The sequence below is a fragment of the Enoplosus armatus genome, chromosome 15, assembly GCF_043641665.1.
Source record: "Enoplosus armatus isolate fEnoArm2 chromosome 15, fEnoArm2.hap1, whole genome shotgun sequence".
Taxonomy (NCBI): Eukaryota; Metazoa; Chordata; class Actinopteri; order Centrarchiformes; family Enoplosidae; genus Enoplosus; species Enoplosus armatus.
Genome location: NC_092194.1, coordinates 1081406 through 1225584, shown reverse-complemented (window position 1 = coordinate 1225584; position 144179 = coordinate 1081406). Strand labels below are relative to the sequence as shown.

General features: G+C 44.2%; 1 protein-coding gene across 1 annotated transcript; it reads right to left on the bottom strand.

Annotated features, from left to right (window-relative positions):
• Window positions 1–92370: 92370 nt before the first annotated feature.
• LOC139297990 (leucine-rich repeat transmembrane protein FLRT2) lies at window positions 92371–94392 on the bottom strand. Its single transcript, XM_070920808.1, has one exon. It carries the CDS (start codon window positions 94390–94392, stop codon window positions 92371–92373), a length of 2022 nt encoding a protein of 673 aa, XP_070776909.1.
• Between the last annotated feature and the right edge of the window lie 49787 nt (window positions 94393–144179).

Genomic DNA, 144179 nt, shown 5'->3' with positions numbered 1-144179 from the left:
CATTCTAACAGTTGGCAGTACTTAAGCACTCAGTTGTAGTATTTATGCCCTTTTTAAAAAAACAGCTTGGGAGTTGAGAGTAGATCAAATCCACACTTCTGCCTTTGGACATGTCTTGGGCCTTTTTCTTAAGAGACCTTCAACTCTCTTGCCGATTGGACATTCGAAGGAAACAAGCGTGTGATTGACTGACTGTGATTTGGATGATCTTAATCAAGAGTTTCGTACCTAAGGCCGCTTGTTCCTGATTGCCGGCGTGATGCAACAGAATCCCTGTCCCAACATATCTTAACTCACACCGGAGCAATTACGCCTTTTCTAAATGCAACATGAGGATCTTTTCATTTCATCCGTTTGATAAGAGTTTCTTTGGATGCCGTCTCTGAGCCAGCAGGCTTGTGTAATACGAATTTGAATGGCCCTGAGTCAGACAGACGCACTGTTCCTCCTATAGCAGAGACTCGGAGAATCACTCTCTCTGTATCCTTTTGAAAAAAACAGGATGACTACTGATTTCAAAGCCTGAAAACAACCGTGAAGACCTCTTCAGGAAGATCACTGCAAACCCTCTTATTATATCATATCTTTACGTTCTCAATTCAGATGCTTTATTGTAATAAGAATCGGTTGTACAAGTACCTTGGTTTGCATGAAAGTGTTCTTTAAAATACTCATTAACAACATTTCAAAGAGGCAGAACTTTCTCCTGGCAATAATACTGTCTTAATAATGTTCAATAACAGACATCTTAACTTAGAAGGATGGCTTGTTCTGCCCTCAGCATGACCTAAATAGAAAATATGTTCTTTTTCTATACCAATAAATAAAAACATAAAAGAAACCTGAAGTTCCAATTAAATAGTTATTTATTGGGAAGGTTGGTATTATATGAAAAAAGGAAATACGACTGCCGCTCTCATATCCACTAATAAAGCTGTTCCAGTAATACAGTCAGTCCGAAGTTACTCCTAATATGAGCAAACATTTTGTGAAAAGAAGTGTTTTCTTCTCTCACAGCTCCCTTCACCTGCATAGTACCATGGTTCACCGCTCTACGATAAGTCAACTGCAAGGTTTGGAAATTAGACAGGAAGTGGCTATGAGACAAACAGCAAAATATATAAAAGGAAAGCTATTGTAACATGAACGTCAGGTTGTGTTCTAAATCGTCCTCTGGATGTTTGGTAAAGAAATATCCCGATTCTAATGTTATCTGGTGTTTTAGCTTCTCCTAAACCCAGACTCAGTCTTGGCAGAGGCTGGTCCTTTTCCACCTCCGCCCCCTGGTGAGGCCGTCTTTGGACCCGCTACAGTTCGCCTATCAACCTGGCATTGATGACGCTGTCATCTACCTCCTCCACAGATCACTCGCTCACCTGGAAAAGGCCGGTAGCACTGTGAGAATCGTGTTCTCTGACTTCTCCAGTGCCTTTAACACCATACAGCCCACGCTTCTGGGGGACAAGTTGGAGCGCAAAGGGGTGGACCAGCCTCTCACAGCACGGGGAAAACCAAAGGGATAGTGGTGGACTTCCGCCGGTGCAAACACACCCCTCCCACACCGGTGAACATCCAGAGAATGGACACTGAGATGGTGAAATCTTACAAGTACCTGGGTGTTCACCTGAACAATAAACTGGACTGGACTGTACAAGAAGGGCCAGAGCAGACTCTACCTGCTCAGGAGACTCAGGTCTTTTGGAGTGCAGGGGGGCCACTCTTGAAGACCTTCACTGACTCTGTGGTGGCATCAGCCATCTTTTATGGAGTGGCCTGCTGGGACTGCAGCATCTCAGCTGCTGACAGGAAGAAACTGGACAGACTGATTAAGAAGGCCAGCTCTGTTCTGGGATGCCCCCCCCCTGGACTCAGTGGAAGTGGTGGGAGAAAGGAGAATGATGGCTAAGCTATCATCACTGAGGGAGAACACGTCCCCCCCCATGCAGGACACTCTGGCAGCACAGTTACTTTACTGTTATTTCTTTCGTTCTGTGAATTTGGAAATTTGGAAATTACAGTTGTTTTTTTAGTTTTAGTGGTCTTTATTGCTTTTATTCATTATATCTTGTTTTTCTACTTATGTCTCTATTGCACTCTCCTGTATGCTGCTGGAACATTAAAGCATTGTAAAGGCTTATCTTATCTTATCTTAGCTTCTTGAGACAGAGTTCCTAGAGGAGACATGGTCTTAATGTGGTCGTCTCTGAATAAATTAAGTATTCGGCTTCAGAGGAGAAAGACCTTATAACTAAGTAGGTCAGGGCTGTTCCTAACTGACTGCTATCTCCATACATTATAGTCTTAAATACTGATAAAATATATCCAAGATAAATGAGGTGGGGAGCAGCAGGTCTGTCAGATGGGGATACTTTGTCAACCAGTGTGGAGTTTAGCCTGAAGCCTGAGCAGGTACACTTCTACTCTCCTGGAGGCCGACCAGCGGAACTGGGCCAAATCCATTAGCATCTTCGAGGCCTTTGCCAAAAAGGCTGCCTGTCCTGCGTCCCCTCCCCCCTGACTAAAAACACCCAGAAGCATACGTCCAAGAAGTTCCCTCGCCTCGCTGTCAGGAACTCAGGAACTCAGCGTTTTAAAAGTTTTAGTTTCAAAGTTCAGATTAGTTCAGGAATTCAAAATCACAAAGATCCAAGGATACTAAAAGGAAATTTCTGGTTATTTTTCAGCATTATAGACAAGATGATGGCGTTCACAATTCACTGTTACATACTTAATAGTGCTTTCCAACGTGCTGAGAGGGGTGAAGACATGTCGGACAAAGGCAAACAATACTAGAGACAAATATGAGTTTTGACAACAGATGATTTACGGCACGATTGAGTCTTCTTATATTACCGGGCCAACACTGGGCTGTCACTGGTCTTTGCTCCTGATTTAAAAGAAAGTTTCTTCTGCCCCCTCTGGCGTGAAGTACTGATTCTAAAAGGTTCAAGGTTCTACTTACAAAACATGATCACGTGACGGCCTCTGACTTTTGTGTTTCCTTTTTGCAGGTAGAGATGGGCGGAGCCATCCAATTTGATTTTGTTCACCTGGGCATGCTGGGCCTACCATCATCATCATCTGCATTAGCATGATGCAGTGTTGTTCTTGAGTAAACGACCCAACAGTGCACAAAAATAGTGCAAAAATACTCCACCTTGACCAGCTATAGGACAACGCTATTTCCAGTTGTGTTACAGTTTACATTTTGTCACTTTCTCACCTCAACCCGCCGCCAGCCTCCGTTGGTTATCCCGGTATTTTAGCAGGAGAAGACCGTGGGAAACCGTTTCAAAAGTTTTTTTCTCGCTAAAATGAGTGTTGGTTGGTGGTGTTTGAGTGTTTTTTTAAGCCATTACCAAAGTAACTTCCCAGTTTGCTGCTTCCTGTTTGGTGCTGGAGAGAGCGCACCCATTGGTTGTTGACAATGCTCACGTCAATTAACTTCTATATTTACATGATAATATTAACAACATTAAGCAAGTTTGATTTTATCGGAACGTCAAGGCAAGAAAAAGACTGACTTAAGACAGCTCGGAGTTTTAAGACCTAACCCTAACCTTACGTCAAAGGATCGAGATGTCCGGCGAAACTCGCCTCATTTTATTCCGACATTGGAAACTTGGCTGCGACGGTGAGGTCATTTTGGTGTTATGTATTAGGCGGCCCTATTGGACGAACTCTGCCACAGACCCAATCAACCACCCGCGAGGCCCCTCTTCTGATGCTGGCCTAAGGATCTTTTTGAGTACTTCCATGCCCCTGGAGTACATTTTGCTGACAGTACTTGTGTACTCTTACTTAAGTCAAATAAATCCAAAAACCTTCTTCACTCCCTCTTTCTTTTTTAGACACGAATGCTTTGCTTTCCCCACCCCTGCTTTTAACTTTTGGAACGCCCACTGTGACAACCTGGAACACCAGAGGTTCGGTATCCTCAGCAACAAGATGGTAGAGGATTGCGTTTGCAGCGGCCTAGTCTAGTGATGGAATAAGTCCGTTAATGTGGTTGAAGCACCTTTTGGATGAATCTGAGAATGAATAAACTCCATGTTGCAGGAAAAGGCAGCCTGTCAAAATACATGCAGATAACTTGCTGCAGCCAAACTTGACTTGATTGACGTCCTCCGTCTTTTTAGGGTTCATCCTGAGCTCTTCCAGCGACATTTGGTGCGTCTGATAGGTTGGTTTTCTCTCTACCCTGGATGTGTGCGCAATCCAAACATGTATTTCATCCATAAACAAGAGCGTCTGTAGTGAGCGCACACAGAGAGCGCTTACGCACAGTTGAGTTATTCACCATTTCAAGCTGGGGGTTGAATATTCTCTAGCTTTTTTTGTTCACCAATAAGCATGGCAAAGAGACGTTTGTCTTGGTCGGAGGAGATTTGTAGGAATAAATCTGAGGGAGAGAGTGACCGAGGCTTTGATATCGGGATGACTGACTCTTGAGGAGGACACGTTTGGAAAAAAACATGTAAGTAATCACGTTTTTCATACTTAAGTCCCTTTTTAACAACTCTTGAAGTCGAAACTCTGGTGAGACAGGGAACCAGGACAAGCAACACGCAGCATAACAAACAGGAACTGGCAAAGGAACAAATCAAGTGAACTGTTATGTGTAGTGGAAGGCGATTGGGGAATGAGGTGCAGTGGGAACATTCTACACAGTAGTCACATCAAGTCAAATGTATTGCTAAAAATAGAAGTCATCACCGTATTGATGCTACATACGTATGATTCCAGTGAATATACATTGTTGAGCTGATGAATGAAAGATTATCATAGATGTATTGTCTAAACAGGCACACCTGTACTTGATTACTATGTAAAGATGGCCTGTTACAGAGTATAGCTGCACAACATTGCGGTGCTTCTCTTGGCATTTTTTGCGTGCAGCTGCAGGCGAAGCTCACGATTAGCCCAGCGCGCTGGACATTCAGAATGAGGCAAAGAAGTGAAAAACGGAACAAGGTGCCCAATACGTTCTTAATTCACGGCTAAGAACCTATTTTGGAGGCCGCAGTGACCTTCGACCTTGATGTGTCACCTATTCGGAGCCCGACCAACAGTGAAACGTGGTCACCAGCTCTTGAGTTACGGCCAAAACGGGGCCTAAAAATGTCATATTGGTCCTTTACAGATACTAAATAATAACAACTTTCGGCTGTCACTTCCTTTGAAAGTGCTGAGAGAGCTCCTCTGCCCACCGCCCCCCCCCCCCCCCACCCGAAAGCATTCCCATTTGAAACAGTCAAATGACATATTTGTGGCCGCGATGCATTCTAATTAAATGCAATTAGTCACGCTGTCGCAGATTTGCGGCTCTCGTTGAGGTACCTCACAGCCAGTCTGCGAGGGACACGTCGTTGTCATTTGCCGCAATAAACCGCCACGTCTCTTTAACCCCCCCCCCCCCCCCCCGTCCCCCGTCCCCCGTCCCACTTCCGCACTGGTCAAATTGACGGGAAAGACATCTGACAGTGAGTTCGCTCGAGTTTCCTGGGCTCATCGTCACCCAGATGTCAGCGGAGCGCGCTCGCTTTTGATTTCATGTGCAATTTCCTCGTCAGGTGGGGGGGGGGGGGGGTCAGGGCCTCCGCGACAACTTGTCGTTTTTTTTTTCTCTCTCTCTGGATGTTTTTCTTTATTTTTTTTCTTTTCCTCTTTTCTTTTTCCTGAAGGTGCCCTCTGACTTTTTAAGAGAGCGATACGCAGTGTGACAGCACATTATCAGAGTACAAGCCAGAGGGGTCAGAGGCAGCTTTAACTGTTTAACAGATGATCCCCCTGCAGTGGATGGCCCAGAAAACGGTCGATGTTTGATTAAGAAAAAAAAAAAGAAGTGGCGCCTTCGAGCTCAGTGCTTTAACGTCGTCATGGAGGAATGTTGTACCAGGTGTGGTGAGACCAGTCTGGGGACCTGTACTCACCGTCATCAGGACGACATAGCTGAAAAGTCTGAGCCCAGTCAGCAATCAGCTGCACACAATTATTACTGTTACTTTTGTCGGAATGTACGATGAGAAACTTTTGTGATGAAATCTCGTAACCTGAGCGAATTCACTTTTTAAATTTTTTTTTATTTTTGACTCTCAACGTTTAAATGTGCACTTCCTGGTTGTGGTCGACGCAGCCAGCTACACAGAAAAGGATTGACTGGTGCACTTAAAGCCCTTGGAGGTCTTTTTTTGGCTTATTTTTTACGCGCGCGTAAATATGATTTTTCATATCAAATGCATATATCATCCCTCTCTCCGTTTCATAATGTGCTTACATAGTGCATTTTACTGAATAAAATGGTGCGTTACCACATAATGCAGAGAGTGTGGGAGAAACCAGGGGTTAACAGGGGCCCTGGACCCGCTGGTTGGACAACGCAACCCGAACCTTTTACAGTGGCCACATGCAGACGTTTTAACAAAGCGACCTTCTCGTTTTTATTCTCTTGGACTTACTGTAGATTTTGTTGGCAGCTCCCACTACAGTTTGAGAGAGCAACACCGCCTCGAGTGCGGAGGTTTACACATTAGTTGTTATGGACAGCGCGCACAGAGTCACGGTGGATATGGTCTGGGGAACGTGCTGAGCCCATTATGTCTGAAAGAGGCTTTTCCTCGGACTCCCCCGCAGACCGCAACAACAACAACTGCGCACGTTTATCGCACGTCAGGCTGTGCATTGTCAATTTGAGTGTTGTGTGGTGAACTGTAGCGCTGCGATGGGAATAGAGAGGGAAAGAAAAAAGGATATGAGAGCATCAGTTCACGTCATCCATCTGCACCGCTCTTGTGTTTTCTTATGGCCTCGGCAGAGAGAAACACAAACCCGACTCATTTCACCCAAAAAACATTCACAAGTCTGTGTAGCACAGTCGCCTCTAGCTTACTGTGACTTGAAAACTGAAGCACAGCCGCTGACACACTGTCGCCAACCGGGCTCGAATTGCTTTAATGAGACTGTAATGAGAGCTAATAGTCCTAGAAGCGACGCGCAGCTCTCGACTGCTGACACGTATCTGCTTCCGAAAATAAGGGTTTTTAGACTGTTACAGGTGAGAGCTGGTGAGAGAGAAGTCACTTCAAAGGTCTCGCAACCTTTAAATGCCTTTCTTATAGACCGCAAACACTGGTATGATCTACTGAGCCCCCACCTACTACCCTCTGTGCAAAGCACCCTGCCTCCTCCATATTCCCATTAAGCCCATTGCAAGCAGTACTCCTGCTGCTGGAATGATATAGCTTGTGTTTGTGGTCATTTCTTTGTGAGATCATGTGAACGCAATATAACCTAAAATAGTGAGGCTGGTACATGTTGACACGGGGTCCCCCTACGAGACGTGGACTTCTTTAGCTGACATTGTATGTTGCTGGCGCGGATTCTTTTAACAAATTGTCATTTAATCAAATTAACCAAAAACCGAATGACCTGCAGTGGAACCTGGGGCTTTTGGGGCCGGTTTTGCCCAGTCAGTTATCCAGCCTGGGTTGCATGTCACATCTTTCTCCCCCCCCCCCCCCCATGTTTTACATTCTCTCTCTACACTGCTGAATGTCACATAATGGCAAAAATGACCAAACCCATAACCTTAACAAAAAAAGAATGTGTAATAAGTCAAGAGATTGTGATAAAGCACACCCTATAGCAGTGGTTCCCCCCACCTGGCAAGAGAGCAGAAGCTCCGGCGTAATCAGATAGTAATCCAAGGACTGAAACCGCAAGACTGCAGACAGCCGCTTTTCTGGGTCTGGGCTTATCAAAGTAATAAACCGTTATATTTTCACGCACCTAAGTCTGTTTTGCTACTATCATGGATTAATATGAGATATGGTTTACTTGGTGAACTTGACTTCAGATGTCAGTTTTAGTTCTCAACAACAAACCTTTAACCTTTCATACCGGGCCTCCATTTCTCTTGGTGAAGTCAAACTTTTCACTGGGAAGGAAACGATGCCTGATTTCCGAACACACACACACACACACACACATCAATCTTTTGTGGGTTTTTAAAGGTTGCCTTTTAAACCTGCCCTCTGTGGTCTTGAGTATGTGCAGGGCTTCAAATAGATGGGCCGCCTCGCTCGGAAAAAACAATGAGACTGTCTACAGCTCCGGCAAAGATCAATCTCGGCCGCGAGCGAGGGAAGCAACGGTCCGTCGGCCCGCCGGGTGCACCGCTGCTGTGGCCTCTTACAGAGACAAACAAATCCACCAAGCAGCCACGCGCAGCCTTCCTGCAATGAGTATTTTTCTGTTTTTTAACATTTTACCAGTTCGTGCTCCTTCATGTAAAGGATAATTCTGTTTTCACATAACTTCAATCCAGAGACTGTACTCGCCGAGTTCATTACAGAGATCTGAAAAAAAAGAAGAACTCCCAACAGGTCAAGAAACGTGAGCATTCAGACGATCAGACAGGTTGGAAACAAACCCCCCCCAAGTTTGTCAAACTGATGTCTGATGTAAACATCTATTACAGTTTACAGGCACACTTCCTGCATCAACTTTGAACCACGAAAACAAGAAAACAAGACGATTTCTTGGTCAATGATTCAATAATTCCTCCTGTTCATACTGGCCATAATGCGACTCGACTGTTACAAAAATAGGGAGCGAGATCCACAGTCCACAGGGCTTCAGCAGCCTGATGCCCCTTCACGCTGTGGTCGTGCGAGGGACATGGGTCTACTTCCTTTATCATAACGTTCACGTTCACTGATAGAGTGAACTTTGCCAGCCAAGGCGAGCAATGTCTGACGAGGACAGAAGGAGGGGGGGGGGGGGGGGCGCAATGTAGGGTTGGCTGACCCTGTGCATTGACCCGTTCACATAGACATCACCGGGTCTGACCATTGAAGTGGATACCTTCAGACTTTTTTCGCCACAGAACTTAAACCTACCAAGAGGGCGTATCCCTTGGGCCTCTTCCCAGCAAGAACCCCCCCCCCCCCCCCGTGGAAACACAAGGACGGAATGTTGTACTAAACAGACTAGCTGTGCATATAAATAAACCTAACCCTAACCCCCTAGCCCTTTTTTTAAAAAGAAGAAGGACTGGATTCTCATTTCTTATGGTGTAGACCTGTTAGGAAGTGATCACCTCATGGCCAGTATGGGCAGGAAGGAAGGAATGATTACAGCGATGACCAGCTCTTGAAGCATATTGTGTTAAGGTGGACTTACGGACATCTGAACCTGTCAGGCTGGGAACCACCAGTTTCAATTATATTTGACTTAACACTCACTCTCAATCGTGTCGTATGGTTGTAGCCAAGGTGAAGAGAATGAAAGCGAAATGGGGATTTAAATGACATGATAAACATTTCTCTCTCTCTCCCTCCATCTTGTTCTTTTCCGTCTACCTTCTCTCTCCTCCGCTTCTCCCGCCTCTTTTTACACTTTCCACTCACTCTGTGCCTCCTTTTGCCGTCTTGCATTCAAATGGGTCTCCCAGAATGGAGGTTCATTCATTCGATAAGCAGTCGGCCAAATCCCAGAAACATTTCCTTTGGCTTTACACACTAAACTCTTTTTAAAAATGAAATGTATGAACGCACTTATCAACTGCCCTCCAGCACTGAACGGCGTTTTAACAAGGCAGATGAACCCAGCATGCCTGTGAAACACCCATTCTTGGCCAGGGAGGAATTATCCATTCACCACTTGCTGCTTTGGTTATGGATTTTTCTTTTTACCGGATTGTGCTGCTGTTTTATGCACCATAATAGTCCAAATCTAGCTTGAACCAGGTACTTAAAGGCCTAAGAGACACATTTCAGCTGTTGACTTCTAGATAACAGGAGTTAACGTCACTTCTCAGAAATGCTGAGATGCTCAGCAGCCGCTGGCCCTCCCACATCACTGTGGGATAACAAAAGACTTTTCTAATACCTGTCAGTCCAAAACTCACCCCTGAGTTCCAGCAATTTACAGTACGCTGTGTGCTTCTTGGTAACTTTGCAGTAAGCCTCACTCCGGAAGATGGGGCAATCTCATTTCAGGCCTCCCACGAGACACAAGCACCGAGCAAAGCCAGAATACCAATGAGGGGGCACAGCTCGCGAAAAAACACTGAAACTGAAAACACAGCAGTGCAGCATTTCCAACCGTTCAATATCTGCTCATTTGTCACTATGTGCTGGGACGCAACCGCCTCTTAATTGTGGTCACGCTCGTGAGCAGAGTTCATCCTCAGCCAGGAGGAGATAGTGATTTTTGAAGTTGATCGGCAGCGACTGCAACACAGCCGCACGCAAGTGAAAAAGATGTGCTGCCGCTCCAACAGAGCATGCTGAGGAAGAATGTATGTGTTTTTATCTATTAAATGTGGTGGCAGTCTCTCCCTCTCCACGAGTCCAGCATCATGTGGCTGTCTCCTGCGGTCTCTCATGGAAGGGGGTCGTAGAGGCGCTCAAGAACCCCTACAATCCTAGAATCCAATTATGCACCTGCTCGGCCAGTCTAGTTTCACAGGTGTCCATGTTGAAATGTTGCGGAGCCCTCTGCGTGGGAGCACGGACCCTCTCGCCAGAGACGCTACGTCGACCATAAATCCAGTTTAAGGATGGCAGCGTCAATCAGTCAGTTTGATGTACACGAACTGGGTATTTGGAACGGAGATTCATGGTCCCCAGATGATGAATTCAAGTGACTTTGGTGATCCTCTGACCTTTCCTCCAGCACCACCAGCCGGTGACATTTGTGGATATGAGTGAAATGTCTCAACAACTATTGGATTGATCGCCATGGAATTTGGCATTTATGTGGTGGATTGCAATGACTTTGGCACGATCATCAGGTCAAAGCTTTTATTACTGAAGCACGTATTACCTATGACAGAAACACACTCATCAGTGTTGGGAAACAAAGTTCAGGGACTGGATTAAGTGCAGCAGACTTCGGGGGACGATCACTGGCCGCGACATCTTCGGACCGGACCAGTCGGACCAAACGTCACTGCAAGAGAGCCGGGGTAAGAGCTAAGCTAACCCAGCTTGGACCTAAGGTTGCTCCACTACCCAGTCAACTTCTGGCTAATGTCCAGTCGCAGGAAAATGAAATGGACGAAGTAAGACTCGGGCTAACTCTGCGACAGGGAAATCAGAGACTGTCGTGCCCATGTCTTAACTCCACTCTGTCTCCCTCCCCACATCCGCAACCTTGGAGTCATATTCTACAGTAACCTCTCCCTTGAACACCTTTCATATCACCAGAACTGCCTTTTTCCGCTCAGCTCGTCTCCGCCCATCACTTTCCTTCTCTGCCGCCGAGACTTTGATCCATGCCTTCATCACATCCAGCTACTGCAACAGCATTCTTTATGGCACATCAAGCAAAGTTCGAAAATAAACTCCAGTGTACCCAGAACTCTGCTGCTCGCCTGCTCACCAGCTCCCGCTCCCGTGACCACATCACCCCGTCCTCCAGAACCCTCCACTGGCTCCCTGTCCAACAAAAGATCAGATTCATAGTCCTTCTCCTCCACTCATAAAGCCCTCCATAACCGGCCCCCCCTCCGACGTTTTAGTGGCCACAACATAATACAGTGACTAGTTGGGCACACCTGTTCAAGGCCATGAAATGAAACATAGTTAAGTTTCAAAAATAGAAAAGGGTTCTTCCTCTGGAGAGCTTGGATGTGCGTAGCAGATTCCACGGCGATATGCGAATTAGGTTTTGGCACAAGTGGATATTTTGGCCTAATGGTGACACCGGAGGAGAGGTTAAGGGCTCACCGACAACAGTCCAGATCCTAAGCTGCAAAAAGTGATGCTTAAGTGTCTACCCTCTTTTGAGGTTGTTTATTAGAACCGCGCGTCACATTTAGCCGGCCCCATTTCATGAAGGTGAACGCTGCTGTACATTATGATCAACTTCATTATGAGGCAAGAAAGTACTTGTCTAATTTCCTATGATTAATGGAGTTGCTGGAAGTGGAGAATGAGGAGCAGAGCGGTCCAGGGGAAACACTGATGTACTTACACTTCATTATTGTCAAAGCGTGTCTTCTTGGCTGTCAGACAGAATTACACTGAAGAGCTTCAAATGACGAGAGAGAGGGGGGGGGGGGTTGCAGATATTAACAGCACTTTAAAGTTTGAACATCGTGCACACTGTGGGTATTAAGTTGTGAATCATCAAAACAAACCCAAACAAACAGCAGAAACACAGGTGCTAAGACTGCAGTGTGTCGGAAAAAGAAACGTAAACTAAATTGTAGTCCAGCCCATAGTAGACACAATATGGCATTTCAGAGAAGATCGAGATTTAAAACCCCCATGGCTGGACTTTCACTCGTCTGATCTGACAACTTGTCAAATGTGATAAAAGAAAAGAAAAGAAAAAAAAAAAAAAAGGCGCACTGTCTCGTAAAAGTAGTCTCATTTCCTCTGGGGCTTCTCAGCAATTGCTCGGTAATGTTATGAGACACTATGAAACACTCCAGCAGCTCTAAATCTGCCAACGCAATGTAAATTCTACAGGTTTGGCCAACCATAAAATTCCCCAAGATATAAAATACCAAAGACGGGTGCAGAATGAAGACCTTAGGTGTTTTCTTTCCACCCCCACCCCACCCCCTCTCGCGCTCTCTCCCTCTCTTTTTTTTCTCGACTAAGTGAAAGTTTAATTAAAAGATACGATCTTTATTCCAAGCCCACTCCTGCCGCTAAGTCAGGAGGTTATCTTCGGTGACTGCTACTCCGAGACCACTGCAATGACTGTGGGTTGCAGCTCAATGTGGGGACCATTATGTCTTTGCGGGGGGGGGGGGGGGGGGGTCTGTAGCGCTGTTACTGACACTAACCGGTGAAAATAGCTTGTTCTACTTCTGGTTCAGCACTTTGAATGCGACGTGTAAGAAGAATGTAAATGTCAAAGAGGCGGGAGAGACAGGCGATGTCTCTGTTTGAATTTAGCACAGCCGTCAAACTTCAAGTGTCAAGCGCTTGTCAAGCCGAGCCAGGGCTTTCTTCAGAAACGAATTATGATTCTTGTCTTGTCAGGAGGCAACATTTCTTTTCATGTCATCCTGCACATTGAGGCACAAAAAAACAGAAAAAAAAAACCCCCTAATATGGGGGCGTCTTAAAAGGAAGAAATAGGCTTATTTGTTTTCATATCAATCTCATGCATGTAATGTCATGTGTAGATGTGTAGCACTTGTCAACCTTGACGGTTTTCCCGAAGCGCTTTGCAGATCAGGTCTCATTCACCCACCGGTGGTTGACCGAGCTGCCATGCGAGGGGCCGGCCTCCATCGGGAGCAACGCAGGTTCCAGTGTCTTGCTCAAGGACACTTTGACATCCTGGTCTTAGGATGGGCCTGAGCCATTCGCAGCATAGAAGGCAAGCGTCTTGGATCAGATTCCAGCAGCCACCGGCCGCCAGTGCAGGGCGCGGAGGAGTGGTGTAGTACGGGAGGACTTGGGTAGGTTGAAGACCAGCCGGGCTGCTGCGGAGGTCGGACGGCGCATGCAGGCACGCCAGACAGGAGCAGGTTGCAGTAGTCTGCTTTGGGCTGTCCACTCGGATCACCCAAGACGCATGTTAATATCCGGTGTAAATAGGGCCAGAGAGACAAGAAGGCAGGGGGAAAATGTGGAAACTAGGAGGAACAGGTCAGGAACACAAGCATTCTCTTGGGGATGCTATCTGTGGCACAACAAGCTCTGATGTATACCACTGTATGCGTGCCCTTACAGTGTCTTACAGACAGGAATAATTGCAGCGCATGAATGATTTAAGAGTTAAGGGCACGAATGGCCTCTGGGTAGGTGCTGGTGCAGAACCCGGCCGTTGTAGTTCTAATACTTTCCAGTTGACAAGAGAGTTGGCTTGGGCCTTCTCATAGGAAGGCTTTACCTGAATTAACTCAGCGAGGTAGGCATTCCCATCCGGCCCAATCCCGACATTACCTTTTTCCTGCCTTTATCCCGCTCACAAAGCTATCAATCCTTAACTTCCGCACTTTTTGGCCAGATCTCAGCTTTGGCGTCTTTGCCTCTGCTCTGTCTTGCTGTACAGTCAAATGTTTGCTTTTACTGTAGCTACACAGTGACTTGATTTAGAATCACGTTTCGTGGGAACTTCCGACCATAAGGGAAACGTGAAGTAACAAAGCTACAAGAGCTAGCAATTAGCAAAACACAAAGAATTAGGTCATTGGATTTAGAGAAGCTGACCAATCACTTGACAGATTCCGACTGCAGGAGGGTTGCCATCTGCTAAAACCGTCTTTACCTTGGCGCGATGGAGGAGCTAGCATGATTAGCTGAATGGAAAGCACTCATAGAAGCAGGGAAATGTATAAACGAAGGAGCCAAGGAGTGTGGCTTAAAGTGAGCAATACATGAATGAATGAATGGGGGAGCGTGAAATTTGGACTTGATAAAAGACTCGCCATCTGTGTTAACCAGTCACCAGCGGTTTCTGGCCTTATCCATTGGCGTATAGATGTAGCTATATTTTCATTATACATAAGGTCATAATTGTGAGTTTATATCAGGTTTGCTTCCGATAGCAGATCTCAGTTAAAAGCTGCTTCTCTGATCACACTGTGGACCAGCATCGGTGATTTGTCCTTTTCAATTCTCTCCTGTTATACATCCTGGGGGGGGGGGGGGGGTGACAGTGCCTTGCAGCGCGTTTGCATATATATATATATATATCGTACAAAAGTCTCACAGCCTGTAATATCAGATATCAGACACTTCCGAAGCACACAAAACTCAGTCACATTTCGCCCAGTTTAAGGGACTCCGTGGGTTTTACATACATTGTGTGCTTGCATGCCAATCAGGACATTCTACCTACTGGCTGACACCAAGAGAGGCCCTCACATCTCAACTTCTTCAGCGCCCGAAGACATGGCATGTCAAAACTATCAATGACGACCTACGGCTTCAACTACGTGATGTAGTGACCCTTCACTCCCTAGTACAACATACCCGACATAGCTCCCTTTTTGCCCTTTTGGTTTCTTTTTTGTGTTTCAGTAGCAGCACACAGCTTCACTGGGGGGCAATGAGCGACCGGTTGTTCCCCTCAGTCCCCTGAGTCGACTGGTTGTCTGTCTGAACAGTTTGACTGAACTTTTCATGCCAGGGGCCACATGAGCCTTAGATCTCAGGAGCAAATCTTAAGCACTCTGAGCTGTACACCTGAATCTGCAGTAAGATGGTTTTTCATCACTATTACATGTCAATCTGCAGTAAATATCACTCCTAATGGGAACACTGAAGCTGAGCTTTGGACTGAAGAGTCGCTGTCAGGGGCAGGTGTAAATCTTGCAGTGGAGATTCTAAGTACATCGCGGATGTGGCGTGTCAGTCATCTTGGACCTCAGTCTGCTCCGGTTCAATGTTTGCTCACATCTGTATGTAAAGCCCAATAAACCCAAGAATCCTTTTGGCGTGGCGCCTCATCGGGGGAAATCTGGGACTTTCCTAAAACCCCTGTAGGACACAGTGTAGTGGAGAGAGTCTTCCTGTGCAACAGAGAAAGGATTTGAGAACGGGTTCGTGTCCCTTGGCACAGTCACATATATCTTTTTCACAGAAAGGCTCTTTGAGAAACTGGAGATCATGTGTGCGGCACGGCAGCGACTGGCTTGTTGCCCAAAAACGCTGAAGCTTCTCAAACAATGATTTCATGCGTGCATACACGTGTGACATCTTTCCCGTGCAAGTTCATACATGTCCAGATGGGCAGTGAGATCAACTAAAGAAGGCGAGGTCAGCCAACCACTCAGGGTTACTTAGTTCCCTTAGTTCCTTTAAAAAAAAATAGTCCCACAAAACTGCGTTGAATAAATGGGAAAAAGACTAGACAATTGAATATTACTGCATGCTGTTAAGCAAACTGTCCAAAGTGTTCTGGAGACCGAAACATATAAAAAAAAAAATACTGTAAGACTGTTAATAGGGTATTGCAAACTTTATTTAATTTAACAAAATAGTACTCAATGTTAAAGAGAGAGAGAACAAAAAGGCGTTGGAGAGCCGAAAAGAAGAAAAGATGTCTCCGCCGTCGTCTTTCCTGCAACAAACTCTCGCGGAATTTCAGAGCGAGACTTTTCCTTGAGCGAGACTTCAGCTTCTGGTTCAACAGAAAAGGGTCTCACACCTTAACAAACACATCACGGGCACCCGAAATCAGCCAGTCAGCGAGTGAGATTTCTGTTCGCCCACAGGCTGTGGCCGCCCACCGTGGAGATAATTTAATATTCCTCTCCGTGCATAATGAACCCTGGGCGCCTTTTTGCAGACAAAAGTGCTCACTTATAAATAATTGGAGTATGCAAATGGGGGGGGGGGGACTCGAGGCATATTTGCAATTGATAGAGGTTAAAAGCAATATTATCACGTAAAGTGCATGTGCAGGCAGGATCAAAGGAGACAAAATATCCATTTGTTCACACATCAAACAGCCTGACAGCGGCTTTGAATTACAAAACAGCAAATTGCATTTCATAAAAAAACAATACATGAAAAAAAAACGGCGAATGAAAATAATGGAAGCTCTCGTGGCATTGTTCTCGTCTAAAGTCAGAACTTTTCCGTTTTAAGCTGGAATGCATTAAGGCTTTCGCCTTCTTCCTCTGACGCATTTCCCCATCATGTCCACTTCAGGATTCATTTTACAAGTAATGCTGGCTATTGGTTCAGATCTAAATCTCTTGTGGCTACGCGGCTTCAAAGATTAGAAAGTATGAAGAACCTTTTTAACTCGGCAAGACCAGAAGACAACAGTCACAAACCTTTCTTAAACCCTGCGGTGACTCAAATGAGGTGTCCTGACGAGCTGATATTTTTTTTTTGTTTTGTTTTGTCTCCATTTTATGTGCAGTTATGTTTTGCACCTTGCGGCTCAAGCTGGGGGTTTAAGTCGGGGCTGAACCTGTGTTGTGTCCCACGTTCTCTTAAACCCCATCGCTGTGTCCTTGGATGCTGCAGTTTAAACTGCTTGTGGGGTTAAGTCTGAATCCAGCTGCTGCGTCCTGCGGAAATCCCCTACATGCCGCCAGAGGTGTCTGAGGTTTAACTAAAACCTGCTGCGCCGGCTGAGGTTTGAGCTCACCGAGTTCAGCGTAAGGGGCTGATTCTACAGCTTAGATCGTTTCTTTTCATTTCCAAAAGTTCTTCTTTCACCATGCACGATCTTATGAAGACGTCTGTCACAGTTCAACATTGACTTATTCAGGGTTTTCTCCACAGAATATGTAGCTTTAGAATCGGACCATCGACCGGTTCTTGGTATATTTAGATCGATCCAGGGGTCCGCCTGTCGGTGTTGTTGCATGTTTAACGTTAAACCCGGATTCCAATTCGTATCGGGTGAATCCCTACACCCCCGAATAGCCATACAATGAAAAAGAAAAATCTAACTAGGTATCAAACTCTTACAATCTTATCTTCAAATATATTCAGTGACGAGGTCCTGTCAGGCTTTTAGTGGACTGTCTCAATTAACGTGTCTGCGTCAGTACCTGCAGCGAGACTGATCCTCTGGGGGGGGGGGGGGGGGGGGCGCTATGATCCAGGCTGCTTGATGATCTCCGGCAGGTGGGCGAGCCAGCCCTGGCTCCGGTTCATCACCGGCTGCGCTGGTGGAGGATTCATTAATGTGACACCGAGCAAATTGATAACTCTAATCTCGTTGGCGGGAGAATCCTATTAACCGAGTGGTGCCCCCTCCCGTGGGACCATTCCCTTTGGTTTGGATTTCATGCCTTCATAATTACGTATGATGAGAGGTTTTAAACTGAGCGGGGGGGGGGTGTTATACAATAGTAAAAGATGAATCCCCCCCCCCCGACCTCCTTTGAACATTTTCACATTCAATAAAACGACTTAGTACTGCTCTTTTTATTTATTTATTTATTTTTATACCAATGTTGGAGAACTTTCCTGCCAACTCACTTAGATAAAAGTCATGTGTAACGCTTCATTTTACAGGTCCGCAAATTTCATGGTAAGTAGGTGATAATTAGATAGTAACGTATTTGTTTACCCGATAATTTATCAAAAATAATCCCAACATTAGCTGCAGCGTTTATTGTACTGTATATTTCCTGCCACTAGACAACTTCACTGCTAACCTTTGCAAAACTTACAAAAGAAAACTGTAACTAAATACAAAAAGTAAATAGGCCTCTTTTTATACAGTACGCTGTCATTTCCGTAATAAAAAACGAACTGCTGAACACTGAAATAGCGCTTATACATTGGTCAAAAGAGTCTGTGTGTTGGTAACTAATTTAATGGTTGTTTGGTTGTTTGGTTCATTCGTAGATTTTCAGCAAGTTTAAGTTTTGTGAAAAACAAAAAATCGAACCGTAACTGCTTATTAGGAAAGAGCAAAATATAATTCTTAAATAATTTTGCGCTAATTTGGGGATCATTTCAAAGAAATTTCAAACACTATACTTGCTAATTATCACCTACTTACCATGAAATTTGCGGACCTGTAAAATGAAGCGGTAAGTATGTGCTAGTATTACTTTCTACACCCTATAAAGCATGACATAAACCATAGCTGCACAAGGTAAACTATAATAAAAAGGTGAAGTTTATGAGGCGACGGGGAAGACGCGACACCAGATGGTTTCATATGAAAACGATTTATCCACGTCAGTGAACTCTTATCAAGCACTGATTTCCAGCAGGTCCATATCCAGATGTCTAATCCACTCACTAACGTCCGTATCATCTGTTACAACTTGATACAGTGAAGAGCGAAAGTGGCGGCGGTGGAACGTGAAAGTGCATTCATTCAAGTACTGTACTTAAGTACAAATTTGAGGTACTTGTACTTCACTTGAGTCCGCTACGTCTCTGGTTACTTTGCAGATTAAGATTTTAAGACTTAAATGCATTTTTAAATCAGTGGTTCCAAACGTCTGGTCTCTAAGTAAAGGACGTGAGTACTTACTGCGCAACCCATGTGTCAATCAACCTTGTTCCCAGTATTAAGAAGTGCGTTTTTCTAAGCGTTTCTACCGCTCAAGCTTTGCGTATGTAGACGGCACCATCGTCTTTGTCTGTTCGAGTTCTTTGTTCCCCGTCTCTTTTCTTTTTTCTGCAGATGAGGACGATACAAGCACATGAGTGGCAGTGACAACTCCCAGTTTGCAAAAAAAAAAAAGATCAAGAACGTAAAAGTCAGAGGGACAACTCGCGCTTTGCCTCTGACAGACCTTAGAGGCTTCACTTGATCTCAATGAAAATAATAGAACCCTTTGAACTCTGGATTTCATCGATATGGCATCATATCTTACGATGCCTGATGTTTTCCGTCAAACATAGAAGAAAAAAAAAGCTCCTCTGTGTATGCGAGGAAATCAGAAGACTAATTACACTGATCTGTGTGTCCGCGTGATTGAAATAATTCTGAGGCAAAGCAGTTCCCTTTGGACCACCCGAATATCTTAAGCTATAAAACAAGACAAATGCTTTCCACGTTTAAAAAAAAAAAAGCTCACTAAATTCATTCAAACCTGCCCATTAGATTTAGATTTTTTCATCATGTAGGAGGGGAAAGTTTGGCACTTAAAGGCAATATTAATTAATTATAATTTTGGTTGAAATAACTAATTCTGACCATCGCATGTCACTAACAATATTTAATTGAAGGGCTCCTTTAAAAAAAAATGTGAGCAACCCCCCCCCCCTTTGTATTTAGTCTTTTAAAAAAAAAAACTGGACCAGGTCTGAATCAAACAACCAATCAGGGTTAGCTAGCACGCAACTGGCCAATCACATCGACTCTGTACAAACAAAGGGCGTTCTACAGAAGGTTCCGCCTTCTGGATCGGAATCAGAAAAGTTGGAAGAGAATTTAAAAGACTAAATGAGTCAAAATGTGTTCTTTTAACCAAAATTATAATTCAGTAATATTGCCCACTGTAGCTTTTAAGCAAAGATCAGAAAGTCACCAAAAACATCCCAGGGTTCATCCCTTGGGGTCTATGAATATCGACATATATCATGGAAACCTGGCCAGCAGTTGTTGAGATGTCCTGAAAAACTGTCATCAGTACAACAACAGCGTGTCGGGTGACAACAAACGGGTTTCATTTGCGCTTATTCCATTGAATGTGATCAATAATGTCTTTTCAGAGGGAGAGGGAGTGTTGAAATAACACTCCTGGCCGTTTTTTTCAAGGCCGCTTGGATGTGATCCCCGTCCATCCCGACTGCAGTACTGACCTCAGGCCTGCCGACATTCAGGGCAGCAATCAAGGCATTTATCAATATGGATTTTCTGGACACGCCTCCGACAGAAGATACAATTAGAGAAGCAAGTCCCATCAAATCACAGAAGCAGATTGGTCTTTGAGGGGATGGGTGTTTTGCTGTACACTTTCCCCTGACAATAAACATCCTGGTCATTTCAGTAAGTGCCTCTGTGGACACGACTTTCCATAAAGAATCTATTACAGATGAAGCACATCTGTGATATTTTGGAGCATGCGGCACAAGGCAGCCCCCCCCCCCCCCCCGTGCCGAGCCGAGAGAAGTGGAAGCGCTCTGTAGGTCATCGGCAGACAAGGTGGGAGCTCAGGAGGGGTGGGGGTATTAAAGTGGCTGGCAAAGTAGTAGTGATGACAGTGCAGTGCTGAGAAGACGCAATACTTTACAAATCATATTATAACACTCTGATTTACATATTCAATATGTCATTACGTGATATGGTGTCATTATATATACATATATATATATATATATATATATATATATATATATATATATATATATAAATTTTTGGTATTGACAAAGAATATTTAGACCCCATTCACACCTGGTGTTGACATAAACACAACATCCGCGAGTGCACTGTGATCGGGATGCCATCAGCCAGGTATAAATGCAATGCACACAGCGTGACCACGTTCTTAAAGGTCCCATATTGTAGAAAGTGAGATCTCAAGATCATGTCTTGTTTGACTATAAAGCAGGTCTCGGTTCTGTGTAAATACTGTGAAAGCATCAAAACGCTCGGTCCGCGGAGAAACGAAACGCAGCCCGTATTCAGACGCCGTGCCTTTTAAACGAGCCGTCGGGACTTCTGTAAGGTTGCGATGTCACAACTATACAGCCACGCCCCAGGCACAGCACCGCCCACCAAGTACAGGGACGCTCATTCACCCACCAGAATAAAAACATATAGCTGAAATGAGCATAATATGAGGCCTTTAAGCAAGGTTAAAGGTTGCCAGAATAAGCAAGCCTGACAAAAAAATCATCTGCAGGGCTAGATGCCACTAGAGCATGGGTGTCAAACTCTGGCCCGCGGGCCAAATTTGGCCCGCAGTGTAATTATATTTGGCCCGCGAGGCGCAGAAATTAATATTAGAGCTGGCCCGCCGGTACAGAACAGCGCATTCACCGCTAATACTACAAAATCCCATAATGCTCTGCTCTTGTTTTGGCGCGTCAATCAGGACAGGACCCTGACATGCCGTCTACTCTGTGTCAGTAGCGATCTGTGCTTCGGCAGGAAAGCCCCCGGGACGCATCATCACAGACATGTACGCAGCAGTGAGAGCTTTTAAAACTAAACTATGCCTATGGGAGAATCAGATGCTGCAAGGAAACCTTGGCCATTTTCCCTGCTGCCAAACCATAAAAATGCAGATCTCTACCGCCGTGTGCGCACAGTTTGCTGAAAAACTCGGCGCTGAGTTCAGCCGGCGATTTGCCGACTTTGATGTCCAGAAATGCAGATTTCAACTGCTTAGTAATCCCTTTGCAGTTGATGTGGAAAACTCACCAACCAACCTCCAAATGGAGCTGATTGAACTCCAGTGTAATGACACGCTGAAGTCAAAGTGTGATGCAGTTGGCGCCGCACAGTTTCCACAGTTCATCCCTGACACAATGCCTCAGCTCCGCACCCAAGCTGCTCAATTGCTCTCCATGTTCGGTAGCACTTATCTATGTGAGCAACTTTTCTCCTTGATGAAGATGACGAAAACATCTCACAGGAGACGTCTGACTGATGAACACCTTCGTTCAATATTGAGGGTTTCCTCAGCTCAGAGCCTGAGCCCAGACATTGATGAACTAGCATCCAAGAAAAGATGCCAGGTATCTGGCTTGGGCACATCAGATTAGATCAGTGTGTTGCAAACTGAGCAGTAATTAACGTTTTCTTTATGCACTTTTTCTTGCTACTCCAAGGCTTCAATGGTTGGTTCATTCATTATTGTTATTTTATTTTCAAATTTATTAGCCTGTGGAAAAAGTTTATTTTGATATCTACCTCAGAAGGCTGCAAATAGAAAAAAAACATACAATTTCTATTTAAATTTTATTTAATATGCCATTGATATGTTTACACACGCTTTCTCTTGTTTTGTTATTTGGGTGAACCGGCCCTTTAAAAGCTAAAAGCCCAGGAAACCTTTGTTTCGTTTCGAAATCCAGTCTCGGAAAATACATTATAAACCAACATTCAGCCTCTCTATGGGTACTTATAGCCCTCTCTGTAAAGTGCATCCCAACTGGGCCTGCTCCTAATTGGCTGCCCTCTGTACAGGATCCCTAAAACTCGTCCAATCAGGCCAGCTTACAGCTGAAGAACGTCCACTCAGCAGGCTAGGCTCATTAGAAACCGAGCAGTTGCTGTTGTCAGCCATTTCACGTGTGCCTTTGAGGGACCTACAGTATGAGTTTAGGACTGTGCAAGGCTCATGCTGGGGGGATAGCCGCCCCCCCCCCCCCCCCCCCCCCGAACCCGCCGCCTGTTTGGTATTTGGGTATATTTGGCTATATTTGGCAGGATATTTGGCCTATCCTGCAGGAGCTACACATTCTGGACGTGGTGAGAGGTTTGCGATGTTGTTTCCCCCCCACACGTGCTGCCTCAAAGACCTCAGTTCAGCACTTCAATATTCAGGAAATAACAGTGCGACTCGTCTCATAATAGACTATTAACTCTGGACTGTTTTAGTTTTGGCATACAATCGAACAGACTCCCGAGTCTAAGACTACAATCCTGTTTTATTCAACTTTTATTGCATATACCCTTGAAGACTTAGTGTTTATCACTGTTATGATGTAGAGGGAGGAAAAATAAAAAACACTTTACCACTTTATCAAAGTGAGGATTTCTGCTTTTTCACGCCAGGCAGCTGTTTAATATGTCTGAGCGTGCCTCGGCGCATCGGAACTCTGCAAAATGTAAAAAGGTGCAGACTGCTGAATGCAGAGTGTTTAGATAAGCAGAGTCTGGTCTGAAACAAGAAGAAAGCACACAAATTAACCAGATAAACGTATCCAACAAAGTGTGGCGTACGTGTGAATATGGATTCGGCTGTGTATGTCTGCTATCTTGAGCTGGATAAGCACATATAAAAATAAAATGGATGGATGGATTTTTGCATCATTTATAATATATACTTTTTTTTTTTTTTTTTTTTTGAAGAAACTCCCCTCCACAGCTGACTGTGGGGGCAATAAGAGGCACAGGTGAGCAATAAAAACAACAGATATAAAACGAAAATATTGTGATTAATAAATATATAAAACTTAAGTAAATAGGTTTGTGGTCCAGTATCACAAGTCCAAGTGAAGACAGTACATCGTCTATAGAATATGGCTGTCCAACTAAAGACCAAAACTGTCAACATGTTCAGTCTGTCTCTCGGAACATTCTGACCTCCTGTCTGTGGCTCTCGGCTCCGAGCCCATTGGTTCCTTCTGAACGTGTAGACATTTAAAAACAGCTCACAAATATATATAGTTTCACTTTAAAAAAAAAAAGGTTCCTGAAACAGCTGCTCATTAAACAAACAGGAGGAAGTAGTGCATTTGTCGGGGACTATTTTCAGCAGCGGATGAATCCACATTTGGTGTTCTGGTGAGCATTTGTGACAGCAGGGCAAGAGAAAGTCAAAAAAAAAAAATGTATTTTGACAAAAATAAACAAACTAACCACCAAATGTATAGTCCTGGCAGCGTCACCATCATAGTGGCAGATACAATTCACAGGAAACAACAGTGTTTTCAGCGAATAAACTTTTTTCGCTGTTGAGATTTTCAATTACTCCCTTGTAAATGCTGATGCAGTATGCCAAAGTGAAAAAAATACAGGTGATGTTGTGCTGAAGAAAAAGATACCAAACATTGGCAGGGTAAACATTTTTTTTAGTGTGGTATATAAAGGCAAAATCAGAGGTATTCAAAAATATGGGCAAAGTAGCCCGAGACCTCTAAGCGTTAATACAGAGTGACATGAATGACTGGAAATCCAGATTTTTTGTTCCATCCCCCGCAGCCTCACCATCACCGCAGTCAGCACTAAAGCTGCGAGCTTGCATTATGCACGCGCGTATTGGTTCTGTGCATCGTCTTCAAACTGACGACGCAGGCCGCAGATTACGCTCATAAATCCGGCCGAGGTGCTTTTAATGCGCTCGCTGAGGAGCTAAATGTTTCCTCCCCAGGATCAACGTTAACTCTTGAGATTGGACGAGGCGGTATCATTGATTAGGACTGATTTGAATGTGGGAGTGAAGTGTCTTCTGGGCAACGTTTGGTTACCGTCGGATACAATTCATCATGTTATGTTAGCTTAGTTTTCAAAACCTGGGGTTTGTGCCTTAAATCAATCAATTTGAGACGCTGGAAGGGAAACCAAGCACTGTTTCCTCTCTAGTCTTTGATTATTGGAAAGAAAATTACTGATTATGAACTAATTTCCTACTTTTATTCCAGCAGGCAAAACTAATCTTGGCAGGCACCCAGTGTACTAATGAAACCAGCGTGTTAGTGATGCACTGAAGATCACCAACACACAGTGTCTGCGGCGAAGTGCTTTCCTCGGGTGCAATTAACAGGAGGCCCTTCCCCCCTGGAGAATAAAGCGGAGAGCAGTGACATGGGACGACGCGAATGGGGCATCAGCACAAAGAAGGCCTCTGGAGAGAAGCTATCCTTGGCCAGCCGGGCATTAGCGAGGCGGCATTGACCTCCCCCCCACCCCATGCACTGTAGAGGAATTGGAAGATGTGGACAGAGCAGAGCGGGGTCAGGAAATTAAGGAGGAAACAGAGTCATCAAGAAAATAACATTTCATGCCTTCATAACCTTGTAAATCTCATCCTCCAGCAGCCCGGGCAGCAGTCCGTCGCCACACACCGCTGTAGTCCTGCAGCCCAGGCAGCTGAGGCAGCGAGGCCAGAGCCAAAAGGTCCAAAATCCATTCTCGCCAACAGTCCTCTGGGGCTGCTACAACAAGCTACAACCGTTACACTGCCAACACAAGAAGCTAACTGTGTTTAAAAGTAGTAGTTCACAATTTGCACGTTGTGATTTCCTCTCTAATATGCTAATATCTCATTTGTAAATGATCATTGGACACACAACCTGGTTGTTGATTGGTCAGGGAGGGCGTCGCAATAGGGGTGAACACCGAAAGTCATCTACTCACTAGTCCGCCTTTACAGCCTGAATGTTGTTCACTCAGGCTGTGGTTATGACTATTAAAAAGCCTCGCCACCGATCCTGGTTTTTAACTCTTGTTTCCCAAACGTAACAGATAAACTTCACTTCACTAGGTAGTCGCGTATTTGGGAAGACTTCTTATAAAAAAATATCTAGGGTCTAGAGTTTGAAGGGAACAAGCAATATCAGGGTCACTGTGCCAGCGTCTACTCAGTAGTTGTTTGACTGACATGGATCTAGGACTATAGGTGGATACAAATACAAGACCCTGTGAAAACAATGGCTGAGCAATGGATGGCACCCAGCAGGAAGTGCAATTAAAAAGAGGTAGAGGTATCATTTTAAACATGGATGGATGGTTCGAAGAGTAACCTTGAGACCTCCTGATTACTATCCTTTACATCTAGCAGTGACTTTGGGGGATTCTGGTGTTACTAACCCTTTTTTTCTTTTTTTTTTTTTTTTTACAGTTGATGCTTTTCCAATTTAAAACACCCCCCGTTCAACATAGGCCCCCGTTCACACCTGGTATTAAAAGGTGTCCCGAGGACAACAAAGGGAGACGATATACGTGTTTATTTGTGCGTAGAGCGGGGAAGTGAGATCCGATCACGAGTGGTCACTGGAGGCGCATGTTACTGCCGGGTGTGATGTATGTCCGCTTGAGATCGGATCACCCAGGACGCATGTTGATACCACGTCTGAACAGGCTCATAAAGATCGTGTGCTGACAGACTGACAAGCCACACTGGCTCTGAGATTACATTTTTATGTGAGCAGACACGAGACAAACCGCAGTTATATATGTGCATACATATATATGGCATAAATAGGCATACATCCGACTGAGTTTAGTTTTTTTTTTTTTTTTTTCTAGTAGCTTCCCCCAGAAGCCAATAATTCCACACAGACTGGGTAAAATGCCAATTGAGCCAGAGGGCAGTGTTTACAGGAGCGCAACAGCATCTCTGTAAATGTACTTAGATGAATATAGTTTCATATACACAACAGCATCAAACTAAAGTAGCAGAATAATAAAATGACCTCTTTCCTTCAATAAGGAATTCCAAGGAAACAACAGCTTATTAACTCAATGTGATTTCCTTGTTAATTATTAGGAAATTGCATTTCCTGCTCGGGGCATGCGCCTTCAAGCAGGACTTTCACCCAGGGGACTGCTGTTTGTGTCCCGTGTGAAACCAAAAGTCAGCGTTGACTTATTATTTGAACCCAAACCAGGATATTTTCATAAACATAACCAAGTAGTCCTGGTGCCTAAACCTAAACCAAACTGCGACAGTTTCACATTAGAAAGGCTTTCTGGCAGAAAGGCCTATTAATGTCTCCTTATTAACTGGCCCCCTGGCCTCGTGTCATCCTGCAAAAAGGCCAAACAAGTTGATAATCCCACCTCAAATAAACTCAAGTTTTAGATTAATGTAAATCAAGGCCACACACCAATGTTTCCGTAAGGGAAAGCTGAAGAAAATAGGACACAACCTTCAAATTTAAAACAAATTCGTACATGTCCTTGTCAACCCCTGGGCTTGGCTGCTGACCTCATCTCCTTCATGCACATTTTAGCAATTGCAGGGTTCCTCAGTCTGTCAATCAGTGAGTCATATTGTCGCTCCTTTTGGCCTGCATGCTCTGCAGTCCAGTAAAATGATTCGAATGTCTTCATTCTAACATTCATAGGATGCGAAAGCAGCAGATGAAAAGTATTTCAAAACATGAAATGACATTCATTCATTCAGGCAGTTCAGACCTTCCATCAATGTGTTACCACCCTACCTGTCAAAGAAACAGGGAAACCTTTCATTACGCTCTGTGTCGAGGCACCTGCAGGTTGGAGTGGATCCACAGAGCTCTACAGCCTGAATCTGATCCTCCAGCAAAACCCCTTGAGCTAAGCTCCCCCTCCCACTGCCTTATCTCATCCTCCCACTCTGTATAGCTTTATTTAAGTCCACTGGGTGAGCCAGATTGACAGCAGAGCGCTGAGGTAACAGTTTGCAAAGTTGGATTAATCTGCTTGTTTAACACAGCGACAACTGTCATTTCGGTGGAGCTCAATGAAGTTGCTCTGTCCAGAACAGATTTATGGTCTGTCTGGATTTTGGTAATCTAGACATCTTGGGCACCTTGGGTTTGGGTGGTTTCGATGTTTGGTTTATTTCCTTCCACTACCACGGTCTTTTACAGTTCTGTAAAAGTGCTAATACTGGTTCTCCAACTCATATGCATTGATTAGTTTGATTAGTTGGGTGTTGTTGTTTAGATTTAATGGTTAGCACTGTCGCACGGGAGGTAGAGCGGTTTGATCCCCCTTTCCATGTCAAAGTGTTCATGGGCAAGACACCAAACCCTAAGAGGCTGAATGAGACCAACCTGTAAAGCGCTTTGGGAACCGTTAAGGTTGAAATGCGCTATATGAGTGAAGTCCATTATCTTAAAAATGATTAGTTAACTCAGGTCCAACCAGACCTCCTGGACTGGGGAGTCGTCTGTGTCTGAGGTTCTATCCATTTACTAATATCCATTTTCTAGGAACTCTTGGAACTTGCAGAACCAAGTTCTAAATTCAGGTCCTGCACTGTACTGTAGTTCCTGGCTCCAAAGTCGTCGCTGATTGGAGGGGGTAGTACTTTCTTTTCCCCATTCTTTGCCCGAACAATCAAGGTGAGGTTGCTGAAAACCGCTGAATGGTCAGGAGCCTCAGAGCCAATGTTGTACAGGTTGTGTACAACAACATGTGATTTGCACATTCAGCAGCAGCAATGGGTTGTCACAATATCAAAGGCACTTGTAGTGTTAACTAATGCTTAGAGCCGAAAGACAATGTGACTTTTAAAAAGGATAAACGACACATTCTCCCTTATGCAAATGAAATGTTGAGTTTGTGAGAAACAGTAAGGGCTTTCTACCAGGTTGATGGGGACAAAATAATGAAAAGGTATGTTTAAATTTGAAAAAGTAGCCTGTAAAGAGACAACATCATGGGCGAATAAGTGTGATATGATTGAAGTCAGAAGCTGATTTGATTGCTCTACCTACTTGCCGACCAATACCTGTACTTTCTGGGTAAACTTATGGAAAGAATATCATATAAACAAATTCAGAGGTATTTCTTTACAAATACTTTAAACACTGTGAATCACCACGAGTACAACAACCACTGCATTGACTCAGACGATAAGACAAAAAAAGAAATGGACAAGAAGAAGATGGTTGGCGTTGTACTGTTAGACCTCAGTGTAGCATTTGATATATTATTGAATAAGTACGAATTGTTATGGCTTTGAACCATCTGCAGCTGCATGGGTCTGAAGTTATCTCACAAACGTTCAGTGTGTTTTAATGGTAGTTACTCTGAGGTAAGAGCAGTAACGTGCGCTGTGCCTCGAGGGAGTTTAGGGGCCGCTTTTGTTTTCATTTTCTACTAATGATTTCGCTTTCAATGCAAACGATTCCAGGATATACACATCACATCTGGAGAACTCCAAAAGGTCTTGAATGCGGAACTGAAATGAGTTACGTCATGGGTATAAATTAGTTCTTAATGTAGGAAAGAGTACATGTTTGGTGTTGAAAATCACTTAACGTTGGGCCATGCAGCTGTCGAAAGAGTGACTGAAACAAAGTTATTAGGTATCAGCACATGTAGAACAGAAGCTATAGCAACAACAAGTAACCGCCTATGTTGGTTAATGTAAAGAACATATCATCATGGCCAAATCTCCAGAGACTCTTTATAGAAACCTGTGACAGACGTCATTATCTATTGCCCCCCATGTAGAACTGGTGTAGAACAATGGCGGCATGTCCACACCAGGCAAGGCCACACCAGGACATCTGACATTGGAAAGTAGTAAAAAATGTGCTTTAATAAAATGTTGAGATTGTATTTATTTACTCTTACTAAGAAATAAGGTGCGGTTTTTCTCCTAAAGATGTGACATTGAGTGTATAGATTTATCTAACCTTGTTCATTGGTCATTTTTGCTTTTAGTATAGACTAAATCAATGTACTTTGGACTGAGACTTTAAACTGCATGGAAATATATATATATATATATATTTTTTTTTATTCATTTATTATGGAATTCGAGAACAGTTTAGTTCCTGTGACTACAGCCCCGTGTTCCAGGTCAGCATCTGTGATTTCCCAGAAAACCGTGGCTGCGCCTGCGTCCGCAAGATTGATCATTTCACCCGCTTAATTGAGCCAAACTCTCACTATACACTCCCAATTACTGCCGCAAATCAGATTTTTGAAATAGAACACTGGGTTTAATTTAACATGCATGCTCGGATAAACCTCTGAGTCATTTACTCGGAGAGCTTTGACCGACTGCTGTTGATTGAGATGCAGAACATGGCTCCCCTGACTGCTTTGACTGCTTTCATGTCCGTAAATACACACACACACTACGGCTATAATGGATATTTTTATATTAACAATGTCAGATCAATGTAATCAAAAAAAATAAAATGACTATGTGTTAACAAAGGGGTCATTCATAGTGATGAACCTATAGAGAATTATCAGCTGAATCTGCAGCTTTCCCTCAGCTTTATAGTGAGTTTCAGCTCACAGTTTACCTGTCAGCTGCAACTTTACTGTTTTGGTTCACTCTCACCACTCGTAGCAGCATTCCATTCAACCGCTACACTCCAAACTGTGTTTTTTCGATAGCCGTCGGTGATTCCCCCTCTTCCTCAACCCCTCCGACCTGTGGTGTTCCCCGAGGCTCCATCCTTGGCCCCCTGTTATACATGCTGCCACTGGGACGTATCATACATAAAACACAAAACTTCTGCATCGTTGTTATGCAGATGACACACTCATTTATATCCCATTCAAATCCAGTGAAGAAGGCAACTTTCATCAGTTATTATCTTGTCTGTCAGAAATAAAGTGCTGGATAACCCAAGCTAAATGAAATCTGAAATCATTCTTTTTGGTCCTCCAAAGTCTTTCCCAAATTGCACAAAAACATCTCTCCCGGTCTAAAATGTCAAACCTGCAGACAGAAATCTGGGTGTGGTATTTGACAGTGACCTTTCGTTGGAAAAACAAATTACAAAAGTCGTTCAGTTATGTTTTTTTTTTTTTTTATCAATTGAGGACCATCGGCCTGATCCCGAGAAGGTCACGCCAGATCTCACTCCTACAAGCTGGTACAAAACACTGCTGCTCGGCAAGACAAGATCATATCAGTCCTGTTTCAGCCTATTCACTGGGCACCGGTCAGTTTTAGAAGTGATTTAAAGGTTTTACTGATCAACTTTAAAGCACTTAATTGTTTAGCTCCCTGTTATATTACTGAATATAACTGGGATCGTCAGATCCTCAGGCAGGACTCTGCTGGCTGTTCCAAAGTCCTGGTTCAGGACTGAAGGGAGGACCAGGTTTTTACAGTCAAGCCCCCTCAGCTCTGAACTCCTATTTCCAACATATGTTTTATTATCGTTATTCTTTTTTTAATCGTATGTTATTGTTGGGCATTTCATTCCATTTTATTTTGATTTATTACTGGAATTGTCTGATTTTATTTGCCTCATTGCCAGCCTGAATTGTTTCAATTCTGCTTCAACCGTATAGAGTTTGCTATATAACCCTTTCACGCATAGTGGTCACTACAGTGGACAGCTATTCAAAAGCTGTTTTCTTGTATATGCATGGGTTTTAATGGTATAGTTGCACATCAACCACCACAGTGGACGCTAGTGCGTCATCCCATACACTGCCACTCACTGGCCAGCCATTGTAAGCGCAACACAAATGTCTCAAAACCAAGATGGCCAGCGGAAGGCCAGAAATGCTGAGCAGCTCAGGAATAACTTGCCAATCCTTCTATAGTAGGAGACCCTTGCAGGTAAATAAAATTTGGTAACATCAAGTAACAACTAAGGAGTAATACAATTGTTAAAATTTCCATTTTATTCATTGGTGTGTTAAATACATATTTCTTCAGTTGAAAACTCAAACGCATGCTGTCCACCCGAGTGGACATGTGAAGAACTTTGAAAAATGAACGTTTGAAAAAAATGAAGTTAAATTGTTTTTTTCATGCCTAAAGAGATATAAAAACACTTAGGAAAAAAATCCTGACTGAGGCTGTCATAATTCATGCATGAAAGGGATAAAAATGAAATTAGAGAAATTAGTATCAGTGGCGTTTGTTTTGCTCTAATACAGTTTAAAATTGTGATGCTTCCATTTCGATCACTGGTGTGTGATCAGTGTGGAGTAAAAGCCAAGAAGTGAAATTGCGAGAGCTTCTGTGGTTGTTGGACGTACCGAAAACATCTCAGTGAAAAAGAAATCAAAAATTCATTAGTTCATTTTTTTTTGTCATTATGAAATAGAGTCTGGACTTATGGCCTATAGCTTGTGACTAGCTTTGGCAAACCCGGAGGAGCCAGTAATGTTATCTAATGTTGACTTCATTGATTATATGGATGCATCCATGAATATATATTTATATAAATATATATATATATATATTTCTACATGTTGTATGCTGACTATTAGTTTTCACACAGTTTTTTCCCTTGAACTGATATTAATCAAAATTCAATTTTTTTTTCACATTAGCAGTTTGCAGTGTTTTTTTTGGGAGGTTTTCTTTTTAATTGCATGTAGGTCACCAATCCAGCCGCTTCAGTCATAAATCTGTAAACCGTAGCGGCGCATAGAACAATTGTTGCATTTTGCCTCAGGGTCACTCCCACATAGCCCTGTGCTTTCTATCCCAGCCAGCATCATCTTTGTTTTTCAGACCGCAGAACCCACATTTATGTAAAGCCGGCCGATTGCGGCTGCCAATGCGCTGTCAGGAAGAACAAAGAGCGCGCTAAAGAAACAATATTGATTGTTGCAGATATGGTATCCTGTTGTGTTGAATTCTAGGTCACAGCCCACAGGCTTCCTCTCAGACGCTTTTCCTCAAGAGTTGCAGGGACATGAACACGTTGAGCATCCAACATGAAGAGCTGGAAACAGTGGAGGAAAAGAAAAAACAAACAGTAATACCAAGTGAAAACAAGGGAATGGTTGAAAAAGAAGGAATTAGTAAAGAAAACTGTTGCTTCCATGCATGTTAAGAGCAAACACTGTCATCGGCACGTTCATTAGAAAAGTTGCTTTCACGTGTCTTCATTCATCATCCTGTTTTTTGTTTTAAGAAATAAAAAACATATAGAGACATATATATTGTACACAGCATCTACACACACACACACACACTACCACTTCGAAAGCGGAGATACAAACAAAGATAATCTATTGCAGAAGATGACGCATTACAAACTGCGGCGATGGTATGACATGTTACATACTTCCTGTCTCCTCAGTGGGCGCGTGGTCGCCTCCCCGCCGCTGAATTGAACTTTTAATTCAGCGCCAGCAGCGAGAAACAGAGACAGGTCAACAACAAACAAACAAAAGTTCATTTTCTAACCCTAACCTTAGTGTCAGATTGAATTACTTAAATTACTTTTCGGTGACTACGGGGCGAAAGGCACTTCTCCCATTGGAGTGAACAGACTCAGAACCTGCCGCTAGTCTCCTAGGAACCGCCTCTGGTAGGACCCAAATGCAGACCGCCGAGGCAGAACTGATGCAGGTAAAAAAAAGTTTGAATAAGCAAAACCAGGGGGACACAGACGAAGGGTCAAAACCGGGAAAGCAGTCCAATACAGGCAAACAAATGAGAAGGTCCAAAAACACTGGTAACACAGGCAGAAACCATGGAAACCGGCAACCAATACGTGTAACACACAGCAACACAGCGTCCGACGAACTGGCACTGGAGAGAGGGAAGCACACAGACCAAATAGAGAAGCCAGGCGGGAAAAGACACAAAAGCAGGAAGTGAAGGCGTCCCGGGACGAGAGGAGAGGTAACAAAATAAAACAGGAAACACAAACGACTGGAAGAACTCAACGCATAGTGTGACAGGAGGTGGCTTTTTACAAATGTGTGGTGGGGATGCTCAAGAGTCCCGATCACGCCATTACGCCATGTGGCTGGTTTTATTTATTTTTGTGGTCAAGACAGTAAAATAAAAACAGTAAAGCGGTCGTGGTTAAAAGAAAACCAAAATTGGCTGTTTGCGGGCTCCTGTCATTATTTGCACAACCACCAGGAGGCCCTTTTCAGAGATCAACATCAACCTCGCGCCGGTGTTTTAAGCCCAGGACGTGGTTTAGCCTAGTTTAACACAAAGTCCGGAAAAGTTAGGCTTTGGGTTGAAGGCGCCGGCCGTATTTAATTCGATAATTCGATAATACAATGAGAGAAATATATAAGTTCTACTCAGTGAGCTTTAGAGGTGCTGGTTAGTGTGTTTTTGAAACTTTTTGGAAAGAGCCTCTGCTTCTGCTCTTAAAGCTAAGCTAAGCTAAGCTCAACACACAGACGTGAGGTTAATATCAATGTTGTCACCTCACTCGTGGACAGAACGCAAATATTGTCACAAAATGCAGACCTTGTTATGCGCTTTCCTGAGCAAATAACAACCAGTAAGCCCCTCATGCACAAAATGTGGGACTGCTCCTTTAAGTATGCCTTCAGGGAGTCCGTTGGGTGACGTTCACGCGCGTATGTGATTGAATTTATACTCAAAACTCGAACCTCCGAGCTTTTTGGGGAACACTGGATCTAGTTTTGAAACCAAGAGCTAACTAAATCAACCTTCTCTTTTTTTTTTCTTTCATATTAATGAAATACGGCCTGTTGAGAAAACGGCTTACAAAATGATGCTGCACAGCGGCAGTAATCATCATTAGCTTTACACACTCTCGCTGTAATAACCGGCTGGATTTCAACTCTCCGCAGGTGCGTTCGGCAATAAACAGATAAAAAGCAACATAAAAACTTTCTCATACTTTTTTTTAATTTATTTATTATAAACTGATGACTTTTATAATAATGCCTGATCGTAGGGGGGCACCCCTGTTTCCTGTGTCCATGCCTGACATTCAGCACCTGGTTGTCTTGTATTAAAGTGGGATTTTTCAAAGTGCGTTTTAATGGACTATTTTGCTTGATGACAAAAGAAAGCAACTCTCTTTCAGGGGGGTGGGGGGTTCGATTCCCGACGGAGGCCAGCACCTTGCGTGGCAGCATCGGGCGCCATCGGTGTGTGTGCTGTAAAGCGCTTTGGGAACCGTGAACCTTTTACCATTCTGTATATAAAGATGGCCGACGCATCTCCGCTTCCTCCCACTACAAACTCTCCCCGGATACGCTGCCATGTCGTCCGTCTTTATACACAGTCTGCCTTTCAAGCTGATGAAGTAAGTGTACGACATAATACATTTCTTTTATTTATTTTTGAAAAACCCTTTATTCTTGACATCTTGGATATTTGCTTTACAGCCAACTGATGATGATGATGATGCACCTTGTCAAGACATTTCTGTATAGATACCACAAACACTGTACACACACACACACACACACACACACACACACCCACACGCACAGGTATAACAGATAGCGTGAATACACATGCAGTGCAGCGAAGTTGGATGTTCAGCCTTGAGTGTCTGACTCTTCCATCCTACATGTTCCCACGAGGCTGCAGAGACAGACAGTAATGGCCTCTAAAAGCATGATTGATGAACACAGCACACTGTGTCCTCACCTTGGAAACGGGGCTTCTACACACACACACACATTAGCCGCTCCTCATTTGAAAGGAGATTGTTAAATGGAGGTTTGTACTTATTATCATAATAGAAGCAACTCAGTGTGAATAGATTTAGATCGAGAATCTCGAATGAGGGTAACCCCGCCGACTCCTCTTACACGGGACTTGAATGGCTCAACATACACCGAGGAGCTGACGGGCTGCAGCGGTTAAAGCGGCCAAGAGCCATTGTAAAATGCAGCGAAGGGTCATTTGCTCTCTGTCGCGAGCGACAAAAGGCCGGATCTTATGTGCAAAGTTCTGCAGAGTGAGATGAAGAAGAAAAAAAAAAAAAAAAATCAGCGTCTTAACGTTACAGAAGTTTCTTTCAACAAATAGTTCCAACAGAATCGAAAATGTTCTGCCATCCATCCATCCATTTCCATCCTGGGTAGTCCAGCTCTGTCCTGGGGTGGGGGGGTCCAGAGGCACTCCCAGGCCATTTGAGAGATGCAGTCCCCCTCCAGTGTGTTTCGTGGGCTGTGGGCTGCTGTCCGTTTGTGTTTATAAATGATCAGCTGCCAGCAGACCCGGGACCAGCCGACCGCCTGCCTCTCGAATCAAAATCTTCATGAATCCGTGAAAATAATAGACACATCAATAAAAGTAGCGCGATGAGCGTATTAAAACGCGTCCGAGCAAAAGTACGTCAACTACTCCGCTGAGTTGCTCCAAAAAGTGCGACGCAGTAAATGTAACCTTCCTCTGGTAAAAAAAACGGTTTATATATATAAAAAAAAAAAATAAAGCGTTGGACAATTCTTGATATGAATTGAAAGTTGCAAAGTTGAAATTGAAAATGTTGGAACGTTTTGAAACATGAGCAGAACATGTGTCTGTCCGTGAGTGTGTGTGTGTGGGTGTGTGTGTGTGTGTGTGTGTGTGGATCAGGCGTGGAGTGGATCTTGTGTTTGACTTTGGGAGGGGGGCGCGGGTCAAATGTACTTCGACCCGATGTGCGTGCGATAATTGCTGTGGGACACGGCCAACCCGAGAACACACATATCGATCGGGGATGTTAGGTGAGATTGTTTCCTTTCATCCCGTGGCCAACTTGCTCAGAGTGCCCGGGGGGGGGGGGGGGACAGGCAGCCATGTTTCGCAGCTAATCGCCCCGCTGATGAGAAGCGCAGCTGGCTGCTCTGTATTGATACTTGCTCAACGTGTTGGGATGGTCGCACACAGCTTTCTATACCAAGCTTAATACCGAGAACATAGAGATTATTATTATTATTATTATTATTATTAGGATAGAAGGAGCGGCAACACATGTCTAAGTCTCAGTGAGTGTCTGTAAACAGAATATGAACATTTACTAAATGGTTCAAAACACACTATAATGTAGTTGTAAGCATAAAGTACACATACGTAGATATATATACAGTAAATACGTGTTAATGATGTATTTGTATAAACAGATAATGAATGGCAATACAGTCAACACAGCTGTAGTAATATAAAATATGTCTTCATAGGAGACATTATAATTGTTATTGCACACTAACAAACACTTCAAGAAACGTCCTAACATCAGTAATGTCTTTATGTTTTTATGTTATGCAATAGTTTGTAGTAACTTCGACACGAATGCACGTATAAATAACTCAACGAGGAGGCGGAAATTAAAAGGAAAAGCAAAATAAATAATTAAGTCAACAAATAAAAAAAGTTTATTATAGCTTATTATACTTTTATACACTTTCGCTGCTATATTTAAACAAGACAGAATCAAAATATATACAATATATAGATTTATTTTTTTATATTTGTTGTTATTTCGTGCCGGCTCTCTCTATACTATAATAATTTAGTAATTAGTGCGTCGGTTCGTTCATAATAATCTCTATAATAAACTCTGAATTGGTGTTGTTTCCCCAGACCTCCACACAGTAGGTCATGTGTGAGAACAATGCAGCATGTATAGGGAGTTTTGAGTCAAGCTATTTGTATCATTTCATATAATATTACAGTGGTTTTAGAACTTTTTTGTTGTTGTTTTTTTTTTACATTATTTATGCCACATGTCTGCGGAACTATTTTATGTTCAGTAATTGCTGGCGACGAGTTCCTGCGCACCACTTGACTCGCTAACTGTGTGTATCAATAAGTGTGACTTACTGAATGGCTGGTTCTTCTCTCAAAATGCACTGAAAATACAGAGATTCACAATCAGCTTTTGGTAAGTCTTTTGCTTATTTCATGGGTCTGTGTCTTCCTAATCATTTCCTGGAAAAGACTGTGTAATTTGATATAGTAATTATAGGGGAAATAGGTTTAAACCAGGGTAAATATCCATTCATTGTTCATTTATTATTGGAAAGGTCCCATATTGTAGAAAGTGAGATCCCCATGTCTTGTTTGATTATAAAGCAGCTCTAGGTGCTGTATAAATACTGTGAAAGTATCAAAGCGTTCGGTCCACGGAGAAACGCACACAGCCAGTATTCAGAAACTGTGCCTTTTAAACAAGCTGTCAGGACTTCTGTAAGGTTGTGATGTCACAACTATACAGCCACGGCCCCCCAGCAGGTCATCTGCTCCAATCACAGCACGCCCACCAAATACAGGGACGCTCACCCACCCGCTCAGTCTGTCTGAGTCATTGGAGCGCTCTGCTCAGGAACTACTCTTCAAGTGTTTGGAGGTTGTTCAGTTTGTCTCAAACGGCTTGTTTCAGACAGGGGGGGGGGACTGAGAGGGCTGCAGAAAGGCCCAGGAGAAGAGAAATCAAGACTTTTTTCAACTGTGAATCATGCAAAGCTACTAAATACATACTAAATAATATACCAAATATACTAAATATAGAGCTGAAATGAGCATAACATGGGGCCTTTAAGTGCCCATTAACGTTGAATTGTTGGCTTGCCTCTAGAGACATTTCAACCTGCTGTGTGATCACAAAAAAAAAAAGAAAACAATTAACAATTAATTTGAAGTGCACCAATGTAACAGTAACAACTCCATGTTCCTCCCTATAAAACTGAAACTGACAAAAAATTATGGACCCATAAATACCAAAGCATTCCCAGATTAAACTCTTAGGGGTCTCGTGTCGTGAGTGTTCCCTATTATTTCACATCCAGTGTTAACACATCCAGACGTCCTTTTTTTCCCCCCAGTTTCACCAGACTTGGACAGTTGTCCGTGTTCCTCGTCCCACCCTGCGAGCGGACATTCCTTTCGGGTCTTGCGGTTCCCATCAGACCCACCAGTTCTTTCGTCACTGTAACATCATTGATTAGGTCTTTGATTACTTTGGGGACGTTATGGAGACATTAGACACTTGATGCCCGACTGGAGCATTATTTTCCATTATCCTTCTTGAAACAAGACAGGTGTTACATCACTTGAAGCAGACTGATGACTTGACGCTAACGCCTGGGGGAGTATGTGTTTGCTACACACAGTTGCGTGGTGTGGAGACGCGACCCATCTATCCACCGCGGCCTTCGGATAACGATTTCTGCTGGCTGACCCGCTGCTGAGTGGGAGCTTTCAGCAGCTGGTAACTTCAGACGGGCGAGGCAGAGTGAATGTCAGAGACAACACAGTGGCAGACAGACAGGCTGTCTGGAGCCTGCGGTTTATCGGCCTCATTGATTGAGATCGATGCTTTGCTGAGGCTGAGGGGACGCACTCCGGAGCGAACGGCAGCCGAGATCCGCAGCCAGCGAGGCGGCTCACTTGCGGCTGGTCATCAGTTCTGCTCCGGGGTGTCCGGTGTTCTCACCTTGCCGGCGCGGCTTCGCCCTGGGCTGCTGGCATCGATTTGAACATGGGACGACAGCGCGATGACTGATGACAGCCAAATTACCTACCTGCCTGCTTGTTCACATTCTGACCAATGGCATCGATGCATTAGTGTGATCTAACCGTCACTGATAGTTGACACTGACATTTATATCAACCTGGGATGTCATCTGTTTCCCATCTATTTTGTTCTTACAGGATAGAACAACAACAAATTCTCTTAACAACAGCTGGTATTTAAATATGGACCCAGTTTAAAATAAGAGCCATGCTGGCAAACAAAACAAAATAAAGGCCCAAAAGGTTCAATATTACCTGCATTTAATAACTCAAGTACAATGTTCTTTTTCTTAGCGCGCTAATTCCATCAGCACAACAGCTGAGTCGCATTGTGCTCATCAATCCGCTGCTTTGTGACAGCAAAACAAAAATAATAAAAGAAAATATACAGTGCTTAACAACTTTATTAGACCACCTGTCATAAAAATGAGAAAACACAAGTATTTTAGAAATCTGTCAAAAACTTGTTTCAAACTAAAAATTGTATTGTTATTTATTAGGCAAATAACAAACTGGAACAACTAAATAGTCCTTATTCACATATATTAACCAAAAATCTTAATATTCTGTACGACCTCCTTTGGCCCTGATAACAGCTTGCATTCTTGCAGCCACTAAAACAAATGTTTCTGTTCAGTAAAGCAAATAACTGTGATTTGGCATCTCAATCAAAAAATAATAACGTGCTTTACTATTTTTTTTCTGCTTTTTTGTTAAACAGTAAATTTGAGAATTCATGGATAACAACAATAATTATATTTTAGCATTAAAGAGATCATTTTGATTAGAGAGCTTGGCTTGCACATACTGGTGGATTAACCGTTACAGAAACATCAAATATTTTGGTCACCAGCAATACTGTTCATTTAGGGCAGCGGGGGCAAACACCTTACACTGGGTGGTGGGCTAATACATTTGTTAAGCACTGTATATATATATATATATATATACAACAACCACAAATTAAATCCAATCAAGTCTACAAAGTTTCACATTAAAAGCCCACCATGGATCAGGCTGCTACTGGAAGGCTTTTAATGTGGAACATCTGTGCAAGAAGTGGTTGAGCTCAACACGGGACTGTTAAAGGAAAAATGGCCCCGGACTCACCAAAAAAAAAAAAAAAAAAAAAAAAAAAAGTGGAAAGTGACGAACATGTTTTCGGCAAAAGGCACCCGATATATAATACGCAACATTAGCTAAATATCCAGCGAGCCAAACCCGAACCTTGCTTATCATATCCCTGTTGTCTTCTGTCTCGCGGCTTCAGCTGCAGAACCTTGGCATCAAGGGACTTCAACCTCTTTTGCTTTCAGCTTCTCTGCACCACCTTTGTTGGGGGTTTTTTCTCTTCTCAGTCTTGCGCCGCTATGTATCCAATTGTCACCACTTAACAGAAATAGGGATGGGCGGGGGCCCAGATTAAGTTGGAATAGACTGGACCAAAAGTCGCCTGGACAATTATGATAATAATTTTTTACTACCCTATAATGTCTTTTTTTTTTAAACAAATTCTAGTTGCATTAATGGCACTTTTTAAAAAAAATATTTTGTTAATCTGAAACCTTTTTGTACCTTTGACTCTTTCCAACTTCATCAACAATGAGTGTCACAATCACAATTCTTACCAGCAGACTGACTCTTACCTATTCATATTTTATTTTTTGCTGAATTGTCTCCTCCGGCAGGGTCAAGTTATACTGGTCATGCATGGAAGCCGTGCAGAGCGGGGCAGGGGAGGATAACTAGCCTGTTGTTGGAGTGTGGGGGGGGGGGGGGGGGGGGCTGGAGGTCTCGCTGCAGATTCAATACGTATCAATTTGAAAAGGATGTTTTTGTTTTTATCTTGCCGGGCACTCAAACGAGACTAACAAAAAGTATAGCATGGGGTTTCTGGCGTTTATAGGAGGCAATGAACCGGGTGCCTCCCTGTGAGGATGTAAATATATGGTATGTGTGTAACCTAGCGAGCCTCCGCAGTGACCTCCTCTCCCTCTGGTGGAATCTAAATGGCTGCGATCGTGCTTATCTAAACGTCACGTCTCCTTAGCCGGCGGCATGCAGCAAAGAGTTACCTTCAACTCTTCCCGGGAGCCCCTTTTTTTTTTTTTTTTTTTTTTTTTTTTTTTGGCTTAGCCTCATCAGCCTCATCAGCCGGCCTCGCAGGGAGCTCCACAGCTCTGCTCCACTTCCCTCGCTCCCATCCCAGGAGCAAGACACTGTTGCCTTTCATTTTTCACCTCACTCAGGCATGATGGTGGTGGTGGGGGGGTGTGTGTGTGTGTGTGGGGGGGGTTATAAAAAGGTCTGCCAGCCTTAAAGAGGAAGAGATGAAGAGGGAGAGATGTCAGCTGCGGGGACCACGGGAGACGCTTCTCTTTATAGGCTTTTTTTTTTTTTTTCTAATAGTGACATTTTATACGTGGACGCACCTCATATACTCTCTATTGAGCAGCGCCTTTTAAAAAGACATCGGGGAGCCAAAGTGTTAAAGCACAAGCTGATGAAACGGCATTCATCACTGTGGCCTCAAAGGTTCCGGTAATGAAACGTTAACGCTTCTGTGATCCCTTGACAGCAGTTAAGCTGTAGATTACGCCGCCGTGAGCGGATGTTACCGTGTTACACTGGAGATACAGGTCTCGTCACGCGCGCTGCCGGCGTGGGGGTTATCTGACATCTTGTACAAAGAAGTGTGGCAAACACGGCTCGCGTCAAGTGCCAGTGGTTGGATATGGATTGATTGACCTTCCGGTGTTAGAAAGTATCGCAGGGCAACACGGTTAACGATTCTTAAAATGGCATCTGCTAAAATGGCTCCTTCTTGTAAAAATCCAGAATGGATGAATGTGTGAATATGACTCATTTCAAAAACGTTTTAACAGCTGGACACAAGATTCCCCCCCGAATTCTTCTCAGTGTTTGGGAACCTGGAGGAAGTTTTTCCATACTGGAACATGATTGGCTCCCAAACACCACGGCAAGAACGCTGTGTCCCGAAAGGGTCGCAGCGTGGTTGGTTGCACCGGCAATAAATCCAAAAAAGGTTTCACGGGTCAAGGTCTATCTCTGTCGGCGTCCATTTCCATAATGTCGTCAAGGCACTTACAGCAACAATCGAAGCCTAAACCGCAATTTGCCACCGAGGATTACGTTGCGGTCGTTGCAGCCTGACTCGTGGCTTCGGGCTGAGGCGATCTTCTGGACCAATTCCAAAACCTGTTGTACTTATTAGTCATTTAGACCCAAAGATATGTAAAAAATTATAATAAATAAATACCTATATTGGCCAGATTTGGATATAGATTTGGAGGGCTTATCACATATTAGAGTAAACTTGAGGTGAGTGGATCGAGTTTGCACGGTGAATAGTATTAGACACGTATACATAGTATCCTGGGCAAGATGACTTGTTTTCTGAATTGTCTAAATTGAATTGAAGTCCAAGTTGAGGGCTAGAGGCACCCTGGATACTCCCTGGGGGGAGGGGGGGTGTTCAGACTTTGCTCTGTTTGGTTTCGGTCTGTTTACCCCCAGCATTCACCAACGAGACGAGGCAGCTGTCAGGGGGGAGAGAGAGGTTGAAGAATCCAGGGTGAAATCCAACGTTCGGATACATATTGGTAAGTTTATCGCGAAAACAACAAGTATTTCATGATTCCACAAAGTCCATATCACATTCATTGTGCACTGAGCATGTGCAGGTCCCCGACAGGGACCGACAACATTTCATTCTGGGTTTATTTGGCAATAAAAGCACACTGTAATGAAAAGAAAAGACTTCATTATTGCTGTAATTCGTTTCTTGAACAAATTGAACGCGAGAGCCGGAAGTAAGTACAAGAAGAGCTCAATTATTCTTCATCTATTGAAGAGCAGGTTTCACATCCTCCGGCGGCCCACTTCCTGTGCGGTTTGTGAAGTCTCCACAAGTGTTGCTCAACCGGTTCAACGGGGGTTGGGGGATGAGAAATCGTACAGAGGAAGGGAGATGCCCCCAGTGAAGTTCAAACAAATGCAGCTGAACTTCCTCCTCAGGATTTCCGTCCACAGAAATTCCCCACAGAATGCACATACAATATCCACGATGGACCACGTGTATTATCATACCGCTTCAAGGGTAAGTTCAAGACAGAACTTGATTACGTTTTCACTGCAGAATGCACTAACCCCCGTTGCACTCTCCGTAGAGTCTTCCGCAGCAACGAATTGCCATACAGGTCGCTGTTAATTACCTGTCGCGCCGCCCGGGGACGGCAATAACTCATTGTTATCATTCATAGGCTTTAAATGGGATCACATTGTAGTAGAAGTTATGATACTGTGGTTCATAGTTCTGTTGTCCAATGATGAACAAGCACATTCTCTCATAATGAGAGATGATGATCATTTTCTTTTTGTTTTGTCGCGATTGTCATTTTGATTGCTTCCACGTCGACCCAGCTCCCAAACAAAGGTATGTATTTCGCGTTAATTAGAATGTATTTCATAATAAATGCTTGTGTTTTGTTTTTTTGTTTTTTTTCCCATCATGAAACCCGCCATCTTTACTCTGATTAGGGTTTAACCTTCTGGTCCATCCTGGTGAGTGACGCTCCGGTCAGCCCAGAATCTGCTAATGGTATGCAAGGTATCCTCATTTCGTGGGACGTGGACGATGGGCGCTTTACGAAGGGAAGGTTACGGCGAAGTCAGAACTGCCTGCGTGATAGGCAAACATCCGCACCTTGCACCCATGAGACACCGAAAAAAAGTGAGAAAGAAACCAGGCTACAGAGGCTCCAGGCTACATTAGCCGCTACCAGCATGGGTGGCACTGTGGGTAACGTACAGCGGGTGCAGTAGATTCCTTTAAAGCTGGCGGCTTCGATATGAGGACGGGAGTTTGCTAGAGGTGCTGTGTGCGTAGTCACTGTAAACCATGGGTCACTAACAGGCGGACCGCGGTCCGAGTCCGGACCCAGACGCCGTCCTAAACGGACCCGGACCTATAACCAATAAATTATTAAGGGATTTTAAATTTTGACGGGGCGCTCCTATTTTAGCCGGCGCAGCTTTTCTAGTCTTTGCGGCGCTGGTTTAGCGGCTCAAGAAACTCACAGACCAGTTGCATACGAGTTACGCCAGCCCACGTGACGCTGCTCAGCCAATCAAATCTGTGCATTCCAGGGCGCTAAACATTGCGACTCTGAATCCAGACAGACGAGAGAGGCAAGAGGCGAGTGAACGACACAGGGAGAGAAGACACGTTATTTATTGTGAATTGGTTGAGACTGTTGAGTCAAGATGTGAAACAGTTAACAAAGAAAAAGGGAAACTCAAGCTGCTGCTGCTACACTTTATTTTGTTTTTCTGAAATTAAGCACTTTATTTCAAGATGCACAATTTTTCTAAAGCTATTTCATTTATTTTCTCTATTTTATTTTTAAATGCAGCCCTTCTTTTAGTTAATGAGAGAAGAACATTGTACATATCTACAGTATTATACATCTCTATAGTTCAATGTTAAGTGACAATAAATAATACATTTCTTTATTTGATTTGACAGTCAGTTGTTGATCACATGCAGACCTTGATACAACTGCCAGGCTACTTCAATATATATCACACTAAATCACAACGCACGTTAGACATGATGATGTTCCGGACCTTTGCTTGAGGACATTTTCTCTAACTGGACCTCTTCGAACTTTAGTTGAATACCCCTGCTGTAAACAGTGCTGTAAGAAAAAACAACAACAACTGACACCTTAAGTGTTTGCTCACAGGAAATGATGAGTTTCCTTTTCCCAGCTTTGACTGTGCTAAATATTCTCTTGCTTAGTCATCTCTGGGGAAAAAAGATGGTTTGGTTTTTTTTGTTTTTTTTTTGTGTGTGTGGCTGCTGCTGTCACTGCACCTCCTGCGCTATCTGAGAGGCTCGACACATTCCTCGACTCATGTGTTGCGAAATTCATTTGCAGCTATGGGAAGCGAGTGCAAAACTCTTGCCGGGGCATTGCATCACTTGTGGGCAAATCAAATTTACACATGAAGGGGAGAAAAAGTGTCGGTTATGTTTACATTCACCTCACTTTCCGACGAGATCCCGGACTCATTAAACGTTTCTCGTTGATTCGTCGACTCCGTCTCCTAACGAAGCAGAGGCCGCACCTGCGATTCCCTTGTCCCAACCGTCCTCCTGAACCTGCAGTGATTGTCTCAGGGCGCTGGTGTCGGTGGCAAGTGACAGGGACACATCCAACTTGACACCGGGCTGTGTTTTTTTTTTTTCCCTACGGTGTAAGGTGACTCCAAGGTTCCTCTGTAGCTTTTTAATCCCCAGGCCACCCATGTAATCAGGCTGCCACTTCTGATTAGAAAACACACCAATCACAGAGCCTGTGGGGGGCGGGGGGCGGGGGGGGGGGGTCAGGCGGATGCACCCTGCAGGGGCAAACCATCCAATCAGGACTGCTCCTCCGTGGTATCTGAGGATGCGTGGGCTCTCGCGCCAACGGGGGGTGGGGGGGGATCCCACAATTAGATTTAAGGCCCATTTACAATTAAGTTTCCAAAGTCTCTGCTAAACCTGAGAATGCCGCTGTCGCATTGGTGCCCGGGTCTTAAGTTCACAGTGTGTGAGGAGCGGCGATGATGGATTGCCCTATTCTGACACATGGTGTGGGTGGTGTGAGAGGCTCTGATTGCATCAGTGCGGCGGTATGTGGATTTTGCACAGCTTTTCCTGCATGGTGGCGCAGTGGTTAGCACTGTCGCACGGGAGGTAAAGCTGGTCAGAGCGGGTTATGTCATGGACGATCTTTTTACCGTATGAGGCTCGGACTCGGATGACCTTTTGTCTGCTTTTTTTTGGCCAGGACCACACCATCTGACTTCATCTGTGTTTGTTGCTTATACATTTCCTTTTGTAGAGAAGTCTGAAATGTTCATAGTGTAGCTTCTTTAAAGCACCTGTGAGCTTGTTTTCAGAGTGACCTGCAATGTACTTTAAGGAATTATCCGGCTATCGGCACCGGCAGCCCCACCATGCAACCGAACTGGGTGTCTTAAGCCAACGTCAAATGAAGACAGAATTAAGGCTTGCAATGTGAACGCAGCAAGTATTCCGCACCGTAACTTAAACTAGACCAGCGGCCAATCATGCCTGCAGGATCAAGGGTTCAAGATTTCACGCTGAGCGCTTCAAACTCCACGCTAGTTCTTGTTTGATGTTGACAGCGGTTTGACGTTCCAACGGTTTCTGAAAGCTGCGACGTTGCGCTTTACAGCCAGGTTTAGGTTTTAAAGCGTTAAAACCTAAGCCTCAAAATGTCGGCCTGGACTTTTTTGCATATTTTGACTGAGAGGCGCGAGTGAAATTACCGTAAGGACACCATATTGGCTGTAAAGCGAAACGGTCTCAGCTTTCAGAAACCGTCGGAATTTTTCCGATAGCGCAAACCATGACGTAATTATGGTAATCCAAAGTGTGACACACTCGGTGTTAAAGGGTTAAATATCTTTGCGGGGGGGGTTTTTTGACCGTAAAAAATGATAGTTACCAAACACTGGCATGGTAAACATTTTTTCGAGTGGTGTATAAGGGCAAGATCATTTAAGAAGACCTCTAAGGGGTAAGTATTATATGGTGAAATCGGTCGACTTGCATTTTATTTTGTGTCTTGTCTGTGTTTTTAAAACCTTGGCCGTGGGGACGCTTATCCCAGAGGGAGTGTGTGGTCGGCGCTCCCGAAGCTGCACATCGCACGGCGTTCCCTTGTCTCTGGCCGGCGTCCAGCTTTGTGCAGAAGTTTAAAAATGAAGCGGAAACTTTTATTTGATCCCAGCTCGGGGGCATGATGGAGGTCCCCGTACGCTCGGAGGCCAAGATAGCAATCAGCTCGCTCTGAAAAGGTCCCCCCCTCCCCCACCCCCCGCTGGAGTCCTCCCTAATCTCAGAGGAAGACCTCTATCAACCATAAAATCTTAATAGCTCGTAAAAATCATGTGTGTCACCTTCAGGGAGACTATCACTTTAGATGGGACGTGCCGGTGTTTGCTCTGCCCACTTTTCCAGTAAAAAAAAAAAAATCCACTTCAAATGTATTTTTTTGTGCATTTCGTTATATACGACACACATTTCCAGTTCGTACACAAATATAATGTTGCTTGTATGCTAGAATAAAACCATCTGAAAAAATATGATAATCTGTTGGCCTGCAGATTCAACTGAATAATAAAGAAGGAATACCAAGTCCATAATGTGTCACCTTGAAGTACAGTGTGTCAAATCAACGTAAATGGAGTAATGGTGCATTGATGGTGTATGCATAGCATGACAGAACAAAGGGGGGGGGGGGGGTGTTGCATTGGCTCGGGCCTGACAACATGCAGGCCTTCAGTGCTTTGTTGTCATACTTTTGTTTAATTAAAAATTGGATGAATGCCATATAAGCGCTACATTATGTCTATAGGAACCCTCGTCAGTTGCTATTTTCATTTGGCATTTCTGATCCATTCTAACGATTAAGGATTTCATTTTCAGCGCTGTTTTCTCAGCGTTAAGCTCGCTACGTGCTTGTGCCTAAACCTAACCCAACCAAACAGACGAACACTGGCCAATCAGAGGCAGGAGTAGGGGTGGGCCTCTTCATGGGCAGGCCGGCGTTGCGCGAGTGTTTAGGGTGCGTACATAGGCCCCACCGGGGGTTAGGCGGTACGCAATAAGAAGTAAGGGTACTCAGAGGTGCCGGTACTCAGAACCTTTTTGGGCACTGTGCAAGACAAACAAGGCTAAAAATGTCCTAATCAAGCTGGCCTGTATATAGCGCTGCACCAAAGGGCAGCATGCCTCTAGAAGTAGACGAGAAGTAGGCCAGCCTGGACAGTAACAAAGCTTTAATTGAAAAGATTTGTGTACATGCCGCGCAGCCCGAGACAAGCGATGAATCTCAGCCTTTTTGTGTATTCTGCCGAAGGAGCGCCAGGGACTCGCTGTGCACAGTATATAGGAGGGGGCTAAAAAATGGGCTTGCATAGTGTCGTATTGTGGCGAAATAGGCCCTGAAGCGGCAATCAATTTACCTGGGCCAGAAATTTACAGCGTTACGCATCTCGGCCGAGGAAATCAGGCCTAAGTGGCCGGACATTCTCAAAGTGACACAAACCCGCTTTAAGGACCAGAATATAAACCAGATACGCTTTAGACAAAAACGGAATTGTTTGTGTGCTGGACGCATAAAAATAGTAGTCCTCAGTGAGAGATCTTTTCCCTCGCATTCTGCCTCTTTTCTCCTAAAAGGTGATTGTCCGCTGTTTCCTCCTGTTCTATTTTTTTTCTCCGTTAACGTCCATCAAAATCCCTACATTCATGATTCCGATGCACCCAACCGACCGGTGATCTTTCTGTCCCTCCTTATGTCCCTCAAGCCCGTCCCCGACCCTGGATGCTGTTCTTGAAGTATCATTGTAAATCTGTCCTTTTTTTGTCTATTGCGCAGACCTCCAGGATGTCCAGAGAGACTCAAATGGAAGTTTCCATCAACCACCTGCACCGCCGGGCAGCTCGACTTCGTGGCGGATCCTTCCCTTAACGAAGACGCCTCACATCAACGGAGTCTTAAAGGCCAAAATCGTATCCGTCCCTGACCTCAGTACATATTGTTATATACTTCCAATTGAAATATGATGATACTTCCAAATCTCCCCCTTGGCTATCACCTGCTCAACTATGATGAAGGCAATCTCAACAGGTAAAATCCAATATAGGGTTTTATTTCTTAAAAGGTCCTGTATTCTGCTCATTTCAGCTCTATCTTTTTATTCTGGGAGTCCACTAGAGCAGCTTTGCATGATTGACAGTTCATAAAAAAGTCCTGATTTATCTTCTCCTGGCCCCCCCAGTTCCCCCCTCTGTCTGAAACAAGCCATTTGAGACAAACTGAACAACCTCCAAACACTTGAAGAGTAGTTCCTGAGCAGAGCACTCCAATGACTCAGACAGACTGAGCGGGTGGATGAGCGTCCCTGTACTTGGTGGGTGGTGCAGTGCCTGGAGCAGATGATCTGCTGGGGGGGGGCTGAGTGCTGTGACTGTATAGTTGTGACATCACAACCTTACGGACGTATTGACGGCTCGTTTAAAAAAGGTGCAGTGTCTGAATCCGTGGACCGAGCGTTTTGATGCTTTCACAGTATTTATACAGCACCCAGACCTGCTTTATAATCAAAGAAGACACAGACATCTCACTTTCTACAATATGGGACCCTGTAAATATTTTAACCCCACCATTTTATGAAGAAAAGGCTGTAGAGGGCACATACAAGAGGTGTACTTGAAAGGGGGATTGAATACGAGTGCTATGAATGCTTACGGCCTGTTTTGGAATATTGTAAAAGCCATCAACTAGTTACCTTTTAATGCCCCACATACACATATAAAGCTGACACACATTTTTGCTATTTTCCACATTTTGAATGTATTTAGTCTTTCAAAAAACCGGACCCGCTCTGAACCAAGCAACCAATCAGGGGTTAGCTAGCAAGTAACTGGCCAATCACGTCGACTCTGTACACAACAAGGGCGTTCTACAGAAGATTGGACGAGACTAAGTACAAAGGGGGCGGGCGCTCAGGGACACTTTCTCAATTAGATATTGTTCGTGACATGCAATGGCATTTCAACCTAAATTATAATTCAATAATACTGCCGACTGTAGTAAATCAATGTCAATGCCAATCAACCTCCTGATAACTAACGTACTCCCTACAGGCGGGGAAGAATGAGGTATTACTCTCGTGACCCACTCTGTACCCCTTAAATATCGTAGCCCCCCTGCGATTGGTGAATTCAGTGGTGGAGGACGTATTTAGACCTGCCACTACAAAGTCTTGCCTCAGCAAGTAAAAGTACAGACGTATCAGCAACAGAAATGTACTGAAAAAGTATCAACAGTAAAAGTACTCATTAGGCCGCAGAATGCCCCCTGTCAGTATTACATTGCCATATCGTATGTTATATTAGGAGACTAGTGTTACTAATAACACCTAAGCAGTAATATAGTGTGTAGCAGGTTAAGGTGGCACTCATTTTTAACTTCTTTTTGCACTGTTGGGTAGTTTAATCCTTAGTACAACACTTCCCCTCCTTTCTCTGCCGCTGTCAGCCATCATTCCAGTGTCAGGTCACCCTGACCCTCCTCCACCCTCTTCACCACCACCACCACCAGTCTAGACTCCATCGGGGGGGGGGGGGACACTCCTGTACAGCTCACAGCATGGTTGAAATGTCAGTAAAGTACTGTACAAGCACCCTTAAGCGCTGCGGTTGAGTAAATACGAGTTACTTCCCACCAGTGGTTATATTTGAATAAATAAAATAAAAGTCACTTTATAAACCAAGTGATCTGAGCGAGTGCAGCTTGTTTTTTTTTTCGTTTTTTTCTCTGTGACCTCGCCCTGACCGGCAGGGAGAAAATGAACGAAGTCAGACATTATCCAAGAAGACTGTAAATGTGATCAAGGTTTGACTCGCTGCTGCGGAAGTTGTCGGCTGTGACAGACCCAAATCATTACCGCTGTGCAGCGGCTTCTTCCCTGTCGCTGTGAGGTTTCGAGGACGTTTGCTGCTTCTTTTTCTTCTTTTCTTTTTTTTTTTGCTCCCTGCACGAGGTCAAGAATGGCATTTTTTTTTTTTTTTTTTGGTATGTGGTATGTTTCCCCCCCTCCAACTGGAGCTCTGCTAAATACTGGTTACCAGATTCCTCAGTTAAGAAAGCTGATAACATGCTTTCACTCCTATAAGGCCGAGACGCAGCCAGCTAGAACTGATTCTCAGATGGACGTATGGAAATGGTACGTGGTCACGGTTCCCAAAGCAGTTTACAGATAAGTCATCCGTTCACAAACACACGCGCGTTCACACACCGATGGCGACCGAGCTGCCATGCAAGGCGCTGGCCTCCATCGGGAGCGACTTAAGCCTATGCCAGTGGAAGATCGTCATAAACCAACATGGCTGCACCCTGCACTAAGGCTTGTTGTCGCTGAGGAAGAATGGATCTGTTGTTATCTATTAAATGTGGTGCCAGTCTCTCTCTCTCCATGAGTCCAGAATCATGTGGTTGTCTCCTGTGGTCTCTCGTGGAAGGGGGTCGTAGAGGCGCTTGAAAATGAGGAACCGGCTCGGGCCAGTCCAGTTTCACAGGCGCACCTTCGGCATGGCGCGATGGCGTCATTTTGGGCGCACGGATCCCTCGCGCCAGAGACTCTACGGCGACCATAAATCCAGCTTTAGGGTTCAGCGTCTTGCTCAAGGACGCTTCGACATGGACAGTGGGGCAGCAGCCAGGGATCGAACCCCCAGAACACAGGGTGAAAAGAAATGAAAAGCTGTTAATTTGTGTAGCTGTAGATGCATAGAAGCTCTTCGATGGATGGGTGCTCCGGCGTGATTGGTGAATTATTGTGCAGCCAAAAGCACAAAGCGGTCGTCGGCCCCACCAGGGCACACATGCCGTGGTGTCACGCGAACTCAGTCAGGAATCTGTCACGCAGATGCTGTGGTTAACCTTCAGGCTTAATGGCACGTCGCCCTGGTCATGTTCAAAAAAGGTTACAAGACACATCACCTGCGTGAAAAGTGAATCCAGCGGCTGCAGCGAATCGGCGTCGGCGAATTAAGACGGCAGTTGTGGAAACATTCCGCTGGTGCCACGTCTGATCCAATAAAATAATGAGAGTAGCCCGTTCCAAAAATACAACACTGGAGGGGGATAAACCCAAATAAGACCCGCTTGACTGATTCAGTCCGCACCGCACATTACAGTAACGCACACGAGGGGCCCGCTTCTATCAAGAGGCCATCAATTATGAATGGCACCATATGGGTCGCCTTTCCCTTTCCTTTAATTATGTGAAAGTCAAGAAAAATCCAATTTGCTATTTTGCATTATTAAGGAACACTGGGCCGGCACGTAGGCACTGCGGCGAGGAAAGTCAAATTCAGAGCCTGGAATGATTCGCCTGCTGTGACTTTTTAAACTGGTTCTTTCATATCTGCGGAATATTCAACTACTTCTCTGTGTTTTTGTTTTTTTTGTGAATAAAAGTGTGTCCGTTTGAGAAGATCAGACCAATTGCTGTGTGATTGATCGCTCTGGGGGAAAAGATAGTGAGAAGACCTTAAAGAGGACCTATTATGATTTTCCTTATTTTCTGTCATATATATAATGTTACCAAAGTTGCCAAATAATGAGGTGAACGTATGTAAAAGTAATCCCTGTGAGCCAAAAGCTTCAGGCTTCAGACTGCTCTGAACGCTCCGGCTCAGTTTTTTCAACCACCGTGTCTATCTGATGTCAGAGAGGCACGGATGTCCTTATATGGTATCTCTGCTCCAGGCACAGACCAGATGTTTATGTTTATGTCAGCGTTGCGTAGTAGCGTTAGGTTTACTGTTTGCCTTTGGAAAGTCTTCCAAAGACTTCCGGAACTTGGCCGGGCCAATCAGAAGAGAGTGGGCTTTTAGGGAGGCGGGCCTTAAAGAGCTTGTTTCGGACAGAGAGTGACCTGAGGGGCTGCAGGAAGGACAATAAAACTGGGCACTGTCGCAGTTAGGCCCGTCTCTTCTGTCTTCCGACGCCATGTTTTGTATCGTTTTGTCACTTTCAGGCTGAATATAAGTGATATATTGCTGAGACAGGCAGTAGCGCCCATTCAGCTTGTTTAATACATGTGGCACACACACACACATACTGGTGTTACGTGACATTAGAGCTTCTGTGATGGATGGTAATTGGAGTCCTCTGCGTCTCCACGCTGCCAGTTTTTAGCAACAACATGTTTACTGTTAATACGATTAAATGTCAGTCCTTGTTAGCTCCATAGGGAAACTTTATTTATTTATTTATTTTCCCCCCATTCGATCTCCCGGTTTAAAGCTGTTGTAAATTACAGTAGCACCACGTTACGGTCAGTGGAAGCGCTGCCATCTTGAGAATATCAATTCGGATTAGATACAAGAAGGCACGAGGCCATTGGAAGTATCAAAGGGAAACTGGCAAAGAAATAAAGACATTGGACAGACAATGGGAGATTCCATGGAACCCTGTGAGCCTTCAGAGAGCAGCAGAGGCTAAGAAAAGGGAAATGTGATGAATCTGGTCATATATAAGATTGATTGAGACCTTCATCATTAAAATAAATGATCTATTAGACCACTGAGTTAACACAGAAGGCTTTGGAGCCACAGTAACATATTATCATATTTGGAGGATGTTTCAACTGATCTGGTGATGTGGTAGCCTGATACCGAGCAGTGTTGCCAGGTTGGTTCAAAAACGTAATTATTAGCCACAAAGCAATATCAATATTGAAATTCCTCACTATGACAAAACACATTTTTGTCAACCCACCCAAGCTCATTTCTGCTGACATAAAACCATCCTCCAGCCACCCAAATGGGCGGAAAATCGCCCCGATCTGGCAACGTTTCTCCAGTTGTGTTCAGGTGCAGTGTCAACCAATCAGGGGCCACCGGGGAAAGCCGAACACATGCCGCCGTCGGGCGGAGATACTACTGAAGGCGGAGATTGAACTACCATCTCAAAAAAACATAACCAGGATTAAAGGACGTCTGCACAACCAAGACTTTGAAAAGCGCATCCACGCGTTTCTTTCGAGTAAGGCCGGGACTACTGCGACGCTCTTCTCCCCGGTGTATCGGAAAACAAAGCCCTTGCACAACCCCCACGGCAATCAAGACGCTGCTGAGTCCTAACAAAAACAGGGACAACAGTGTGATCACGTCACTCCAGTTCTCAGATCATCGCGCCGCCAGCAAATCGACCTCCAAGATATTTCTGTTCGTCTAATACCTATGACCCCCCCCCACATCTGCCTGGAGCAGACTCCCAGATGAGCTTAGCTATGCCCCCCAACTTTCAAATCTCTTCTCTCTCTGTGTTTCCGTGCTCCACTGCCTATGAATCTCGCCTTTCTAACCAACGGTGATCAAATTTGAATGAGCCTGAAAAGGATGGCGGTGCTTTAACGTCTCCACTTACAGTTAGTGATGTTCACGATCTAGCAGTAGCATGTGGTTAAAAACCTTCCTCCAACCTACAGTCCGTGAGGGATGAGGGAAGTGGGGGGGGGGGGGTAGTATGAACTTGACAGCAATTAGCTCATGTAGCAGCACTGCGGGTCTGCAGGTGCAACTCTCCAAAGCGCGCCCCCCCCCCCCCACACACACACCCTGGTCTCCAGTCAGCCTGCGATTACCACAGAATTTAGCTGGCCTCTTAAACAATATGAACATAATAACAAACAAATTGCTGGGAGACCACAAGGCAATACGCGAAAGACGGAGCCAAAAGCGCTCCGATCCCGATTGCAAAATAATGAGCGGAAAGTGACTGCGCCGCTGCGAGTAGCAGAAAGATCAGTGGAGGTCTCTCCGCTGCCAAACACATCTCCGACGACCAACAGCCAGTACCTCTGCTCGGTGGCACGGCAATTTATGTGGCGCGCTCCCCGGGGAAATTAACTTTGTGGTGACAACTCACAGCATCAACAATTCTGAGAGGAATTCAGGCCATTCCTCTACAGAAAGGAATAGCGTAATTACAGGCCGTGAACTTCAGGCGCAGCAGCCCCCCCCCCCCCCCCCCCCCCACCCGCCCGGCCTATTTATTCATATTATTTTGTGTGCTTCTTCCTTGCAACTGATTTTGATGTCAGAATATAGAATTTGACCTCGGAGCTCAAAACAAAAGATTCTCAAGGTTTCTTAAAGCAAAATGTTCCCTAGCTCCCTAGCTGTAAAACATTCATTGTCTACTGCTGAGCAGAGCTTGGCAGCATGTGGTGGTGGTGGTGGTGGTGGGGGGGGCGCCATTATGATCCTGCCCAGTCGCTGCCGAGAGCCAAGCGCATACCAATGGGGCTGTGGAAATACACTGATATGGAGAAGGGGGGGGGGGGGCTCAGCCAGAAGACGAGCAGCAAGCAGCCGGGCCTGCCAGTGTCCCCGGCTGTCTCTCGTTCCGATACTCGCGTCCTGTTGCATAATGAAGAGAGGCTCAAACGCACAAAAGCTCCTAATCCACCGAGCCGTTACAGCTGCACTGAAAGGAAACCAAAAGTTCATCCGCCAGCGATTGCCTGCGAACATTTCAAATAAAACAAAAGAAGAGACTTAAAAAGAGATTAGTTTAGTTATTGTGTCCATCTCACCTCGTGCATATGCATGGACACATTACCCCCGGTGCCTGACAAACGCCAATCAGATAGAGAGACAGAGTATAAAGACAACGAGGCTGTAAAGGCGAACTAGTGAGTAGATGACTTTCCATGTTCGGCATGAAGATGTAAGTCTCATTTAGCCGCTCGTTGAGACACGTAAAAGCTTCAAAGTTCACGAGTGGGGGGTATCTGCTGACGTATTTTATGTCGTAGAACAAAACGTTGAAACCTCTTCAGCTTGTGTGTAACCGCAGACCTTATTCCAGGCATCTAACCAAAAACCCATTCAAAAAAAAAACCCCACCGACTTCCAGACGAGGGAACCGTCCTTACAGTGTAAGGAATCCCTCCTACCACGTATATATGTGTCCCCAGGCTTAAGAACGAATCCCCATGCTCCCAAATACAGAAACCCTTCAAGTAAAATGACCGAAAGCCAGAAAACCGTGTGGTTGTTAGAGGAATCTTATCACTTTGCAGCTAGTTGTGTCCAGGACCTTCAAAACAAAAGCTCAACTCTGGCCCACCTTTGAGACAGGGCCCTCAAGATTCAGTAAAAAAAAAAAAAAAATCACTTCATTTCATATCGTGCGTTAGCGGTTCGTGCAGCAATACCACAGCTAAGTTGCAATTCATGAAATGACCGTTGAAAATGCATTAAAAACCTTCCTCTGCAGACTCCGGTTCAGTCTCCGAAGGTTTTCTGAGAAACTGCCTGTGTCTGTGCATCAAAACAAAAACGCGAGCTGCGAATAATGACAACACGCAGCGAAGAAGTCAGCATGTGCAATGATTGCTCCATCATTGATTGTTTCTTTGAACCATGACCGCCATATTTTCCCACCCCTTAACTACTTACTTACTTTCAGCTGCCTCGACATAGCATAGACAAAACTTGACCATAGAGGCAGTGGATTAGAAAACAGTCACATGAAACATTTTGGTTTTTGGTCATAGGTCTTACAGCAAAACACTTTGGTCAGGGTGGTCACGGTTAAGTGTCGGCACCACAGTACAAGATGGGACATTAATCCACACTGCCCGGTACTGAAGGCAATCCCGTATTTTCCATTTTCTGTTGCTTGAGGTTTGACTGGAGCTCTTAAACGACGCCATCTTGTTGTGGCGTCTTCTTCTGCAATGGTTTTAATAGCAACCGGCAGGAGAATTAGCGCTACCGACTGTTAATCTCTACGTGGCCTATTCCTAATATTTTCCTAACAGTAGTAGATGGAAACACGCATTCATTTGCTCTTTTTTTTTTCCTGGAAAATCATTTTTTCTGGAAAAAATTTGCACTAAATTTGGGTTAACAACAGCAGGCTTTTCACCTTTTCACCTCAGATTTTTGGCGAACCTGTCAGACCTATCTCCATATAGGTCCGTATAGACCGATCTACACTTTTTTTTTCATAATTATGTCAATTTAAAGAAATCACAGAGTGTGATGTTTTCAGTGTTGCCCAATGAAGCTTCTATGACCAAAGCGTCACGGCATTAAAATCACACGTGAATAAAAACACCATGCAATCGCGTTTTAGCCTAGAAATCTGTAGGTGATTTGGACTCCCTTTATCAGTGTTGTCATTTGCGTCGGAATTCTTTCTCGCTGTCACGGTTTCGCTCTTCCAAGTCACTGTTACCACCCCAAGTAACACCGCTCCCATGATAATAGAGTTCAGGTCGAAAACAAAAGGACACAGTCAACTCTACTTGACCAGAGAGCGGCGAGCTCGCGAAGGGCAAACGGATCAACGCTCGATCGCTTCACACTCTTGCCACCCACGCCCACCTGCTCATTCAGCGAGCCCCGCTCTTTTAAAAACACCCATCCCACACGCTCAAACCCTTGAGACCAGCAAAAGTGTCTCTCTGTGTGTCATGGCCTGTGACGGGTGCCACTCCGAACACTGTGTCCTGAGGCGGACGACCGTTAAGAGGCGCCTCACTGCTTTGACGTCTCACTTTGTCGAAGTGCACTAGACGTTAAATAGATTTGGGTCGATCCGCATTTCGTTTCCCGTGCGCTCTCTCTCCGGGGAGCCCGTCCCCTTGTCCAGCAGCCAGCATCCTCAGTCCCCGGGGGGAAACCGCCACCAGCCAACGCATCCTCCCTCCACTTGACAGCATCGCCATAGCTTGATTGAAAACATCCGTAATTTTTGTTGCCTCGAGTTGGGCTAGTTTCAGACGGGTTTTTTTTGGAGTTTGGAGGCAACTTCAGAATCAGCATGTCAGGACCACGTTAAATACAGTGCAACATCGATGACTTCATTTGTGAACTAGCATGGTCCACTGGCACTAGAGTTTAAAAGGATCGTTTTGTTTTACAACTCGCAGTTTTGAACGTCTGATTTCTATCATCTATGATCACGCTGTTCCCCCCAAAGTACTGGGGGGTAGGGCCTGTAAACTGCAATGAAAATTTACGACAGATTGTTTGAGTAATGACTTCACAGTTCACCTTTGTTTGCTCTTCCAAACAAGTTTGACCAACCCGGGGGCTCTTTTTAAAACCTGCCTCATCACCGTACTGATTGGGATTCCATCTGACTTTTCAACTTTTTGCGCTTTTCAACCTTTGCGGTTCACAAAAGCGCTTTTACAGCTAAGCCTCATTCACCCATTCACATTCACACAACTTCGGGTTCAGTGTCTTGCTCAAGGACACTTCGACATGACAGGGGGTATAGCCGGGGATTGAACCCCCCGACCCGCTCTAATCAGCTCTACCTCCCGTGCGCCACCATGCCGCCCCGGCATGTTATGTTGGTAATCTTGTTATTAATCTAATAATCTTGTTATTACCAACAGAAGCGATGGCCCAAACTACAAAAATATGCATTATATCCTTTAATGCTAACAGTGTATGCCATTAGCGACATTAAAGCGTTAAAGAGTTTTGTTTTCTGGCCACTTGGGGGCAGGGGTCCATAACAGGCTAAAAATGAATTTGACATGTGGCTAACTTGTTAGCAAGCTATTGTTGTTTTACATACCCATTGCCCATCTATTGCCATTTGACCTATGGTTAATATATAACTATTGATTAGTGCAGCTCAGTCATGGTAGCTCTCAGTTAACATACTATATTTAAACCTTTTTTCTCGAGTGTGAAACTTTACATTTATACCCCATTGGTGGTAAAAAACTTAATGTATAAATTTGAGCTGACATGGCTCATGTAATATGATCCCATACTCCAGACCAGGGACATGGCTGACCTCTCCACCCTATGAACATCGAAAATGTCTCAACATTCCCTCCTCGACGCAAACGTCAACCACCACTCTGATGCCGAGGAGCCGTCAAGCTGTCTTATGACCCCCCCCCCCCGTCCTGCCAGGAGGATCCGCTCCACGTGCAGCCAGTGTTCCCGGCAGGGTCAGAGCTCATTTCGGTGCTTCCTAATCCCGTATGGGAAGCAATTCTAGAAGGAGTAAAAGGTAGTAGTCACAGACATTTCCTTTCCGTTGATTATTGGTGTAATAGAGGAGTCATCCAACCTAAAGTCAATTCACTTGACTGGTGTGTGTGCTGGTCCGTCAAATGAAAAGGCAGAAGGGCATTCCATTGTTCTATCCCTTTATTGTTAAAGTCTCCCTCCAGGAAGTTGGGCCTACTGGTAGGATGCTTTTTATAGCCCTATAGGCTTTTCTAGGAATATGGACCTATGGATATGGATGTACATACTCCTCTCCGCTCACGCCGGACGAGTGGCTGCTGTCTGACTATTCATACCCGGGCGCAAATAGACGCTCTGGTTAAGTATTAATATTCATTTGTGGACTGATTCGTATGATGATTCAGTAGCTCCACGTCCCGAGGAAAAACATCTGGTGCGCATAAATGTATGCATTTTAAAAAGCAGCAGCTGAGGTGATTTATTGACATCGTGTAAATACATCAAAAGTAGTTCGCTCGAGCACTGTTGCCCGAGGACTTGCAACACTGGAGAACGCTCACTTTATTAACGGAATTGTTATTCGTCCAAATTGGCTGTTTTCGTCGTCGGGTACAGTAGCATGAGCAGCCAACACAGCCGACATAAAAGAGTGCCACCCACAAGACGGTCGAGCCTCATCTCCAGAGAATCAGAGAAAATATCATCATACGATAAAACGCGCTGACAAGTGCATTCTGGGAAATGCAAAATACAAATGGGACAGCCATAGGCACCGTAGTCAGAGTGAATGGCTTGAAAGTAACAGGGAGAAATAAAGAGGATTAGATTCATCCGGCCAGTTCAGGACCCAGACCATGTGGCAGATGATTTCACAGCCATTACTGACTAAAGCAAACATCTCTGCGTAAATGACCCGATGATGCTGGGCCGGGGTTTTAAAAAAAAGGAAAGTAACTTCATGGTTGCGTTGGCAAACACCGATTCTCCGCTTTGGCGTTATGTGAATTGAAATGGCCTCAACTCATTGCCCCCAAAACGGAGAGAGATGATTAAAATGCTGCTTCTCAAATGAAACGGCGGGGGCGAAAGCAGCCCTCAAGGTCCTGTTGTGGATTCGTCGCTTTGTCTTTTTCGGTTCTGGGAGGCTCTGAAAAACACAAATATATGTGTTGTCTGTATCCGGCAGACAACCAGCTCAAGGTGAAAAAGAGCCCCCCCACCCCGCCCCCACCCCCATCCAATCGCTGCCCTTGATGACGTGATTAGGGGTTGACAATTTGTCACTTGCCGGAGCCGGGGCCTTGCAGCCGGGGATTATGAGTAGATCAAAGTCTCTCCCTGTCGCAACATTCATTTCTACCCGTATCAGCTCTCAAAAGCCAAGACACACACTTGAAGTGACTATCATCCTGCAGACTCAACCAAATCTCCAGGGGAGAAAGTCTGACAGGAGGGGGAGAGAGAGAGATTGACAATTTTGCACAAATGCTTCCTGGCGCTGGCGAAGGCTTTCCGAGGATAATAAAAGTACATTACACAAACAAGGTGCCTCGGCCTAATCCACTGCTAACCTGATTCGTCCTCAGACGAGGAGAGTGAGCAGCACCGAGAAGGCTGCTGCTGCTGCTGCTGCTCAAGTCGCTTTGAAAAGCAGCCATAAAGACCCTCTTTTGACGAGGCGATGCGGTCGCTCCTCCCACGGTTTGTTCGACAGCTTGTATGCTCAGCCTCCGGGTGTGCTCACTACCTGGTGGATCGGGAGATCGCGATTTTTGTCGATGGTAGTGGTCTTTGATCGGGCATGCGACGAAGCGCATGTACCCACATAGTCCTTGTTTTGTCATTTATGACATCGTTTTTTGGGGTACTTAACTTGAGCAGCAGTGACAATCAGACAAAATCAAAAGTCAGTTAGGACACATTGCCTGGGCACCACGGATATCTGTCATGCAGTAGATGTTGAGATATATATCAGCCGGTCAAAGCAGATGACCCCCCCCCACCTAGATGCCTGGTTCTGCTCGAGATTTCTGCCTCCTATAAAAAGGAAGTTTTTCCCTGCCACTGTCGCCATAGTGCTTGCTCACGGTGGGAACTGTCGGGTCTCTGTAAATAACATCATAAAGAGTTGGCCCGGACCTGCTCTATTTGTAAAGTGTCATGAGATGACTTTTGGTTCCCTCCTGTCTTCCCGCCACCAGCCAATACACCCGCCAAAGTACTCCTCCATCCATCCGTTCACGACCCTCATTTCTCCCCTCTACCCTCCATCCCTACCCCCTCCCCCCCGCCCCCCGTACCCATAATCCATTTCTCCGACATCATCTCGGCTCTCCTCCATTAATAACGTACAATAAACTATTCTGAATTCTTTTTTTTTTTTTTTGCTGGTCAAATGGACGTCCTTGTTGATCATGTTGTTAGAACTGCATTACTGTGGAAAAAGCATGTCAGCCACCAGCCAGTTTTTTTTTTTTTTCATTTTAGCTTTTGAGCGTCCTTGAGTGTGGCCATCGATGGGGGGGCACTTTGTGCAGACACCTCATATGACCCTGACAATCTATTTCTGTTGGCAAGAGCTTTAAATATTCATCAGCCATTGCCTTGCCAAGGAGAGGAGCCCTGAGCAAACAGGGCGATAGGCATTTGGCGTCGCTCTGTAATGATCGCACCACATATCTGTGCGATAATCAGAAATTAAATAGACACAGAGAGCAGGGGAGCGAGTCTACCTTCAGATGACTTTCTCGCTGCCGTTCTGGCATTGTTTGATCTCTGCGGGCTTCACACTTCCTCTGTGTGCTTTCTCTCCGTGTTCCCTCAGATAATCTTGGTGCTGACAAGATTCATTTGAAATGTAGTACACAAAAGATTATTGTGTTTATTTACGACGTTGAATAACCCCCCCCCCCCCCCCCCCGCCCCAAGGCAGCTAATTGTGCTAACGGTTGCGTGATAGTTTGATGTTCAACCTGAGAAGTTTGGTTCCTGCTCTCCAGGGGGAAAGACTGTTAACGGAGCAAAGTCTCTCATCAAATACAGAAATGACTTCATTTTATGTGTAACATTAATATTACTAAATAAAAAGGCTGCGCCAAAATTATGTAACAATAATTAATACGCCTCAAAAGGGGCGCCGAAGTGATGTAGCGTGAACGCATGAACTGGTACAAAAGATGAAGTGGAACCCTCTGTAGAGGCCCTTTGTTTGTACAGAGTCGACGTGATTGGTCAGGTTACGTGCAAACTAACCCTGATTGGTTGTTTGATTCAGACCTGGTTCAGTTTTTTTAAAAGACTACTTACTCGCAGACACACATTTTATTGAAGGAACCCTTCAACTGGATATTGCCAGTGACAAATTAAGTTTGGTCAGTTCTGGTTGGTTAAGTTCTTGACTTCTTGACACACACACAAACTACCTAACAGCTAATCAAGTTCTTTATAAATGAAAGGTTCATTAAACTACTAAATTGCACACACACAACTAATAACTCCTAAACGTGAAAATGAATGAATAAATGTAGCCACGATTAAATAAAATGAATGCAGCGATGAGCAGTTAATGAATGAATGAATGAATGAAGCCGTGAATACAGCGAGAGACACTTAATGACCAGATAAAAAGCAGTGAATGACGGTAAGATGTATTCGTTTAAGGAAACACAGGTGGATGGAAACCACCGCCGTTCAGCAGCTGAGAGGTCTCTGCGCCATACCAGGGCATCAGTAGCTAATGCCAGTTGAGTAGAAGAAGTCACCAGTACGCGGTGAGGGAGTTTGAGTGTGCACCCCAGGGAGCGCACTTCTGACCTAGACTGTATTTTCATATTTTCAAACAGGTAAATACTAACGTCTAATTCTCCCGTGCTTAAAAGCTTGGCATCTCGGCTGCTGGAGGGCACCTAATATACAGTATCTTATTAACCTGACGGCCGTGATTGACTGACAGGTAGCGTCTTCCGTAATATATTTACTAAAAAGTATCAGAATTATGCTGTAAAGTAACAGGAATTTCAACACGGAAGTGCTTTCACACTAACTTACTACGCCTATGTCACTTTGTGAAATCACTTTTTAGCAAAAATAACAACATGGAAAAGAAAAAAGAAAAGAAAAATTCTGCACTATTCTTTTTATCAATACGTTTTTATCAAGCCAAGACTAAAAACGTTACACAAATGTCCCGTCTCTCAGTGCTTTCTGACTTCCTGTCTGTGGTCCTCAGCTTCAAGCCCATTGGTTCCTACTGATGACATAAATCTTTAAAAAAAGAAAAGAAAAAAGACTTCACAAATATATCGTTTCACTTTTAAAAAGGCTCACTAATTTCCTCAAACAGCTGCTCCCTGTAGTTTTTAATCAAACAGGAGGAAATAGTGCATTTGTTGGGGACTATTTTCAGCGGTGGATGAATCCACATTTGGTCCTCTAGTGAGTATTTGGTGCAGCAGGACCGTGTATGTGGGATTGAGCCAAAATGTACGACAGTGTGTGTGTGTGTTCATGGTGATGAAGGAACATGTCATCCAGTGCAACAGTGTGGCTGATGTGTTTTTAATAGGACAACAATGGAGCTCAATGGCGCAGAGGAAGAAGACATATCAGGCTGTGATACATACACAAGGGTTGTCTACTTGTTAGTAGAGTACTTATAGTTAACGTTCATTGTTGGTTTGGATCTTTTGACAATATCAAAAATAAAGAAAATGACATGTAACATAACAGTTTTGAAATAAAAGAAGCCAACTCCGCATCATTTTCAGTGTGTTCCTGATGCCGTCTCATCCACCTTGACGGAGAGGCACAGGGGGACTGTTTGTAGCTGGTGACATCAATCGATGCATCGTGTGACACACATGTCTTTGAGCACAAAGCTCTGACATAAAAAGCAGCGGAATGAAAGAGCTGGTAGCCTGGCTGATCTCTGTCGGTGAGCAGACTGGGTATTGGTGTGGAGGACAGAAAGGGTTAGGACAATTTAATGAAAAGAGAATAAATGTGTTCATGATGGAATGACAAATCATACTTCGCTATACTACGTGGGATAAAAAGTTGGGTTGGGCATTAAGAACTCTTTGGGAATATCCAAATGTCCACCACTGACCCAATCAACCATAGCCAGACACCTTTAAAACAACCAAATGGGATATATTACATAAAGACACACACAACCAAAAGGAACACAGCTACAAAATTGTATAATTGTATAATTGTATAATCCCCCAGGAGATCAATAAAGTATTTCTGATTCTGATTCTGAAAAGCTACAGAGAAATCCCAGGCTGAGAGGCAGCAAGCCAACCAGGCCACGCCAGGAGCCTCTTTCTCCCTCTGATGCCGGTTTACAACCTTTAAGTGCTTCTTCCAGGCCCGGGCCAGGTGCACCTCATTGGGCAGTCACGATGTACAACACTTGGGCAGAGCAAGAGAGGGCAGACGGGGGGGAAAAAAGGGGACAAACCGCTAAGACAGTGGTGATACAGCAAAATGTGATCACTGCTAGAAAAAAAAATAGTTTTCAAATGGTATACAATAGAATCCAGCACTTTTGACAACCCTTAAAAATACCTCCTGCTGCATCCTAAATCGGCAGAAAGGAAAGTTGGTTCTGTTGTGTTTCTTTCTCTCCTAACCGGGACCTTGCCCCTGCCACTCCCACCCTGAGCCCCCCCCACCTAAATTATAACCCCCTCTCCAGTCCACGCTAACCCGGACCTGGGGTGGAACTCACCATCCAACATCTGTAACCTCTCCACACTATTCACTCCCTCCATAATCTCAGACCAGACCAAGAACTCCTCCAACTGCTAGAAATTTGCCTCAATAACAATGACTTTTTTTTCAATAACCGATTCTATCTCCAGGTGAACGGGACAGCCATGGGTCAGAGATTCGCACCATCTTATGCCAACATATACATGAGCGAGTGGGAGCGAGAAGCCTTAGCAAAATGTCCATTCAAACCTACACTCTACCTCAGATACTTAGACGACATTTTCGGCATGTGGTCACATGACATCACCCTATTTTCAGACTTCATAAACACATTAAACAGTCACCACTCATCCATCCGTCTCAAACATACCATAGATGTGCACAACAGGTTAACTTCCTTGACACAGCAGTCTTCTTTCAGTCTACCAACACCACACATAAAAAACTGCAGACTAAAGTCTATTTTAAGACCACGGGGACACACACGCACTACTACACAAATCTAGTTATCATCCCAAACACACATTCACAAAGGTCTAATCAAATCTCAACCGATCCGTTTCCATCGCATCCGCTCCCACCAATCCAATTTCAATAATGCGACTCAGATTTTATTCAAAAGCCTCAGGACCAGAGGTTACTCCAAACGCTTCCTTCGTACAGTTAAATACAACACACTGGCCTCTCTCGCTCCCACTCGCTCAAACCACCATGACACTCCGCCCCAGGTCCTGAACCTTGACTCGTCCTCATCCCAGACACTCAATTCCCATTCTGATTTTTCTAAATTCACTGTTTATATGAATGCGATTGTTTCTGCAAAATAGCACAATTACCCATTGTCCTGAGAGCGGGGGAATGAAGTGTAAATAATTCAAATCTTCCGCAGAGGCTCCGTCTAGCAAGACGGTTGACCTTCTCTCCATGTAAATGAGCTGAGCAGCGCGAGGCCACAGGCTTTTCGACAAGGTTACGTTGCTGCAGCCACGACTGACATGCTGAGCGACGCTAAAAAAAACAAAACGCCATCTTCGGGTGCATTCAATTTGGACGTCTGTCCTGGTGGCTTTATGGAATGTTCTTGAAGGTGTTGGCTTCCTGTGCAATCAGAGAAAAATGCATCAGCAAACTCGGGACAGGACACTGAGAGCAGCAGATTAGGGAGACGTTGAGGGAGACAGCAGGAAGCTGTGTCTGATGCCGAGCTACAGAACTGAGTTTTGACAATCTTCACACTTTGATCTCCAATCAGACAGGAGGAAACTTGTAGTTTCTACCGACTGGTAGTATTGCAGGAACACGCTTCCATTCTGCTTTTTTCCCTTTTTTTCTCTTTCATTTGGGGGGGCGATATCAAAGCTCTGTGTCAGGGAGGCATTGTGATTCATCTGCAGGTTTTGCCTTTCGTGCACTTCCCCTGCGTGGGCTCGGGGGAAAACGAAAGGTCATTGTGGTGTTGAAATGGGCTGCTATGCATGCAAGGGGAGGCATGAATGTATGCATGCGGTGGGATTTTTGACACGCACTCGCTCAATGCTGAGTTTACCCACAAGAGCTTGTATGACATGGTAATCATACTGTTCACTGGATATCTTTTTTATTTCCACAGAGTCTTTAGCCCCATTTAGAGGCTTTGCTACACTTTGATGTCAAGCTTTTTTATTATCATGAGCTTCTTGTAAAGTGTGTTGAATTTTTACTCTAATCAGCTCTGTCAGTTTGACTGATATTTGGCAGTTTAATAGGGTACTATGAGCTCTTTAAGATATGATGGTGCCTGACCAGTAAGGGCTTTGTAGGTCAGGAGAGGGATTTTAAACTCTAGTCTGGATTTTACAGGGAGCCAGTGCAGAGAAGCTAACACAGGAGAAATATGATCTCTTTTCCTGGTTCCAGTCAGTACACTTGCCGCAGCATTCTGGATCAGCTGGAGAGTCCTCAGGGACTTATTGGGACAGCCTGATAATAAGGAATTGCAATAATCCAGCCTAGACATGACAAATGCATGGACTTATTTTTCTGCATCTGGTTGAAACAGGATCTTCCAGATGTTTCAATGTTACGGAGGTAAAAAAAAAAAAAAAAAAAGGCAGTCCTTGAAGTTTGTTTTACGTGGGAATTAAAGGACATGTCCTGATCAAAGACAACTCCGAGATTCCTCATGGTGGCGCTGGAGGCCAGTGCACTGCCATCTAGCCATCCAGCTTGGCTAACTGATGAGGTTCTTCTGGCTTGATCGATAAATATAGCTGGGTATCATCTGCATAGCAATGAAAATGTATGGAGTGTTTTCTAATAACATCTCCTAAAGGAAGCATATATAAGGTGAATAATATAGGTCCAAGCACAGAACCTTGTGGAACTCCATGACTAACTTTGGCGTACATGGAGAATTCATCGTTAACGTGTACAAACTGAGATTGATCTGATAAATACGACTTAAACCAGGTCAATGGTGTCGAATGCACAGCGACAAGTCCTTTGTCTGATACAGTTAGAAGGTCATCTGTAACTTTCACCAGTGCTGTCTCTGTGCTATGATGAGCTCTGAAACCTGACTGAAAGTCCTCAATCAACTTATTGTCATGTAGAAAGTCACACAGCTGGTTGGTGACTGCTTTCTCAAGAATCTTGGAGAGAAAGGGAAGGTTAGATATAGGTCTATATTTGGCTAAAACCTCTGGATCAAGAGTGGGCTTTTTAAGAAGAGGTTTAATTACAGCTACTTTAAAGGACTGTGGTACGTAGCCTGTTAATAAAGACAGATTGATCATATCTAGTAAAGAAGTGCTGACTAAAAGTAAATCCTCTTTCAGCAGCCAAGTTGGGATGGGGTCTAAGAGACAAGTTGATGGTTTAGATGAAGAAATTGTTTTAGTAATTTGGTGAAGGTCGATGGGAGAAAAGCAATCTAAATATATATCAGGTTTTACAGCTGTTTCTGAAAGTCCTGTGTTTGAAGGTAAGGTACCACCTGAGGACAGGAGGTGGTCAATTTTGTCTCTAATAGTTAGAATTGGATCATCAAAGAAGCTCATGAAGTCGTTACTGCTGAGGGTTATAGGAATACATGGCTCAACAGAGCTGTGACTCTCTGTCAGCCTGGCTACAGTGCTGAAGAGAAACCTGGGGTTGTTCTTGTTCTCTTCTATTAATGATGAGTAATAGGCTGCTCTGGCTTTACAGAGGGCCTTCCTATAAGTTTTAAGACCAGTTTGCTGATTTTCTTTGTTTTATTATCTTCTTTTTTAAAGGGGCAATAGCAACAAGACCGTCCATTTGGGAGGGACTAAGGTTAGCATAGGAATAAATGGTAAATGATCTTGCTTTTCAACCTTCATGGTTCCCAAAGCGCTTTACAGCTAAGTCTCATTCACCCATTCACTCACACACCAATGGCGACCGAGCTGCCACGCAAGGTGCTGGCCTCCAACGGGAGCAACTTAGGGTTCAGTGTCTTGCTCAAGGACACTTTGACAGTCCTCAGTTGTATTGAGACATGGCATTGAATTAAATGCTGATGGAATCACTTCCTTAAATTTAGCTACAGCACTATCAGATAGATATCTGGTGTAAGCTTTTTTGCCTAATGGCTTTTAATCCAGTAGTAGGAATTCAAAAGTTATTAAATAATGGTCCGATAACAAAGGATTCCATAAGAAGTCCATATGTCAGAACCAGGTCGAGGGTGTTATTAAAACAGTGAGTGGGTTTCTGTACCCTCTGACAGAAGCCGATCAAATCCAATAATGAGAGAAATGCAGCACCAATGCTATCCTTATCAACGTCCACATGAATATTAAAATCACCTACAATAATGACTTTGGCTGTTTTAAGGACTAAACCTGATAAAAACTCTGAGAATTAAGATAAAAATATAGTATGGACCTGGAGTGCGATAGACTATAACGAATAAGACTGGCTTCAGTGTTTTCCGGTGGCTGCAACTCCACTTCCTCGGCCAGTGCCTCGAAGTTTTTATTAATGACTCTTCTCCTGTTTACTTTTGATTGAATTAATTTAAGTGGTCGGGGGGCAGACACAGTCATTATGGGGTTTTGGGTGGGTAACTGCTCTAATGGAAGCGCAGAGAAGCGTGTAGGACTGCCTCCTGGTCATCCACAGCGGGATGAATGCCGTCTCTTCTCATCAGACCAGGTCTCCTCCAGAAATTCCTACAAAGCCCACAATTATCTACAAAGCCCACATGGTTTGCTGGACACCACCCCGACAGCCAGCAGTTGAATGATGACATGCGGCTTAACACATCATCACTGGTGAAATTGGGTAGGGGCCCAGAGAAAACTACGCAGCCTGACATAGTTTTTGCAAACGTACACACCGACTCCACGTTCATTTTTGTGACCTCCGATTGGCGTAATCGGGAGTCATTACCGCCGACGTGAATGTTCAATGTCGCCCGCTCTGGCCCCAGGAATACATTTCACTATGGTCGCTGGTGTCGCTAACTTCACGTTTCTGACTATGGAGCTGCCAATTACCAGAATCTGCTTCTCAGCGGGTGTGTCGCTGAGCGGGGAGAACCTGTTAGAAACGTGAAGTGGTTGGTGGTGAACCGTGGGCTTCTGCTGAGGGCTGTGCTTCCTTCGGGCAGTCACCCAGCCTCCCTGGCTTCCCGGCTGCTCCTGAACTGCCGGGGGACGGCTAGCAGGGGCTACACTGGGTCGGCCCGCACCGGCTACTGGGGGACTGGCTGACTACAGCCGTCTCCATGGTGCGGAAACGCGCCTCCAACTTGCTGAGCCTCGCCTCCAGCACGCTAAAAATAAACTACATTTATTACATTGACCATTATCAGCTAAAGGAGATGGGGTAATAACTAAACATCCGACACACCGAGCAGGACAGTGAGAAGGAGAGAGAGACGCCATCACCGGAAGTGAAGCAATACGAGTCTTCTCACCCTAGACGCTCATACAGGATAATGACTTGAGGGGGATCAGACCAGGAAAGGCTTGAGTATATCTCAAACCCCTTATCATGTTTTCAGGGGGAAAGATGCCAAAATGTGTTGCCATGTTTTGTTCTTACTGTGATCAAAGTTTGCGGTGCCAGTCTGGTGTCATGGGGAAGATATGTGCAGTGTGTTATATGTTTAAATTCAAAGTTCTACACACTGCTAGTGTTCCATTATCAGTGGTATCAAGGTAGACAAAACAGCACCTCTCCTCTGGCTGCTTTGGTTGCAGTTTAGCCACTGAGTGCCTGCTGTGTGAGCCGTGGCACTGCTCCAGGCGTCCTGTCATAGGTCCAGTTTACCTTGCGGAGGCAATAATGTACCACCCACTTGGCATTTTCGGCACATTCCCAAACAGTTTAATTCCTCTCAGACAGTTTGAAGGTCTAATGCCTCAGTCAATAGCCACCGTTTAATTAATCCCCCCCCCCTGCCCTTTTTTTGACTGACTAAAAATGGCTGGATTAGATAGATTATGAGGGCTATCAAGCGACACTCTCTGGCTTTGTTTTTTTTTTTTGCTGTGGATTCTTTATGGAGGGCTTTATTGTCTGCAGTGTCAGAGCAAAGACGTCACAATTTGATGATGATGTCTTACAAGCTTCACCCATTAAATGGAATCTACGTCTGCGGCCTTAACTACTTTGATAATGTAGTCAAAATGGAACATTTGCACATTGATGGAGACGAAGCACATCTGCATTCCCCCTCAGCCCCTGAGTGCGCAGAGATGGAGTTATCATTTATCTCCGATTGTCCAATCAGAGGCTCTTTTGTCTAATTTTCATTAAGCGCTTTGTCTTTTAAGCATGTTTAACGCTGGGAGGAGGATCTAGAGCCGCATTATCACCGAGGAGCAGTGGGGCTGTTTGTCTGAGAGGCGTAGATGTGTAGACGTGGACTCAGTCCATTTTAAATTGCAGCATTGGTTACAGCTCTCTGACTTTACCCACAAGGCAGTCTACAGGTCGTGAAACCAATCAACAAAACAGCACAGAGAGAGCTCTGAAAGGACCAAGCAATACACTAAAGACGTTGCATTGTGTGGAAGTACTTTCTGAGTGGCTTCATTAGCTGCTGTTTAGATCTGTCCTTCAAGCTGCCAGCTCGCCGGATAAATGTATATCTTTATTGCACAGGGACATTGCACAGACATTTTCTTATTATTCATCCCATTTTCTCAGAATGTGGGATGCCCAGTTCCTCCAGTGTTGGAATGTAACCAAGTACTTTAACACAATTACCGCGCACAAGCACAGTTTAAAGGTAGTTGTATTTTCCCTTTCTAGTGTTTCCATTTTATGCTACTTTTTGTTCTTCTACTGCCTGGTTCCAGACCTCTGAATCACTGGCCACAGCCGCGATTTGTTTAGGGATTCAAAACAGCGGCGCTCCAGCACTATGACCCTCTCGATCAGAGCAGTTATCCAGGGATTCTGGGAGCTGTAGGCCCTACCTGGCTAAGTGTGGTCTACACTTTGAATTACATTCCTCTGCATTTTCCACTCAACAATCCAAGGTTTCCTACATTATTTCCCATCCTTTCGTCCTGTGGTTCGGAGGAGCCCATGCAGTTGGGAAGGGCGAAACTGACTGTGGAGGAGTGGCAGGTGTATTTACTGCGGCCAATTGTCCCGTAAAAGGCATTGCTCCCCAGTAAAGACAAGGGTACTGGCGAGCCGATCTACTTCTAGCAACCTCCCTTCTCGACCCCTAACGTCTGATCAACTCATTACGCCCCAGGGATCCCTCAAGCACCAGGTTTTGTGGATTCTGGGGTGGATGAGAGCTTCATTTACTGGAAACTAGCCAGAAGGTTGGGCCTAAAACTGTCTCCTCTGCCCAAGCCTCTGGAGGCGCCCTGGATGGGCGTTTACCCCCTTCTGAAGGTAACACTACCATTCTCACTGTTGTGGATCTTTTTTCCAAGATGGTTAATTTTTTCCTTCTGCCCAATTTACCCTCTGCCAAGGAGGCAGCGGAGGCTATGTTGCATCGTGTTTTTAGGATCCATGGTTTTTCCCAAGGATGTGGTGTCAGACCGGGGCCCGCAGTTCATCTTCTTCCATCTTCTGGAAGGCATTCTGCTCACTCCTCTGCGCTTCAGTCAGCCTCACTTTTGGTTATCACCCCCAATCCAACTGACAAACGGAGAGAGGAGGGAGCGCTGCCCTGGTTAGACGGGGCCAACGGGTCTGGGAGCGGGCTCGCCAGGTGCTTCTCCATACCTCGGCCCGCTACAAGAGGACAGCCGATCGGAGACGGACCCGGGCGCCCGTTTACCAGGCTGGGCAGAAGGTTTGGCTCCCTACCCAGGATCTACCTCTCAGGGTGGAGTCGGCGCCACGGTTCGTGGGTCCCTTTCCCATCTCCAAGGTTGTTAATCCCGCTGCTGTCCAACTACGGCTTCCCAGGTCTCTCAGGGTCCATCCCACTTTCCACGTGGGATGCATTAACTTGGATTGTGACTTTGTCTTTGCCTGTTCCCTCCTGGATTTTCTGCATTGTCTGACTGCTCAATCGTGTACTGAACCCTGCCTGTTTTTGCCAGTAAAGACTAAGTTTTTACTTTTACCCTGCCTGAGTCTGAGTTGTGCTATGGGGTCCTTTTCTCTGTGTACCAGTCGTTACAGCCAATGTGTTTATAGTACATTGCTAATGCACAATGGTTGCATGATAATTTCATTGCAAGTAACAAATGTATACCCCCCCACCACCACCACCACCACCTTGATTATGATAAATGACAAGTCAACATACATGATCAAATGAGTTCTGGTTGTGGCTCTATGTGGAGTACTGCACTTGTCTGTGCCACCATCATCATCATTGGATGGTACTACGACTATTCTTGCTGATCAACACTTTTATCCAGCTCCTCAAACTGGGAAGATTCCTCCTGCCTCGTTCCACTGACAAAACTGCCATTTGTCAACCCCCGCACAGGCCAAGTGCTCTTTATCTTGCTTTGCGGTTGTATAATAAATGATCCAGGAAGTCATTATTTATAAAGTGAGAAGTAAGCCGCTCCATCTCCTTACCCCTGGAAACCCTCTTTCCACACACATTCCACCTTTCTGTCTACAGTTAGTATTATTATTTTTTTGTTATTTTTTTTGTATTGCACGTCTGGTGTCGCCAGTTTCATCGATTATAGAGGGAGCGCAGCGCTGCAGCGGCCGCTCCTGTGTTCAATGTAGTCCGCCTGTTGGTCTTGTTTTTTTTTTCGCAACTGGAGACATTCCTCTTGTGTCACGTGATCATAAGGTGCTATCTGGATTTGCGGTCTGAAAAGACTAATTTCTACGCCGTCAATTACAATTTTGGCTCTTCCACGAAGAAAGAGTTTAGTTTAGACTGTCTGGAGCGCAAGAACTTTGCAGGGATTAATACATGCAGGAAAAAAAAAAGATGAAAATGAAACAATAGAGCATAGCATAAGAAAGTCTCATTATATATTCCACATAACATAAAAACTATTTCCTTGTCTGTCTATTTATTACATTGTATGTTTTGTAATATTTCCCTCAATTGATGACTTCTCAGTAGGCCAAATGTATCTTCTTTTTTTTGTAACCCGGATTTATTGAAACCCAGTGCAATAAGGGACGTGGTTACTGGTTAATGTACACATGTTCTAATATCTTCATTGAGTATTGATTGAATCTAAATGACTTTCCTCCTGATTCCGCCCTCGGTGAGGTTTCTCATTAAGCGTCCCGGCAGTGATGAATGATATTCAGGCAACAGAGGCTGGATTGAAGGGGTAGCATGGAGGGAAGGGGGGTGGGGGGGGTCATTACTGAGCAGCAGATTAGAAAGGACGTCAGGTCGTCAAAAAAAATGTTCGACGGGAGGAATCTCATTCTGCAAAGAGAGAGGGAATGAGAGAGATGGGGGAAAAACCAGAGAGCAGGCCAGGTCGGAGGACGAGAGATATGTGCTGAGATTTTCTATTGCTGAGGCCAGTCGATCGTCTATACTGAAACTCTTGTTCTCTCTTTCTCTCTCAGCAGTGAATGCGATGCGTCCTCCCCCTCCCCTCCTGAATTTCGCCGTCTTTCGTCCGTGCTGAGCAGCTGCACGCCTGATATTTTATTACTGCACAGTGGACATGAGGAGAGCAAAACCACCCAGTCTGCGTGAATCCCAATTGTGTAAAAAAAAATCCTACATTTCATTTTCATGGAAAGAAATGTCCCTTCACTCGTTATCTCCGATGTCAATTCATTGGTTTTAATTAGTTTTAGGTTTTCCATACAAAGCCAGTTTAATTGAATTGTCGAATGGCTGGGGATGACAGCGATTGCAGGACTGTTCTAGTCTAGTGTGTCCTCTGATATGAATATTAAAAGGAATAATTAAACGTCATGTATGTGTATATTACAGAAATGAGTGTTCCAGATCATCTCATCTAACTCTCCGCAGGAAAGTGTGGCAGAGAAAATCAAAGTGAGCAGTATCTGGGTAGTCTCTGTCTAACAGGAATTTACTTTGTTCCGAGTAGCAAAACACCTTCCATAAACTCTCCCACATCCCGGTGCATAACAAAGTCTCCTTTCTCATGCCTGGTTTTGACCGCTTGCAGCGTACTCGAGGTCAAACGTTGAGATGATAACAACGTCTGCTCAGTAAAATGATACTCTTAAAAGAAATACGCTGTTGGTACTTTTGATGAACTGTTAAAATATTAGCCTTTAGCTGCTAAGTCACAATTTAATCCCCCTACAAAAGTCAAAAAGTGCATTTCCCAAAATGTGAATCTACTCCTTTTAAGTACGGAGAGAGAGTTAGTATGTGGTTAGCATAAAAAAAATAAAAAAATAAATGCCTATTCAGTCACTCTGGAAAAGAAAATGAATAAGCGCATTCCTCAAATGTACTACTTTTTTCTTTCTTTTCAAGGTGTCCTTGTGTCATGTTCTGTCGTTTCTCTTTTGTTTTGCAGGATCCAGATCCAAGAGGGAGAGCCGTGGGGTCAAAATGGTTTAATCCCCTTCAGATAATGAATGTGCTCAGCACTTTTTATGACTGTGTATGTTCCATATGCTGACTAGTGGATTAGATGACGTTTAGTAGACATTTTCACCTGGGGTGAGCTGTGTGGGAATGAAGCATTGCTAAATAGAAAAGGCTAATCCTCTTGGGAGCAAGGCCTGATGACAGTGCAGTCAAGTGAAAGGTCGGGGGTCACCAAATCAAGTATGGAAACACTTGAGACTGTCCTCAACAGAAAAATGGAAGGATTTGGTCATTTGTTGAAATGCTAAAAACAGCCTAGTATCTGTGGGAACTATGTTCATATTCACATTACTGACACTAGCTTCTTCCAGGAGCTTTCTCAGACATTAATTAAGAGGTTTTAGTTGCCTAAACTTAAACCTAACCTTAATATTTGAGGTAGAAGACCAGAAAACAGTCATCGCTATAATGGTCTTTCTGGAAGGTGGCGGTTGTAGTTTGCGATTGGTCGGTCCTCTGCGAACGATGCGTACCATTCCTTCATTTCATGGCAATGTAGCCAGTGCTTGTGGTATCACGCTGTGGAGCAGATGCCCAATCTATCATCGGCGCCTGTGCATGAAGTACCACCCACTGCTACGGCTAGTAAACAAGGCCCTACAGCAAACCAGTTAGCAGCAATCAGGGTTAGGGTTAGTTATTGACGAGCAAAGAGAGACAATAGGTATCTCTCTTCTCAGTGTCAATAGGCTAAATTGCGAGGATCTCTCGTGTGTCGTTATTAGGCAATAAAGGAGTGTCAGCAGGCTATTAAGCCTGGGGGGGGGGGGGGGGTGAACGGATTAACATCAAAGCAGCTCCAGCAATCCCCACACCTCGGTTGCGGCAGATACTCGTGTAATGAATCAGAAAACGCGCATTTCTGCCACTTATCTATCAAGGCTGCATGTCTCCGAGAGTGTTCACGCCGGGGAGAAGACATTGGATTGGGAATCGATGGGTGCTCACACAGCACTTCGTCCCTGACGTGTGAGGATGCGGTGGCAAGCGGCCGCTCTCACTGAACATTACAGGTATTGTCCATCATGAAACAGATCTGCGTCACACTTGTCAGCTCGTCACTTTGCGTGGAGAAGGGTGAGTGCCACAACAAGCTCAAAATAATACATCCAGACTAGCAGATTCCTCCTGAGATTTGTAACGTCCAGCGACACTCCATGCCTCACTAAATTGGACCAATGGACTTCGCTTATATAGCACTTTTCGACCTTAACGGTTCCCAAAGCACTTCACAGATCTGGTCTCACTCACCCACTCACACACTGATGGAGGCCGAGCTGCCATGAAAGGTGCTGTCCTCCATCGGGTGCAACTTAGGGTTCAGTGTCTTGTGCTCAAGGACATCAAGCTTCGCGAACTGATCTATCACTACTGTCCTCGTTTCGTTTGGTAAAAGGTGGACACGCAGAGTTGGCACGTCCACCTTTACCAAACCAAACGTTCTGTCTGTGCATGATCCCGCAAAGCTACAACATGCAGAGGCAAAAAAGCCTGCTATATAGCCAAGTTCAACTACTTCAAAATACCGATATTCGGATTTATGTCGGGACATTACTAAGATCGCAAAGGAACGTTTGCCAAAATCAGCAGGTAGCCACATCAAACAGTTTTGGGAGTCTTCTTAACTACAAGTTCACTCGGGGGATTTACTTTACATTTACATGATCAAAGCTTGAAAATTCCGAGAGAAAAAAAAGAGACAAAGCATAGGAGCTATTGATGAATCACCGTGACATTTCGCTCATTTTGACGTCCATGGTCACCAGAGTCCTACTGACTTTGGCGGTCCTCATTTCTAACCCAGTGGCACCCTTGGGTTTTTCACTTGTTCAGTGAAATATGTATTTCCACATGTACTCGATGGATTGGTACAACATGTTGTACAGATGTCCCCAGAGGATGAATTCTACTGACCAGCAGACATGTTTGGTTCCTAGTGAAATGCCTCTACCGACTAATTGATTGATGGACGGATGGAGATAAACAGTTGATGTTGCCATTGCAGAAGAGGATACAACGAAGTCATGTATTCAAAAGAGCTCCGCTCATACCTCAAATGGTGGAAAACGTGTCAGAAATATTTTTTGTTTGTTTGTTTTTTATTTCTGCTACTTAACCAATTATTGAGATATCAGGGTGTACAATAGAAAAAAAGTCAGAAAAAAAACAGTGCATGCAATTCAAGTTTTTGGTGCACAAGGAAGAGGACCAGGCGAAGGTGTGGTCAGGGAAGAGGTAAGTCAAAACCCCCCAAAAAACAAAATACAGATCACTAGAAATATTGCCAAAACGTTTGACACGGAGGACAAAGACGAACTGGCGAAAGAGGAGAGCACCCGGACTAAATACACCCAGACGGGTGACTAATGAGGGAAACTAAGCACGGCGGGGGCAGGTAATCGGGCAGGAGGCGAAGTGTCTGGAACGAGAGGAGAGGTAAGTACTACAAAATGTGCAACATACAACGCGGAGACTAACAAAGAAGACGAGGCGTTACACCTCGCCTTGAATCTCACGGCCCTGTTGTGAGATCTAAACCTCATGTAGATGGACAGCTTTAAGCAGGCGGGGGTTGACTGATTTTTTTTTTTTTTTTTAATACGCTCAGTTTTGTCAGCGCGCAAAACACGGCAATATTGCACATGATGATGAAAGAGGGGGCGAGGCTGTTGGTGTGGTGCCAACACCGTGGGTAATGTAGCCGACCACTCCAATATGTTGGTGATAATAGGACACACTGTGTGAGCCAGAAAGGCTGCATCCAATAACTAACCTTTTGTCCGCACCAGGAATCACATCACTGCACTCACACACCTCCACACACACACATACACACACACACACACACACAATAGGCTGAAGCAGGCTGATTAAAAGAGTGAGCTGGGCTCTACAGAGCTGTGTCAAGGTTGAAGGAAGTAGAAACAACGTGAGCCAGACCACCAACTTTTTTTTTAACAGTGTTCTTTCTCACTGCTGGACCACAGGACATTGTCCAACCATAATGAACTTCCTGAACACTCCTACGTGAGTGAGACAGACGTTACACGTGACATTTAGCATGCATTTCTGCTTCATATCTTCGTGCCAGGTGACGCTTTTTTCATGCTTTGAGATAAAAAAGGTTGGTAATCAAGCGGGGAACTGCTTCTGAACAGCGACCAGCTCCTTGGTTTTTGCCGTTGCCGAGCAGCAGGTTGATTGTAATCCGACCGACGATGGCAGCGTACTGGGGGGATCCGGGGTTGAGCACTGGACGAGGTGTGACCGTCAATCCGAGCCGCCTGGGGTCTCTTGGCGAGGAAGTCCAATATCCAGTTGCAGAGTGTTATTTTCAAGGTGTGTGTGAAGACGGAGATGGCATCCTCCGTGGATCTGCTGGCTCTGAATGCGAACTGCTGAGGAGGGTCCAGGCTGTGCACTCAAAGCACTTCATCAGAATGGAGGCGAGCGCCACAGGATGGTAGTCGTTTAAGACTAGACACTGCAGACCTTTCGTAGGTACAGGGAAGCAGGTGGGAACACTCTCCTGTGACAGTGAGGTGTTAAAGATGTCAGTAATGACATCGACCAGCACTGGCTCCCTCGTCTCCTCACCGAAAGGCTCTCCATTCGTCCAGGCTTCGTGGTCGAGGAATGATTTCATTGTTGAAGATGTGTATTCCTTGGTCAGGGACCAAGCAAGAAAGGCAAAAGGACAAAAAGGTGGAAAAGGGGAAAATTGCTTTCATAAAGTTGAAAAAGCATCACATAATAAACTAGGAAAAGAATCTACCACGATTAGGCTCAACATGACCAAACAGACCTAGTTTCACAACAACAACGTTTAGGAACAGGATCTGGGTTTATAAATGTGACTTTAAAGGGATGCAAATGAGATCGATGTAAAACACAGCGCTCAGTTCGTCATCCAGATGGCGTCTCTTTTCAAATTCACAGTAAAAATCCTCTATACATTACATTTACAAGCAACGTTCTAGTACCCACCTGTACGTACAGTAATATACAGTAAAATAATAGCAGTGTGATTAAAAAGGTGAGTAAACGTCAAAATCCCTCAAATAAATTGTATTTTAATGAACACAAATGCATTGGGGACACAGCACTTTCTATTTCAAAGCAAGAAAATTGGAAAAAGCAATTGAATTTGATAATATTTTACAGGAAGTCAAGAAATATAATGTTCAAAAAAATAGCAGTGTTGACATCTGTCTTTACAAACTCAAATGTACTGTATAAACTAAGAAATGCTTGAAGATTCAACTTTCCTGAGAATCATAAACTAATATTTAGTTGCATAACCACGGTTTCTGATAACTGCTTCACATCTGTGGTGCATGGAGTCGACCAACTTCTGGCACCGGTCAACAGGTATTGCAGCCCAGGACCAGTACTACGTTCCACAATTCCTCTGAATTTCTTGGTTTTGCCTCATGAACAGCATTTTTCATGTCAGCCCACAAGTTTTCTATGGGATTAAGGTCCGGGGATTGTGCTGGCCACTCCATTACTTGAATGCGGTTTGTCTGGAACCATGATTTTGCTCGCTTGCTGGTGTGTTTGGGGTCATTGTCTTGTTGAAACACCCATTTCAAGGGCATTTCCTCTTCAGCATACGGCAACATGACTTCTTCCAGTATTCTGATGTACTCAAACTGATCCATGATCCCTGGTATGCGATAAATAGGACCAACACCATAGTACGAGAAACATCCCCATATCATGATGCTTGCACCACCATGCTTCACCGTCTTCACTGTGTACTGTGGCTTGAATTCAGTGTTTGCAGGATGTCTGACAAACTGTCTGTGGCCCTTATCAGTCCACAAAATATTACGCCATTTCTTTTTAGGCCAGTCAATGTGTTCTTTGGCAAATTGTAACCGCTTCAGCACGTCTTTTTTTTAACAATGGGACTTTGCGGGGGCTTCTTGCTGGTAGCTTGGCTTCACATAGACGTTGTCTGATTGTTACAGTACTCACAGGCAACCTTAGATCTTCTTTGATCCTCCTGGAGCTGATCATTGGCTGAGCCTTTGCCATTCTGGTTATTTTTTTTTAATTCTTTTTCTTTTTCTTCCTCGCCTTTCTGGTTTTGGCTGCCATTTTAAAGCGTTTGATATCATTTTAGCTGAACAGCCTATCATTTTCTGCACTTCTTTATAGGTTTTCCCTTCTTTGATTAATTCCTTAATCAAAGAACAACCCATTTTACTCTGTTTTTCAAGGACAAATGCACAGCCAGCATATGCAGCGTCAGTTGCCTTGATCCTTAAATGAGGGCCACCTGTTAAACACCTGTTTTTTTCACATTATCATTGACCTCACTTATTGAACTCAGCACTGCTATTTTTTTGAACACGCCCCTTTCAGTTAATGATTCAGTTTCACAGAATCAGCAGCATGCACGCCATGCCTGTTGGGTCTGTTGGTTTTCTATACCTTTACTAAACCTTCTAGAAACTTACTTGTAGTGTAGAAGTTGAAATTTTAACAAATACAGTGATTTATCTTGCTAGTGATGTGGGACTGCTATTATTTTGAACACAACTGTAAGTGCTACTATAATGATAGTAGTGCAAGTTACTGTACTTCAAGCAAGCAGCATCTCGTCTGCAATGATTCTGGACTTACACACTTAATTTCAGTATGACTCATAGGAGAAATACGGAACATTTCCAATGTAAAAAACATGAGGCTATAACTAAATATCACAGTGATATTTTACCTTTAAACTGCAGACATTACAAAAATGTCATTCCCCACAAACAAGTGCATCTCCGTAGAATTTACACTGCAAAAAAAAGCCAGCTCTCAAAACAAGAACAAAAGCAATAAAACGGGTGAAATATTATTTAGGAAAAAACAGGAAAATTATACAAGTAAAAAATATCAAGGGAGCCAAAGATATCTTAAAACTGGTGAGGCAGGATTAAAAACTGTGGTCTTTATGAGTCGTAAAGTAACGTAGTTACGTTGCTAATTACCCCTCACACAAACCGGGAAAGACTCACACACAGATTACCTACAAGGCCACCTTCCTTAAAAGGGGAAGGCTCGGCCGGTAACATAGTTAGGCTGTGAGCGCGCTGACCAGAGGTGGAAGAAGGATCTGGTCCATGCGCTAATAATCCCACTGTGAAAATACTTGCATTGTAACCCTTACGAAGTGTACTTTTCACTATTACATATGATGTTTCTGGATTAATATTACCGCTGCATCATGTGTATGTTGCATTTTATTGCTGTAGATGTGTTCATTTTAAGTACTTCATATGCTGTTGAGTAGTTGAATCTACGGCAATCAGAATCAGAAATACTTTATTGATCCCGGGGGGGGGATGACCCAAGTTACAGGTGCTCCCGTTCAAGAGTAGAAAAAGTAGCATACATTTAGAAATTAGAGTATGTACAAGTAAAGCTATGAAAAATAAAATATATACATTCACAATATTTAAGTGAAAAAATATATATATATACACACACACACATGATATATGTACATATATGTATTGCACTGGTAACAGAGGGAGGAGTTGAACAGTTTGATGGCCACAGGCAATATTTGAGCCTTTACAGTATCAATTTAGAGAAAATGAGTATATAGAGCAATACACTGAGAGAATACATATCGCATATATCGCAGTTTAGCCGAAAAAAATTAAGATATTATTTATAGGCCGTATCGCACAGCCCTACCGTCTTACAATAAGCGACAAATGCCCTTATTAAAGCTCGGATCAGTTCTTGCTTGAAATGAGTTTTGTACTAAATTTTCTTAAATAAAGCAGTATCTAGCGGTGCATGCCGCACCCGTTTTGCATTTCTGCCGCATAATATTGATATTGTACTCTACTGGCTACGTGACGGAAAAAAAACACCCCTTCTATCACTTTCTATATGACCAATAAACAAAATCAAATTTGGTACCAGTTCGGGATGAAGCTCTAGATCTACCACACCGATGTTATGCAAATCCAACAATCGGGGGTGTTGCAACACTTTCTCCTATTATCTTCACTTGTAGTTACGCAACATTTTTAGCTAAATGACAAATGCTCTTTGCTTTCCAATCGCCCTGACTGATGTGCCTTATTATTTTATCGAATTAGATTTTTCAGGAACGTGCCACGTGCAAATATAATATTTCTTCTTTCACTGAGTGTGCATATTTATAGCACCTGGCCTTGCATGCGCGTGGTTCACTCTCACTGTGCTGTAGTGACACTGATGGAATGCAAGGAAGGGCTAAAATGAATGTAATGCTGCTGCACAAATGAAAGATTATCCACAACACCACTGGAGTGCAAACATTTACTCTAACCGTGATGAAAAGACGGTCCCGTGAGCCATGGTGTGGGGCTCGAACGCCGCCAAATGACCCCCTACTATGCAATCCATCCATCATTTTCGAGCATAAATTATTCCTTTATATCTCCGTCTCAGCAGTTAATCAATGCAAGAAGATACAGGGACAGACTGGTTCAACATTATACCTCTGATTTCCCTGTGCACGCATTTTCGCCTCACTAGCAAAGCAGTGGAGAGAGGCAGTCTGTCTCAGGTGAAGTGTCATTAAGGTTGGTAGCCATTTTTCATAATCCAGTGGAGCTCCAGAGATCGATACTTGCGTGTGTGGAGGTGTTTAGAGTGGATTTGTGTGTGTGTGTGTGTGTGTGTGTGTGAAGAGGGAATGGAGGCTGTTAGTGGCTCACTAACACAATTTAACACAGTAATGACCAGGAGAAATGGAAGCCAAATGTTCCTGAAAATCAGAGGGCTATTGTATCCATCCACTGCGAATTAACCCTTGTGTGGTGTTAGTATTTTTGTTACTCAGCCAGTGTTCATGGGTCTGGTGGACCCGCTAGAGTTTTGGGTTTTCAAAACAACACAATCAAACAATTTTATGTTAAAATACTCAACAGATGTTTACTTCATCCCAATTACAAGTCATATGAACAGCAAACATGGTTAATATTTGCCCTTTACCTTTGTTAGACCACATTTATGAATTAATGTGCAACTCGTTTTTTTTAATAAAATGTAATAAAAAAAGAAAATCAGTTATAATCAAGTGGAGTGAGTGGAAAAAAACACATTTACAAATGAAGCAAGATGTTTCACAACTATTGATTTTTATTCATTTGAACTTCATTAGACATATAACTCATTCAGGTCAGTTTACATAACACAAGTTGAACACATACAGTAACAATATCAGTCTCAACACATCAGGGATTCTGTGGATTCCCTTTTGGACCTGAAAACTCCAGCAAGGATAAGAACCCCAAAGTAGGCATGTAAATCAGTTTGGTCCATCTCCTTCCACCTCTCTTCAAAAACACGCCTTCCTTCAAGATTAGTGCAATCCAGAATAATTTTCTGGATGGAATCTGGGATGAAAAGCTCAAATGAAGACTTGATGTCCTGCACACGAGTGACTGTCAGCCGTGTTGGCCCTGGTTGCATCCTTATCACATTAGCAGCTCTGCGGGGTGGCTCATTTCTTGGGCAAGAAGACCATTCAATTTCACCATTTTTTGACATCCATATTTCTTCACTTGCTATCTGGTGGGCTTGTTCTGGTCCTGGAGCTGGCTGCTGACGGGCTGGTCCCCGAGCTGGCTGCTGACGGGCTGGTCCCGGTGCTGGCTGCTGATGGGCTGGTCCCGGAGCTGGCTGCTGACGGGCTACTCGTCTTCGTTTTGGTACTAATTGGTGCTCAACCTCATCCTCTTCTTCAAAGTCACTGTCAGACTCTGAATTTTCAGAAATGTGATCTTCACATTCTGAAACCTCTTCCTCGACATCATCATCAGAATCTTCTCTCTCTTCCAAAATCAATTGCAAGGCCCTCTCAGCAGATAATCTTTTGGCCATCTTGATCAGTTGTGATAAGGAACCACACTGGCAAAGCCATATTTATAGTGTTACGCCCCTAATTTGCAGGTGGGATAGGGTATGAGAAAATAAAGTTTGGTTCCCGCAAGACAGAGGGTAAAATGTGCGGGAATGTAAGAGCAGACGGTGTTGGTAGTTGAATTTTCAATAATGTTGCAACTTTGTGCGGGAGCAGGAGGGGCAGAAAACACTATCAGTAGCCCCAGAAAGAAGGAAGACAGAGTGAAGGTACACAGGACCTACACTTTCCACACTTTTATTAGCCCCGGGTCCAGTGGACCCAAACACCCTGTATGTAATATAAATGCGTAGGGTGGGTGTACAGTATGCGGTCATTGAAAATGTGTTTTGATTTATGTTCTTCACAGAAAATGAGCCAAAGCCAATGAATTTCAGGTTGAAAAAATAATTAATTGTTTCATTTTTCTTTTGATAAAAACTGAAAACGGGTCCCACAGACCCGAACACCATACAAGGGTTAAAGAAGAAAAAGACACTTGATTAGTCCACCGCTGCTGTTGGCTTGAAACCCATTTACAAAATTATACTGACTGAATCCCTTCCTTTGGAAGCTACATGTGGTGTTTCTAATCTTGGGTATATTGCTTCACAATCAACGGTGAGACCCTGGAATAATTACCATAAGCAAAGCAAAACCATTATTTCACAACATTTCTCTGCAAAACATGCAATCCAGAAAGGTGTTTTCTTTCCTTCTGTTCTCCATGTGGTTGACTTTTTATGTTGTGTACAAAATAATTGCAACTCAAGATCCCCTTACCAGCTGGCTTCTGCAACTTACATCTACATCTCACGGTCTTCGTCAGCAGAAGGAGTTTGCTCAGTCGTCCTGATGATTCTGATGATGAATTTTCGACACAAGGTTTGCAGTTACTTGCGACATTGTCGGACTCAGTCCGGTCAGGCGGCTCTCAAGGTAGACGCCAAACTGTATTGTACCTGGATTATTTTGGAAATGACCACAATGACCAAAAAGTCAAGAGTCTAATCTCAATACATATAGTACAGGTTTGCATTGTCTTGGTACTATCAGTTCAACACACAGTGGTGGTAGCATCCCTTAGGAGGAACAGTGGGTGGTAAAAGGTAAATAGAGATTACGGGAATGGGAACAGATCCACACCACAAGCTCTTGATTCACTTGGAACATTTACTTGTCATAGAATTCTGTAAACCTGATACAAAAATACGTTAGTTTACCGCACATGGCATGGTAAGTACACACCTTTTTATCATCATCACCTCAAAAAACAGCAGCAGAACTACTAGAGCAACGACTAACAGGAGGTTGTCTTTCTCCAAGAAGACAAAGTAGTGTTGGCCAATCTGCTTTGTCTGTCTGAGCCTACCAGGATTGGAACAATTCACCGCAACGCGTAAGGAACTGTGCCAACTACCGTTCCTTCTCCGCGACATTAAGTTGCGGTTTAGTGGAAATCAAACTTGTGAAGACCACAACAGCGAGGTGTTGTTGTGTTGTTTGTCGTCCTACATCTACAACATTCATACAAAAGGGTTTGCGGCAGTTATGCCTGGGCCACACTGCCTACCTGGAACCTCTTGCTTTTCAATTCGGTGTCCATGTTACTGCGCTACTCACACCTATTAGTTTCACTGAGGGCATGAAAGTAGGTACAGCTAAGAGCACGAGTGTCCTTTCATGAACTTGTAACACTGGAACTAGTCTGACTCACCGGATGTAGGTTGTGGGGATAAGTCTGCCGTTGGCCGACGATTTCAGTCAGAATTCTCCTCCCCCTGCGGCAAGCAAGGGCTCCATCGCTGCATCCTGGGTTTAGGGCTGCCCAAGACGATTGTGACTGGTTTTCTCTGAAGTGTGGAGACTGAGAGGTCTGGCTATGCAAGACTACATTGGAACACTTAGCCACGGAGACACTGCCAATATAAGTACAAGCGTCCTTTCACAAGACACCACAAGAGGGAGCCTGTTGCCTACCGTAGGGAAGAACATTTCGAATCAACACAATTGCTTCGCCTGTTCATTCCCTTGTATTCCTTTTCGCTTGAAGTTATAACAGCAACAAACTCTTTGGTGCATTAGAGAGGCGTAGAAGTTTTTCTGTTGATAAGGTCTTTGATTAGCATTGCCTATTGGCACAAAAATAACAGCTGAGGCTGATGAGAGTGTCAGTAGTTTTGTAGGTACTTGGTCATAAACCAAAATATGGGAAAATATTTTAATTCTGACCAGATGATGGCCCTTGGTGAAACGACTGGGTGCACAAGGGAAAGGACTCAAAAGCACAACTCAACTCAGGCAGGGGTTTGTAAGTAAAAATAGTCTTTTCTTAAGGCAGGCAGAGTTCGGTACACAGGTAGGTAGACAGTCAAATCATGCAGATTGTGGCGATCAGCGCCTTTAAGAATGCACTCCCCTACGTCACACACAACCCTAACCCTAACCCATGAATGAACTCCAATTTGACAGAGTTAATTGTGGAAACCTATTGTGCAGAGAACGTTTGGACAGGGACACAGACTGTTAATACTGAGCCTTGGACTCTGGGTTTGGGGTGGAACACTGTATATGGGTTTCTGTTTTGTATAATACACTGCGGGAACACTGAATTTGACTGTTGTGTGTTTCTTGCTCGCCAATGTATTTTGTGCTGGTTGTGTACTTAAAGTTTAAAGGGTTGGTAGCTGAGCCGGTTCCTTTGTAGGGTTTGCTGGCAGGAAACTGCAGGTATACTTGTTCATTTACAGATTACATATTGTCAGACTGAGACTCTGGCTCCCCGCTACAAGATAAATCCAGAAGGGAGAAGGCAGAGGTGTAATCGAGCAAAGGTGAGTCAAAAACCAAAGAACCAAGAACACACTAACACTGGGAAATCGCCGGAACGCTTGAAACGGAGGACAAAGAGGAACTGGCACAGAAGGACGGGAGAACACAGACGAAATACACCCAGGTGAGTAACTAATGAGGGACAGGTGAAACTAATCAGGGAGGGGGAAGGTAATCAGGAAAGTGGGAAACACTGGAGGGCAGGAAGAATCAGAATCAGAAATACTTTATTGATCCCCGGGGGGAAATTGTACAGTACCGGTGCTCCCAAAGGAAGTGAAGTGTCTGAAATGAGAGGTGAGGTAAGTACTACAAAAAAAAGAAACAGGAAATGTGCAACAAATCAAGTAAGACAATAAGACGGCAAGACTAACGGAGAGGACGAGACATTATAATGTCTGTACCAAACCTGCTTCATGATAATCCATCCATTATTTGTTGAGACATTTCACTCAAAACCACAAATGTCAAACAAAAAGTCAGTCACTGAAGTCATCAGGCCACTTTAATGTCGATCCTAAATACCATGGCAATCAATACAATATTTGCTGAGATACTTGAGCCTGGACCAAAAAGTTTCACCAACCAATGGCGGACCTATTTGCCATCCTTAGAGCCACACCATTGCCCAGCACTGGGATTCTGGGAGTGATGGCATGAACCTCTACATATGTTTTATTCACCATCATGTGGCTGGTGACTCCATATTCATAAAAGGACGTACGTGACAGTCCGCACATCTTCCAAGCCCATGGAGTAGTTACCAATGGCGGGAACCATGGCACACGCGGTACACTGTTTGCCCTCCTCCCCTCTGGGAGGCACTGCAGGACTTCACCTTACTACACTCTGCACCACGGTAATAAAATAAAACAGTTTAATCAAATCTTTACGGTAGAAGATTCCCATCTTTATGGCTTGCGAGAGTTCACGTCATCGGACAATTCAGGGTTTTATGATTGCTGAGTTGGTCGAGTGAGTTTGGGTTTAATTACCGAGAACGATGTACTTTGGCTGAGGTAAGACACCCATGTGGTTTTCATAATCATGACTTGGATGTTGACATGGAAAAGTATTTATTTTCATTCAACATAAGTACTGGGCTTCCGTAAGGAATGCGCATCTAACATGAATCCTGCATAAATGTTTTGCGCTAACAGGAAATGATGTGTCAGTCATCAGTATGTCAAGTTGAACATACCTAAGGTCATGCGACTTGCAATGTTGTGCAAAGATGTAGCAATATCTTATTTTAAACGATTCATTCAAAATGAAATGTATCATGTAGTGTCTTTGCGTAGATTCTGAATTTCAAATGGAAGAATGTTGTGATTTGAATGTGAAAATAATACCCCTTGTGTTCCTGCATATGGCATGGTATGATTTTATTCAACTCACTGTAGTTACAGCAAGCTTCATTGTCTGTACTTGTTTCTACGGCAGTTCGCCTTGATGGAGAACCAGACTGGAACGCAGCCTGTTCAGGCCACAGGACGAACGTACCTGGCTGCTTGGACCACGGTGATTGTAAATACATTTATCTAAATACATCATATCATGACTGCTGATACGTTTACTACAAGGGCCTGTTCTTAACAGGTAAAATTTTAGGGACTTAGCGCTTTGGTTGGTGTGGATTTGGAGTCCACTAGCTAAGTTAATACATCCAGTGCAGACCACCGGACTGATAACCCGGGTTATAACATTGAGACTGTCCCCCTTCCCCCTGTCGTATCTGTTCGGCGGACACCTGAAAGTTGCTTAACGTTCTGCTGGACCCGTTTGTCATAGATGTTGCAATCTATTTCGAACTTCCTCCATACTGTAATCATACGATGTTGGTCCATTCCGTACACCAGCATCTACTTCCTGTCTGTCCGTCCTGGGAGAGGGATCCCTCCTCTGTTGCTCTTCCTGAGGGGTTTTTTCTCCCCATTTTTTCTCTGTTAAAGGGTCTAAGGACAGAAGGTGCCGTATGCTGTACAGATGGTAAATTGTATTGGCCCCCGGAGGCAAATTTGTCATTCGTGATATTGGGATATATAGATAAAACTGCCTTGACTTGACTTTACTATTGACTTCAAACAGTGGCAGCTGGTTTAAACGGAGCCGTAGTTCCATTGAGTGGCAATTTAACACCTGTTGCTGTTAAACTTTTCCTGTGTTTTTTTTGTTGTTGTGATTATTGATATACGGTGCCCCCCACTTTGACCACTGTTACTGGTATTGTTCTGTCGATCAAAAATACCCAAGATTGGTAAAACGATAAAAGTGGCACATCATTTTCAACCATTAATGTGGCCTGTCAGCGAAAAAAAAAAGAATGTAAAGACACATTTAACCCCCAGCATCTTATGAAGAGCTGTGGCTTTTTTTTCTTACTGTATCACTGGTTTATTTCAAGGACAGGTTCAGATTCCCTTTTTTTTTTTTTTTAAATCTATCTCAATATAATACTGATTTTACATTATGCACACATGCATGTATTATTTTTGCAGTTCATCTTTTAATCATTGGTCTATATAAAATGACCCTTGTCCCACTTTACCGAACAAAGTTAGACAAGTTAGAGGGGGTTTTAAAAAAAACACACTGAAAAATAAAGTTTGTTCATGTCAGCTGATGCTGGTTATCGCAACCACACCGATGCATAACCACAGGATTGAAACATAACTTAATATGGCGATGAGGATTCCTCCAAGGAGAGGTGAACAGGGGCTTGCTAAACCACCATTTAAATGCGCAGTTTGTCCAAATAACTATTACAACATCGTGTTTATTACAACTTGGATCTTATTTTTTTTGCAGTTTTTGTTTCGTTTCTAATATCATGTCACTTAAGTTGTGACATTGTACTCACCAAAGTAATAAACATGAATATAATAAAAGTTTCCACGGGTCAAGAAACAAGGAGCGTAAACAAACCAACAGTTTCGTCCAGGTCATCTAAACCGCTTCAGTGGGTCAAAGTGGAAGCAGGGAGTGGGTCTGATGTTTTGGGTAATCATTTTAGTGCTCACCTTGGCCCGCCTGACTTCTTTTCAGATCTCCGCGACTTAAATGGTGAGCGCAGTGTCATCATTGCTGATAGGAAGGTAGGCAACAAACCACCAAAATAAGACCCAAGTCGTAATAAACCAGAATGATCCTTTAAAAATTTGGCTCACTTGACGGTCTATAAATATGGTTTTGAAAGGGACGCCATCTCCGCCGTCTCATGTTCCTGCCTCTGGGTGTATCTGCTAAGACACATTAGAAATATCTGATGACCACTTCGCTGGCGAGAAATATGGACGTGTTGCCATCGGTAAGATTAAACACTGTCCAACACAGTTTATATAGAATAATGAAGTCTTGACTAATGAGATCCTTTTGTCCCCAAGGCACTAAAACCCATCCTCTCAGCTGATTCATCATTTATACTGTTACTGCAATTTTAAAGATACATTTTCAAGGGAAAGAACGAGTGTGTGTCTTTTACATTAGAAAGCGTGGACTCAAGGGCTTTAAATCTTCTGAAGTTACTGTGCAGCTCGTGACCTTCAAATGCAGAACAGGACAAACCAAACTTTATACTACTATCTAGCAGATATTTCAAGAAGACTGTCGGAGCTGCACTGTCTGATGATGTTCTATCATAATTAAAAGGTTCACTAGAAGTATTTAAAAAAAATATATATATATATACATATATATATATATATATATATACATGTGTATGTATTTTCTCCCTTACACCTTCTGGTATGTTGCTATAAAAACACTGTCACTGTCGACAGTGTTCATTGAAAACGTTTTTCTACCAAAGAAATAGTCCCCGTGTGGAGTAGTCATGGACATTGTTTCTGTAAAGAGGTGTTTACAGATTAATTTTTTTAAAGAAATTTTTGGTTGCTGTGAGCACCATTAAATTAAATTCCATTCAAAGGGATCTACTTCTCTGACAAACTTGCCAGCTAAGCAAATGAGCTAGCAAGTGGACTTTGAGTTAAAGGTCCCATGTTGTAGAAAGTGAGATGTCCATGTCTTGTTTGACTATAAAGCAGGTCTCGGTGCTGTATAAATACTGGGAAAGTATCAAAATGCTCAGTCCGTAAGGTTGTGATGTCACAACTATACAGCCACTGCACTCAGCCACGCCCCCCAGCAGGTCATCTGCTCCAATCACAGCACCACCCACCACGTACAGGGAGGCTCATCCACCCGCTCAGTCTGTCTAAGTTATCGGAGCGCTCTGCTCAGGAACAACTACTCTTCAAGTGTTTGGAGGTTGTTCAGTTTGTCTAAAACGGCTTGTTTCAGACAGGGGGGGGGGGGGGACTGAGGGGCTGCATGAAGGGGCCAGGAGGAGATGCATAAGGACTTTTTATGAACTGTGACTCATGCAGAGCTGCTCTAGTGGAGTCCCAGAATAAAAATGCAGAGCTGGAAATGAACATCATGTGGGACCTTTAAGAATTTTTTGTCCAAAAAACAACATAAAAAATATAAACTACGGCTAGATACCATTAGTGGTAAGCAAAACATGTTTTTAGTAAAGATAGATATTTGACAGCGGAGCAGATATTTTAAAATATAGACTATTTGAAGAATAGGTACAGGTTCTTTACCTGGCATAGTTTTTTGGGGGGGGAGGAAACCAAAAGCTGGTTTGCAGCACCCAAACACCACAATTAATAATGCAAGACATGTTCAGCTAAGCACCACGTGGACGCATTTCCCAGTAACCTTCAGGTAGCTTTGGTATCTTCAAAATCACCATTTCCAGTAGGGACCTATTTTCCACTTAGTAGAGAGGCAAAAAGAAAACAACAACTCAGAAACGATTTTCTTCACCCAGTGTTTTCACCGTCAATTCCTCATCTGGGACGTAGAAATGGCAACGTTTGTCCCGGTGTAGCCGTGCGGCGTCACCTTTTTTAATTACGTATATCTGAAACGTTCCGGCTTGTGAAACACAGCGGGAAACGGGGCATAAACTCGAACCTAGACCGTAGTGGGTTCTCAAAAGTTTGGGAGTTATGGGAAGGTCCCGGTTACAGGTCATTAAGTTTTCAGTACTGTAAACTGTGAAAGCTGTGAAACTTCCAACCCTTTACACGTCATTAAATACTCCTTTAATTCCTCCTCCAGGTGCAAAACAGCCTAATGTGCCACACATTCAGACGGTTGTTTGACCGCTTTGGAAGGTAGTTCTCACACAGTTCAGCACAAGGACACTTCCCTCTCCAAACAGACAGGTGCACTTTTAACAGGTTGAGTCAGCGGTCATTCTGGGAACACATCATGAGGAATAAATTCACTATTGGAGATATGTTTTTAATTAAATGAGTAATGAGGTAAATAAATAATGACGAGCAAGAGGTTTTCCTCAACAACAATTCAATTGAATGTATATACAGTACACCTTTTTGTGCAAAAAACAGGGATTCAAAAAACATTGCTAGCTGATCACTTCAAGGCACACACACATATATATATATATAGATATATATCCATCTATCTATCTATATATATATATATACTGTTTTACCATAACATTATTTTTGCTGCTGGGTTGGTTCTGAATGGGTTAAACATGGGCAGATGTGCTTTATTTGCTGCTCACTCTGTGACACCCACCATCAAACACAGGTAGCACTAATAACATGACCCCTCACCTGTGATAATGTATTCATCTTGAAAAGCAGGTGAAAGCACGGCGGCCTGCCACTTTCGGTGAATGTTTAATGAGCGCGACCTTTAAATTTCCTTTTGAAGCGGAGAGAAATTCATAAAATTTGCATAAAAATATGTCCTCTTCCTCGAGCAGGAATCTAATCATTTGCATCTCTATTAACGGCAGTGGCAATCAAACAAATGTGCCACATTACTGTGGTGACTTTGGTGGACTATAGGGTTTCCGGAAAACTATGCCCTCTAGTGGTGAGTGTGGCCGACCTGCGCCTGTCTCTTTTCTCCTGTCATACGGAATTCTGCCAGCTGGTTTCAGCACTCTTATGATGCACTGCAGCCACAGAGTGGATTCTGTGTCTGTTACGGTTACAGTTAACAGTGACTTCAAAATCATTCACTATCACCGAAAATCAAAATGAAACCCAGCCTTAATACTGATCAATCCTGATTGTTCGTCAAAAAGCACAAATTCATCAACCAATAACTTAGAAATCCAATGGTTATATAAAATATATCGTCCAGTTAGTTTTATAAATTACATTTCTTGAAGACACTGGGGTTTCAGATATATATTAAGACTGTACAGTGTCCAGTAAAGTGTGGGTAGCGGTCAGTAAAAATGCTCCTAATGCTCTCCAAAATCATCATGTGCAACAAACGTCTGCATCCTGAACATTGTTCTTGCAGCAGACTGTGCTGTTGTTCCCGAGGGGGCAGTCTAGGAAGCCGATGCTCCCATTAGGGGTGTAAATAGGCTGAATGTGGAAATCTCCCTTGAGGAGCTGCTCATTGTTGAGTGAGACTACCTGGAAGCTGGTCTCAGTCATTTCCAGGATGGAATTATCTTTCTTGGTGCCTGCCTCGCTGTAGTCGTCTTTTCTCCGTCCCCGGTTGTATTTCCACGTGACGGAGGACTTGGAGCGCCTCTTCTTGTGCGTGTGCCAGCAGAAGATGCTGAGGAGTCCCACCAGCACCACGATCACGGCCCCACCGATCAGCCCAGCCAGCAAGAAAGGCGAGCTTGGTTCCTGTTGTGTGGCCTGCTCGGGCCCTGACGGTCTTTTGTTGTTGTCAGGGCTGAAAGACGCCGGCGTGGTCATAGCCTCAGTGCACACAGTGTCATCTTTGGGCCGGTAATTATTGAATGCATCCAAGGGAATTACACAGATCCGATAGGTGGACTTTGGCTCAAGATTGGCCAGTCGGATCCCCCGGTGATCCCCACCCACTATCCTCTCCCTGACGGTGTCCCCTGTCAGACTGGGGCCCATCCTAGCCCAGGTCACCTTGTAGGCAGTGACTGGAAAGGCGGCCACCCAGCTGACGTGGATAGCTGAGTCATTCAGTATGGCAAACTTGACCTGCAAAGTCTCCCTCCGGGGGTCCAGAGGTTGCTTAGTCCTCACCGCTCCTTCTCTGGTTGAATAGATAGGGTAGAGGGTGGGTAATGTGGGGAAGGGTTGCCTGGAGGAGGACGAAACATACTGAGTGACCAGGGGGAAGTCTGTGGAAGACGACAGGGATGGGATCAGAGCAGTGTCAGCTGGTGAGGTGGGCAGGGGTGCCATTGCTGTGCTTTGCGGGCACTGGACCAGCTCAGCACTCAGCTCCCTGATCACCATGCCTCGAAAATTTTCAGGTTTATGGCACATGAAGCCGCGCACATTGAGTGAGGCCGGCAGAGATTTAAGCCACGACACCACCCATTTCATGCTGCAGTCGCACAGCCAAAGGTTGTTCCTAACGGTGAGCTGTCTGAGACTGACAAGGCCATCAAAGACCCCCTGTGTCAATGACTGCAGCTGGTTGTTAGAAATATCCAGCCTCTCCAGCTTGTGCAACCCTGCGAAAGCCCTGGCAGGGATCTGGTTTATCTGATTTTCCTGAAAGTTTAATTTGACGAGCACCTCCCCTGGGAGGAGCGTGGGAGGGTATGTGAGTGAGTTGCGGGCCAGGGACAGCTCCCTCAGGGTGACCAGGTCCTGAAAGGTCCCTGGTGCAATCCCTTCATCTGTCAACAGGTTCCCATCCAACAGGAGGCGCTGCAGGCGGGTGACATTCCGAAATGCTTCCTCTGCAATGACCGCGATCCGGTTCTCATCCAATCGCAACTCTTTCAGATCATCTGGAAGACCAATAGGCACGCTGCTCAGGTGGTTCTTGGTGAGGAAGAGCATCTTCAGGCTCACTGCCTCACGGAAGGCTCCTTCCTCCACCCCTACAGTAGAAATGGAGTTATCATCTAAATGCAGCTCCTCCAGCCAAAGAAGCTGAGCCAGAGCCACTCTAGAGATGGTCTGAATGTTGTTCTCTTGCAGATGGAGAACTCGTACATTTTTGGGCAGGTTGATGGGGAACTCATCCAGCTGGTTGCCATAGAGATACACGGTTTCCACGGAAGCCACGTAGTGGAGCTCCAAGGGAAACCCAGCGTTGTTGATTTGGTTGTTGTGGAGGTAGAGGGTCTTATAACCCTCACCTATTCCCAGAGGCACAGAGGTCAAGCTCCGCTCATTGCAGTAAACAAAGGTGCGATCGCAGCGGCACTCCTCAGGACAGTTGGAGGCCCGGGAGAACTGGAGGTGAAGGCCTAACAGTATAGGTATCCATGGCCGTATAAAGGAGGCCCAGTCCTTATTCCATAACTTATTCCACTGTATCTCCATTTCAAACAGATCAGAAAAAAATACAACAAATCAGAGAGAAAAATTGCAAGAAATTAGGATTCGAAAAAATCCAACAGGACAGTCGTTAGATTTTGGCGGTTGGCCTAATAACGCCACCATGTCCAGCCTGGTGCTGAAGAAGGTCTTGAGTAATCCCTTTGATAATTAGTTGTCCTAAGCCTCCCAAAACAAGAGCAATGGCCTCATTAAGATATATGATTCCTTCACCGGCCACTGTCCATAATTGAGCTGGGAGACATCATTAAAGTCCATCACATCTTCACCCTCTCTTCTCTTTTACCACCAGTTAGAGCTCTCTGACCCCGACAGAGCCATGTACAACGCGCCGGAGGGTTATCATCGGACGCCCTCTCCCTCGGCTTCCCCTCCCTTCCACGTCACGCGCTGCTGGCTCCACGGCGATGAAAGCTTCTTCTCGGACTTGACATTTGGATCCGGAAACCTGTTGCAGTGAAAGAACAACGGGGGAAAGTCAGTCTTTATTTTCTCCTCCGAAATGTATGCTTTCGCACTAAAAGGGCCAAAGGAGTCCTTTTCCCACTTCACCCACCTTTCTATCACACAAATGCAAAGTGAGGCATCGTAAATTGGGAGAGCAGAGCAGCGTGCATACAAATGACTTACAGACGTGTTAAATATTCCACGGCTAGAAGAAAGGGATATTTGAAAAGATACTGAGGGGCAAAGGTGTGGTAAAATGGTGGGGAAGAACAAGTTTAACAAGCACGTGTGCGGATTACTAACTTGAGCCCTAATCTAAAATGAAAACATATATTAAGCAGATTCAAACTTTTTTTTTTTTTATTTTTTTCATTCCTCCCCCCAGGTGACAGCCATGAACGTGGACAAACTGACAAAGGGGAGCGTTTGAAACAGGGCAAATTGAAAAGGAGTAGCAGCTGAAAGCGTTTTGTGAGCAATGAGGTGTGGAGGGGGGGGGGTGAGCTAGTGAAGGGGTCGACCGGCCCCACTGCACTAGGGAAGACTCATCCTTAGGGGCAATTATCAAGAGTTTAAAGACGGGGGGGGTTGTCAGATGATGTGCGCTACTTGTTACTTATATGACTTATTATCGCTATTAACTATTGCTAAATTAGACTTTGCATTCCTCTGGGTTTGTTTTTTTTTTTAGGCCTCACCGGAGGAGAGGAGGAGTGCTGGACGGTGATGAACACAGCCTGTCAGCGGAGATAAGATGAGACAAATTCCTTTGCGCGGGAGGTGGGGGAGGGGGGGGCAAAACTCAAGATCACAGTGGGTCTCTCGCAAAGGAGGGAAAAAGGTGCCATTGTGCAAACAAGGTCACAAGATTTAGATAAGGCAGAGAGATGTCCTCCTCGTCAGCAGCAGCAGCGGTATTCAAAAAACCAAAGCCTCAAAAAAAAAAAAATGAATAAATAACATTACATCAATAAATCCTCCTTTTCTGCTGCACTCACAAGTTCACAATTCGGCGCAGTCCCGGCAAAGGAAGCGGTGATAATGCATTGTTAGTGCTTGTTAGCTGGGTGGTGGTGGTGGTGGTGATTAATGAAATGGAACCAGGACGGCAGCAGCCAATTGACAGATTGCATTGATTTGTGGCCAAGGCAGTTCAACTGTTATGTAATGCTCCTTTTTTTTGGGGGGGGGGACAAGGCATCAAACAAGGTCCAATTATGGTGACCCCCAGGGTATTATAAGCAGGGACTTCATCATCAATCCAATGACATATATATATATATATATATATATATATACATATATATATATACACATATATATTATTCATGTGCCCCTGCAAAACAAGCAGCCTCTATTAAAGAAGACTGCCTTTGTGGTTCAGCACCACTGTCCCAGTTTGGAGAACGAACTGGTACCTTGTGAGAGAGCGCAGGCCATTTCAAGTAGACTGTGATCCATGAGGGCTTCCTATATACATATATATATATATTCTTTTTTTAATAAATTAATTTATTTTCTGGTTTTAGCCTAATGAAAATGAAGTGGGTCATAAAAGTGTATCAAATCAGTACAATTAAGTGAGCCAAATACTAATAAATTGGTGCCGTGACTGTTTACTCTGATATTTATTTATTTTTTTTTTTTGCCAGAAGTTCGTCGTAGATAAAAAAAAAGAAGCAAATTCCCATCATTTCTGCACACCGACAAGAGTGAAAATGAAACCCTTGGTGGCAAATTGGAGGATCGTCTCCCGTCGTCTTACCTTCTGGGAGGCGGAAAGTCTCGCTGCCGCACGCCCAGTCCGGTCAGCTCGTCCCTCCGCACGCTGCCGCGCTCAGACGGTGCTCACAGCCCGCGTCCTACCCGCTGCGTCCGCTCCAGGCTCCCGCTCCCACTGCGGCGTCGGACCTTGGCTTTTGCTTGGTTTTCCGGCTGTTGAGAACTGGAGCATTTTTATTTTTTTTTTTTGCTGAATGTGCAAGGTCCAGGGAAGGGAAGGGAAGGAACGTCAGGTCACCAGCGGTCTGCCCCGCATCTTTCCCCCCCTCCCTCCCTCCCTCCCTCCCTCAAACGCGCCCCGACAGCCTGAGACTCCCGGCCGGCCGGCCGCGCTGCTGCTTCTGCTGCTGCTGCTGCTCAGCTGCCGGTGAAGTTCCTCCGCTGCCTTTAGAGGAAGACGAGAAGGAGAAGGGGGCATGAAGCGGAGAGGAGAGAGTGAGAGGCTCCCGCCGCTCCGCCGACAGCGACCCGGAATATGAAGTCCATAGCCTGGCTGAACTGTTCCAGAGACTGCCTGGTCCCTCCTGGAGCCCCGAGACACACACACTCTCTCTCTCTCTCTCTCTTTCTCTCTCTCTTCCTCACAGCCTCCTTTATCCCCCTCCCCCTAATTTGTTGGAGGTGTGTGTGTGTGTGTGTGTGTTTATATATTTTAACTGTATAAAAAAAAAAACTATTAACTGTTAAGCACAGTTAATAGTTAAATAAAATAAAGAGAGACTTTTCATATGTAACCTATCGAGGCTTGTGCATATAAAACTGACAGCAATGAATGCATGGGAGGTACATACAGTAAAGACAGCAGGGCCGGGCTAACCCCTCCTCGGGGGCCCCACCTCCAGCCCCCTGGGCTAAAGTGAACCGCGGAGGCTCTGAATCAGAATCGGACACACTGAACGTCGACTCAGGAAATGTTGTGGATCTCAAGTCTCTTTCTGTTTGGAGTGTGAGGGGGGGATATGATAGATGATGGAGTTATAGGAAACGGCTATTTACAAAGAGTTTCAGCGCAATTTGCTGTTTGGCATCCAATTAAAGAGGAAGTCGTGGGTTTTTTTTTTTTTCGTGATTGCAGCCATTTCTACATCATTCAATCCAGCACAGGCAGTGGGGCACAATTGCACCTGCCGCAATTTTTCTTTCTTGATCGTTTTCTACCGATTGGGTGTGTGTGTGTGTTTGAATACGAGCCGAAATGTATATTCCTATTGTTTAAACTTAACGTACTGCGGAAGAATCCTTTTTAAGAAGAAAAGTTTGAAGAAGAGAAAAAAAAAAATTGAAGAACAGAATCTTGACTTGAGCTTCGGGAAGAAATTGACTTGAATTGACTATATGTCCCGTGGCAGAGAGACATTTTGAACAGCTTATACGCAGTGTGAGGAATACATAACCTTCAGATGTGTTCAAACACACACACACACACACACACACATGCGCTGTGTTGATAAAGTCTTAGCTTCAGTTTGCTCTTCACACCGAGCTGAACTCTTCACATAAAGCATCAGTGTATGGCCATAACATGCTACTGTGCAAATAACTGCTAACCATTAACCACTCTCTCAGTGGCTCACACACACACACACACACACACACACACACACTGTGGTTTATTCATAACCTCTACGTGCACAACTCTCTGGGTTTTTCTCGAACTGCTCGCTGCCAAGCGCCACATCTGCTGCTGCCTCTTGCCATTCCAATCTATTCAATTAAAATTCCCGGCGAGATCCGTCTGCAGGCTCATCACCGTACATGCCGAATCCGTCCCCCCCCCCCCCCCCCCCCCCACCACCACCACCTTGTTTGTGTTCGTGTCACTGTAATCTGGCTGCTTGTGGGTGTGTGTGTGTGTAAACTCACAGTGACCTGGACAGCTGCTCGGAGGCTTTAGTGCAGGGTGGGGTGTGGGGGGGGGGGGGGGGGTTGGAGTAATGGATTTCCTGGATGTGTGACCGGATTACAGGGATCTGTTCACAAAAGGTGGATGAATGGGAGAATCTACTTATTAGTTACATGGTCAGGTGTAACGACTAAAACACACAGTTTCACATGTCTTTCAATAAAAAGGCAATTACAAGTACACCACCCGGTTTGTATGTAGTGCCCGACAGTAGCCTCCACACCCCCAAATTTCCCCGAGACTACTCTTGGTAGTCGCCATAGCTACCATGAGGTGTCAGTGAGGAATGATTGGCCTGCGGCTGTGACTCGGAACCCTAGACCATCGATCGCAGGGTTTTACATTTAGTAAATCCACTTAACCGAAAAAGACTGTATGTATGGTACAGCTGAGACATCTGACACCCCCAGCCCGTCAGCGTAGTCTCTCCACACAGTGGAAATGTAACGGTAACAATGGCAGATTTGATGATATATATATGAACTACTGCGGTCCAGCTACTTTTTAAGCACACTGCATGTCACATTATTTTGAGAGAGGGGAGCCTCAACCCCCCCTATACCACGAGGAACCGCACGGAAGGGCCCCCTCCATCACACATGGAAGTAACTGTATGGGGCCTGCACACCAATAACAACAATCCTAAAAGTTCACTACATTCAAAATGTTGGTATTTTCATACATTGAAATTAATTAATTAATTAGTAAAAAGTGAGTACGTTTATAAAATCTCCTGCTTTTTCAACCGGTGAAGAAAAAGCAAAAGCATACCTCAGTCCCAGATAGTCTCGTCACGATCAGCGCGCGCGGGGGGGGGGGGGGGGGGGGCAAGTAAGATCATTTGGGATGTAGAAACTTGATTGGCAATTGTCAATATTTTCATTTACCCATTATATAGAGAAAAAACAACAAAACAAAAAAAAAAAGACTTCTATCTAGAGCCACGCTAGCATCTCTGTCTGCCTGCATAGCGGTGTTTTGAGGTAAATGATATTAACAGTTCTGCAGGTATTCGGTCAGAAACCAAAGTATTGGACAAACTGAAGTGTGGACCCGATGATGGCACCAGATAAAAAGTCAGAGGATCACCAAAGTTATTACAGTTCATCCTGAGGGACCATCCTGGATGCGCGTACCAAATGTTAACCTCCAGCACTTCGAGAAAAAGCAAATCAAAAGCAATTTATCCACTGGGCACCATGAATATATGTACAAACCTTCATGTGGCGCTGGACTTTTAATCTTGCAAATCCCTCTTCTGGTTGCTAAAATCCCCAAATTCCAAGACACAATACCGAGCACATGACCTTTTTGTCCTGAGCTTTGATTTGATTGGCTGAGTAGCATCGCGTGAGATGATTTACAACGCGTGCGATTGGTCTGTGAGTTTCCTGGGCCGCTAAACCAGCGCCGCAAAGGCTAGAAAAAGTTGTAATTGCCAAGTTTCGGTGCCCCCTCTGGCATCTTGGTACCCTAAGCACAGCACGAACGTAGTGGCGGTGCCAGCCCTCATCCTAATCACCCCCCCAGCACAGCTCCTCAGCCCCACAGTGTGCCGTTTGCCTACAAGCGCATTGGTCCAGTCCTGATGCATCGCAGATTGTACCATTTGATCCCAGACAGGGAAATTAATTCAAACGCTCATAATAGCCTCAGGGGGGCTTTGACTCTCCTCCTGACTCCTGAGGGGCAGACAAAGGCTTCGGCTCTTTCTACAGCCTGTTCAGAATGGTAAACAGGGCTTTGCTGAAGGCGTAGCTGCGTTTTTGAGTGTTATGACTTTGACAGCTAGCGTGTTTTCTTATTTTGTTGAGTCCTCTTGTGTGCACAAGGGCGGCAACTGACCCCAACATCGACCCGTGGAGGTGAGGAGATGAAAACAACAGCTCTGCGCTGACGAAAGCACTGACAGCTGCTGACCCTGAAGACAGACACGAGCGACGACTTTCAGAAAAAATCTTAGTATTTGGTATGCCCCCCCCCCCCCCATCCCTTTTGCTTTAATGACAGCATGCACTCCAGCTGGCATGGACGCAAACCTGATGACCCATATTGTCCCAGCATGATTTGACAATGTTCCAAAGAAGAGAAGAGAGAGTCTTCAAGTGCCCCCCATAAATAGTTCAATGGGGTTGAGGTCAGGTGACTGTGGGAGGAAGTCCATGACAGCCAGGACTCCTTGGTCTTCTTTGGTCTTCAAGAAGTTCTTGCAAAGCTCTGAGGTGTGTTTGGGGTCCTTGTCCTGCTGCAGTATGAATCCCTCCCCACAAAGAAGCAAACCAGTGGTTACAGCGTGTCTCTGAAGAATGGAATGGTGCCTCTCCGTGGTCAGGGTGCAGTCGATTCGAAGTCGATGATCTACTGGAAACTTGAAGCACAGCCATATTTATAACGGGTCAACACCGGCTGCCGGCTGAGTTACTTGAACGAGCCTCCGACGAGGTGATCAGATCCACCGTGAGTGTCCTCTGAACGCATGCTTCGATTGGAAGGGACACAACTCAAGGAAACCTGACCTTTTGTTTCAAAGGAGTTCAGTTGGGCTTAAATTCGATTGCTGACCTAAAAAGTAGTGCAGAATCTTAAACATTTCTTCTTCACGTTACATGTCATGACTTTAAATGTTTCTGAATCCTCAAACCTTGTCATTATTTCCAGGTTTACGTGAAAATATATAGATAATGTGCAGTCCCCTGTGTGCACATATCCAGGGCGGCCCCCTCCTTCCTGAAGATAGGTTGCATCTATCGCATGCTGCGACGACCCTGATATATTTTTCATGCTCGCATCCAAGTACACACTAATAATCATGTATTGCTGCAGACATCCGTCTGAGCCCACACTCCTCCGCTGTGCCTCGACCTTTGAGCACAGCTCTGCTGCCTTTCCCCTGCATCTTTTTTATTTACTATTAATAGAAGAACAGATCGCAGACAGACAGCAGTGGAGACAACAACAAAGAGGTTTTTGTCAGGACTTGTGGCGGGGGGGGGGGGTTGACAGGCAGTTCAATCAGTGTCGGGTTTCTTTAATGAGGGTAAGGCTTAGTCAGGGGCGGATTAGCAAGCAAGAAAAAGAGCCCTCTATCTTCCATGTGTTTGTTTGTTTGGTTTTTTTTTTTGGAGAAAGCCGTCCCACATTTTCTGTTATTTATAATTATATATAATTTCAAATGATTGAATTAGCATGTTTGAGACGCCAACCTACTGATCGGCAGTCAATATGCCTACAAAAAAAAAAGAAAAGAAAAAAACAAGATAAATGTTTGGAAATCCCTCTCAATGTCCTTGAGGTGTCTCCGCAACTTGATTGGGGATCCCTTGAATACTTCAATGTCATCATTGGCTGTGTAGTTTGTCAAAGGCCGACTAACTGAATTCATTTTCCCGAATACAGTCAGTAAAAAAGTGATATATTTCCAGAATAAATTAATAATATTTGGAGGTGCAATATTTGGAGAAACACCTTCTAACGTTTCCTGAATAAAGTCGAACATTTACAAGTAAAGATCAAGTCATATCATGTCAAGTCAAATATTTTGAGAAACAGTTGTATTTTGAGAATGAACTTATATATAATAGAAGACAAAAATCCCCAGCGACGAAAGAAGCAGTCAGATACTTTACTGAAGCAGGAGTAGCAACACCAGTGTAAACATACTGCGTGACAAGTAAAAGTCCTGCCTTTCGAAATGTATGTATTCTCAGAAAAATTCCCTTCAAGTATCAAAAGTAAAAGTACTCCCAGCAAACTGCTCTGTCACCATTATATTTTTCATTGTTACTACTCATCCGTTAAATTATAAGCAGCATTTGAAAGCTTCTGGCTGGTCTAGGTGCAGCAAATTCTATTTAGCCAGCACGTTTTATATAGTGATCGTATAATATTTTTGCATTTTTTTGCCTCATTGGATCTTTCCCGAGGACAGCGGGACTGTGTTGCTTTTATTGGACAACTCACAGCTGTATTTATTCCTGTCAGTACGCAGAGTTTGGTGACATCAGTTGAAATCCAGCATAGCTCCACCCACCTCACCTCACGCCTGACTAGAGGTCTACTCTGAAAGCTAGCAGCTATACCTATCAAGTGAAGCGGAGTAAAAAAAAATATGATATTTCCCTTTGGAATTGTACTTGCAGTAAGTGTAGTACTCAAGTAAATGTACTTAACCTTACACTTGTTTTTCCTAACAGAGGCCCTAATACTCCATGACACCGTCTTTCTTTCTTTATGTTTTATTTTCCTCGTTGAAGTCCAGACTTTCTTTCTTTTTTTATTTATTCATTTGAAATCAGATTGCATCAGAACATCATTCCTTACATTTTGAGCTGCCATTCCTTTTTTAAGATCCTGTCTACAGCGACTCCCTGGCTGATATTGTTTTCATCATCCCCCCCCATCCTCAGCAGGGCATCAAAGGGGGCTTCCCTTGCCGAGATCTTAGGCGCTATCACCCAAGGTCACTCTCAGGCAAAGCCTCTGTTTAAAAAAAAATTCTTATGCTCTTCTCAAGTTGTTTTTTTTCGGTGAAGAAATCAGCTCCTTGATCAGTTTGCAGCCTGTAACATCAGTTAGTAAATTCCCCTGCGAAATCTATGGCATTAAATGCGAAACCATGTGCTCCACGCGTTACCGCATATTATAGCATGTGGTACCAAGGCGAGGCCAGGATTTCCACATGTGGCTCCGCATGTTGCAACACGGTTTCGCATTTAGTCCCATTGGTTTCACATGGGAATTTACATGGGCTTCACACGTTAAACCACGAACATGTTCCAAAACCACCAATTCCCACGTGATTTTCACACATTCAAATTTCACATGTGCATTATCCACATGTGAATGCGTGTGGAAAACATGGGAAATTCATGTGGTTTTTTTTCTCTGAAACCAACATGGTGGCTCCTTTTGTCGCAACAGAGAGTTAGGTTGATTGGTCATTCGCTAAAAAAGAAAAAAAGGTATATTTACCTTTGATACCTGATCAACAAGGCCAGTACAACTATATTTAGGCCCAGAGCAGAGCATTTCGCGTGATGCTCAAAGTCTTTACACCGCCACCGTCACGTGACGTGATACAGTGCTGCGTGTCTTTCACATTTCAATAGGTATGCGATTTTTTTAGCCCCAAATTAAAATGCTAAAACTATTCTAAAATGTGCAACCCGCGTGCCGGTTGTCGCAACCGTCAAGTCAGTGATCCTCTAAACCACCTATATGAGCAATCTACTTAATTGTGCAAAGTCCTTTTGGTAACCATGGTAACACACACAATCACATTGGGCCATGAGCGCAGGGGTTTTGAAAGTGAGGATCGGTCGAATCCGCCACTGAAAATAGTCCTCAACAAATGCACTTCCGCATTTCATACCAAACATTGGAGTGGTAAACTTTTTTTTTTTTTTTGCGCAGTATATAAAGGCAAAATCAAAAGAATTCAAAAACGGCTCAAATGGCCCGAGACCTCTAAGGGTTTTGAATCATTGATGACCTTGGTCTGGATCTGCGGATGAAAGGAACGACCTGATCTCGGTAGATGGATCTAGGCAGAACATAATGTAAGGGCGCATCAGTAGTACCAGGCAACCCTTTTATGTGCTCGTCCCTGAAAACGTTACTGCTTTCGTTCGCAACACAGCCGTGCCAGCGCCCCCCACCCCCCGAAATGTTGCGAGGTCTTATTCTTTAACCTTCCTGTCTCCCCTCAGTTGTCATGCTTTTGACCATCGCAGCTTCATTTTGTTGTTTAGGAGACAACAGCGGAAGGATGAGCCAATTTACTCATAGCTTTAGGCTTAGCCCAGGGTGCACTTCAGCGCACAGAACTCCTTCATTCCAGCCTGAGTGTCACGTTGTCAGCCGCTGATGTCAACAAGCCAATGACACTATCTGAACTTGATGGATGGATGGGTTTTTTATTTTTTGGGAGGGTGAAATTGGCCACAGAGGGCCACGTCTTTGAGGGTGGCTCGCTCTCTCTGCCTCCTTTTTTCTTCTACGCTCGCCAGCCACTTGGAAGCGTGCCCCCAGCCTGGTATGACTTATTCTAAGTTTGACCCGCTTTCTGTCCGGCGAAATAACCACGAAACTCCAAAACTGCCTTCCACGGTTTGTAAATCCGGCAAGCAGATTTCCGCGCATCAGCCGGACAGCTGATCGTTGCCATTCACAGCAGAGGGATTTGAATTTGGAAGCCGGTGGCTCCTCCTTGCAACTAAAATTACATCGCCATGACAGACTGTTTCTTTTACTGAGAGAGATCCTTTCCTTTTATTCCGTCACCTCCCCCCTGTAACCCGCTGGGCAACAGTGGAGGTATCTTGACACCTCGGGACCTGGCCAACAGAGCGGATGGGAAAACTAAAGGGCAGCATGGCGCAAGTGTCATTGCTAGTTTCCGACCAACGCGGCTGTCATTTTCATGCTTAACTACCAAAAGGGGAGTAGGACACGCCCTAAATGAACTTGCGCCATGCACTTTAGGCCATGCGCTATCGATCGTTTAACTAGGGCCCAAAGGGTCTTTCATCCAACCAACATTTTATACCTCTTCAAACCCTGCCTACCCTCACACCTCTGCACACCTGGTCAAACACATGAAGTGACTCTGGTTGTTGGATTGGTCAGACAGTATAATACTGTTTTTTCTATTTGCTTCAGTCATCGTTGTACTAATTGACTGTTGAACAGCCGCTCTGCGACATCCAGGCAACGTCAGGGTCTCCTGGAGAGGCTGTTTCTCCTTCAGCTTGATCTAATTGTCCAGCAGAGTCTGAGAATGTTGGCCACAACCCACCGCTCCTGCAGGTATGGAGGGACAGGAAACGAGAGGATGGGAAGAAAGTCAAACCAGAAGCACGAAGATGGGATACTGAGACAAGGGGGGGGGGGTGAACAGAGAGAATGAGAAAACAGAAAAGCTACAACTGTCCCACGCATCACTGTCAAAATAACTACAAACCAGGTTTAATACGGCATCAATTCCCACACACACAAGTGCCTTTTTTTTTCTTCCTGCACAGTTTTCTGTACAAACAAACATGTTTTTGAACAGCAAACATGAATAAGCACATTGCACAACGGTGTTCAAAGACAAAACGGTACGAAACACAATTAAAAAGATAAGGCAGCCCCCTGAATATGGAACGACGAAATAATAAGAAAAACAAAAATAAAAGCAGAAGAGTTAAAGCCAGAAGAGGTTGTTTGCCAGTTCATCTGATCAAATAATGTTGCTGCAGTCTACACAGCAATTTGTAAAATGTCAGTGAAAGGGGTATTGATTAACTTTTATTTATTACGGTGATATGATGATGACTGCAACGTTCTTTTCATTAAAACACAGTACTTTGTTTTGAAGTACTGTGTCGAAAATGAAAACGCTAAAAAACTAAAATCGACGATTACCGGGCGGAGGCACGGAGCCGGGACCAGGACTCGGTTAGCCTAGCTTAGCATAAAGACTGGAAAACAGGGGTAAAGAACTAGACTAGACGACCAACACCTCTAAAGCTCTTTGTCAAAACTTTCACACACCTCTGTCTGGAACCAGGCTGCATGGCTTTTAGGCAGTAAGTAGTAAGTAGGCCAGTGAGTTATGCTAATCCAAGTTGTATTAATGAGGTAGGATCACTTTCTGCTCCAATTATTTACCAGCAGGTCGGACCCGGCGAGATAATTCTTTGGGGGGGGGGCGCCCGGGCCGAGTAGCGAGATTAATGGATGGCTCTGCACCCTCGGATGAATCACCTAATGGTTTGTGTCAGGTGGTTCTGCGGTGAGGAGTGGACTGGGGAAGAGTTTGGACCGCAGGAAATGTTGTTCCCACTCATTTGGGGTGAACTTTGTGTTTAGGGTTGAAATTGAATAACTGTGTAAGTGCAAACGTAGACCATTTTTATTCTTTGTCAAGTCAATTTGAATTATGTAGCCTATACATTTATCTCAGAGTGCTTTACAACCTGTGCAGCATAGGACACTCTCTATCCTTAGACCATACAGGAAGAAAATTGAAGAAACCTCAGGAAGAGCGCCAGAGGAGGGATCTCTCCTCGAGGAGTTGTGCAATGTCATATGTACAGAGTTGACAGAAGTAACAATAGTAAAATTACAATACGGAGAAACAGAATGAAGATATTTGGCGAATAAAGTTCAAACATCTATGAGGAATATGGATTTCCAGGTGCTGCCAAGCAATGGTAGGACCTGGGCTACCTCTGTTTTCATGAGCATGTATTCAACTTTGGGGGGTGGGGGTTTCCTAGGGGCTAGAGAAAAAAACCTGTATCGCTGTAAGACAGGGAAGGTGACTGAGTAAAATTCCCCTCTTAGAGGATACTTCCCGTTTAAAACAACTCAGATCTTGAGCATGAAAGTTCATTCTTGACCTCAAGTTCTATTTTAAGATATTTTAGAAAATGTATATTCTTGGCCATAAATGACCAAAATAATTGCTGAGATGTCTGTGAAGTGCTAAGTCAAAGGTAGCCTGGCATTGCCAGACCAATTCCACAAATGAACCTCTCAGTCCATTTTTGATTTCCAAGGGGCGTCACAAACGGGCGCAGACCGAAATGCCTCTGGACGCTACAACCAATCTGAGCAACGAAACATGTGACACAGCGGTAGTCTGCTAGGCTAGGTAGCTAGTTCCAACATTCAATTCATATGGCTTCGGGTCCAACATAATACACACAGACGTTTGGTATGACATCACTTAGAAGCCAACACCTACCATTTGTACGCAATGTGAACTGCCGCGATTCAGAACATTCCACATCAGCGGCAGCCATCTTGGTTGTTTCCAAAAATGCCTGAATGGCGCCCACCCCATATTAGGTTGTGATTGGCCCAAGATGAATCAGGCCGGATGGAAATCTGTCTGGATGGGGGGGGGGGGGGGGGGCAGACGCATCTAGCCAGAGCAAATAAAACACGAGCTTGCAGATTCATCTGGTTCCCAGGCAGCTGGACTTACTTTAAATTCTTAAAGCTGCTACATCTGATCTATAACAAGAACTATGTACTAAAATGTGAATGTTACGTTACAGTGCGAATGAGGTCGCATGTATTGATGAACCTACAGACAATTATCAGCTGAATCTGCAGCCTCCCTCAACCGGAATGATCCTTTAACAACTTTTAAGGGTCCCTTGAGCACGATAAGAGTTGCAAATGCTATCCATGGGCACAGCCTCCAGTCTGAATGTCTCAGACTGTGTGAGTGTGAAAAAAAAAAAAAAAAAAAGGAAGTTGAAAAGAAAATATCCATCAGTTTTACCAGAATGCACAGAGGTGAAATAAACTGTGTTCATATAATGACTTATATCCAGCCACAAGGAGACAGAATTATACATGCACTGTGTGTGTGTGTGTGTGTGTGTGTGTGTAATCAGCAGTTTATGGACTGTGCTGTAGAGGAAGTGTTGGGTAATTCACGGCTGGTTCATCACACGACACGAGTAGATTAATTGACGTGCTGCTGGGGAAGCTGCGGCTGGGGCACCTGTCCCACCACGGCCATACATCAACACTGGGAGATCCGCCCCTCCGCGATCAATACGCATCTGCCCCCGCCAAATGCCCCCAGATTACAGCATGACACTCGGGAGGGAGGAAAGCGTTTAACATGGGCTTAAAAAAGGGCCCCCGGGACGACCCGCTCACACAGGGGAAATGAGTCTTAATGTCTGCCAGGAGGGACAGCTAGCTTCTCCATGTAATGATGTGTGCGAGAGACTGTTTATTCACTAAGTTCGAGTGCTGTGTACAAAAACGTGCGGTTATATTCCTCCTTCTTTCTCTTGGTGTCCATCACGTGTTTTCTCTTTGATGACCCCCCTATTTAGCATTCATTAGCCATTTATAAACGGCGGCTGCTATGAGAAGATGAATGAATGACAATATGGTAAGTGGTGGTCACTATGAAATGTGTCCTCATAGAAGTTTTAATCGTTGACAAAAAAACAATTTATATACTGCTTATAAATATAGACCAATCAGGATTCAGCTACATTTGACTCCGAGTGTGTTTACCTCCCCCCCCCCTCCCCCCGTTTATTAGGTATGTCGTCGGGTGTCAAACAACATTAATGAGATAACCGGCGATAACCAGTTCACACGTTAACGAGTGTGTTTGTAGTGTGGTGAGTAGGTTTGCTTGTCAGCAAAGAGTAACTTGCTGCTGTGCCGAGCGCCGCCGCCATTTTGTGTCCGCTGGGAATTGATATGTATATACATTTTATAGCTAACTCTGTCGTATATTCTGAGCTGTCTGCCAATGCATATTACAGTGAGTGTCCTTACACAACAGTAATTCACAATAAAGCACCACAAGTCAGATGACGTTTGCGAGACATTCACGCCAGCCATTAGTCCAAATAAATACATTTGTTGCTGTATCATGTGGTCCCTGCATGCCTTGTAGCAGATTTCAGTGCAGTTTATTTTATCCAAAAAGGAGAGCGGATAGAACTACGGCATATACATTGTTTGCATGCAAGTTTCACACATTCACACGGGGAACTTTCCAACATAACCACAATATAAAGGTTCATTGCCTTGCACAAGCTTTGCAGGAGGTGTTGAGGAAGTGAAGATTTTTAGGAAATAGAGACAATTCACAAGGGAGCACAATCACCTCAAGCCATAAATGAGACTTTCCGCACCTTTTATAGTTATTTATGTTCCCCCTGAAAACGACCCTAACCCCAACACCTGTTCAGTTGTTTCAAGATAATCTGAAACTACCACAATTCGGGCATTTTAGATGCTCCATTATTATCCTCTGGACTAAATATTCTCACACAAATGCCTGACAATAAAGCACCAGGTCCACGGAGGGGATGCTCGACGCGGTGTCCCTGGCGAGAAGGGTCCGTAAAATGACGTGATCATGCTTCTTGTGCCGAGCGTGGAGGCTCCGCAAGTTGTCGCAGCGCTCGGTCATGCACCTCTGACTTTTTGTAACTTTTGTAAAATTTTGGTGCGTCGTGCCCAGTGTTTCATTTCAACAATTGCCCTGGCCTCACGGTGGCGCTGGAGGCCAGGGCAATGCCATCTAGAGTAAGAATATCCTTAGATACTGTGTTTCTGAGGTGTTCAGGGCTAAGAACAATAACTTCTGTCTTGTCCTAGTTCAATATCAGATAATTGTAGGTCATCCAGGTCTTTATGTCCTGAAGGCATGCTTGGAGCTTGGCTAACTGATGAGGTTCTTCTGGCTTGATCGACAGATGTAACTGGGTATCATCCACATAGCAATGAAAATGTATGGAGTATTTTCTAATAATATCCCCTAAAGGAAGCATATATAAGGTGAATAGTATTGGTCCAAGCACAGAACCTTGTGGAACTCCATGGCTGACTTTGGCGTACATGGAGGATTCATCGTTAACGTGTACAAACTGAGGTCGATCTGAGAAATATGACTTAAACCAGCTTAGTGCGGTTCTTTGATGCCAATTAAATGTTCCAGTCTCTGTAATAGGATATGATGGTCAATGGTGTCGAATGCAGCACTAAGATCTAACAAAACAAGTACAGAGACAAGTCCTTTGTCTGATGCAATTAGAAGGTCATTTGTAACTTTCACCAGTGCTGTCTCTGTGCTATGATGAGCTCTGAAACCTGACTGAAAGTCCTCAAGCAACTTACTGTCATGTAGAAAGCCACACATCTGGTTGGTGACTGCTTTCTGCAATCTTGGAGAGAAAGGGAAGGTTAGATATAGGTCTATAGTTGGCTAAAACCTCTGGATCAAGAGTGGGCTTTTTAAGAAGAGGTTTAATTACAGCTACTTTAAAGGACTGTGGTACGTAGCCTGTTAATAAGAACAGATTGATCATGTCTAGTAAAGAAGTGCTGACCAAAGGTAAAACCTCTTTGAGCAGCCAGGTTGGGATGGGGTCTAAGAGACAAGTTGATGGCTTAGATGAAGAGATGGTTTTAGTAATTTGGTGAAGGTCAATGGGAGAAAAGCAATCTAAATATACATCAGGTTTTACAGCTGTTTCTGAGATTCCTGTGTTTGAAGGTAAGGTACCACCTGAAGACAGGAGGTGATCAATTCTGTCTCTAATAGTTAGAATTTTATCATTGAAGAAGCTCATGAAATCATTACTGCTGAGGGTTATAGGAATACATGGCTCAATAGAGGTGTGACTCTCTGAAACCTGGGGTTGTTCTTGTTCTTTTCTATTAATGATGAGTAATAGGCTGCTCTGGCTTTACAGAGGGCCTTCCTATGAATTTTAGTATCTTGCCAAATTAAACGTGATTCTTCCAGTTTGGTGGAGCGCCATTTCCTTTCAAGTTTCTGCGCCGTTTGCTTTAATCTGAGTGTTATACCATGTAGCTGACTTTCTTTGTTTTATTATCTTCTTTTTTAGACGGGCAATAGAGTCAAGTGTCGCATTGAGCAACAAGACCGACCATTTGGGAGGGACAAAGGTTAGCATAGGAGTCCTCAGTTGTATTGAGACATGGCATTGAATTAAATGCAGATGGAATCACTTACTTAAATTTAGCTACAGCACTATCAGATAGATATCTGGTGTAGGCTTTTTTGCCTAATGGCGTGTAGTCCAGCAATAGGAGTTCAAAAGTTATTAAATAGTGGTCCGATAACAAAGGATTCTGTGGAAAGACAATTAGATGTTCAATTTCAAGTCCATATGTCAGAACCAGGTCGAGGGTGTGATTAAAACCCTCATGGAGAATGTCAGGTATTCTACTGTGCGGTGGCGCATATGGGGGTCTATGTGCTGTTACGCATGGAGCCCTTATTGTTTCATCTGGTGAATTGGGTATGTGTTTGTGTTTGTGGTACCCGACAGACCCACTGAGGTTATATATTGACTATATCCCGTTTCACCCTTTCTTGTTATAACGTGACGTTTGTGTGCCGTAACTTCGTGAAAATAAATTGTTACAGCGTGAAAAGTATCCGATTACGTGACATACACCTGGTTGTAACAATAAATTTTTCACGCTATAACATGATACTGATCAGTTTTTCTTTTTCCGGCGTGGCAGCAATGCACTTCCAATATAAACCTGCCAACCGTTAAATGGGGAATAAAAGGCTTATCTCTCCCCTCTGACCTCAACCTCTGGACACAGGTCTGCAAAAATACACTGAAATGACAAAGAACACAAATCTACAACTAATCCAGTACAGAACATCTCCCCCCTGAGCGTACTCTGCTATAACCTGTAGGTTTGGAGTTAATTGGTCGTGCATAGTCTCTCATTTTTGTTTGATATATACTTTTAATTGATCTATTTTATTTGAAGTTTCTCCATTTACCTCTACTCATATCCGTCTTCGTAGCGCCAATAAAAAGGATTATTTTATCTTATCTTATAATTGGCGATTTTATCTTCAGTCCAACTTCCACCAAAACGCATGAAGCCCACGCTAGCTGCGCCCTGGCTGTCGCCAAGAAAACACCATGCTTACAAACTGGAAATCCAAAGAACTTCAAATCATTGGGTCAAGTCTTTTCACGGGACACATAGCGAATGGAAATAAAACTCAATTTATTACACATTTTAAATTTTAATTTATGGGTGTGTGTGTGTGTGTGTGTGTGTGTGTGTGTGTATTCCAGTGGCAGGCAGAACCTCTCCTTGCAGGGTCATGGCTTGGCTCTGGTCCAGTGCCACTGATAGAGCACATTAAAGAAAGACTTGTTGTAATGAATGGCCTCTTTCTTGGAGTGGGGGAACATGTAGCTTGACCTCCTCCACAGTAAGACCTGAGTGTGTGTGTGTGTGTGTGTGTGGGGGGGGGGTACTGCCTCCAGAGCTGGCAGACTCCTATTATTATTATTCTCCCCACAGGAATCTGCAGTCCTTAAACAAGGCCGAGGTATTGTATTTAGAGAAACAGGAGTGGAGGGGGGGGGGTGGATGTATGGATGGATGAGTGTGTGCGGAGGCCAGACGGGGGGCAAAAATAACAGTGGAGGTATTTCCCATCGAAAGGCCCTGCCGGAAGCAGAGGGAAGTAATGCTGCCCACTGTGCACCATGTCCGTCTTTCAGCAGCATCCACTAACAAAGCGTTTTTTTTAACATGACATTCAAAATGTAAAGTTTGTACGGAAAGACAGTTTCTTTACGCATTGTATTGACTCTATAGAAATACAACGCACTTTGTCTTGCATTTCTATAGAGTTTTTACAGACAATTTTTAATATGTAATATATTTCTTAAAGTGAGTTTGGTGTACTGTATATATATATATATTTATATATATATATGCAATATGTGAACTTGAGACAACATGTTATCTGTCACTCACTGCTGAAAAGTAGCAGAACACAATGAAAAACTAATATTTTTTTTTTTAGTGGTGCTAGGGGTGCAATATAAACTGAGCTTTGTAGTGAACGCAGCTTTATTGGGTCTGCTACTACAACCCATGTATATGTATATGAAGGGATCTAGTTGTAGTCTTGCAGTAACCCTGCAAGATCCCCAGTCTCTGCGAGATTTTATAGCCTGTGACGAAAACTCTTTAGATGTGAGACGGTGTCAGACTTTAGTATGGCGAGCATGCTCATCTCCCCAGCATTCGCAGAGTTTTCAGCAACCATAGCAATAAGTGTCAGTACGAGCTGAGAGCTGCTGTTCCTCTCCGCTCGCTGACTTAAGAAACTTATAGTATGGATTTCATGAAAAGAAACGGTGATTTCAGTTGACTGCTAATGAACTAAAGCTGACAGAGTTGCTCGTATTCCAAGTTCAACAAGATTCCGTCATGGTCGTGGGATTTCCTGGGTTTCGGGGGGGAAGTGCATTTCGGTCATCAAGATATCAGGTCATTTCCAGATCAGATCATTTTACAGGAATGGTGCAGGCGTGGTTGATCAGCTGCAAAGGCAGAAATTCAAGATCGAGTGGGTTTTACCATCCATCCATCCAGGCTGGGGTGACCATATTTTCAAATAACCAGGACCCTGAAGTATTTCCCCACGTACGTGCATGGGGGCATACTTTACCAATGAAGGAGTGAAGCCTCCTGCAGCACTTTAGAAAAGACAAAAAAAGACCACCTTTCTCTTTGACAGGTTCTGTCGTAGCCTAGCAACAGCCTCACTTTTGATCCAATTGACACAGGTACAGACCAATCAGTGTTGAATTCCCACACGTGGTGCTGTGTTTTTCAGGCGATAACGAGTGGGACAGAACATGATAAACGTCTTATGTAAGCGCTGGAAACAAGTATGACGTTGTAATGATTATTTTAGTTGCGGTGAAAACCGGAACAGTTTGGTAGCGAATGTTGGGACACCCAGCTCGAAACCGTGACAATCCCGGACAAACTGGGACAAAGGTTCGGCAGACGGCAAGTCAGTCAAAGATAAAGCAGATAATCCAACAGGGAGCAGGCTAAGGCAGAAGTCACCAGCAGAGTTTCAAAAAACCAGGAAAACTTAACACTGAAAAATGCTGGAACGCTTGATACAAAGAACAAAGACGAACTGGCTCTGGAGAGAGGAAAGCTCACAGAATAAATACAGAAGGTAGGTGGGGATAATGAGGGGCAGGTGAAACCGATCAGGGCAGGTGCAGACCATCACACGCAAAGGCAGGAAGTGAAGTGCTCTGAAACGATGAGGAGAGATGATTAACAAAATAAAACGGACGGAGCCTGACACAGCTGTTCAAACAAACCGCGAATCAGCGCAATGAACCATGGATCATAACTATGAGTTTTACAGTTTATTAAAGACTTGGAACTGGTTGTTAATGGAAAGGGTGTTTTACTGGTTAACTCACTGCAAGGCCTTCAGTTTGACATTCAACAATCAGCTGCAGCACTTTATTGCAGCAATTTCAATTGTATGCTCGTTTAACAAGCATTCCTTAGAGAAGAGCGTGCGAAAAGAGTGGTCAACAACTACTTGGGAATGTTGGACAACATTGAGAGTTAATCAAATACATTTATTGAACTAATTAACTATGCATGGACACAGGTTTGACACCTTTGGTCGCTTCTCCAACCCTTCAATGTGAAAACCAGTGCTATTGTAGTCTTGAAGTGATAGCAAGTCATGAGTTTGACACTGGAAACCAGAGCTGGCGAGACTTAAGTTACTAAAGCGTGTGTTTAAGGTGAGGCAAAGCCAGCTTTGTGGTTCAATATTGAACAACACATAAACACTTTGGTTCAAAGTGTAGGGTGTAGGATGTAGACTATTTCAGTCGCCACTCTCCTCCCTTTTCTGCTACGTGCGTGTTACTGTTTTCAAAGTCTGTGGTTTTAACGCGTCCAGTGAGCTAGAGCTCTTTTTTTAACAGGAAAAGTTGTAAGATCACATAGTCTACATGTGTCGTTTAAGTTACTATTTTACGTGATGTTTTCTTTCGCCTCCCCAAGTGGAAATGTTCCACCAAAACAAGTTCCCATCAGACACTTATTTTTCAAGGGCACCGTCACCGCATCCTGGTCTTACCCCTATCCCAGAGTGGCGATGGGTTGAACCAGACCTTTCTCCAAAGTGCGGAGACAGGTCTGGCTATGCGAGACTAGTTCAACATCGAAAATAATGTGTCCTACCTTTATTAAACTTTTGTAATAATTTGAGTTTTCCCTTCTCCATGCCATTGCCTACCTTATGCTAGTAGACCCATTTCTGCCCAGTCCCCCTTTGATGTTTGCTATTGCACTCCCCCACCTGTCTGAAAGGAAGGCTGCAAGATCTTGGATTAATGAAACTCCTCAAATCAAAAAAAAACATCAGGCCTGCTCTCCAGATAGTTGCTCTCCATGTGGTATGAGACTCTCTCTCTCTCAGTACAGTTTTTTAATCCCCTCAGGTTCTTCCAGTACACGCTTGACAGTGCTTGGTACAGCACAGCACTACCTCCCTCCCATACTGAGTGGTCTCATCACGGAAAGCCCTGTGGACCCACCAGCTGTCAATGCCCTGCACCTCCGTATCTGCACTCTGCTCGGGATCGTCGAGTGGCTCCCTCGCCCATGTGCAGCAATGCTGCGTTTCTCCCTTGATTCGTAATGATCTCACACTGCAGCAGGCGAGGTTTTATCTTGTGGGCTTCAATCGCAAAATGCAGCAGAGAAGAGTATCGCATCCTGACTAATTAAGTCTGTCGATTAGTCTGATTTTGCCAAAATCAAATTCTTGGTCCTCTGAAATAATGACTTGCTGAGATTCCTGGCTTTCTAAGCTCACTGTGTCCACTGTCATGTTGGAAATACCATTGAGCATGAAGCGCTCCACTGATTTAACATGGCTGGACACCATCATGCAACTTGACATAGTTTCTGGTGGGTTCATGCTAGTAGTGGCTAATGTAGCCCAGAGCCTCCAGCCTGCAGCAAAGAAGAGGAGCGAGCCACAGAGCCCCCCCCAGACTTTTTCTTCAGTAATAGAGTAATCCACGGGTTTGTTGTCTGTACAGCGACAACAGTAACTGCCAGTAGTCAAAGGATCAGGACTTTTCATGATACAGATGTGGCAGAGTGTAAACAAATAGGCAATAGACCAAAAAAACATAATGGAATACTTAGGATATTGAAGCTAGGCGCTTGAAAGAAGACGGATAACTGAAGACCTGAAGTTAGGGACTGTCCCAAAAGGGCATGCTAATGGCACAAGGGAGCTAAATAAGAATTTCAAACATCTGTACCTTTCCAAAATTCTCTGTGGCGTTTGGTCGTCTTGAGTCACACTTGAGAAACTTTTGTTGCAATGATGGCAGGGTTTTAGATTTTGAATTGTTCTTTATTTGTTTAGCTCTTTATGGTTGTATTGCAGGTGGTGATGGAGGTTGGTTGTGTTTCCTCTGGAAGTTGCCACAACTGATTGGCATGTTTGCCTGTTTGTAACACATCTAGGTCTCTCCTGAATCTAAAATATTTCCAAATAGCAGGAGTGCTGTTCTTTTTCTCCACAAGGTCTTTGTCAACAACATTTACCTCGCTCTTCTCTTCTTCCTCGATCGTTGTGCTAGCTAACCTCGCAGTAGCGACCAATTCATTAAATCCATCTGAGGGTAGCCATACGACTAACTGGGGCTTCATCTGTGTGGCCAAATGGGCCATGTATGTATCCAGGCCTCCATCGGATAGGTCAAATGTTTGAGTGTGAATGCAAAACAAAAATGAATTTTCTTATTCGTCGCGTTTCAGGCAGTTGTGCGATGTGTTTATCACGCATGTTCATAACGCAATGACGATGAAAATACAATATTTTTCAACAACTCACAGTCGAATAGAGTCATTCTCCACGGTGAACTCCAGCAAGTATCTCGTGAGTATCCCCCACACCCGCCTTGTGCCTCTCACCCTCAACCCAGATCCAGTGCTGTGCGCAAACTGTATCTCGTTGGTACCCCTCCACCTCCCACACTTGCTCTTGTTCCTTCCCCCACCCGAGTGGCGTCATTCCAAACTTTACATTTCTAGCATACACTAGTAAGGATCAGAGAGCAAGGATCAGCAGCTTCGAGGAGCTATACGCATTTTGACTAATGTCGGAGTATTCTGTATTGTGTCACGTTTATTATAAAAATTTGGTTAGGTCAAAATTATAGTTTCAATTGGTAACTAGTGGTCAGAACATGTATGCTCTGTGGTTGAATCTGCCCATTGCGAGACTTCGAAGTAACGTTGATAAAGCATGAAATGAAAATGATTCATATTTAAAAGAATGTGTCAACGCGTGTGTCTGCTGTCCCTGCTGCCAAGGATGTTTTTTGCTTTTTTTTATAATTCATTGCTGGCCAACACTTGCTTTTGCCCTGGCCCTGAGATTGACTACCACATTACCAACTCTAAAGCAAACAGCATGGGAAAAAAAAAAAAAATACCCACACATCCCACCTGCAGCTCCACACATACATTACAGCGCCCTAACTTCCACGCTCACTGCACACATGCAGACTCTGTTTTAGATTGTGCCCGGCAGAAGGCTGATTATCGTGCTGTTCACGGAAGTAAAGCTAGCTGCTGGGATTCCTAACTGGAGTTCCAACTCCAACTCGCTGAGTCTTCAGACGGTTGGGAGAGCTCGTGACCAAGGCCCGGCCTTCACCGGAGTGGTACAAGTTGTCATTCTGAGCATTAAGATGACATCTTATACCATTCCGGCCTTCATCGGAGTGGTATAAGTTGTCGTCTTAATGCTCAGAATGAGATATGAGACTGGGGAGAGGAAGTGCACTTGGGAAAGATCACACTTGCTTAAATTCTGGAGACTGGGCGTTTACAAAGAGGAAATGCAACTTATGGATTACACAGACTTGAGTCAAAATAAAACGTGCATCAAATACTGTATCTGTCTCGAGAGGACACAAGATGGCGCGCTGTGTACGAGTTGCGCAAAAGTGTTTCTGCAACATACGTGACACACTTCCTCCTACATTGGCACTGAAAGATGCCATTGGCAAGTCAACCAATATAGACATAATATTAATCCTGGGGATACTTGTTCATTAGTCTGACTCACTGGATGTAGGCTATTGGGATACGTCGGAAATTCTCCTCCCCTTCCGCTATCTGCGTGTTACCGTGTTTTGCAATGGCACCGCCGCTGCTTCCTGGGCTTTAGCGCCGCCCGAGACGATTGTGACCAGACTATATATATATATATACATATATATATATATATTTGATTTGATTTGTGTTCACAAGATCTGATGTGCTCTTTGAATGGAGAGTTTGCTATAACAGTGCAGATGGTGTTGTGAAGCATCTGCTGAGTCCCAAAGTCGTTGGAAAAAGCTTGTGGTCTGAATCATCTGTCAAGCTCAAAAAGACTATTAAATCATGAGGACCGTTCTCCTTGGATTTATAGTATTTTTCGGGAAAACTTTCCCAACATGATCAGCGTGAGTGTGTGTTGCATCTTCAGAAAGTATTTTTCCAAACAAAAACAGGTGTTGGCAATCAGAATCAGATTCAAGTGTTTGGGAAGGTGTTTGATGGACTGCCAGGTCTTTCGGGTTATCCCGCTAATTTCCTCTTGCATATTGCACCTCAACCCAACTCCAGCCACATTCCACCTTGTTGCTCCTCGTTTGAGTTCATGGCTTCTGGAACAACAGACAGAAGTGTCTCTGTATGAGGCATCACGCGATCAACATTTCTCTACAGTCTGTGCTCAAGGACTACCATTCCTAACACTATCATCATTAACAACAAGATTCTTTACAGCAATTCTATTGTTTTTTTTTTGGGTATGCAGTAATTGCACGATACATATTAACAGTCTTGGCGGCAAGCAAAACAATAAAAAAAACCTTTAGGCAGACCGTACAGTGTTAAGCCTGGCAACGCTCAGTCTTCTCTGCCTGTTTCACATACTGTAACTCACATATTCTCAAGGTGATGGAGCCAGTAAAGCTTGTTTAATGGGAGAAGCCTCCTCACAATGACACCTATACATCATTCTGTTGGTGTAGTGGTTTACTTAAACACACACAAACACTCACACACAAACACACCTTTCCGTCAGTGTTAAAAAAAACGCAGGTTTGGTTGGTGTATTTCCCTGCAGGTTTCCTTTACTTGGAATTTGCAGCTTCCGGGCCAGAGTCCAGCTCCCTCACCGCCTCCAGCCAAAACATGCAACTCAGCTGTGCAGTCGAATTTACACTAAAAAGGTTTAAAGTCTGTTACAAACGGAAACATTGGAGAGACTTGACAAAGTAATGTCCAAAAAAGTTAGAGTTAGAGTTTCAGCTCATTCTGCCACGCTGGAGGTGCTGATAATGATCCTGTTCCCGCTGGGACCTGTCAGACGCGAGTATACACTCTCACTCCAGGCTCTGTTTCAGTGTCCATGTCCAGGCAGGTTTTGAAATATGGATGACAGTTTAAATTCCACACTCAAAGCTGCTCTTTTGTTGGGCCTACAGCAACGGCGACACGTCAGCTTCGGTCTGATGAACCAGCATCTGTACGGTTCATTATACTCTTTATCAGTCCTACATGCTGATGAAACTCAAAGATCGGACAGGTTAAGCCAAGCTTATTTGGAAGAGAAAATACAGACAAATGGTTAAACTATTACCTAAACCATATGCTGTAAACTGTTTATGGACCAACTTCCTGCTTCAGCCTCGACCTGCTGTACTTGCCGGAGTTGCCCGAATTCAGTTTTTTCAAATGCATGAGGGATCATGACAGATGCAGCTGTCCAGGACGATTCTAAGGGCCTAAAAAAGGACTACAACCTATATAATCGTCTGACTGCTCGCATTTCTTTTCCCGTTGGACTTTGGTGTACAAATGTTGTTGGGTTTCCAGATCTCAGCGATTAACTTAGTGAGCGTAATGTCGGGCGACCGTATTTTCCAACCCCCAAACTGGGACCGTTAAGTGTACCACATGTTGCACCTGCGCGCTGGGGGATGGGGGACAATTATTTCAGAGCTAAGCGCACCTTTCAACGCCTTGGATGCCTTGAACGCAGCATTTTCATTGCCGGGTACTCAACAAAGGAAGGAGCGAAGCCTCCCGGACACCAACTTCCTCTAACCGTTGTTAACACATTGTTCAGGTATTATTTCCGGCTGGTGATTGTGCACTTGTGAACACCGAGCTGCTCGATGCAAGCGGGAGGTAGAAGTGAATCTAAATGGGAGTGAAAACATGCTGGTAAACCTTTACCGCAGCTTCCTGGCCGCGGACCAGAGAGTACTTGATCAAAACCATAAAGCTGAAGAAAGGCTGCTCTCACTTACAAAAATCAACACATACACACACACGCACACAGCTTGCGTGTTGCGTACATGGGGAATTTACCAAATAAGAATGCAGAATCACACACACACACACACACATACACCCACATGCAGTGTCTAGTGTTTCAGTAGATTGGCAGGCCTCTTGCTCTCTGCTCTGATTTATTGCGTCAAATTTAAAGGTTCCAAGAAGTGAGTCAGTTTGTGTTGGCAAGGCTCTGCTACAGCCTCCAGGTCAGTGCCCCCCCCCCCCCCAATATATTAACAGGAAAAGCCTATATGAGCCTTCCTAAGCAAATGTACCACTATAACAATATCCATTAAAGCGGGAGATGGCGGGCCGTAAATCAGGAGGTTGCGGCCTTAACACAGCCGACAGCGGCACTGAGTGATGAGCTGTCGTCAATCAAACAGTTTTTGTCCTGTTTGACATGCTGTAACCCCACACACACACACACACACACACACACACACACACAGACTCAGGTTATCACACTGTATATATACTGTATATCCTTTTGTTTGAATGTTTGCACACGCTGCTGGAAGCTGTGACACACCACCGCGGCACGTGATCCTTCTCGGCGGGCGACGCCGGGAGCTGCTCATCCTCCTCACTTATTTGTTTCACAATCTACATTTTGGCATCATGATGGCATACAATTGATTTTCCGTTGTGAGTCATTCCACTCAGTTTCCTGTCGAGGGATCCCTTCTCTGCTGCTCTTCCTGAGATTTTCTTCCATTTTCTCCCTGTAAACAAGCATTTTTTTTTTCTCCTCATTTAAATCGAGAGTTGCTAAGGCTGCTGTACAGATTGTAAATCCTCCTGGGGCCAAATTGTGATTTTGTGATTCTGGGCTATTTAAATAAAATTGACTTGACTTGTCTGAGTGTGTGTTTGCATCTTATCTGAGCCTCTTCGTCGTGTGAGAGCAGCTGAAGGAACGGAGCAGAGGCTCTTGCGCCTTTTTCTCCACCACGCGCAGCCGTGACAGACTCACAACACATGTATGTAACAAGATATGTGAGCTGCTGCTAACACCCACCGCCCAACGGAGGAGTGGATGACATCAGACCAGGACGGGACTCCAACTGTTTGTTCTGTACGTAGGACCTTCAGTCCACTGACTGTGATCCTGCCAGTCCCAGTCTTGTTACTAGTATCAGTTCAATAACGCATGCCTGGGGGGGGCAAGTGGTGTTTTAGGGGGACGCAGTTGTCTGGATTGTAGTTTGAGCGGGGACCCACGGTGTCAAACCCCTACCCTTGGGAACGTGTGCATGCGTTATTGAACCGATACTAGTAACAAGACTGGGACTGGCAGGATCACAGTCATTAGACTGAAGGTCCTACGTACAGAACAAACAGTTGGAGTCCCGTCCTGGTCTGATGTCATCCACTCCTCCGTTGGGGCGGTCCCCAGGGCAGAAAATGAGATTGCTGACTTTTGTGTCTTACTTCGATTTGGAACGTGTTGGATCTGCAGTTCTCATAAGTTGGGGGCTTTGGGATGAAGAGAGAGTTCAGAGTTGATGGTGTTGATACTGTCTCTTTGTGATTGTAAGGTACGTGCTCTTACAGTTTTCCTGTACTGCACAATCATGTTGTGATGTTATGTCATGTAAGACTTACTGGCATGTTTGAGGAACGATTAGATCAAGGTTAAAGCTTAAACTAAAAATAGGATTCCTTCATCTAGTAAGTCACTAGGGAATCCCTGACAGTAGGAATATGCTGTCAATGGGAAAGCTAGCGTTTTGGAAAGTCCGTGGTAGGGGCAACCTCACACTCCATCAGCTAGAGTAAAATAAGCGGACCACCCAAAGCTTTCTTTTAACAAAACATGAGAAGAGATTTATGATACAAGTGATATTTAACGCATAGGCTTATCAAGTGCTTAACGTGTGGGAAAAACTCGAACTCGGTAAAAATGTACCCGCGCGCATTAGCTGTATCTGGAAGAGTAACCTAGAATAAAGTGGTGACCAAGTAGGCCTGTACACCCGGCCCTAGAAAGGTTTAAGAACTTCCGTGTGAATAAAAGAGCACAAAACTTGACCAATATAAAAGCAGCCAGGGTATGTGAAACTCAGCCCTCCCCAGCCCTATAGGGAAATACACTACCAGAGTCCGTTTTAACCCAGATCTGGGGGAAAATAAAAGGGCCCAAGAACAGAGTAGGAGACAGTATCAGAATCAGAATCAGAGTCAGAAATACTTTATTGATCCCCGGGGGGAACAACTGGTGCTCCCATTCAAGCGTTAGAAAGCAGCATACATTTAGAAATAAAAGTGTATACAAAATATAAAAATAAGAAATGGAATTTAAAAAAATACACATTTACAATACAGCTATGTATATGTTTGTCTATATATACCGTATATATGTATGTATTGCACATTTAAGAATAAGTAGGTAATAGTGAGGTAGTATGTGTAGAGGCAGGTCCAGATTTCCAGTCTGTTTCTTCTGAGTGTCTGACACTGGGGGAGGAGTTGAACAGTTTGATGGCCGCAGGCAGGAATGATTTCCTGTGGCGCTCTGTTGTACATTTGGGAGGAATGAGTCTCCCACGGAAGCTGCTCTTGTGTCCGACCAGAACGTCATGGAGAGGATGTGAAACATTGTCCAAGATGCCCCGCAGCTTAGACAGCATCCTCCTCTCTGACACCACCGTCAGAGAGTCCAGCTCCACCCCCCCACAACGTCACTGGCCTTGCGGGTCAGTTTATTGAGTCTGTTGTAGTCCGCCACCCTCAGCATGCTGCCCCCAGCATGCAACAGCATAGAGGATAGCACTGGCAACCACAGACTCATCAAACATCCTCAGCATAGTCCGGCAGATGTTGAAGGACCTCAGCCGCCTCAGAAAATAGAGACGGCTCTGGCCCTTCTTGTAAAGGACATTAGTGTTCTTTACCCAGTCCAGTTTATTGTCTATGTGGACTCCCAGGTACTTGTAATCCTCTACAATGTCCACACTGACCCCCTGGATGGAAACAGGTATCATCGGCACCTTGGTCCTCCTCAGATCCACAGTCAGTTCCTTTGTCTTTGTCACGTTGAGCTGCAGGTGGTTCTGCTCGCACCATGTGACAAAGTTGTCCACAGCAGCCCTGTACTCCTCCTCATCACCCTAACTGATACATCCAACTATTGCTGAGTCATCAGAAACCTTGAAGACCTGAAGATGGCAGGTCTCCGTGCAGTAGCTGAAGTCCGTGGTGTAGGGGGCCCGGTGTTGCTGACCACTCTCTCTGACACACATAAGCGTACATACTGTGGTCTGCCAGTCAGGTAGTTGACAATCCAGGACACGAGGGGGGCATCCACCTATATCTCCGTCAGTTACAAATCCAGGTGGAGCGAAACGGCCAAAACTCGATGCCTTGTGCCAATTCCCCCCCGGGGAAGAGGTCAAGGAAAGAGAATAAAGCAGAGAGGAAGAGATCGAAGAAGGTCGGAGAGGCTGCAGTTGAGGGCTGCCCTGGCCCGGTCCTTGATCGAGCAGTAACTCCCCAGCAACCCAATGAGTCCATGGACACCACCACACCCTCCCTTGCAGGAGGAACTGCTGAACCCTTCGACTTCGAGGCCTTCTGTGGAGAAATGGAGGTGAATTTCTTTACACATCCTCCAATGCCCATGCCCATAAATACAGAGGCAGAGGGTTTGCAAGCCTTCAGCGGCAGCAGTGTAACTCGGGGACTAAACCGGGAACAGCCTGGACTTTATGTATTGCAGATATTGCATAACACAAATATTGTTGTGAGTTTCAATATCTGGATTTGACCCTCTTGTAATAATTACTTCTTTTTAAAAACAAACAATACAAATAGAAGCCAACTGGGCTTCCTTTGACCAAAAACCCTCTCTTCTCCTGTGCCTCTGTTCACGGTAAGCCACTGCTGCACCACACGGTTTTGCGTTTCTTTGTGGTTGTTTTGAGTCTCTTTGTGGTTGTTTCGAGTCTCTTTGTGGTTGTCTTAAGTCTCATTGTGGTGGTTTTGTGTCTCTTTGTGGTTGTTTTGAGTCTCATTGTGGTGGTTTTATTGACTTGTCACTTCATACAGAGGTTTTGGTGCAGGGCTCCCTGTTCAGCAAACTATCCATGATAGTAACAAGCCAACTACCTGTCACTTTCTGAGTCTGGCCTGTGCCACCCCTGGTCACCCCTCTGGCCCCACTCCACTGGATCTTTCCATCAATACTGATTGGTCAGGACAAACAACCCCATCTGCCTAACAGAAATTGGCCAACACAGACATAACGTCAGATTATCAGGCTGTGCCAGCTATAACTCTGGACGAGCAAATCTAGTGTCTCAGATTTGAAAAGCAGGACCTGATATTGCCTGATCAGATGGCTATGTTTCCTCACTGTCCAGCACAGCTTTCAAGACCTACAGGGACAACAGATTGTCTTTGTGAACAGCAGTGGGTCTGACCATCTTTACAAACATCCTTGTGTTTTCCCCCCTCTTCATTAGAATGTCAGCGTCGCTCATGCAAGAGCACAATTACGCCTTCCTGACTTTTCGACTTTTTTTACGATTTCATGTAAATTATGATACAATGACAGCTACTTGTCTCCTTCACTGAGTGGAATGAGCAAATGGAAGAGCTGTTTACAAGACATTGCATCATTTTGATTATTTCACAGATTAGCAATAAAAAGGCATTTTGGCACGTATATATAAAAGGTAGCGGCTGACCACTGGCCTGCTCATAGAGGGAAAATAATTCAGCTGGCACAAGCAAAGCCTTTGCCGATTGGAACTTAGGCTTCTTTCATTAAAGATTCGATGCATCCCAGCCGCTGGAAGACCTCAACGCTTCTGCTGTTTTTGCTTTGCGTCTTTTTAAACACAACCCACCAGTTGCCTATGATACAGTACCTGAAAAAAATGGCAGTTAGACAATTAGAGTTTTCACCTCGCCCCACTTTCTCTTGGTACTAATATGTTTTTTTTCACAGCCAAGTGCCACAGCAGCACAAAACGTTCTGTGACAGCACCTAATGTCTGCAGCATGTACTTTCACAAACTACAGCTCATACGCAGGGAAATACATGCAAAGTGCTAGAGTAAATTGTGCTCTTATTATGCCTTCCTCGTAATTCACTTCTTTAGCAGATTGTAGTGCAGGCATTATATGACATGACCCCGCACACATTGCAATTTTTCAACTGTTCTAGTCACATAAATATGTCATTTATAACATATCAAAGGTCCTATGAATGACAAGGACAATGATGAAGACCATCCAGACAACTTACACTTCATGATGACGACCAGCAATGTTTGTGTTTTCTTAAAATGTTTATGTTCATCAGTGCCACTTTGTCACGGATATTTTTAAAAGTAATAAAAAGAAGTGCTATTTAAATCATTGTGTTTTAAATGTGATAATCAATGCCAACATTCATAGGGATTAGTGCCGATTTATGTTGCCTTGTATACAATATACTAATGTAGTGATGTTGCTTTAAAATGTTATTTTAGGAAGCAAAAAAGTGGTACCAGGGTATGGTTAAAAAAACACTTTGGATCTCTTATGACTTTTTTTCTGTGTTATAGTTGTTTATATGCTACTTTTATGAGTAAACATTTGTCCGATTTTGGGCGAGGATCACAGCATTTCTCACAAAATGTATTGAAGGTAGACTCGTGAAGCAGACATAGTCTCGACTGGTTAGAGTACAGTGGAGAATTGGCCAGAGTTCCTGCAGTCCCTCCTATTCATTTCCTCTATTGGTAGTTGGGAGTATTTCCAACATGTGGGTGGGCACGGAATTCTCCCAGTTGAATTATCAATACAAACAATGAGGAACTGTGTTCGCAAATTATGGTTCAAGGTAGAAGACTTACTGCAACTGTAGGAGAAAAGTCAACAATGAGTCCCAAAGAAACGTCACATTTCTGACCTTCAAATGTCATTATTGCATAGGAGTACCCGAGTCACTGATGTATGTCTAGACTGAGGTTTTGATCGAAAATGACACCAAGATTTTTGAATTATTCAATGTGACAGTGAACCAAGGCTGTTTGATATTACGGTGTTAGTACTATCTTGACCTATGATCAGTGTCTCAGTCTTATTAGCGTTTAGTTGGAGGAAATTCTGAGACATCCACTTGTGGATGTCCTGAAGGCAGTCTAGTAGCTTGAAAGCATTCTGGTAGTTGTTTACAGTCTCACAGCTTAGATAGATCTGAGTATCGTCTGCGTAAAAATGGAAACTGATATTATGACTGCGTATAAGGTGGCCGAAGGGAGCATGTAAATAGAGAAGAGGATTGGACCCAGCACCGAGCCTTGGGGTACCCCACAGTGAACATCTGTTGCGGCTGACCTAGCAAGGAAGAACTGTGGCCACAGTTAAAAGAAACCAAGGTTTAACTGTTTGTAGCAGATGGGATGCAAACTGAAATCTGCCATGTCAAAACTCTGTGTACTCAACATCCGCCCTGAGCTCCTCCCTAAGAGGTATTGCGGCACTAAATAAATGTCATGCTACTTCAGCTTGTGTCTTTGACGAACAGTCATATATCACATCGCCAGTAGAGGTCACTTAGAGGAAACGTTTGTTGTATAAAGTGTTAAACCAACGCTGCATTCAAAATTGTTTTCGGGGCCGTCTTGACTTCCATCTCCGCCACAATAGGCCTTTTTCACTTCAAATGAATGATGACTGAATTCCATTTAGCAGCGTCCGTTTCAGGGCACTAACTCTGTGCACTTACTGGGACACTTCAACAGAACAGGGCCATCGTTGCCAAAAAAATTCCTATTGGCACTGAAAATTGGCCTTGGACGTGAATCATGAGCTACGGAATCGTCCAATATGAACGTTATAAGGGTTACGGGGCTGCTATAATATGTTAACATGACTCATAGGAGACTGGATTGAAGATCCCTGCTACCTTCCTCCTCAGTTATACCATATTGTCGCATCACAATGTCAAAGAACTGCACTAAAACTAGCTCTAAACTAACTTATTAGTGTAAGTATTAGCTGGTAGAAAAAAAGCCACATGGGCATCTGTGTGATATTTTGGTCTGAGTACTTCAAAGTTAATGTAGTCGATCTAAATTCGTGCTAACGTGGATATTCCCTCCCAGTGACTGTCTCAGTAGAAGAGAATAAACAGGGATGAGAATACATACATTGAGAAAAGCTTACATGAACGTAAAAGGAGGACTTTCTCCGCCCCTGCGTTGTTCACAGTTTGCAACTTCCTGAAGGGAAAGTTACGGCTTAGCCTCAATACGTCTCGCCTCATTTATGTAAGAGAATACCCCGGGAACTATCTAGAACTTGCTCTCCGCTTCATTTTCCTACAGTGTGTTCCTCCTGCATATTTCAGCTCTCCCCTCGGGCTGGAACCCACTTTAAACAGCCTCCCCAGCCAAGACAAGTGGCCCACCGAGAGCAGATCTGTACGCATACTCATCTTGTGCTCATTAGGTGCCCAGTTACTGTACTGTCAGAGTAGGTAGAGTGTGTGTATGTGTGCTGTAGGCCTCAGGTGTCTAATCCTTCCAACAGAGCCGTGTCATACTGCAACAAGAATCTTGACATGTGAGTGATTCCTGAGAGCTGAGACACACTGCAACTCAGGAAAAACACGTCAAAATATGCAAAAAAGCACAAGGTGGAACCGGCTGCACCTCATGATCTCCACAACCCTGTTGTTTACTTTGTTTCTACCTTTTACAGCGCTTACATGCGACGGAGTAGTAGGGCCAGACATAAGGGATTTTAAAAATGTTGTATTTCAAGAATAAAGTCGAAATGTCGATGTCATTTTAGTGGAAAGAATAAATCAATACTATCGTTAACGTAAACATAATTGAAGAATAGGTTGCTTTGAGTCATATACTTTTAGGTTGATTCGATTACATGTGCTTGTTTTACCATTTCCTGATAGTGTACAGTTATTTTGACTTGATGTCTCCTCTGCTTTCCCCTCAGTCAAAGCCTCCTTCTCTCCGTTTGGGACTGTCTTAGTCCAGGATGCTTCCCTTTGTAAAGCTCAGGGCTCTGTGAGCCGCACTTCTTCGGAGATGACGAAGGACGAAAAGTGAGATTTGTACCTAATCACCATGCCATAAGGTAGTCTCATGCACAGCAAACTGTAGGACAGGTAGAATCTGATGCCTTTCATATCATTTGCACAAAGGCCGCTGAGCTTTAACCACTTTCTGATGCCATAACCATCATTTCTACTTTATTCTTGAAATAAACATTTCGCCTTTATTCTTGACCTATTATTCGTGACATTTCAACTTTATTTGTAAAGTTTCATCTTTATTCTTGACCTTTCATCTTTATTCTTGACCTTTTATCCTTGACATTTCTACTTTATTCTTGACATTTCGCCTTCATTCTTGACATTTCTACTTTATTCTTGACATTTCATCTTTATTCTTGACATTTCGACTTTATTCTTGACATTTTTACTTTATTCTTGACCTTTTATCCTTGACATTTCTACTTTATTCTTGACATTTCGACTTTATTCTTGACATTTTTACTTTATTCTTGACCTTTTATCCTTGACATTTCTACTTTATTCTTGACATTTCGCCTTTATTCTTGACATTTCATCTTTATTCTTGACATTTCAACTTCATTCTTGACATTTTGACTTTATTGTTGACATTTCAACTTTATTCTTGACATTTCGACTTTATTCGTGACATTTTGACTTTATTCTTGACCTTTTATCCTTGACATTTCTACTTTATTCTTGACATTTTGTCTTTATTCTTGACATTTCTACTTTATTCTTGACATTTCATCTTTATTCTTGACATTTCAACTTCATTCTTGACATTTTGACTTTATTGTTGACATTTCAACTTTATTCTTGACATTTCGACTTTATTCGTGACATTTTGACTTTATTCTTGACCTTTTATCCTTGACATTTCTACTTTATTCTTGACATTTTGTCTTTATTCTTGACATTTCTACTTTATTCTTGACATTTTGCCTTTATTCTTGACATTTCGCCTTTATTCTTGACATTTCGCCTTTATTCTTGACATTTCTACCTTATTCTTGACATTTTGACTTCATTCTTGACATTTTGACTTTATTCTTGACATTTTGACTTTATTCTTGACCTTTTATCCTTGACATTTCTACTTTATTCTTGACATTTTGCCTTTATTCTTGACATTTCGCCTTTATTTTTGACATTTTGACTTTATTCTTGACATTTTGACTTTATTCTTGACCTTTAATCCTTGACATTTTGCCATTTTTACAGGAGCAACTGTAACAGGCAGCGCGTGCGCACTACGATTATCTATTTTTACACTATTTGTACTCAGTGTAATGTTAAGGTTTCCACCTGTGATGTGCCCGAGTCGTACCCTCCCCCGCCCTCTCACTTCCAGGTAACGGTTCAAATTAAGTTCAAGTAAACTGACATGGCGGCCTTGTCACACAAGATGAATTTTAAGTGACCTTCCCCAATACTGGCCACAATTCACACCTTTAAAACTGCCCGGAAAACTAACAGTGGACCAGACAGTTTGTAGTTCAACAATAAGCCTGTGGTTTCTGCACCGAACTCCGAACGCCTGCAGTGAAATACGGCTCCTGGCCGTATGAAGTGACTATTGTGTTCAAAGGTTGTTCCATTGTGTCCACAGGTCATGTTGGTCAGCAGAAAGTTTGCTAAAATTAAGTAAATGGTAAATTATCTCACCTATATAGCGCTTTTCAACCTTCATGGTTCCTCATCAAGTCTCATTCATCCATTCACTCACACATTCACACACCAATGGCTGACCAAGCTGCCATGCAAGGTGCTGGTCTCCATCAGGAGCAACTTAGGGTTCAGTGTCTTGCTCAAGGACACTTCGACATGACGGGGGGCTGGGGGCTGGGGATCAAACCCCCAACCCGCTCAAATCAGCTGTACCTCCCATGCGACAGCGCTAACCACTGCGCCACCGTGCCGCTAATGACTTTGTGCTTTGTGACCTCACATATTGTCATCCAATAGCTAAGATGATGTTCTGAGGTTTGACCTTTTATCTTCGACACCCAGAGAGCAGGGGGGGCGAGGGTTATAAAAGGAAGAGCCAAACAAGGCTCTAGGGCTTTTTGGCTTTTGTTGACTTTACTTTGTATTTGCTTCTTTTTATAAATCTTGTAACCACTTACTCTTTTTTGGTGAAACTTAAATAAAACTGGGTTGTCTTTTGTACATTCCAACCAAAGTCCTGTGTCGCTCCTCTCTGAGATGGTCTAAGTAGCCTCCCTCCGGTAAGAAGACTACTCTCCTCGAGATGTGCCAACAGTGGTTCATAATTGGGCCTTTTAATTAGTGAATGCAGCTACGATAAACTTCAGCTTGAAAGCAAGAACTTGGATGCAGCTCCACATGTAACCCCCCCCCCAGTAAACTTCCCATTGTTTAGTGAAGAAAGGCTTTTCACACTCTCGCGGCAGAGAATGTGTGCTATGATCGCAGCCAGACAGCTAACATATTGGACACACTCCTTGTTTTACTCAATACGACCTGCGTCTCCAAACATTTGGGTTACTTCGACCGAAATCTGCTGTGAAAGCAGGTGGGTTTTTTTTTTTTTTTTTTGAGAGTACAAGCCCACTTGCTTTGATTCAGGAATCAATGTCTGTATATAAACCCTTAAAAGAAGCATGAGCCGTGACTGCGGTTTCACCTCCAGTGGATACTCCGAAAATATAACCTCTCCCTGAAATCTTTCCACGTGTCTGACTCAATAACAAGGTGATAGGCTCCAACGACTGGATTCTGTTCTCTGTTCTGTCAACGGCAAGGAGGAGGGCGAGGCTTTGATGTTTTTTTTGGGGGGTTGATAATGTTTGATACCTCAGCACCCCCCCCCCCACTGGGTGAATGTGAACAGATCTTTATTTTCATGGGACAATCGCGATGACTCAAAAGTGCTAATATACATAATGTACACACAATGCTTTTTCCCCCCACAAAGAATCTGTAATTTATGTTTGACAGCGCTTTGGAGGCATTTCTTCAGCGGAGACGCTTTGGTTGCTATGATACGGAATATCCGCGGAAGTATGTGTTGCAAGTAGGCTACCTAATGTCAGCAGGAGGTAGAGTACCTGCTCTGGATGAAGGGAAGGCTGAAGCACATTGGGAGAGAGAATGGACCCTGTTTTTTGTAATTTTGTGGAGTGTGGTATTTGTCCCGCCCCTCCTCTACTGTGATTGGATGGCTGGGTAAAATGTGACAGTGAGGAGCATAGCGTTTCTGCAGAGTTGGTGATAATTCTCTGTTTGCACTACGGGGGGAAACCTTTACATCACACACAGTCATTTGATCCATCGTTGATATAGAAACATTTTGTTTAGTGCAACTTTAAAGTGCGCTGTGCCTTTAAATAATGATTTTCATTATCAAGAAATTTTTTTGTGTGTCTAATTTTTGGTTAAAACGATGAATCGCGGCGTACGTAAAATGACCATCACCGGCCTCGTCTTAAATTTGGGGCTTTCGTCTGATCCACAGTTACAAACACGTCGAAAAATAAAAACATGAAAAGCAAGCAAGTCATCAAGCTAGAACCCCAAAATACCTGGGATTTGACATTGATTAATTATTGACTATTGATCAATATTAGCCCACTGATGAAAATCCGTCAGCCTTATTGGATATTTCCAATAAGTTCGAGAAGAAGGTGGAGAATTCACCAAGGAGTTCCAACTTGAGGGCAACATGAACAATAGCAACTCTAACCCTAACCCTACTTCAGGCCACAATGTCATATTATTAATTTTCAGGGCTGATGGCCAGGTTACTAAAGGGAGTTGTTAATGGATTCCTGAGGCTTTGTTCATAAATGCATGTTTGGTCGATCTACCACAGAAAATCAGATCTGAAAGTGTCATTTGGTCTAAAGAAAAGTACATAAATGATGTATCCACAGGGCTTTACGTTTATTTGCGGCTGTGACAGAAAAGGTGCTTTTGAAGAAACGTTCCCACTCTGGACTACCTCACCAACCGACCACAGCACGTGAGGATACGGGACTGTGAGTCCGATATGGTTGTCTGCAGCGCGGGGGGCCCCACAAGGAACGGTCCTGGCCCCCTTTCTCTTCACCCTCTACTCTGCAGACTTCACACACAACTCAGCCAACTGCTACCTGCAGAAGTTCTCAGGGGAATACAGAGAACTGACCCAGGACTTTGTGGACTGGTGCCGGCGGAAGCGCCTCCACATCAACACGGGGAAAACCAAAGAGATGGTGGTGGACTTCCGCCAGCGCAAACACACCCCTCCCACACCAGTGAGCATCCAGGGAAATGGACATTGAGATGGTGAAATCTTACAAGTACCTGGGTGTTCACCTGAACAATAAACTGGACTGGACTGACAAGAAGGGCCAGAGCAGACTCTACCTGCTCAGGAGACTCAGGTCTTTTGGAGTGCAGGGGGCCCACTCTTGAAGACCTTCTCTGACTCTGTGGTGGCATCAGCCATCTTTTATGGAGCGGTCTGCTGGGGCAGCAGCACCTCAGCTGCTGACAGGAAGAAACTGGACAGACTGATTAAGAAGGCCAGCTCTGTTCTGGGATGCCCCCCTGGACTCAGTGGAAGTGGTGGGAGAACGGAGAATGATGGCTAAGCTATCATCCCTGTGGGAGAACATGTCCCCCCCCATGCAGGACGCTCTGGCAGCACTGGGCAGCTCCTTCACTGACAGGCTGCTTCACCCGCGGTGTATGAAGGAGAGGTACCGCAGGTCTTTCCTCCCGGCTGCTGTCAGGCTTTACAATCAGACCTGCTCACAGTAGACCTGCTCCCAGTAGACCTGCTCCCAGTAGACCACACACACACCGAAATGGACAATCCACATATTTCTGAATGTAACAATGGTGCAATACCCACACCTCTCTATGTGCAATACAGTACAATCCCTTTACCTTTATTTATTTCTTTTGTGAACTTGTAAATCTGCAAATTTGTAAATTACAGTTGTTGTTTTTTTTTAGTTTTAGTAGCTTCTTTTTATAACAGTCTTTATTGGTTTTATTCATTATATCTTGATCTTTTACTTATGTCTCTGTTGCACTCTCCTGTGTGCTGCTGGAACAATGCAAATTTCCCTGCTGAGGGATCAATGAAGGATTATCTTATTTTTTATTGCTATTTCTGCAGCAAAAAAAAAAAAAAAATCTGAAGCACTGTGCACAACCTTCTCAGCACAAATCAGAAGATAGACACAGTTAGAGACCAGCTGGTGAACGCCGTGGAACATTTAACAGCTAAAGAGATTTCAGGATTTGGTGGAGACCAAAACCAGAGTTAAAAGAAGAGTGAATACTGGACTGGATATTTTTCAGGTGTCCAGAATACAGAATGCTAATGTTGCTCTGCATCTGCTGGACGTGTAAATGGGCAACTGTTTGCTAACATGTTTGCCAGAGAAAAAAGGTCAATGTTGTGTTTGCAGCTTTTTTTTTGACTGCACATAAGTGGGCAAAAAACATCAGTTGTTGCTGCTTTAAGGAATTTCAAGGAATTAACTTTGTGGGATCAAATCTCATTAGCTTTATTTAAAAGCCATCTTAACACCCCGATTCCTTTGTCTAGAGGACCAAATTACTTGATCATCTCTGAGGCAACAAAGTCGTGTTGCGAAGACTGGGACTGGCACAACCAGTTGACAGTGTAACCAGGACTGGACTGGCCATCGGGCACAAAGGGCAGTAGCAGTAGCTTCAACATCGACTGCGACCGTAGTGCCCGCCGTCATGCGTGGAGGGGGAGAGGTGGCTGGCCATGGCCGAGGAGCAGGAAGAGGAGCAGGAAGAGGAACAGGAAGAGCAGGAAGAGCAGGAAGCGGTCTGGGCCAGTAATAAAAAGTGACTCTACGGTGCATTACAGCAAAATCTACTAACACAAAAAAGTGGATTCGTGTGAAACAATTTGAACAGCAGAATTTCTATAGATGCAGTTACATTTGGGCAACTGTTTCTTTTTCTAAACCAGTATATATATATATTTTTTAATAGATCCTTCTGTGCACCAGCGTGTGCAGCCCAGTTATCCAACAATGGATCAAGCAAACATTATATATATTTGTATCTTATCAGTATTGTCAACGTGGTTTATCTCTGATATGATCCATGACCACAGCTCCTAAAAAGAAAAAAGGGAAAAGCATGCCTTTTCAATTTAATTTACGCATTATATTCAATTAAAATTCAATTTAAAGACATTTGAGTTTCTAGTTCGTAGTGTGTAAACACGTTAAATATCAGTGCAGAACACTGGCTGTGACCGTCAGCAGAAAAAAACAAAAAATCCTGGTCAAAAAAGCCTGATTGCTGGTCAAATCCCCACGTGAACCATGATGGAAGTACATGATTATAAGAACAAAGCGGTGACACCTGTATATTGTTGGAAATGCCGTCTTCATTACTTCACCGGGGGGAGATTCCTCCTGCTGAACAGCGCTGCGACACAGTTTTATCAGCTGAGCCCAGATCCATACACAGACCTGCGGGGTGCTGTTAGAAATGATGAGGATGATGGTGATGAAGCAGTTTGCCTGAGGAAGAAGTCCTCGGAATTCTTCGAGCTTCGATTGGGTGAGATTTTGTTAATCGCAAAAATCAAAAGCCTAATTGGCTTAATTTGGGGGAAATAACACCGGCAATTATCTGACTCAACTCAACTTTATTTATATGGCACCTTTCGTACAAACAGGCCGCCCCAAAGTGCGAAACAAAAGCTTTCCAGTTCCACAGTCTAGGGGCATGAAAACAGAGGGCACCGTTACTTTCATTTGACACATGAGGAACGTTTGAAAGAAAAGCGGTGGGGGACTTCTCATGAGCCGGCTGGAACATAAAAAAAAAAGCAAAGAACATCTCTGATGTAGGGAGGAGCAATGTAAACAAGTTTAAAAAACTTGACTAAAATCAATTCTGTAAGATACAGGCGGCCGGTCCTGTGCAGTCGATAGGATCCATTTTCTTAGTTTTCGTAAAGATCCAAGGCCGCAGCATTCTGAGCTAGCTGTAGTTTTCTCATAGGCTTTTTTTTTAAAAATTTTTTTTACGTAATCCAGTAAAAAGTCGAAGAAAAAAAGGACTATGTTAAAATGAGAATTGGAATTTTAGTGCTCAATCTGGATTTATTGCTCATTTTTTGTTTGTTTTGTTTGTTTGGCTGTTCACGTTACTTTTGAAATGTGGAACACGTCACACTTGGCACGCTGTTGTCACTGACGTCAGCGCTCACCGCTTCGCTTATAAGTTGACGCGCAGTGGACGCCGTGAGCGGATGATAAACGAGGAACGAGGAGACGGTGGCATGTGCGGACATGACCTCTAGTCCTTCCAACCTGAACTATGCCAAGAGGCGGTTGGTGGAAATATCCTATAATATGCTGCGATAATGGCAGCTTCAAGTCTCGCTGAAATTGAACGGAGATTAGCTTTTTCCTATCAGATGTAAAGCAATTTTAAAATGATACATAAAATGAAAGTGAGTTCACAATTCAGGAGTAAGCCAAAATCCACTCAGATGAATACGGTTCTATTGGGCGGTATGAACAGGAGTAAAACTGAATAACACAAACGGAGGCATACAACAAGCAGGATGCATAATCAAATGATACGCTACAGTGGACATGGCATGTGGTCAAGTTACAAATTAGCGTAACGTACAAAAATGAGAGCGTATACTTCAAACTATACTTCACAGATGTACTTCCTGGATATTGTTCCGACGGTCGGAGCTAAACTGATACTTACAGACGACGCGTTCAAAGGCATAAACAAAAGGAAGGATCGCAGCAGGTGGTAATTGAGACCATTGACCAAAAGTGTAGCCGCATGCTAAAACTAAAACGGCCAACTTCCTGGTCCGGGTCAAAGTGCACGTCAAACTGAAAGAAACAAACAGGCCGAACGTTACCCAACACCATCGAGGAGGTGGCATGATCATCACCATTGAACGGCCGTAACGCAGTACGCAGTATATGTATTCACGTTTCTTCCATAGTATTGCATTTCAAAACCCAAAGAGAAAGCCCTTCATGGAGCCCACCTCGCTGCTCACAACCTGTCAAACAAATCTGTGTCTTATCAGTGCCTCTGTAGCAAGCGAACGATGTTATTCAGACCATCAGTGGGTGTCCTTGTCGATGTCGGGGGGGGGCATCTTGAGGAACAAAACTTGTCCCGGCATCTAATTAAGTTCTCACACATCCGATGTGACAGCGAATACAGGCAGAGACGCAACTCTCAACAGCCTCCAACGTGTGACCCCCCCCCCACACACACACACACACACACACACACACACCCCGTCCATCCAACTCACATGGGGATCTGGCAAGAGCCATTTGATAGTCTGGTACAAAACATTATTTGTCCCATTAACATTGGAATCTGACAACAGTCTTGCATTACCACTCTTGTACCGATGTTCTTTTACTGATACCCTCAATGTTCTTCAACATAGACACACAGTAATAATAAGTTCACGTTATGGCCATCAGTTTGAATTATTTCAACTTCTTTTTTGAGAAAAGTCTGGTGGACCAGCCCGAGAACCAGACAAATCAGCAAGCTAACAGCTGCGCTTAAAGCTGCGCTTAAAGCTTTTGTTGATAAGAAAGGTGTGCCAGCGCTGCGTTCCACGTTTGTTGATGCTCCGATTGGTTGTAGATCTATCCAATTGTGCCCAGGGGCATTTTGGTCTGCGGCCATTGATTATGACTCTTGGAAATCAAACATGGACAGGGATGGTTCCAAATACACGAGTTGTAGCTTTTCACTTGTTATCGGTGAAGGTAACAGACTTTTATGTTTATGACAGGCTTTCACACTGGGAGCCGTGGTTAAGTTATATTACGCAGAGACGGTCTTGTGGTGCCGTTCCGTTGTTTTTCCGACGGCCCATTTTTTCAAAATCCCAATAGTCCCGAAAATGCCCCATCGGAGTGAAAGCCCACTACCCCCGAAAACAAACGCCCATTGATCCGGAAAATACGCGCTCTCCCTGCAGTTTGTGTTAGCACAGCGACTGCCTGCCCCCGTCCATGGTGCTGAATCTTTCTGGCTTTAAACCAAATGACATTCCAAGCAAATTCATACTGTCGCAGACACATTTCCAACGTCGGAATGAAACCATGAGAGTTTTCACCTCAGTTGGCGCGCGCCCCCATGTTATCCAAGGGTAACGCACAAAAGCGCACAGCGTGGTGTGAGGGTAATGAGTCGGGTTTTATTTATTCTTTTTTTAGAATATTTCGGCTGTAACTGACTCTGAACGTCAGCACACTTCAGCCTACGAGTGGCTGTCAAGTGGGCCCGCAATTAGAACATAGTTTTATTGATTCTTAAAGGCATCACTGGCAAACTATAAAAGAGCTTCACCAACATAAGTAACTCCATTCGCTCAATGGAGAAAATTACTTTCACTGTTTGACTTAGAAGAGGGGGGGGGGGTAAATACTGGGAAAAATGGGATGGTTATAATTCTGATTATATTCACGCTTCAGACGCAGAATTCTGACGACGATTCCGCGCCATAGGCAGTTTCTGAACTAATAACTGCAGGGAGAGAGCGTGTTTTTTCGGGGCAATGACTGTCCGTTTAGGGACAAATGGGTTGTTGGTTTCGGAATAATATGCCTTCAGTCTTGTACCTTGAATCAAAGAATCAGGTATTTTCCCAACACAGCACAATTCATGCCCTCTACAATAGAAACCCATTGAATTTGGTGACTCTATGACCTACGCCATTAGCGCCAGTTTTCAACATTTAAATTGTACACCTTTATCTCATCTACTGGCAGGGCTCCAGAAACAGAAATAGCAACAAAAAAAAAGTCACTTTTAAGTTTTTTGCTCTGTCAAGCACATTTGTACTGTGGAAAGTAATGCAAATTGGAGCCAGTGCTTTGCTGTTGGGGCAATTCATGTTTCTCTGGCTGCTACAAAGAAGGATCATTTTTCTTTCCACCTCATGCACTCACTTTTTTGTTTTTAAACTCCCCTCTGAAACCCGGACTAAAGAATTCCTTCCGTGCATCTCGAAGGCAGGGCAAGCCTAATGTTTTTCCATCTGCGTACCTGCAGTCAGGGAGGATTCGTCTTCACATCAGTGGTGAGAAAAAAAAAATGTGTATCATATGTTTGATATTTCAGTCGAGATCCTGTGTTTTACCCAACCGACACATCAGTCTGCGAGGCACCGTCATCAAGTCCTGCCCCCTTCGTCAGCATCCACGCCTCGCAGCGAGGCTCGGCGACACGTTTTCACCGTTAACAAGTGGAGGGACGGCGTGGTAAAAGGCCATGTTTGTACAAGTGTTCATTTTTGTCCGACAAGTTTTGGTTTTAATGAAAAAGTGGGGGTGGAACGTCACGATTGACAGCTGAGATTGAGACCGGGTCGGGTGGTTGTGCGGGCGGGACCTCGATACTGCGGCTGTATCAACATGACAACGTGAGAAAAGGACACCTCCAATGCAGTATATGTGAAAGCTGGCAACCTCTTTGTCACATTAAACCTACAGCAAGTGATTTATGTGATACATGGGGTTCATCGTACACAAACAAACTGTGAACAATGACGTATCACGTAAGTCCAGTATTCATTCTTTAGCTGCTGAACGCTCCACTGTGTTCACCAGCTAGTCTCTGAGCAGCTAGTGTACAGTGGGCTTTTTTTTTTTTAGAGCTTTTTCAATGACAACAGCTGCCTGCTGAGGCCGAAAATGATGCTAAGAGAGCGGTGAGATTGAACCAGAGGCGGCAAAGCTGCGGCTGAACAGCTGACCAATGAGCCGAAACTCACTATGAATGGCTCCGTAAAGCCCAGGGGAAGCTGCAGATTCATCACATGAGCGGCTCCTCCCCTCGCGTCGCCACATTGTTATACGGTACATCATAAAATCAACAACAAATTCTGCCTTGTTACGTTCAAGCAAGCAAATGAGCACGGTTTAGTGACCTCATCATCCTTAGGTTTCTGAAAAAAAAAAAACCCTGTAATTTAACCAATGATATCTAACATTTATTTCTCATATTTCTCATTTATTTGAACCCGATCGCGCAGACCAAGCTGTTTTGTTCCTTTAGAGCGGAAAGCCTTGTAAAATGCTCGAAGCTTCGAAGATTCATTTTGTCGTTAATAGGGCAGTGATATGGTTGCTAATAAAGGTTTTACTCTAATGGAAGGTAAAAGGAGAAAAAACTTAAATAATTAATACATAAAAAAAAAATACACCTCTAGTGGAAAAAGGCTTTTAAATAAGACTTTTCACGGAGTAGGAAAAGCGCAAGTGTAAATAATGAAATGAACGACGGCTGAGTTCCATTTACTGCTTAGGATGGAGCCACACACATCGATGGATCCCCCTTATTGTGGCTGATTAACAACCAAGTGTCATAGAGCTCTGATACTACGATTCACCATGGCAACGGGTAAATGAAAGAGGCGAGCCTCCATTTCCAATCCAGCGGAGCTAGAAATATGAATGCGTGCCAATGCGGACCAAGACAGGGGGTCTTTAAAAACGCAGCAGCAGCAGCAGCGAGAGAGCTGACGTCTTTGCGCCATGAGTCTCCCACCGAAGGTGCTCTTGTGTCTGATGGACACATGGACAGGATGCGAGACGTTGTCCAAGATGACCCGCAGCTTGGACAGCATCCTCCTCTCTGACGCCACCGTCAGAGAGTCCAGAAAGAAGGATAGAGTATAGATTTGATTCTGAGCTGAGGATGGATCCACGATGTCCATAGATCCTCACATTGATTGACTGGCTGATCATAAAAGCCGTAATATTAACCCGTAAGAACCCATGGTGACACCAGTGTAACACACACTTTCAAAGGCCCCAGAATCTTCCTTACACAGCTTTGTGCTTGATCTTAACTCATTAAGTCCCTAAGCGACATATATGAAACATCCCGGTGTGGTGGTCATGTCGCAGTCATGTGACTGTGGCAGGTCGGGACCTTTTCAAAATGGTGGTGTGACATGTAAACACAAGTGAAGGAAGCAACTCATTTCAAAAAGCCTGTATTTTGACACTGAAGGTAAGTTAAAACCCATTTAACGATTCTAATGCTTTAATAGTGTCTCCTGTATACAGTCAACCTGTTTTGACCATGTTTCTTGAACAAATTAATATAAAACAATAAAACAAGTAAATTTACCATAAACGCCACAATGTAACGTATGTGTACCATCGCTGATCTTTGACATTAAGAGGTAGTATAAAAAAAAACCCATCAGAAATGTCTTCAATGTGGTCCGCTTGGTCTGTGGGTTATTCCCCATAATTTTCCTTTGAGGGGAAATGGGTCTGGGTTCTTACGGGTTAAAAGATAATCCTTGGATAACCGACTAACATCCAACCAGGATTTTGACGTTGCTGTTCTAACAGACTCGGCTGTCCAACTTCACTTGCCTCAGTACGCTCCTTAGCTTGCTTTGAAAAAGAGTGCATCAGCGCTCTCCTCCTCAAATAACCGTCTGCCAGCGCTCCTGATATTAGAGCAGATATTTATGAGCCCCGTGATCGGGCGGCGGCGGCGGCTTTGGACACAGATCATTTCTCGTTTAATATCCGGGTGAAAAGAAAGAATGTCCTTGCACTCATGCTGAAACATTACCCACGTGGATAATGAACGATTAAGCGTCCGTTGTATCAAAATGTTCTTACCAAGCCTGGCTGCTCCTTTTAAAAGACTAAATGTTGGCACGTTGGCGGTCTACTCCGCATTACAGTAGCTCAAAGCTTCAGATACTGCATGTCGACGACACATCCTACGGCCACAAATTTGCAGGATGATATACATAAACCCCTTCATTTCCCATGATGCCCGTGAGTCACTTGCTTTGGAGCTGCGTCCTTTCCGCCACTTGGGGGCAGGGCAACGAGGCATAAACGCAACACTGGCGAGTGTCACTTACGTTGAACACGTTGGCAAACGATCGTCCGATTTGCAGACAAGCAGCACCGTCAGCATTCGATTGGACACCTGATGAGAGCGCTGACACTAAACCAAAACCAGTGAAGCTGCCCCCGGCCAAAAGAAAAGAAAAGAAAAGAATGAGCTGATGGGAGTTTGATCCCTCCCCCATCCACGTGGCGAAGTGCCCTTGAGCACCGCCTGACAGTATCTCAATATTGATTCAAACATAGCGTGTTACCTGAGTTGTCACGTCACCATCGGCTATTGTCACATTCTTGCATCGCAGTGACGCATCGTCGCATCACAGTGATCAACTGTGACATCGCAGTGACACACTGACGCATCACAATGACACTACTGTATATATCAAAATGGACTAAAGTTCAATCCTAGACACCCTTTCAGGTAATGGGAGAATTACCATTATAAATAATAATAATAATGTCCACTCTGTCTTTGTCTGAGAACTTTCTCCAGATATATATATTTTTCACGTCTTTGCTCCGTCCTGCCAACAGGCCGATCCCGGCCTTGAAGGCGGACAGGAAATATAAACTTTGCTCTGTTTGTGTCTGCACGCTTTCAATGGTCCCCGCAATTTGGGTCAAAAATCACACCCCATCTCTTTCCAGTAATTCTTTTCTCTTTTTTTCCCCATTTTTCCATTTCGCCAATGTCAACTGAGGATATAGTCTTTTAAATCTTAAATATCGTTTCCCTTTTTTTTTAAGCAAAAGTAATCCGGTTGATTGTTGTCTGTCACAAACCGAAACTGGTTAATGCAGCAAGACTTTGAATGGTGCAGATTTAACACAGTGTAAAGAAAAAAAAAGGGGCAAGAAAATGGAGGACAGGTGTAAAACCCAAAACTATGTCATTAAATCTTTGGCAACATTGCACTTACATTACCCAACGCATAAGGGAGGGCACTCCTGGCAAGGTTTGACCCAGAAATGCACCATTAAGACAATGACCCCCTTACTGCGCCCAACTGTCCAACTCAAAATCAAGGGCAGGATCAGTGCTTTCAATTTCATGAGTTATGCCAAACTGCAAATCCAGAGTCCAGAATTAGATCCGATCAGATTTACTTCCACCTGGAAGTGGAAATGTGTCTTTGGCTTCTCCCAAAGTACAGCAAAAAAAAAAAAAAGGTACATACAATGCACATAAGCATGAACAAATGTGATAAGTGTTCCCTGATTTAAATCGAAATCTAAACCAGAATGACAAACCGGTGTGAGAGGCGGGAAAAAAAAACAAAAAACAGACAAGTTTTGAGGGTCGCTTCTACAAGGCCAGAGCGGGGGGGTCTTGGTGGATGAAAATGTAGCAGTAGCAGACTGCGCACGTCATGTTGCAGCCCTGCGCATTCTAGCTAGATTAGGGTGACCATGTTTTCAGACCACCAAACCGGGACACTGCCGAAGTAAAATATTGTAATTGTTATTTTAAATTTTAGTGAAAACCGGGACATTTTAGTGTTTCGCAGATATTTGTCGGGACTTGGGACACCCCAGCTTGAAATGCTGGACAAACCGGGGGACGTCCGGTCACCGGATTTATGATTGCCTAAAAATTTCTAAAGAAAGGCATCGTAAACGTTTGATGAATGGTTTATTACACACTATACACTCTCCTATGAAGACTGCATTTTATATATTATTACAACTGTGTTTTGTTATAATGCCATTCATTATCTGTTTAAAACGGCAGCCTCCCCCCTTATGGGTGCCCAAGCGGAGCGTAACCATGAAAATAAGAACAATAGCGTATCCTGAATAGCAAAGCACAGCCTTATGCCGCGAGGTCGTAAACACAGAGAGCGACACTGAGGAACCGAGCAAAAACAGCCCGTAGGGTAGGGTTCAGGGCGGGTTAGCGAGTCCACGTGTCCGACTGAGGACTGACGACAAGAAGGAAGGCCTTGGCCGAGGAGGTCTGCAAAGCAAAGCAGCGGTCTGGGCTTGGGGAGGAGGAGGAAGTCTGTTGTGTCAGACTATGTGTGTCCGGGTCTTATGGGACTAATTAATTAAGAGTTCTGCGTGTTCCGATGCCGACAGAGACGGGGGTAGACGGGGAGAAAGGGAAAAACAGAAAGGAATCGAAGGCTCGTCTCAGGAGAATCCAGCCGGCGTAATGACATGCACGCTCCTCTCTGCACCCCCTCACCCCCACCCCCACCGCCACAGTTGTTTTTCTCAAAAAAAACCAAGGAGGTGTAAGGCACAGCCCGGCTTGTATTGAGCTGTTGTGAACATGAGTAAAGCTCATACCCAGACCTCCCGCTGCCTTCCACCGAGAGTGCAGTCATTAACACGACGCCGTGACAAAATGAGTGGGCAACTGAATCCCAGTTGGGGAGGGATTTTGAGAAGCATTACTTATCTGGGGATCAATTTTGCGTGTGATTAAACGCAGTTAAACTAATTACGGTGACAGCATGACTTATGATTATGGAAGAATGATATGAATTACAACGCGACGAGTGTGGCCACAAAAAAAAAACAAAAAACACACCCCGGCTGTGATTTATCTGGAGCGAGATCAATCGGGGCGGGGGGGCGAAGGAGAAAAATGGTATTAGCTGATGCAAAACATGAATGCGTGGCTAATGAACGCCCCGCTAAAAAAGCATCAGTCATCATCGCGCTAATGTTGCACGCCGTTCAGTGCGAGGCAAAAAGAGAAACACTGGAGAAAAGGGTGAAAACCAGCGCCGTCATTCTTTCCGAGACATTAAACACCACTAACAGTGGCGTGACAGTCGTTTCAGGGTGGATAATTAACGGGGTTAAAGCTTGGCTTCGTCTTCAGCAGCCCTCGGTCAAAACAGGCACAAAATCAGCATCCCGTGCTCCGTGAATGGCCTGCCGGGAATAGCGTTCGTCAGCAGGCCCAGACAGCCTGCAGCCACGTTATGCTGATGTTGTGTTT

Bases quoted from the DNA above. Each gene is read 5' to 3' on its own strand.
- LOC139297990 (XM_070920808.1), bottom strand. From the start codon at position 94,392: ATGGAGATACAGTGGAATAAGTTATGGAATAAGGACTGGGCCTCCTTT.